Here is a 144,179-nt window from a genome sequence, read left to right on the forward strand (position 1 = left end):
ATGAGGGGAAGCAAGAAAATGAGGAGGAGAAGGAAAAGGAGGAGGAGGAAGAGGGGGGAGGAGGAGGAAGAGGGGGGAGGTGGAGGAGCAGCAGCAGGAGGCAAATCTCCATCCCCACAGCAAAAGCAAGTGCTGGAGCCAGAGCCCAGAGTGTGGGAGCTAATGGGAATCAGCTTGCTGGAGGGAAGGGGACCAAATTAAGGAATGGCTGGGGCTGGGCTGCTGAGAGGGGGCTGGGAAAAGCAGGCTGATTGAGACCAGCTGTTGTGCCTCTGTCTCTCGAGATCTTTGGACTCTGCCCAGGATAGCCTCACACCCTATCCTAGACAACTAGGAACTTGCACAGTCCGCCTCAGGCAGCCCAAAGCTCCTCTGCCCACCCTGGCTCCCAGAGCCCTCCAAAACAAAAGACCAGAGAGGCACTCTCCATCCAGCAGCCAGACGCCTCCTTCTTGACGCCAGCCCCCACCCACTGTCTGCTCGCGCCCAGGAAAGGCCTGAAGGAAGAGGCCCGGGAAAGAGCCCTCCCTCTCTCCCTTGTCCCTCCATCCACCCAGCGCCTGCATCTGGAGACCCTATGGCCCAGGCTCACTGGGGCTGCTGCCCCTGGCTGGTCCTCCTCTGTGGTATGTGCATCCTAGCTTCCACTGGAAGGCAGCTCTGACCTCTCCCCTCTGAGCTCAGAAAGGGTTGGAGTGAGGGTTGGGGCACGAGTCTCTTTTTCTGTTGCTTCCTCTCTCTGACTTGAGGAAGAGCCACCTCAGGGCCAGTGTTGGGGGCCCTCGTGACTTGGATCGAGTCTGGTTTGGCACCTTTACATTCCCCCGTTAAAGAAAAAATATTATTCTGACACTCGTTAAAACGGTAAGGAAAACTTAATTTAAGACTACCGCATTGCAATAGAGGAGAGAGATGGGACTCAACTCTGATTACAGAAAAGACTTCCAGGGATCTGTAGCCAAGGAGCAGAGTGAGGGGGTCAGTGGATGGAAAAGTACTAAGAGGAGATAGCAAGGGTAGGGGGATTCTTGCTAAACCGACTGAACAGGATTCTTGCTGACGGCAGGCCAGAGTGATCAGGTATCAAGGGTGTCTAAACTGACTTAGCAAGATTCTTGCTAAGACTGGGTGATGCAGGCCTGGCAAGGGCAGGACAGACACAGAAGGCCAAGGTCAAGCCCAAGTGGAGAAGAGGCTTTGGGGGAGCCTAACTAAACTTTGATCAGGGAGAGAGTCTTCATCACTCCTGCGGCACCCTCTCTGTCCTCAACTAGGTGCCCAGCCCAGTGCTCCCACCTTAGCCTTCCTTTCTTTGTTATCTGTCGGCAGGGCCTGATCAGTCACTCAGTGTCCAGTTCCTGAGCACCTACCCAGAGCCAGGCCTTGTGCCAGGGACCACAGAGTCATTCAGCTGCAGAGCCTGCTCTTGGGAACCCCTGGCCTCAGAGAACAGCATATTCTGGTGTCCAGAGAGACATAAGTTGGCTGTGTCCCACTTCTTATGTTAGCATCTCAGTGCCAACATTTTGCCAGGGATCTGTTTCTACAGAAATGGGTGTTCATTTTCTTAAATGAACAGTATGGGTCACATCTGATCCTTGAGTTTATGAGACCAAGACAAAATCACGCAGAGCGTTCATGGTGATGAACCCCAGCCACCCTCCTTGCATCTGTAGCTCAACCCACTCAGAAGTGTGGCTGGGGGTGGTGGCTCATGCCTGTAATCCCAGCTCTTTGGGAGGCCATGGCAGGTGAATCACTTGAGGTCAGAAGTTCGAGACCAGCCTGGCCAACATGGTGAAACACCATCTCTACTAAAATTACAAAAATTAGCCAGGCATGGTGGCACACACTTGTAATCCCAGCTCCTCAGGGGGCGGAGGCATGAGAATTGCTTGAACCCAGTAGGCAGAGACTGCAGTGAGCCAAGATCATGCCACTGCACTCCAGCCTGGGCAAAAGAGGGAGACTCCATCTCAAAACAAAAAAGAAAAAAAAAAAAAACAGGTGCGGAGGGGTGTTGGGTGCAGTGACTCACGCCTGTAATCCCAACACTTTGGGAGGCCGAGGCAGGTGGATCACTTGAGGTCAGGAGTTCGAAACCAGCCTGGCCAATATAGTGAAACCCCATCTCTACTAAAAATACAAAAATTAGCTGGGTGTGGTGGGTGCATGCCTGTAGTCCTAGCTACTTGGGAGGCTGAGGCAGGAGAATCGCTTGAACCCGGGAGGCAGAGATTGCAGTGAGCTGAAATCGCCCCACTGCACTCCAGCCTGGGTGACAGAGAGAGACTCTGTCTCAAATAAAAAAGGGGTGAGGCCGAGGGGGTGTAACGTCTCCCCACACTCAGGGCCCCATTACCCTCTAGGGAAATCCCTCTCTAAAAGACAGAGGGGTTAGAGGCAAGGACTATCAGAGACCACTGGGCTTTCAGGGCAGTAAGGGACTTTGTCTAATTCAAGCCCCTCCTTTCCAGAGGTCCAGAGCCTGGAGAACTTAGTCCAGTGCCTGGCACACAGTAGGCACTTAGGAGATGTTTGCTCAATATTGGGGGGGGGTCACTCTTGAGTCACTCTAAATTTGGGGCAGAGCCCTAACTGGAAACTAGATCTCTATATACTCTGTCCCTTCTGTGGCATCACCCTTTCCAAGCCCACCTCTCATACTTGGCAGAGTGGGAGGACAGAAAGGACACTCATCTCTTTTGTATTAAGATGGCCTGGGTTCAAATCCCTGTTCTACCACTGACTGCTGGTGGCACAAGTTAGACAAGTTACCAGATCTATCTGGGCCTTGACTTGCTCCTCTGCAGAAAGTGAACAATAATTTCCACCTCATAGGGATGTCACAAATATCAAATGAGACACTGTAGGTGAATTGCTGCGTTCAGTATCTGGCACATAGTAGGGTGTCTTTAAATGCTAATTAATCCACCTTTCCTCACCATAGAAGACTGGGATTTCTGTCTAATATATTGAAAATGAACCTGGAACGATAGGCAAAGATTTGGACTGTAAGAAACAGTGCAAGCAGGCCTTGAATTGAAGTCAACCCAGTGTATTATACAATTAGATTTATAAAAGGCTAAAATGAAGGTGGGGTGATTATTTAGTGTGATCCTCTAGAGTATTTCAAAGAAAATTTGATAACAAAAATTTAATTTACACACAACTTTTCCACTTCACTAAACCCTGAAAAGACCCAATTAGATTAGAAGAAAAATTGATTTAATGAGCACTAAAACCCATCCAAAAGTGGCAATCACTTGTCTATGAAACAGATTTCTTTGATTGTGACCCAGGGTGCTATCCAATTCAGCCTGATTTCCTATGAAATGTGATTATTTTTATCCTCAAGTAGAGCTGGCCAGCTTCGTGCGTTTCAAAGGACGGAGGCCCTGCGGGGCGGGCTGAGGGAGGATACGCCTTCCCTCTCTAGTAATTAGCTGGTCCCCAAATGACCCTGGATTTCTCTCCGGGCTTCTAGCTTGTGCCTGGGGCCACCCAAAGCCAGCGGACCTTGGAGGGCAGGATGTGAGAAACTGTTCCACCAACCCTCCTGTGAGTGGCCCCCGCCCTCGCCCCGCGCACAGCCCCCCTCTCCCCCAGCGCACCTCCCTGCCACCCTGCCCCACGCACCCCTGCACCGAGGCACCCCCCGCTGTGCCCTATCGTCTTCTCCATCCCCCATTCGCTCAGTTGGTAGCCCCTCCCCTACCAGGCTTTCTCCTGATTTCCGGACTCTGGGGCCCCTCCCCCCTCCACTCCCTCCCCTCCACATCAGTGCCCTCCCCTCCCTCCCACTCATTCCCCGCAGCAGGTTATCTGCTTCCGTGCTGATCTGGGTCTGGGAAACCCCGCTAGGAGGAGGGAGGAGGGCAGGAGGGCCCTAGCTGGCCTTTGGCTGAGGCCAGGCAGAGGTGAGAAAGATGGGAGGGAAAAAAGACAAATTCTAGAGTGACAGCAAAAGGAGAAGCACAGAAGGGAAGAGGGAGGAAGACAGAGGTTAGAAGAGCCAACGGAGGCCGGGCACTGTGGCTGACGCCTGTAATCCCAGCACTTGGGAGACCAAGTCAGGTGGATCACCTGAGGTCAGGAGTTCGAGACCAGCCTGGGCAAAATGGTGAAACCCTGTCTCTACTAAAAATAAAAAAAAATGAACTAGGCATGGTGGCAGGTCCCTGTAATCCCCGCTACTTGGGAGGCTGAGGCAGAAGAATTGCTTGAACCCAGGAAGCAGAGGTTGCCGTGAGCCGAGATCGTGCCACTACACTCCAGTCTGGACAACAGAGCGAGACTCTGTCTCAAAAACAAAACAAAACAAAACCAAAACCAAAGAAGAGCCAACGGAAAGGCAAGAGGGGGAGGCCTGGGGTGTGAAGATGAGGAAGAGGTCCCGCAGAAGGGGCTTCAGTAGTCAGCTTCCTAGCTGGGGAGCAGAGTGATTCTTTCTACAGTCAGAGTAGGGCTAAGGGGTAGGCATGCCAGCAGCACTGTAAACCATGGGAAAAACGCAACACATCTGCTAGCAATATCAACTTTATGGGACCCCCTGGGGCAGGCAGGTGGGTGGGCGAACCACATTACTTTTATGTTAAAACAAACATGGATATATTGTGGAGTAGAAAGCAAAACAGCACAAACGAAAACATGCTTTTTGTTTTAAAGCTAAAACGACCTGTAAAGAAATAGAGAACTGGTCTGGAAAGGGTCTTTCTGGACAATATCTCAAACTGCTGGGGGCATTCATTCACTCTCCTCTGCCATTTGGGACCAGTGGGTGGCAACCTGAAAAAGCTCTCCCAAGGAAGGGAAGGTTGCCAGATAAAATACAGGACACCCAGTTACATTTGAATTTTAGATAACAAATAAGAATTTACTGCAAGTATGCCCCAAATTGTGCATGTTTTAATGTAAGTATTACATTAAAACATTATACATTGTTTATTTGAAATGCAAACATAACTAGGTGAGTGTCCTGTATTTTTATTTGCGAATCTGGCAACCCCACCCCCAGGTAGCCAAAGAAGGACCGTCTGCATGGCCTGGCCCAGTGCCAGAGCTCAGACCCCTGCAGTTCTCACCCACACCCGCATCCCAGACTCAGGTCCCGTTACTGTCACAAGGGGTCCCTTTCCAAACTCTTCAACACCTCCATCTCCACCCAACCCAGGCATCTTTATCCAGAGTAAGCGGTAATATCAGTTGCCGCCCCAACACTTCCCAAGCCAGGTCAGCCTAACTTTCCCCAACCCCTGCTTCAGGAGAGGCTGGGGGCTCTTCTGGAGGCCAGGGACCCATGTGTCATTTTCTCTAAGCAATGTATCTGTTTGTTTGTGTCTCGATATCTTCTTGTCATCTGTCAGTACCTTCCAGTTACTGTGGTCAACACCACAGTGTCACTCACAGCCCTCCGCCAGCAGATGCAGACCCAGAATCTCTCGGCCTACATCATCCCAGACACGGATGCTCACATGGTAAGAGACAGCTTCTCTCCCCCTTGCCCTCTCCAATACCCTGGGTCAGAGACCACAAACAGTAGCTGTTAAAACTCAGAAGATTAAGGCAGAGAAAGGATCTGACGGGCGAAGGGAGGGAAGTGGAGAGCATGGACACGGTAGTTTTAGGGCAACTGAAAGAATGTATCCTTCTACATAGGCGGGGAGACATTGCCAAACCTCCTTAACCTCAAGAAATTAAACTATAAACAACTTCAGAATCAATTTTCATCATTCCTAGAAGGCAGATCCAGAATGAATGTTTAGGGTATCCCTGCCCTAGGAGGTTAGAAGGTGGGCTAGAAATTGGACTGGAAGAACTCTAAGCTCCCTTCCGGCCCAGGGCTTCCCATACTCTGTGGAATGGAGTAGCAAAATGATCCAAAATCCTAGGTTATGGGAGTGCGGGGTTGATTGTGGAGGGGGGCACCCATCCCACCGTTTCCCATCACTAGCTCCACCCTCCATACCATTCACCTTTCCAACACCAGCCCATTTGGGAGAGAGGTCATTTTCAGTGTCAATTAGCTTGTTTGAATTAGTTTTCCTACATGCTGGGAAGGGCTAAGAATGTTGGGTAAGTGTCTGAACTTCCCTGAGCCTCAGTTTCCTCTTCTGCAAAGAGAAATGGGTCTGTAATGAGATCTATCTCCAAGGATTATGAGGATCAAAATATGATAATATGTAAAGCCTTTGCAGAAGTTATGATGTTCCCAGTCTACTGTGCTTGACTCAGGAGGGAGAAGGGTTAGCTGGAGGGGAAAACCCAAACGAACCAAAAGACAGGACCCTGGACTGCATAGAATTTGCAGGGCAGGGCAACAAGGCTCCTTTGCAGAACAGTCCAGTGTTGCACTGAGTCCAGTGTGGATGGGGCGGGGCGGGGGTGTTGAATTGCAAAAGTTACAGTTGCTCAAAGGAAGGGAAGATATTGAAGGCTGGGAGAGTTACAGAGGGCTTCCTGGAAGAGGCACTTGGTGTGCTTGGGCTTGTAGCTGACAAGGGATTGGAGCCGACAGACAGAAATAACTGGGATGTGGTTGGGGGCCTTTCATGTGGGATCTGACACCACGAAAAAGGCTAATGATGGTGTTGTTGATTTCCTAGAACGAGTACATCGGCCAACATGACGAGAGGCGTGCGTGGATTACAGGCTTTACAGGGTCTGCAGGTGACAATCATTACCCAGCCCCATTGCTTTTGTTGGTAGATCCAGAGGTGGTCACAGAGGACCTAATGTGGCTAGTGTCTCAGCATCTGGGACCCCAGAACCTGCTGTAGAGAAAATCTTTCTACTCTCTCTGTCTCCCTCTACTACCCCAAAGCCATCATATTCCCCAGGGCACATATCTCATAGCCCACCAGCCACTTTCTGTGTAGAAATGAGGCAGATGTGTAGAAATGAGGCAGAGGCTGCCTTCCCATGCTCATTACCTCTGCTGCAGCTAGGCCCAGTCTGGCACTCCTGGGCTCCGTTTCTGCATAGTCGCTACTTCTACCTCTAACCACTTAGAATCTGCCGATTCCCTTCACATGAGGCTCATTTGGGGACAAAGCTTTCCTTTGCCAGTTGCTTTACGGACAACATCACTTCACATGGCCAAATGAGACACAAACAGAAGCCCCTGATGAGATGACAGTGTCTGAAGGGGCCTCGCACCGTGATCCTGGCCCATTGAATGAAATCCAAGTTTCCTTTTCTGATCCTCAAACATTCCTCCTTGGGCTTCAAACTACCCTGCCTCGTGCATCATAGGCTCTTTTTCCCTTTGCCAAAATCTCTGGATTATTCTTCCCCACCAGTCCTCAGCTGAGCCTCTGCCTTAGCGTCCTGATCAGCCACCGAGTCTTTACGCTGAGCCCCATCTTTCCTGAGAGCGCCTACTTGCAGCCAAAAGTTGACTCACTTCTGCTGAAAGTCCACAAGCAGCCGTCGACACAAAGCAGAGGTGCCTGATTCAGGACACCTTTCTGCCAGCTCCCCCCATAGCTCTTTTTAACATCTCCTTCCTCACTTCCTTCCAATGGAGGAGAGAATCTCTTTCCAGAGGCCCCTCGTGGCATTCTCAGAGCCAGCACTGCATTGCACATCCATCAGCTAATGCCACGTTCCTCCCCTTCACCCTCACCTACAAGTTTCTCTGTTCTGCCCCAGGAACTGCAGTGGTGACCATGAAGAAAGCAGCTGTCTGGACCGACAGTCGCTACTGGACTCAGGCTGAGCGGCAGATGGACTGCAACTGGGAGCTCCATAAGGAAGGTAGAAGGGCCACATGGATTTGTGCCCCAAGTCTTGGGACCTGGACTAGGTTCAGGAAGATATAGGTGAGAGCATGCATGTAAGACCATGCTGGGTCCCTATGGGGAGCTTAGGAAATTTGAGGCCATCACTGACCTTCAAGGCTGATCTCAAGGAAGACACACGTGGTAGGACCGTCAGACAGAACCCCTGGCTGCAGGGCCTTGGGCTAGCCCTGGGGGTAACCTCTGCATTCCTTCCTATCTTTCTTTCAGTTGGCACCACTCCTATTGTCACCTGGCTCCTCACCGAGATTCCCGCTGGAGGGTGTGTGGGCTTTGATCCCTTCCTCTTGTCCATTGGTATGGTCTTCCCTCAGTCCCTGAATTTGTCCATGCCAACAAGGGTAACTTAGCTTTCCTGGGATATAAAGAAATGGACCTTGGTAGAAGGAGGGGCGGTGGGACTATAAAGATAGAGCATTTGAAATTGTAGTTGCAGAATGTTTTGCAATGAGGATGTATTCATGGAATTGTGTAATTAAAATACATTTAAAAGAATCAGTACAAATATTTTAAAATCCATGAGTGCAGAGACCCAACCTAGAAGACTCAGTGAATCATTAAAGATCCAGTGGATGAATAGGCAGAATGTGCTTGAACTCAGAACCATCCTCTGTGCCCTGGAACCCTGCCAATGATGGTGCTGGAATCACATGGTAACCCTCTCTGGAAGGTAGCTTAGAAGGGTCAAAAGAGTTGGGAGGGCTCTGAGTTTTTTTTTTTTTTTTTTTTTTTTAAAGGCCCCTGAGAATACAACTCTCTGAGTTCTGGGGCCCCAGACAGCTGGCCAGCCCGTTCCCCCAAAGAGGAGTCCTTATGAATATGTACTGAAAGGCTTGTGCTTTATAACTGGCTTGTCAGCCTGTCCAATGGCCGGAACATCACCATTCCTTTGGACTGTGACATTGAAGCCCTGATAAAATAATTAGTGCCCAAAAGAGGACCACCCACAGCCACTGGCAATGTAAAGACAAGCTTAGCCAATTTGTGGCAGTCAGTGTTCGAGTAGGCTCAGGGCATTAGGCTTGGAAAGCAGAAAGAGGATGAGAAACATACCCCAGCATGGGCACACATGTCGGGGGAAGGGGGGCAGGCTGCTGGGGCAGGCTCAGGGCAGCTGGGCTGCAAATGGAGGCAAAGGGAACCAGGACTAACTTTGCTTGAATCCAATTTTTTCCTGAGGTGTAAATGGGCAAGGGACAAGTGACTCCTTCCTGTCTCTGCAGACACCTGGGAGAGTTATAATCTGGCCCTCCAAGGCTCTAACAGACAGCTGGTGTCCATCACAACCAACCTTGTGGACCTGGTGTGGGATCAGAGAGGCCACCGGTTCCAAATCAACCCATTTATGCCCTGCAGGAGGCATTCACAGGTGATTCAGTAAGCCCAGTTTCCTTCCCAACTTGTAGCAACGCAAGTCCCGGCTGCTATTCCATAGGTGGCGAACTTCATCATCAGAGGTACCAAAGCAGTGGTTTGCAAACCTTAGCATGCACATGAGTCACCTGGGATGCTTGTTTAAAATGCAGATTTCAGGGCCCCCTCCCCTTGAGGAGTCTGAATCAAAATGTCCTCCGACCATACTTAGAAAATGTTGGATTAAAGAATGTTAAGATTTGAAGCAAGATGAAGTAGGAAGGGAGGAAAGAAGGAAAACAGAGAAAGATGAGAGGAAATATCCAACCCCCTTCAAGAGAGATAAAAAAGCATGATATGATTTGCTTGTCTGGTGGCGGAGACTGATCCATAATGAATCATTCAGACCTTTACTTCTGACCCTCTTGTGATGGAGAATTTAGATTTGTGAGATGGCTGGGGTCAGGTGGGCCAGGAGTGGACAGAATAAGTAAATAACTAAGTTCAGAGTCATTCTGTAGCACAGATTACAGTTCAGGTTTTGCTGGACCAATCAAGAAAGTTAGAAAAATATAACATCAATAACCTTGACCCTGTTGACACTATCTAAATACATCACAAAAGAACAGTATGTTGTAAGATTCCTGTAAGTCGTAACTAAAGTCCTGACCAGGACCAGGCTACTGATTATGAATCAGTATCTTGGCCACCAACCACTCCTATCTCCCTGGAATTCTGAATGAGCCAATGAACTTGGATTCCTAGTAACAGTGATCAAGCCAAGAGATCCCTTTCCACATGCAAGTCCACACAATTTCTCATTTAGAAAGGAGCCAATAAAGCAGAAGGGAGATTTCAAAATAGCAGCCATGATGAAACAAGTGAAAATTGTGTCCATTTTTCTTTATCTGTTCTGATATAAATTGTAGAATCATTCTTTCTGCATCTTGACACCATTTTAAAAGAAACTTACTATCCAAGACTGTTAAATCATAAATAAAACTCATCTTATTCAGATAAAGAAAGTCAAAGTTATGTCGGGAAGGGGAGGAGAAAAAAAGGAAAATCCTTTCTGGGGCTGGAAGGGTTTTGTCACTTCCCAAAAGTGAGGGGATGCCGAGTCATCGCACGCTGCCAGTCTGCAAGAAAAAGGCACCTGGAGCTTGAGTTTGGAAGCCGAAGAACAGAGTTCAGCTTCTATAAGCTTATAGAGATGAGAGAGACTTTCCAGCCGCTTGCAGGTTTTAAAGGAGAAAGGAGAGTGTAAAGGGCAGAACATGAAAATTTCGCTACTCAAAGATACCTGTACGCACCAGACCGTTGAAATTTGGGTTCATTTGGTTTCTCAGAAAGGTATCATATTCCTGAACCTTGAAAACATAACTGCAAGTGAAAGAAGCCAGTCAGAGAAGGCCTGGCCTTCTCAATGGAATTATACAATTCCATTTGTATGAAATATCCAGCATTGGCAAATCCATAGAGACAGAAAATAAATTAGTGGTTTCCTGGGGCTTAGGGGAGGGGGGATAGGGAGTGACTCCTTAGTGAGCACAGGGTTTCCTTTGGGGATGATGAAAATCTTCTAGAATTAGATCGTGGTGATGGTTGCACAACATTGTGAGTGTGCTGAAAGCCACTGAATTGTGCACTTTCAAAACGTTAAAATGATACGTTTTATGCTATGTGTATTTTATACATAACACAAATTATGTGTTAAATATGTAGTAAAATAAACCTGCAAAATGTATTGTACCCAAAGCTTTGGTCATTGTTGAATAGTTTTACCAGTTTACACGAAATATTTTTCACGACATTAAGTTATTTACGCTCATATCTGAACCCAACTAGGACTCTTTATGGCCTTCGGCCAGCAAACTCCTAGTCCTGCCTGGCGTAGATTCTTTGAATACCTTACAGGGGGCAGGGACAGAAGATGAAAACTAAAGTCCTAGAACCTGGATATAAGCATCTGAGAAAGGACGGTGCTGTGACACAGAGTTTAAGGACAGATTTGGAGACTGACGATGTTATCAAGACAGTAGTGTCTGTACAGATTAAGAGCGTGGACCATGCAGTCAGACAGACCAGAGTTCAAATCCCAGCTCCGCGTCTTGCATCCATGAAACCCTAGACAAGTCACTTTACCTCTCTGAAGCCTCAGTTTCCTTATCTGTAAAATGGGACGGGTAAGAATTAGAGCAATGCACATGGAGTACTTAGACCAGTACCCATGGCTTAGTAAATACTACAGTTACCGCAGAGGAGAAGGTTGAACATGGCCCCAGCCCTACCCCTTTGTCCTTCAACTAGAACTGCTCTCCTGATCTCAGTCTGCATGCTTATTTATTAATCAGAAAGATACAAGAGTTACTACATCTCAAGATACCATTGAGTGTCCTTTACAAATATTAATTCATTCCATCCTCATAGCAACCCTATTGAGGCAGATACTTATTATACTTCATCCCCATTTTACAGATGTGCAAAATGAGACACAGAGGGGTTAAGTAATTTGCCCAAGGTCACCCATCCAGTAATGGCAAAGCCAGGATTTGAGCCCCATCTTGGTGCAGGGCCCATGTCATTAATGAGTACACAAGTAAGAGTTTGTCTGAGGAAAGGGTTCTGCTGCTTTTTAAGAGGATGCAAAACTGTTACTCTAAGCCTGACCTTCCAGAAACCAAGTGCCAAAGGCAAGGTCTGTCACTTACACTTTCTTTGGGCTCCTTTGCTTCTAGGGAGCACTTGGCAGGAGAAAGTATCTGGCATCCGAAGTCAGATGCAGAAGCATCAGAAGGCCCCAACTGCCGTCCTTCTGTCGGCGCTTGAGGAGACGGCCTGTGAGTGTGGATTTGCAGACATGGGTAGCCGCCTGGGTCTCCCCAATGCCCTAAGCCTCCCAGGCCCTGTAGCACAGAGCTAGCTCCTCCCCAAATAACCACGTGCCCACCAGTTCTTCAGAACTCCATGGCCACAGCCTGTGAGAACCAAGAAGGGTAAGGGGGCAGGAGCTCACGGCTGCAGAAAAAGGACACAAGGTAGCCCTGAGTAAGCCGGTACCAGCCCACAGGCCACCAGAGGAATGAACTGACCATGGCAGCAAAGTGCTTCCATCCCATTAAGGGGAGGAGGACCAGCAAATGCCTCCCAACAACTTAGCCACTACCCCAGGGCACTCACACTCCCAGCTTTAGCACCCAGTGGGACCCTACTCTTTCTGGCATGGCTCAGGGCTTCTTGTCTGATCCCTATGGCTGGGCTTCAGATATTCCAGGGGCCCACTGGAACTGTGTGCTGACTGCTAAGTATCTGCATTTTTCTGGGGGGAAAGAGCCATAACTCTCAACAGCATTTCAAAGACCGCCCCCCTCCCAAAAAAAAAAAAAAAAAAGATTGAGTAACATGCAGAGGTAGATGATGCAAGCATGTTGCTGTTAATCTTTGGGGGCCAAAAGAAACCGTAGGGCAAAAGTGTCAGAAATGCTTGCCTCAGGCCAGGCACGGTGACTCACACCTGTAATCCCAGCACTTTGGGAGGCCAAGGCGGGCGGATCATCTGAAGTCAGGAGTTCAAGACCAGTCTGACCAACATGTTGAAACCCCGCCTCTATTAAAAATACAAAAATTAGTTGGGCGTGGTGGCGGGCACCTGTAATCCCAGCTACTTGGGTGGGTAAGGCAGGAGACTTGCTTGAACCTGGGAGGTGGAGGTTGCAGTGAGATCTTGCCACTGCACTCCAGCCTGGGCGACAGAGCAAGATACTGTCAAAAGAAAGAAAGAAAGAAAGAAAGAAGGAAGGAGGGAAGGAAGGAAGAAGGAAGGAGGAAGGAAGGAAGGAAGGAAAGAAGGAAAGAAGGAAAGAAAAAAAGAAAAGCTTGCCTCAGGCAGATCAGCATTAAATAGTCCTTGTCAATTCTCTTCTCAGGGCTCTTCAACCTTCGAGCCAGTGACATCCCCTATAACCCCTTCTTCTATTCCTACACACTGCTCACAGACTCTTCTATCAGTATGGCTTTTCCTTAGTTTGCTGTCGTGGACTTCCTCCAACTTCCACCCTCTCGATGCCCCACCACTGATCCTGCCTTAATGTACAGCCCTCTGGTTGCCCATCAGCTTGGTGCCTGCCCCAGCACGACCCTTTAGAAAACCCCCTGTTGGCTTTTCCTGACTCTTTAAACCTCTGTCCCTGTTGAATCCCAAATCTGGCTTGCTTGGCTCCCTGGGGCTGGCTTCCTTTGACCTCCAGGAACAAAGGGACTGTGACTGCCTCTGGTCCTTTGCATCTTAACAGATGCTCAGGGCCCTCCTTGCCTTCCCGCCCCACCCAGGTTGTTTGCAAACAAGAGTCGCTTTAGCTCTGAAACCTTGAGCTATCTGAACTCCAGTTGCACAGGCCCCATGTGTGTGCAAATTGAGGATTACAGTCAAGTTCGTGACAGCATCCAGGCCTACGCATTGGGAGATGTGAGGATCTGGATCGGGACCAGCTATACCATGTATGGGATCTATGAAGTGATACCCAAGGTGGGTTTACCAGGCCCCAGCCCAAGCCAGGCACCAATCTCCGCTCCAGGCCTGAGAAGTCTTAATCTAAAGTGAGATGAAACCCCTCAGCCATTCAGTCACCTGGTCAGCCAACAACTGTGCAGTGAGTTCCCTTCTTGGCCTAACTGGGAAGAGACAGAATAGGAAACAGGGATGTTCGTCCAGAGAGCTCATAAAATTGTCAGGAGGCTGGAGAGTATATGACCTGATCTAGCAGAGACTTTGGAGTCAGCCAAACTTGAAAATGAATTCCAGCTCCACCCCTAACTAGCTGTGCAGTGACTTTGGACAAGCAACTTAGCCAATCTGGGTCTTTTTCTTCACCTATAAAATGGCAATAAGAGTCCTGACCTCGCAGGAGTCGTTCAGTGGAGATTTAAAGGAGATAGTGTATATGGCTGACACATGGTAGGCGTTTAATAAATGGTAGCTGTCATGATATGTACAGGAAACTTACACTGTCAGAACAGCCTGTCGATTGACTCAGGCCAGACTCTGATCCATCCCAGAGTGCTAGTGGGATCCAAAGACAGAGAGTTCACTGCTAAGCAAGGCAGTGTCAATCAAGGAAGCCTTCCTAGAAGGAGAGAAGGTTCAGCTGGATGTGGAAAACTAGGAAAGACAGAAAGCACACAGAGAGAGAGCATTGCCAAGAAACGGTGGCAAGTCTCACCTCTGCTGGGTCCTCCTGCCAGTCCTTTGAAAACACCCCTGTGCCATGGAGACCTCCTTTACTGTGCCCCCAGACCTCCTTTTCTCCTCCCTGCCCCCAACAGGAGAAACTCGTGACAGATACCTACTCCCCAGTGATGATGACCAAGGCAGTGAAGAACAGCAAGGAGCAGGCCCTCCTCAAGGCCAGCCACGTAAGTCCACGTCAGGCAGACATGGCCTTTTGGGAGTATCCAGCCTAATGAGTTAGAAAGGAAAGGCTTCCAGAAGAGCCTGAAGAAGACCCTCAATGAAACAAAGAAGCAAGCTGGGTGTGGTGGCTCACGCCTGTAATCCCAGCACTTTGGGAGGCCAAGGTGAGAGGATCGCTTGAGCTCAGGAGTCCAAGACCAGCCTGGCCAATATGGTGAAGCCCCGTCTCTACTAAAAACACAAAAATTAGCCGGGCATGGTGGCAGTCACCTGTAGTCCCAGCTACTCAGGAGGCTGAGGCATGAGAATCGCTTGAACCTGGGAAGCAGAGGTTGCAATGAGCTGAGATCATGCCACTGCACTCCAACCTGGGCGAGACTACGTCAAAAAAAAAAAAAGAGAGAAAGAAGGAAGGAAGGAAGGAAGGAGAAAGAAAAGAAAGAAAGAGAGAGAGAGAGAGAGAAAGAAAGAGGAGGGGAGGGGAGTGAAGGGGAGGGGAGGGAATAAAGAAGCAGACACCAAATTATTCCTGGACACCCACATGCACCACATATCCTTGCCCCCAATATGTACAGTGGTTTAGAGCACAGGCCCTGGAGCTAGGGTGCCTTGAGTTCAAACCCCAGTTCCACCCAGTTCCTAGCTGGGTGACCTTGGCCAAGTCATTTTACCTCTCTGGGCCTCAGTTACCCCATCTGTAAAATGAGGATCATAATAGTAATCTTACAGCATATGGTGGTTGTGAAAATTCAATGAATATGTATATTGCTCTGAGCACCATCTAGCACATTCTAAGTGTTAAATGTTAGCTGTAATGATTTCCTCACACTGGCAAGAGGATGGCTCAATTTTTAAAAAAGAATTCTTGTTAAAATTAAGATAAACCACCTCATTAAAAAAAAAAAAACTTTATCTTATAGGAAATTTTAAACACACACAAAGGTAGAGAAAATAGCATCATAATCTCCAGTGTCCCTTCACCCAGCTTCAACAATCCTTGACTCATGGCCATTCTTGTTTTGTCTATAACCCCATGTTCATTACCACCACCACCACCCCCTCTGCTGCTGGATTCTTTTAAAAGTAAATCCTAGATAGCGTGTCATTTCTGCTGTCAACACAGAACTCTTTCAAAAACAGGAACACACTGTGATCACATATAAACACTAACAAGAATTCTTTGACATCAAATAGCCAGTGTTTTTAAAGCTCCACATCCTGGAGCAGCTATCTGATCTCCATCATCTTGGAGCCTGTGGCTGTAATCAGACCTCAGCCAGCTCCTCTGTTTCACTGCTTCCCCAACTCCAGGTGCGGGACGCTGTGGCTGTGATCCGGTACTTGGTCTGGCTGGAGAGAACGTGCCCAAAGGCACAGTGGACGAGTTCTCGGGGGCAGAGCTCGTGGACAAGTTCCGAGGGTGAAGAGCCACGGCCATCCTTTTTAGTGTTGCAGTGGGGGCAGGGAGGCGGAATTTGTCCCCTTAATTAACGGGAAGGAAGATCCTCCTCATATGTGGGCTGGGTGGGGGAGGGCTCTGTAGAACAAGGAGAGACAGGTTCTTGGTTGGTCGGGGAGTTGAGCAGGGGGCGTTGGATTACACTTCCCGCCCCGCTGAAAGCAGGACAACTCGAAGGGCCACAACCCAATAGCGTCCCCTAGTGTCTGCTTCAGGCACGATCTGGCTCTCCCTGGGGGAGGCTGTGGCTCAGACCAGGTCAGCCCCTGTACCACTTGAGAATACCAGGTAGAGAGGAGGATTCCCGAAGGCATGCTTGGCCCAAGTCAGGGCTGGATTGTAGGTTTGAGGTATAGGATGCTCTTTCAGGACTGGGGGAGTTTTCAGATACAAAGAGCTGGGTTTCTTCACTACTATCAGTAAAATGGAGGTGGAGAGGGAATAATTGGTGTCTACATTGTGTCCTCTGATCTTCCTCTATAAATGACAGGTCAAGGCTTGGGGAGATGGAACCAGGAGGTGAGGGCTGGGAGAGCCAAATGGTGTCTGGTAGAGGCAGCCGTGATCTTCATTGGATTTTATTAGATATTCTGGGCCCAGCCCAGTCCAGGGGCTGATTCATTGACCATGCCTTGCCTTGTACTTTCCAGAGAAGAACAGTTCTCCTCTGGACCCAGTTTCGAAACCATCTCTGCTAGTGGTCTGAATGCTGCCCTGGCCCACTACAGGTACTTGAGGAAAATTAATTTTCTAGGGCCCTGTTGGGGGATCCCGTTGTGTGTATAGAGGAACAGGGTGAGGGGAGGGGGATGTTCTGGGACCTGAGTCCACATTGAAGGTCTGAGTCCCTTAGCCCTGTGGGGGCTGGGAGAGGAGCTCAGTGTGGAGTAGGGAGTTGCCGTGTAATGAAAAGGCCTGAGCACTGGAGGCTAGGGGACCTGGAAGGGAGACACCATTGGATGCTTTTCCCTGGCTTCCCGTGTGTTGCTTATGTTAGCTAATGCTTAAAGCTCACAAGGTCACATGAAGAGAGGCCTGTTCACTCAGCCTGAACCAACCAAGGTGGGCCCAAGATGCAGGCTAGCCAGGTGTTTGGCCCTATAGAAAACAAACCCCTGCAGGCCTGCCTGATGAAATGTGGGGGCCAAGCTGACCAGCTGCCTCCGCCTGGCATGGACACAGCAGGGAGAGGTCAATGCCCTCCAAGGGAGTGCCTGATATGTCCCAGAGTTCCCTCCCCTGGTGTCCCCTGGTGTCTCCCACACTTTTGGCTGCCTTGCCCCAGCCCCTCCTACCCACTCGGGCTAGAGTGTCGGTGTGGGTGCTCCTCCGCTTTACCACCTCTTGCTCTGCAGCCCCACCCTGGAGGAACCCTCCCTTCCTGTGCTCTGCTTTTTCTCGGGGCCCCCTGCTCTTGGAGGCAGCAGGAAGTTAGAGACAAAGGGCCGAAGGGAGCATCCAGGTAGAGGCCCAACTCTTCGCCGCTGTACCACGCATCCTCGTGCAAGCCCCTTGGCCTCCATGGGCCTGCTTCTCCTTATGGAAAAGGAGACGGCTGGGCTGGGGGGTCTCTAGGGCTCTCCCAGCTCTCACATTCTGGACTTCACCCTCTCTCTCCTCCCGGGGTCCAGGGCCTGGCTCAGCCGGGTGCAAGATTAGCAGACCTGTGCTGAAGACAGCAGCAACGGAAACTGAGTTCTCTTCCAGGGCCCTTTGGGATAGAATGACTTCCCCCAGAGGGACTGGCCTGGAAGCCCAAACCCCAGAGGTCCTCACACCAAGGGCTCCCATGTGATCCAGTGCAGGGTTAGGCTGCCCCTCTCAGCATTCTCTTCCCCTTCTCAGCCCGACCAAGGAGCTGAACCGCAAGCTGTCCTCAGATGAGATGTACCTGCTGGACTCTGGGGGGCAGTACTGGTATGTACCCCTCACCTCACCCTGGCCTAGATGTCTCTGCTCAGACCTCCTGAGCCTGCCAAGAGTCAGCCAAAGCTTTCCCTTCCTGAGCCATGGATTCTTCGTCTGAGAAAGGAGAGACCTGGAATGAGCCCCAAACATCCTTCCCATTTTCACACACAGGAGTCCCTGTACAGTGGGAAATACACAGAGGCTGAAATAGTGGCAGGACCCAGGCAGCACCTCTGTGGGAATTAGGAAAAGACTTCCTTTGCTCAAGTAAAATGTTTACTGTTTTTGTGGGTTGGTTGTTTGCTTGTTTGTTTGTTTTTTGACAGAGTCTCACTCTGTTGCCCAGGTTTGGAGTGCAGTGGCGCGATCTTGGCTCACTGCAACGTCTGCATCCTGGGTTCAAGCGATTCTCCTGCCTCAGCCTCCCAGTAGCTGGGACTACAGGTGTTCGCCACCATATGCCTGGAGATATATATATATACACACACATACATACAGAGAGAGAGAGAGAGAGAGAGAGATGTAAGTTTCACCATGTTGGCCAGGCTGGTCTCAAACTCCTGACCCCAGGTGATCCACTTGCCCTGCCCTCCCAAAGTGCTGGGATTACAGACGTTAGCCACCATGCCAAGCTCAAGTAAAATGTTTTCTAGGTCCGCGTATTATTACACAGTCTGAGCAACTATACTCAATGTCCCTGCCTGGCTACACAAACACATACACCCTACTCTCACCCACTCGTGCACACCCTGGACAACCCTGCACCACCAACATCATGCAGACTCCTCAGCCCCCTCTTCCCCATGGCACTGTTCAGGGTGGAGGTGGGGGCAGATGAGAGAAGCAACCCTTTCAATGGGCTACCCTTGTACAGTGTACAACCTGAATGCTCAGACATGACAGTCATGCAGAATAGGCTAACCTGGCCAGGCATGGTGGCTCACACCTGTAATCCCAGCACTTTGGGAGGCTGAGGCGGGCAGATCACCTGAGGTCAGGAGCTTGAGACCAGCCTGGGCAGCATGGTGAGACCCCATCTCTACTAAAAATACAAAAATTAGCCGGGTGTGGTGGAGCATGCTTTCCAAGGGAAGCTGAGGCAGGAGAATCGCTTGAACCCGGGAGGCAGAGGTTGCACTGAGCCGTGATCATGACACTGCACTCCAGTCTGAGCAACAGAGCAAGACTCCGTTAAAAAAAAAAAAAAAAAAGGCTAACCCTATTCCTTCCAAACGTGTAACCAATCATTCACACCAGAGTTGAGCTGAGCCCAGCTGACCTGAAAGATTTCCCTTCTCATTAAGGAAGGAAGTAGACTGTGGGAAGCATGGGGTTGGGCAAAAGAAGGGCCGCGCTGAACTGATGGAGGAGCGAGGAGTAGTTTCAAATGGTTTCCCAGTCTCTATCCTGTGGAAATGGCGAATGTGCTAACAACAGAGGCTCTTTGCTTGTTCTTAGCACAGCTCTCGGGGATCTAGAGTAGCAGGCGCTCAGCTTAGCAGCCTTTGCTGGTCAGGAGTTTGATGCTGTGTGTACTTGAGATGGCCAGTGAGCAAAGGGGAAGTGAATTTGTGGGGGCGTTGCTGGAATGGAGTGTGTTCAGAGTAGGTGAGGCCAGGGAATAGTCACCTCACTTCCTCTTCTTTCCTTCTGAAGAGAAGGCCACCACACCCTATGACCCAAGGAGGAGCCCCAGGGCCCTGGGACCATTTCGCCCCTCTCCCTCACCAAGGCGTGATCACAGGGACCATCCTGTGGCAATTGCTGCAGCTGAGGGTTGAGAGTCAGACCTTGGGGCTGAGGCTTTACCTCAATGGAACTCAGCAAATCACTGGGTCAGATCTGTGTTTGCCATGGAGAGGACTGCGTGGAGAGGCAGTGCTTCCTCTAGGCCTGGCTTCACTGAGGTTCAGAGAGGGAAACAGCTGCATGGCCTCAATGGCCTCATCTGTGAAATGGGGATAATGAGGCCTCCTCTGCCATTCTTCCCGGGGAGCAGCAAAAGTGTCCTATAAATGGTCAATAACTATCTGAATATGAGAGTGTTATGATAACATAATCTCTCTGGACTTCAGTTTCCCCAGCTGTAAAAAGGGGACAATCCCCTTTCTGCCTCCCAGGAACCTGGAGGAAGCCTTGCTTTCAGAACCAGCCAGACCCAAGGAAACCCAGATCTACAAAAGAGCCAAAATGAGTGGGATGGGGGAGGAGTGTGTAGGGCAGGGAGTCACACTTGTCAGACAACTTAGTGGCTTTTAACTTGATAGCTTTGCAGAGGCCTTTCACACATAGGTGCTGAAGAGGTGATTTTGATTATGGTAGCTGTCTTCTTCCTTTTGCCGTCCACGCATCCCATCTCAGCCCTGCCACTTATGGAAAGCACACAGAAAGCACATGGCCCCAGTCACTAGCCCCAGGCATTTAGCAGAGCAGTACGTGTTGGTTTTCCTTCTCCACAGGGACGGGACCACAGACATCACCAGAACAGTCCACTGGGGCACCCCCTCTGCCTTCCAGAAGGTAAGCATGGGCCCAGATTTCCCCTCTCCACCCTCCCTCAAGAGGACACCCAAGCAATCAAGATCCCTTCCATTTCAGAGGCTAAAACTGAGGCACAGAGAGGTTATGTAGTTTGCCCAAGGTCATACATGGTGCCAGAAAACCCAGTGCTCCCTGCTGCTTCCCTGGGGATATTTCAGACAACTGACAAGGCCTCAGCCCAAGCTGAGCCTCATCCTATTCTGGTAAATCAGTACACAAATATTTTTTTGTTGCTGCCTGTGTGCCTGGCCCTATACTCAGCAGAAGAAGAAAGAAAGGCATCCCAAGTGGAGGAAAACAGCACAAGTGAAGCCTCCGCAGTGGAAAGGAGCCAGAGGTGTTCAGGCTGGCCAGCTGGGGCAGAGGCGAAGGCATTGTCTCTGTACACCAGAGGGCCCTGGGGGTGGAGCAACGAGCTGCCGTCATGCTGCACACAGCAGGCCAACTATGGGGCAGACATTGTGCTGGAAACACAGAGAGAGGAACAAAATGCTGTGCAGGCCTCCAGGAGCTCACAGTTTAGTGGCAGAGTCTGCTGCCTCTGGCTGTCCTGCACAAAGTGACAAGCCTATGCACGTGTGTGGTGGTGGAGATTGACCACATCGCCTCTGGAAGTGACCAGAAGAGGCCACTGTCAGCCCACCTCCCTCCCCTGACAGAGGAAGGCTAAGCTGCCAAGTCAGCAAACCTCAACCCTCATGAAAGGCCTTAAGAAAACTCAGCAGCCGTCACAACCACAGGAATGAGAGCGCTAACCTTCCATGAAGCATGCGCACTGTTGGCAGCACCTTCCGTACATTAGTCTGCCCGCCTCTCCCAACAACCTTAGGAGCTAGGTCCTGTTATCTTCCCATCGCAGATAAGGAAACTGAGGCACATAGCAGTTAAAGTCACCTGCCCAAGGTCTCAGAGTGAGTGACTGAGTCAGGATTCAGCCCAGGGAGTCACAGCCTCGGCTCACTGTCACCAAGTGTCTCCTGTAGATATTGTAATGACCCTCATAAACCAGCCATAGAGAAGCACGTGATGGAGCCCCAGCTTTGGGAAGGCCCTCTTCAGTCTCTGCTGGCCACCTTCCAGAACCCGGGCAGCCACAGATGACGATGCAACTCCCCCCACCCTGCCCACACACACCCAGGCCTGGGCCCTGCACCATGTATCCATAGGCCAAGCAACTGGAAACTCCCCTGGCTCCTCCTCCCATCCTCCACATCACCTCTTCCTCTCCCCATCAGGAGGCGTACACCCGTGTGCTGATAGGAAATATTGACTTGTCCAGGCTCATCTTTCCTGCTGCTACATCAGGTGGGTTTCAGAAACCAGGATGGACACAGCCTCAAGCCCTGATTTCACAGGACCAGGACTCAGACCATCACCCTGGAAGGCTGGTGGGGCAAGGATTTTGTCATCATCCCATCCCTTATGTAGACGAGAAAATCCAGCCTAGAGAGAGAAAGTGACTTGCCCAACGTCACACAGAAGGTTAGCGGGAGACCCAAGCCTTGAACTCAAGTTTCTTAATCTAACACTGTTGCTCAGAGGTGGGAGACATCATTGGGCCACAGCAGTTATAGGAGGATTCTTAGAGGAATTAGGTGTCAAAGTGCAAAGCCCTGACAGATGGGGAGAAATTATAGTAGAGGCATCAATCCAGGTAATGGATACAATGTACAGTAAGCTGGAGATAGTGATGGGCTGGTCTGGCGAGGGAACCACTAACTCCATCCATCAGCCCTTCTCCATCCCAACCCAACATCATTGCATCAGTGCATGCTTAGTGGCCTCTCAGGGCCTCTTCTTGGGCATCACTCTGATAGTGGAGCAGGAAGGAGCAAGGTGGACAGTCTTTGGTAAAGCCATCTGACTGGGGTCAATCTCTCTTCCCTTCCAGGGCGAATGGTGGAGGCCTTTGCCCGCAGAGCCTTATGGGATGCTGGGCTCAATTATGGTCACGGGACAGGCCACGGCATTGGCAACTTCCTGTGTGTGCATGAGTGTAGGTGTCTCCTCAGCACTCCCCAGCCCCCCACCCTCCCACTTTTTTAATACTCTCTATGAAGGTAGAGCATTTCACAGGTATGGAAATGACAAAGACCCACAAAGATGCCATGATCTAACCAAGATTACCCAGCTCCACAGGGTAAGTGAGGAATGCCAGCAGCAGACCAGTCCTGCTGGCTGCTTGGCATTCAAGAGGGCACCAGAAAGAGAGTCAAAGTCTAGTGGCTAACTTGTATAGACCCCAGAGAAATAAAGGCCAGAGCCAGCTGCATGTGGTGACTCACACCCGTAGTCCCACTGCTTTGGGAGGCCAAGGTGGGAGGATCACTTGAGGCCAGGAGTTTGAGATCAGCCTGGGAAACACAGCAAGACCCTGTCTCTACAAAAGAAATGTTTTAAGTATCCAGGTGTGGTGACATGTACCTGTAGTCCCGGCTACTCGGGAGGCTGAGGTGGGAGGATCCCAGAGGTCAAGGCTGCAGTGAGCCATGATGGCACCACTGCACTCCAGCCTGGGCAACACAGCAAGACCCCCTCAATACCTAAATAGATAATAAAAGCCAGAGCCAATCTGGTGTGTGCCAGGCCCAGGCAGACAATGATGTAATGGACCTGTGCTCATAGAGATGCTCCGGGATCCTCACTTACCTGCTCTTCCTTGGAAGCTGCTCACTTCCAAGCTGGTGAGTATAGGATAACTGATACCATCTTTATGTCTTCCTTTCTAGGGCCAGTGGGATTCCAGTCCAACAACATCGCCATGGCCAAGGGCATGTTCACTTCCATTGGTATGGCCCTCAGGCCCCTCTACCTCACCACCCCATCCCAGAGCAGGGCTAGCCCAGAACTGCAGTCTAGGGTGTACCAGCCTTCAGAGGAGACTCACCTCCCCATTCCCACCCCTACACCCAGCCCCAAATGGCTTCTCCCACCCTAACCCCAGCTCCCCTCAGCCCAGACCCTCTTTTTGCCCTTGGGAGTTGGTTCCCAGCTGTATATTCAGACGAGATCAGGCGCGTTCAGGGTGGTATGGCCATAGACCCAGCGGTATACCCAGACTCTGGAGTTGCCAAATGCTGGAGTAACAGGACAGTGGCATCCAGAGAGATGGGAGTACCTTCAGGACCCAAGTGGGTTTTTAGGTCTTCCCTGCTGGGCTACAGGGAAGAGAGGATGAGTCACAGATGCCCCTGTGGGGGATCTGAGGCCTGACAGGGATGAGTTGCCTCCGCTTAGCCAAGCATCTAACCAGTTGTGGGGCTGCCAGAATCAACAGCCAGGGAACAGCCAGGGGACAGCCAGGCAGCCAGTCCCTCCAGCCACTCATCAGTAGGTACAGGAAGCCTGGGCTTGGACCCTCTCCCGGCTTAATGCCACCAGCATCTCTGTGTCTCCCAGAACCTGGTTACTATAAGGATGGAGAATTTGGGATCCGTCTCGAAGACGTGGCTCTCGTGGTAGAAGCAAAGACCAAGGTAAACTGCCACCAGGATGGGCTGGAGGTGTGGGCAGCATGTCAGTGACTTGAGCTGCATGGGAGGAAAGGGGGAAGGAAGATCAAAGGAGAAGGACATTTAGTGTGCAGGCATGAATCTATTTGGAGTCTTCCTTAGGAATTCCATAAGTCAGACTTTTCAAACTCGCTTGCACATTTGAATCATCCAGAGAGCGTTCTCGTGTTTTAAATGCCCATGCCCAGGCCCCACTCCAGACCAAGTGAATCATTATTCCTGCCCTATATCATTGGTTCTCAATGCACATAATAATCGCCAGGGGAACTTGTTAGAAATAAAGATTCTGTCTAATAGCAGCCAACAAGATAAAATACCTAGATGTAAACTTTAAAACGCTTACATGGAGAAACTCTCTATTAGGGGACATAAAAAAGATTTAAGTAAATGGTGCTCTCTGGAGAAAAGCCTCAATATTATGAAGATATCATTTATCTCTAAATTAATCTATAAATTCAACACAACCTCAATTCCAATGCTAACTGGATACTTTTGTAACTTCACAAAATGATAGTGAAGTTTATTTGTAAAAATAAACATGCGAAGATAGCTAGGAAAATTCTGAAAAAGAAGAGCAGGCCAGGTGCAGTGTCTCATGCCTATAATCCCAGCACTCTGGGAGCCAAGGCAGGAGGATCGCTTGAGCTCAGGAGTTTGAGACCAGCCTGGGCAACATGGCAAGACCCCATCTCTACAAAAAATACAAAAAAAAGAAAAAATTAGCTGGGTGTGGTGTCATGTACCCGTAGACCCAGCTACTCAGGAGGCTGAGGTGGGAGGATCATCTGAGCCTAGGGAGGTTGAAGCTGCAGTGAGCCATGATTACGCCACTGCACTCTAGCCTCGGTGACAGAGCAAAACCCCATCTAAAAAAAAGCAATAAGAAAAGCCAGCCCTCTCAAATTTGAACACAAACTACCATAACTAAAATAGTATGACGCTGGAGATGAAATAGACAGCTGTAACAATGAAACAGAACAATTAGTCCAGAAATAAACCCTCTTATTCCCATAAACAACATGGGAATTTAGTTTACAAGAAAGCTGATTTTGCAAAACAGTAAGAAAAAAATGATTAGTCAGCAAATGGACAGGGGGAACAAATGGCTAATCATTTGGGGGGATTAAACTGAATAACCTCCAAAATAAAATTCCAGATGGACCAAAGTTTTAAGGTGAGCAATGAGACCACAAAAGATGTAGAAGAAAACCTATATCAATTAATTTATAATCTCAGGGTGGAAGAGTCTTTCTGTGCAAGACCAGAAACCATGAAGGAAAAGATTAATAACTCTGACTAAATAGAAAATGGAAACAATGTTTATAGAAACAATGCCATAAACAAAGCCAAGAGATGTGTGACAAATATCTCTTGGCTTTGTTTATGGCATTGTGAGAGGGTGAATTTTCTTATTTTACCATGAGCTCTTACAAATCCATAAGACAAAAATAGGCAAAACAGGAAAAAATAGGGCAAAGGATATGAAAAGGCAATTCACTCAAATTACACCAAATGGTCCACATACATGTGGAAAGATGCTCAAGTTCATTCTTAAAGAAATACAAGCCTGGGCGCAGTGGCTCACACCTGTAATCCCAACACTTTGGAAGGCCGAGGCAGGTGGATCACCTGAGGTCAGGAGTTCCAGACCAGCCTGACCAACATGGAGAAACCCCATCTCTACTAAAAATACAAAATGAGCTGGGTGTGGTGGTGCATGCCTGTAGTCCCAGCTACTCGGGGGGCTGAAGCAGGAGAATCACTTGAACCCAGGAGGTGGAGGTTGTGGTGAGCCAAGATCATGCCATTGTACTCCAGCCTGGGCAACAAGAGCAAAACTCTGTCTCAAAACAAACAAACAAAAAAATACAAATCAGGGCCAGGCACCTGCAATCCCAACACTTTGGGAGGCAGAAGTGAGTAGACTACTTGAGGTCAGGAGTTTCAGACCAGCCTGGCCAACATGGTAAAACCCCATTTCTACTAAAAAATACAAAAATTAGCCAGGCATGGTAGTGCGTGCCTGTAATCTCAGCTACTCGGGAGGCTGAGACAAGAGAATCACTTGAACCCGGGAGGTGGAGGTTGCAGTGAGCCGAGATCGCACCACTGCCCTCCAGCCTGGGTGGCAGAGCGAGACTCTGTCTCTAAAAAAAGAAAAAGAAAAAGAAAAAAAGAAAGAAAGAAAAGAGAAGGGGAAAAAAGTATCTTTCTTGCTCAGTTTCCTTCCTGAGAACATCTCAGGCACACACAGCGTATGTATCTATCTATGTATATATTTTCTGCATCTTCCTTTCCTGCCTGGCTGCCCCTTACTTAATAGTAAACCTAGAAGAGTGCTCTACAATAGCGCAGGGAGACCTACCTCATTCTTTTTAAGGGTTGTGGAAGAGCCTATAGTATGTGGCTGTCCCATGGTTTATTTAACCAGCTGTGGATATTGAGGCTGTTTCCAAATTTTTACTATATTTACCATCAATGCTACAAATCAACATCACTGTATAAACTTCTTGGTGAGCTTTTGGGACTATATCCAGAAGGTACATATCTGGCATCGGGATTTCAGAGACAAAAAGTACAAGCATTTTTAACAGGTAATTTGACAGATATTGTCAAACTGCCCTCCAGAAAGGTTGCACCGATTGTACTTTCTCCAACAGTGTGTGAGAGTGCCCATTTCCTCACATACTCACTAGCACTGAGAATCACCAAAGTCACTAATTTTTGCCAATCTGATAGGTGAAACATGGTATGCTATTGTTGTTTTGATTTGTATTTCTTTTTCTTTTTTCTTTTTTTTTTTATGGAGTCTCCCTCTCCCAGGCTGGAGTGCAGTGGCGAGATCTTGGCTCACCGCAACCTCCGCCTCCCGGGTTCAAGTGATTCTCTTGCCTCAGCCTCTCGAGTAGCTGGGATTACAGGCGTGCACCACCACGACCGGCTAAATTTTGTATTTTTATTAGAAATGGGGTTTCACCATGTTGGCCAGGCTGGTCTTAAACTCCCGACCTCAGATCGAGACCATCCTGGCTAACACGGTGAAACCCCGTCTCTACTAAAAAATACAAAAAAAAAACTAGCCGAGCGAGGTAGCGGGCGCCTGTAGTCCCAGCTATTCGGGAGGCTGAGGCAGGAGAATGGCGTAAACCCCGGAGGCGGAGTTTGCAGTGAGCTGAGATCCGGCCACTGCACTCCAGCCCGGGTGACAGAGCGAGACTCCGTCTCAAAAAAAAAAAAAAACTCCCGACCTCAGGTGATCCACCAGCCTCGCCTCCCAAAGTATTGGGATTACAGGCGTGAGCCACCACGCCCGGCCTTATATTTCTTTAAGGATGGACTTGAGCATCTTTCCACATGTATGTGGACCATTTGGTGTTAATTTGAGTGAATTGCCTTTTCATGTCCTTTGCCCTATTTTTTCCTGTTTTGCCTGTTTTTGTCTTATGGATTTGTAAAAGCTCATGGTAAATAAGAAAATTCACCCTGTCTCTGTGATATGTGCTATATTTGTCACACATCTCTTGGCTTTGTTTATGGCATTGTTTCCATAAACATTGTTTCCAGTTTATATTTAGTTTAGTCAGAGTTATTAATCTTTTCCTTCATAGCTTCTGGTCTTGCACAGAAAGACTCTTTTCCACCCTGAGTTTATAAATGAATTGATACAGGTTCTCCTCTACATCTTTTGTGGTCTCAGCCTCCCAAATAGGTGGGACTACAGGCACCCACCACCATGCCCTACTAATTTTTGTATTTTTAGTAGAGACAGGGTTTCACCATGTTGGTCATGCTGATCTTGAACTCCTGACCTCAAATGATCCACCCACCTCGGCCTCCCAAAGTGCTGGGATTACAGGTGTGAGCCATCCATCGCACCCGATCTCTTTTATTTTTAGAGACAGGGTCTCACTCTGGTGCCCAGGCTGGAGTGCAGTGGCACGATCACAGCTCACTGCAGCCTTGACCTCCTGGGCTCAGGTGATCCTCCCACCCTTCCACCTCAGCCTCCAAATAAGTAGGACTATAGATGGACACCACCATGCTCAGCAAATTTTTGTATTTTTTTGTAGAAACTGGTGTATTAGTCTGTTCTCACACTGCTATAAAGATACTACCCAAGACTGGGTAATTTTTAAAGGAAAGAGGTTTAATTGACTCACAGTTCCACATGGCTGGGGAAGCCTCAAGAAACTTACAATCATGGCAAAAGGCGAAAGGGAAGCAAGGATCTTGACATGGTGGCAGGAAAGAGAGAACTAGCAAGAGCAGGGAAAACTGTCTTATAAAACCATCAGATCAGCCGGGCATGGTGGGTCATGCCTGTAATCCCAGCACTTTGGGAAGCTGAGGTGAGTGGTTCACTTAAGCTTAGGAGTTCAAGACCAGTCTGGCCAACATGGTGAAACTGCATCTCTACAAAAAATACAAAAATTATCTGGGTGTGGTGGTGCCCATCAATAATCCCAGCTACTTGGGAGGCTGAGGTAGAAGGATCACCTGAGCCCAGGAAGTAGAGGCTGCAGGGGGCTGTGATCACGTCACTGCACTGCAGCCTGGGTAACAGAGGGAGATCCTATCTCAAAAAAATAAAATAAAATAATTGAAATTTAGATTTCTGGGCCCTGCCCTAAGGATTCTGCCTCCAGTAGGTTTGGGAGGTGGGCCCTGAAATCTGCATATTTATCATGCTCCCTAAGTGCTGTTGATGTACATACTTTGAAAAACACAAACCTAAGTCTAAATTTCCAGAATCAGGAGGGAAGCACCAAAGGTGGAGCACTAAGTGGCAGACAAGGGGGCTGGTGAAGAGAAGGGACTCTAGAAGGCTCAGATCTACCCAGAGTGTCCAGGGTTGATGAAGCCCAGCTCCCTGTGTCCTCTGGGTGGAGTGCTCCCTCCTTCCCTTCATCCCAGCTCCTCTTCTTCCCTCACTGTCCTGCTTACTTGCCTTCTCTCGTGGGCTCTCAGTACCCAGGGAGCTACCTGACCTTTGAAGTGGTATCATTTGTGCCCTATGACCGGAACCTCATTGATGTCAGCCTGCTGTCTCCCGAGCACGTGAGTGCCCCTCAGCATTGCCTTCTCCCTGACCCTGGGCCTTTCCTGCCTCTGCTACCTGCCACCACATCCTCTGTCCCTTCACCTCCCCCAGGAGGGTCCACACTGGTGGCACCTGCAGACACACACTAGGGCATTCCTCCCCAGCTCATCAGAGACCCCAGAGCTTCTAGAACTTTCCAGTCAGACCAGCCTGCCCAACCCCAGGTAGTGAATAACTGGAGGGGTCTGAGATTGGGCCTCTGAGCTCAGCCACTACAAGGCCTGGAACTATAAGTGATCCCTTCCATTCTTTCGCCTCAGTCTCCTATTTTGTAAGCTGAGGATAAGAATGCCTGCCCAGCTTACTCCCATTACCGGGCCTGAAATCTACCCACCCCACCGCCCATGAACATCACCATGACATGAAACAGCCACCGAGGGGAACAGCCTCTGGAAAGCCCCAGAGAATTCCTGAGTCCTGATGATGGTGGGGGACCTGTGGCAATCTGGACCATGGTGACAGCTGGAGTACCACAGCAGGGGATTGGGTGTCACCAAGACTTCACCTCTTGGCAGCTTGGCTGGGAGAGGCTCTCACCCCTTCTATCTTTCGCAGCTCCAGTACCTGAATCGCTACTACCAGACCATCCGGGAGAAGGTGGGTCCAGAGCTGCAGAGGCGCCAGCTGCTGGAGGAGTTCAAGTGGCTTCAAGAGCACACAGAGCCCCTGGCCGCCAGGGCCCCGGACACTGCCTCCTGGGCCTCTGTGTTAGTGGTCTCCACTCTTGCCATCCTCATCTGGAGTGTCTAGAGGCTCCAGACTACCCTGGTAACCCTCCATCTAGATGGGGGGGCTCCCTTGCTTAGATCCCCTCACCCTGCACCGAATATACCCCAAGGGTCCGTGCTGGCCCATCACCTGGAAACCTTTGCATTTATCCTCCCTCTCCAAGACCAGGCCCCAGGAACACAAGGCTTCTTGGCCCCAGACGACACCTCCCTGCACCCCGGGGTTGTATACTGCACCCTGGGCTCCTAACCCCAGGCCCCGAGATAGGAGAGCCAGCTAGTCTCTTCTCTCCTGTGATCTCAGTAGGCCTAACCTATAACCTAGCACAGATTGCTACAGCTGCTCCTCTCCCGCCAAACAAAACCCCAAGAGAGCAATGCCCCTACCACCCCAGGGTGCCATGGTCCCAGGAGAGTCCAAACCTATCACCACCTGTTGGGTATAGCCAGCGCTTTTCCCACCCAGTCAGGGCATGAAACAGCAACCCCCCACATGTGAACCCATCATTCCTAAACCCTGGGTGGGCTCTATGCCAAGTAACGGCAGAGGGAGTTAAGCCACAGGAATTTGGCTGTGGAGTAGGAGGGTATGTGGCGAGGCACTCTGAAATATGACCCTACCAGAGATTGGAAAACAAACTCGGGCAGCCAGAACGCGTCACTATTCTAGACTTCCCTGGCATTCAAGGAGCCCTTTGAACTTTCCAAAGTGTAGCCACAGCTACAATGCTGTTAAATCCTCCCACATTCTTGGATGCCCCTTCACCTTGTGTGGACAGTATCTGGATTCTCCATTTTACAGACAGGAAAACTGAGCTTCAGACAGGGGATGGGCTTTGCCCAAGGACACATGAATTTGGTTGAGAGCTGATGGGGCCAGATGAACCGGCACTCCAGCTCTTTCACCCTTCAGCGCCATGCAGAGTCCCTGAGCCCACCTCCCAGCCCTCTACTCATTCTCTGAACCCACTGTGGTGAGAAGAATTTGCTCCGGCCAAATTGGCCGTTAGCCACCTGGGTCCACATCCTGCTAAGACGTTTAAAACAGTCTAACAAAGACACTTGCCTCTGGGTTTTGCATTGTGTCTGCTATGTTGCCAGAGACTGCTGTCACCTGTGGCTTTTGTGGTGGGGGAGGAAGAAGAGAGGGTGCGGTGGGGGTGGGGACATGAGGCTTCTAGAAGCTCAGCGGGGGAGCACATGGGCTCGAGAGTGTGTGGGGGGGGCATGCATGTGAGTATGTGTGCGCATGTGCACAGATGCACGTGCACACCACGCCCAATTAGCCAACCTCCAGCCTGTGCTAAAAAGGTATTGTAACCTTGTGGAGGGGACAGAAAGGAGCCCTACACTGGTGAACTTGTCAAATGTAGTCCAGAAAAGTTGGGGCTAGCACCTTTGCCAAGCAGCGCACAGTTGGTGGAAGGAAAGAACCAAGGTTCTGGGTGCAGGGTGCCAGGCAAAGGCACCAGGCAGAAAAGTCTCCTGGCCTGGAACCATCAGGCCTAGTCTGCTGAGTGTGAGGGTGACCTGTGATGGTTACCATCACCAATGCTTGCATCCAGAGGCCCCAGCCCTGACCAAGCCTTACTGAGTACCCAAAGATGGGCCTTTGTTTGCTAAGTCATTTGCTCCCTCACCTGCTAACCCCACACAGACAAGTACTACTAATAGAATGAAAGTTATCATCACCCTCATCATCATCACCATCATCATCATCATGGCTACCATTTACTGAGTGTTTATGTGCCACCATGCAAGAAGCTTTACATGCATCTTCTCATTTAATCCTCACAACCTCTGAGAAGGCCCTTTACTTATTCCCATTTTACAAGTGAGGGAACTCAGTGAGGCCCATAGAGAGTGGCTCAAAGTCACTTTTTTCATTAGGTAATGAAAAAAGCCAGATTTAAACCAGTCAGAGGACTCTAGAATCCACTCTCAAGAAAGGGCGAGTCCTGGCCAGGTGTGGTGGCTCACTCCTGTAATCACAGCACTTTGGGAGGCTGAGATGGGAGGATCACATGAGGCCAGGATTTTGAGAGCAGCCTGGGCAACGTGGTGAAACCCCGTCTCTACTAAAAATACAAAAATTAGCTGGGCATGGTGGCACACACCTATAGTCCGAGGTGCTTGGGAGGCTGATGCAGGAGAATCATTTGAACCCAGGTGGTGGAGGTTGCAGTGAACTGAGATTGTGCCTCTGCACTCCAGCCTGCGCAACAGAGCAAGACTCCGTCTCAAAATAATAATAATAATAATAATAATAATAATAATAAAATAAAGGGCGAGTGGTATGGCTTTCATCATTTTACTGATGAGAGAACTGAGGCTCAAGCAGGATCACACCGCTGGTGAGAAGCAGATCCACACCATAATGCCTCCCCAGACCCTGCCCCAGACCTTTCCCTTTGTACACTGACACTTGCTCCTGGGGTTCTGGCAGGTCATGGGTGGCAAGACCAGGCACCTGACCAACACCCTCACACAGGTCTTTTGGCCCGAGGCAGCTCATGTGCTTTTTTCCTCAGTGCGAGACCCAGGACTCCACCTCATCTCTGATTCCCCTTAACTGCCCCTTCCAGCTTACCATTCTGGGAGGAAGAACCAAGCCCTGGAACGTGGCTGGAACGAGGGCTCACAGTCACCCCAGCTCCTCCCTCCCCTGGGACCCAGATGGCCAGGCTTGACCATTCCTGCTTTAAGGGGTTAACTCTAGGTCAGGCAGGAAAACATTTAGGGCACATACACCAGGGCTGATACACAGGGACTCTTGTGACATCGTTAGGAATGAAAGATCATTAGGAACTGTCCCCTTGGGCTCTAGTACTTTGTTTTAATGTTGGAGGATGGGGCTTAGCAAACCTCTCCTCGCCTGCTGATTGCCTGGGGAGTGGGCCATGTGGAAAAGCCCCTTTTCCTAGGAGTTAAGATTCTGGAGTTCTAGTCCCACTTGTGCCAGCTGTGTGGCGTTGGGCAAGTCACTTCTCTCTGGTCTTCAGTTATCCCTTCTGGAATCTCCCATACTGCCTTCTTGGTGAAGTTACAGTGAGAGACTCATGAGACCCGGATGTGGCAGCATTCTAAACCAGGAAGCCACACAGACAAGAAATGATATTGCTGTTATTTGCCTAGCACGAGTTCAACTCAGCTTCAACTTTGCAGGTAGGTAAGAAAAAGGTCTGGGATCCAAGTTTTATATATAATAGTTGAAACTAGAAAGGCTCTGGAGCAAACATCTAGTTTATGTCTCTCCAACTATGCTCCCAGGAGCCTGAGATGCCTCAGAAACACCACAGGGGCTGTCGAGGAAAACAGAGCTGCTGCATGAAGTAGCACTGATGGGCTTCCCATAAAATTGTACTTGAAGTAGTTGCAGGGCCAGCTTCATGGGCGTAGGACCTGTGCATTCCCTCAAGACTTTGTGCTTAGAAGGGCCCCATGCTTGGTTTAATGCTCGCCTGTCAGTGTCTCAAAATTCTCGATAATTTGAAGCAAGGGGCACCGGGCATTTTCATTTTGTACAAGGCCCCCAAAATTCCAGAGCCAATCCTGAATAGGAGCTCCATGACCAAACACACACACACACAACCCTGGTGCAGTCCTTTCAGTGTACAGATGGGGAAACTTCAACAGCAACCCAGGAAGAGGAAGGGACTTGCCCAAGGTCACACAGTCCGTTGGGGCCAGAGCAAGGACTAAATCGCAGCATACTGACTCAGCTCGTCAATGGCTCCACTCTTGCTTTCAGTGTGTGCTTCTGTCACTCCCTTACTGCCTCTAATGACCCACTGAGACCCAAGGAGACCTGTTTGGAGGTCACACAGCTGTGACAACAATAGTGATGGCAGTGTTGAGCTACGTTCCTTCAAGCTTCAAATCCGAATAGAAAAGTGCATAGGTAAGATGATAGGTAGATACGTACATACACAAATCGTCCTTTTTTTTTTTTTTTTTTTTAGAGAGAGGGTCTTGCTCTGTCACCCAGGCTGGAGTGCAATGGTGCCATCATAGCTCACTGTAACCTTGAACTCCTGGGCTCAAGCGCTCCTCCCACCTCAGTCTCCTGAGTAGCTAAGACTACAGGCATGCACCACCATGCCCGATTAATTTTTTTTTAATTTTTATTTTGTAGAGATGGTGTCTCTCTATGTTGCCTAGGCTGGTCTCAAATTTCTGGCCTCAAGCGATCCTCCCACCTTGGCCTCCCAAAGTGCTGGGATTACAGGTGTGAATCACTTAACAGTTCATTTTTTAAAATAACTAAGTCAACCTTTGCTCGTTTGCCAGTCAGCTGGTTCCAGCTGTGTGTGAGTTGGGACCTCAGAAGGGGCCGGGCTGGCTACTCTTCAGCCAGCTAAACCACGTCAGCAGTGAATTTTACCAACTCACTGGGTGCTTCCTCAAATCAGTGGTTGGGCACTCTTGGCACCAAAAAAAAAAAAAAAAAGAAATGTGAAAGATTCAGTAGCAACCGTTTCCTCCTTGTCCGTTTCTGCCCCTCATGGCTCGTCACAGCCAGGACGGGGAGGTGCTCCCCAAACCCCTACCCAGCTAGCCTTTGCCCAGAGGCCAGCCCATCTCTTCACTTCCTTGTTTCTTTGTGAAACAGGAACTGAGCAAGCAGCTTAAGTCGGGTAGGATAGGTGGTTGAGAAAGCCCCAGTGGTCCGTGGCAAGGCCACGAAGCTGAAAAGCTGGTTTCTCTCCCAGCAGGTTCCAGGCAGCTTCAGGCCCTCTTGTTTGTCATACCTCTTTTGTTCTAGAACAACTTGGGCTGAGGGATGTGCCCTTGACAAGGTGGAGACATAGGATATGGGCCACAGGGTCATTTGGCAGAGATTCGGATGCGGACCACAAGAGACATAGAAGCAGGTGCCAGGCCAGGCGCAGTGGCTCACGCCTATAAGCCCAGCTCTTTAGGAGGCCGAGGAGGGTGGATCACCTGAGGTCAGGGGTTCAAGACCAGCCTGGTCTGGCAACATGGTCAGCAACATGGTGAAACCCTGTCTCTACTAAAAATACAAAACTTAGCTGGGCGTGGTGGCAGGCGCCTGTAACCCCAGCTACTTGGGAGGCTGAGACAGGAGAATTGCTTGAATCTGGGAGGTGGAGGTTGCAGTGAGCCGAGATCTTGCCACTACACTCCAGCCTGGGGCCACAGAGTGAGACTCTGTCTCAAAAAAAAGAAGAAGAAGAAGAAGAAGAAGATTCCAAGGGGACACTAAGGGAGAAGGCAGCAGCTCCAAACGGTCACCAAGGTCTTCCTGTATTTAGCGAAGGGAGAAACTCCAGGTAGAACCTGAAGTGACCTGATGTGGAGTCACTTACCAGGTACCCAGCACTTTCTACTAGCTGGGCACTGGGCTAAGAGCACTCCCTCCATGCATGTCACCTGAGTAGTAACCCTAGTCACAGCCACAGGAAAGGCCCACATTATACATTATCACTGTTACCGTCTTCACTAAGGCTCATTGCAGGTGACATCACTTGCCCAAGGTTATGCAGCCAGTAGGTGACCATACAACAATCTGAATCCAGTCAGGACAACCTGACTCCATTTCTGAGAGGTGTTCTGCTCCTCTTCTTCCCTGGAGCCCTGGACAATTGTCCCCATGGGGCAGGGGCCCACTGATCAGAGACATTTGTCCCTGTAACCTTGGGACAGAGATTTATGCAGAGTAGCCCAGCACCTACTTGTCCCCCATAGAAAGTGCCCCCCACACCAGTGAGTCATGAGTGTGTTGTAATCTGAGCACCAAAGTCCAGCCTCCTCTTCTAATGGTAATTGACAGAGCTACCAGCAGGTGTTTTTGGTTTTGTTTTAAAACCAAGACATCACGAGTTCAGAGTTCCAAAGATCACTGTCTTTCCCTCCCCTCCTATCAGCCCCTGCCATCAGCTGCCCACTCTGTGTGTGTTGTATGTGGGCATGAGGAATGGGTGGAAGAGTCTCCTGCCCTTGTCTCCTTGCTTTCCTCTGCCCGCCTTCTCCCTCCTGCAATTTTGCTCTTTCTGCCCTCCCTGCCTAAAATGACCACCATTAAATTTGCTAATGGGCCGGGCTACTAAAATGGGCTTCACTTTGGAAATGTCCAGGTATTTTCAAGAAACTATGTGGCCTCTGGTTTGATATTTCTTTTTCTTTTCTTTTTCTTTTCTTTTCTTTCTTTCTTTCTTTCTTTTTTCTTTTTCTTTTCCTTTCTTTCTTTTTTCTTTTTCTTTTCCTTTCTTTCTTTCTTTCTTTTTTTTTTGTTTGTTTGAGATGGAGTTTCACTCTTGTTGCCTAGGCTGGAGTGCACTGGTGTGATCTGGGTTCACAGCAACCTCCATCTCTCAGATTCAAGCGATTCTCTTGCCTCAGCCTCCCAAGTAGCTGGGATTACAGGCATGTGCCACCATGCCGGCTAATTTTTGTATTTTTAGTAGAGACGGGTTTCACCATGTTAGTCAGGTGGGTCTCAAACTCCTGACCTCAGGTTATCCACTCACCTGGGCTTCCCAAAGTGCTGAGATTACAGGCATGAACCACTGTGCCCGGCCTGCTTGAATATTTCAAGAGATGGGGAGATCATTACTTACTAGAGCTGAACTAGTGCCATCTGAATAGTCAAAATTCCTCCCTTGGAATAAACTAAAACCTTCCATTTATCTGTTCCCCATCATTCATACCACTTGCTTCCCCACCCCAATCACCTAGGCTAAATGTGACAGGAGTTTAGTACTTCACACGTTGACAACGACTTCCCTATACTTTACCCCACTTAATCGACCCTAGCTACTGCAGCTTTGCACACGTGATGCGACTTCCAGATGTCCTCCCCTTCCTGTTCACTCCCCTCTGGGCCCTGCTTCAAGGTGGCTCTGTGGCACCTAGTGTGGTACCCAAACCAGCATCAGGTGCCAAGAGAAGGATGCAAGCAAGGGGCTTCCATAATTATCTCACCTCCCGGTTCAGGAACTCTGCATCAGAGGCACTTCAGCTGAGTGGTTAGTAGTGTGGGCCCTGGCCAAGACCAGACCTGCATTTAACACTGGGATCCACTGCTTACTAACTGTGTGGGCAATTCACTTAACTCCTGTGGGCCTTGGCTTCCTCCCTGGAAAATGGGGATAACAATAGTGCCTGACTTACCAGGTTGTTGTAAAGCTCACTGCCCGCCATGAAGTATGATAATTTTCAGCTAGATGTGGGGATGGTGGGGGAGTGGAATTAAGAATCTTTGGGGGCCAGGTGCAGTGGTTCACACCTGTAATTGCAGCACTTTGGGAGGTAGAGGCAGGAGGATCACTTGAGGCCAGGAGTTCCAGATCAGCCTGGGCAACACAGGCAAAAAAAAAAAAAAAAAAAAAAAAAAACAACTCAGGAATGGTGGCATGTGGCTGTAGTCCCAACTACCCAGAAGGCTGAGGTGGAAGGATCATGAGCCCCAGGAGTTTGAGGCTGCAGCGAGTTGTGACCACACCACTGCATTCCAGCCTGGGCAACAAAGGGAGACCCTGTCTCAAATTAATTAATTACAACTTAAAGAATCTTTGTGGAGTTTTTTCCAGATATAGGTATCTCTCACTATCCAAACTCTTACTATCTCAAATCAGAAATATATCCATTCAGAGAGTGAGAGACACCTTTGTGCATGGTCTGGATCCCACCTGCCTCAAATATCCCACTCATGATCATCTACTAAATAAGAATTTCTTGGCCGAGTGCAGTGGCTCACACCTGTAATCCCAGAACTTTGGGAGGCCAAGGTAGGCAGATCACGAGGTCAGGAGATCAAGCCCATCCTGGCTAACATGGTGAAACCCCGTCTCTACTAAAAATACAAAAAATTAGCCGGGCATGGTGGCATGCGCCTGTAGTCTCAGCTACCCGGGAGGCTGAGAGGAGAATGGCATGAACCTGGGAGGTGAAGGTTGCAGTAAGCCGAGATCATGTCACTGCACTCCAGCCTGGGTGACAGAGTGAGACTCTCAAAATAAAATAAAATTAAAATTAAAATAAAAATACTTGGAGTGTGCTGGTATGGGAGCTGCCTTATCTGAATGTGGCCTACGATGACCTTTGTGTCTTTGGTAGTGCTACATCCACCCTCTGAGGGTTCAGGTTGATTTCACTATCAGTGGAACCCCAAAACACACACACACACACACACACACACACACACACACACACACCCTGCAATCCTGCAGTATTGGCACTAAATCAAGGTTCTTCTGCCCCAAATCTATACTTCTGGGTGCATCTTCATACTAAACTACTTGCCTCCCGGGGTTGTGGTGGGATTAAACATCTGTCAAGTGCTTAATGTAGTACTTGGTAAAGAACAAGTACTGGACAAATGTAAGCTTGCCACACCACCTAGGATGGCAGCTCCCAGGTACAAGGGGCCCTGATGGCTATTTATTTTGTACCTCCTCCCGGGGTCTAGCACAAGGCTGTGCCCACAGCAAGTTCCTAGGTCCTGCCTGCCGGCCCATTATCAAGTTGAAGACGGCCTTGTTCCCTGAACTACTGACTCGTATCACTTCCTTAGCTGAGGGCTCTGTGTACCTCAAACAACATAACCTGTGAAATGCAAATATGTTCCCCAGAAGGGAAAATCTATTAAACACGTGTTTAAGGGTCATTAGCCAGTAAGAACCTGGCCTATTGGGATTCAGCCAAGGCAATCTGTTGGAAGAGAAAAGCTGGGGGAAGGCAAGTCCCAATGGGGGGGTCCTGGACACCCCACCTCCACTGGCTCCAGTCCCCAGGTGGCGGGGAAGAAGTGTTGCTGATCAGAGGAGACAGATCTGAAAAGGAGAAAGAAGGAAGCCGTTGAAAACGCTTGCTCCCTTCTGTCCTGGGAGCTGGTCACCTCTCTATATTTCTCTCCGAGGCACCCTCACCTCCCCCTCACTGACTTTTCCCAAGCCTCGCCAGCTCTGTGCCCTGGTTTGCTGGCCGCCTTTGAAGGTTCTGCGGTTAGTGTGTGATCTTCAGTCGCTGCTGGCGCTGAGCAAACAGGAAGCGGGCACATCCTGCGAGGCGGCCAGGGACGCAGCCGCTGCGCAGGCCCGGAAGATTCTGCGACCTGCTTCCTCCCTCACAGCTCTGACTCCAGGTGCCCCAGGCCACTACAGTGGTGTCCCCAATCCCAGAACCCTCTGGGGCTGCCCTGCTGCCCCTGGTCACGCAGAGCCCCAAAGGCCCGATGGGTTCCCTACACAGCTGCCAGGCTACTGCATATACCAAAAAGCGTTAACCACTTACCATGCTTGCTGGTGCCCCTGGGCCGCCTGGGAGGGACTTTCAGGGTGGAAAACACAGGCCAGTGGGAGGAGATCTGGGGTGTGGAATCTTTTCATGAGTCTGCCTGACAGGCTGAGTAGGCCAAAGAATGTATGGTTACAGCTTAGGGAAGAAAGATCTTATCTTCCGTGAGCTCACCCTGAAGGTTGGATGGTCAGAGGGCATAAAGCAGAATCGGGGAGGAAGTCACAAGAACATCTTGGGAGCAGGGGTGGACCAGCCCAGGATTTCACAAGTACCACAGACTCGAAAGCCTTAAAAATGTGCATACCTTTGACCCCAGCAATTTCTCTTCTGGGTATTTCCCCCAAAGAAAAAACTATGGATGTGAATATTTATCGTAAGTATGTTCAATGAATAATTTAAAAATCTAAGCCAACCCAAGTTCATCAGCAGGGGCTTGGTGAAATAAGCATGGCACATCCACACAATGGGATGTTCCACAGCCGTTATAAATCATGTCGTTGAAGAATATATCATAGCATGAGACAATCTTGATACTGTGTTCAGCTGGGCGCAGTGGCTCACGCCTGTAATCCCAGCACTTCGGGAGGATGAGGCAAAGAGGTCACTTGAGACCAGGAGTTTGAGGCCAGCCTGGGCAACATGGTGAAACCCCGTCTCTACAAAGAATACAAAAAGTAGCCAGGGTGGTGCGCACCTATAGTCCCAGATACTTGGGAGGCAGAGGCACGAGAATCGCTTGAACGCGGGAGGCAGAGGTTGCAGTGAGCCGAGATCACACCACTGCACTCCAGCCTGGGAGACAGAGTGAGAGACCCCATCTCGAAAAAAAAAAAAAGATACTGTGCTTAGTGTGAAAAGCAGACACCAATAGTGTGAATTATGACCCTTTTAATTAAAAAAAATTTAAGTAGCTTTATTGAGGTATAAATGGAGCTAAATAAACTGCACACATTTGAAGTATACAATTTGATATGTTTTGACATGTGTATCCCCCCATGAAATCATCACCACAATCAAGATAGTAAACATAGTCATCACTCCTAAAAGCTTCCTGTTACCCTGTGTGATCTCTCCCTTTCCTTCTCTCCCCTCTCCTTCTCCCCAAATCAATTATCTGTTTTCTGAGCAGTATGATTTTTGTAAAAAGAAAAAAAATGTGTATAGACAGAGTAGATAGATGCTTAAAACAGTACAGAGAACAATGATGGGAAATTCTGAAATTTTTTTGTTTATGTGTTTGTGAAATTGTATCACAAATACAAATTGCTTTTGTAATAGCAAAAAGTTATTGAAGTTATTAAAATCTGCCACAGATAGCCCACAACGTGAATATACTGCATAAGTGTTTGATAAATGCCTGTTGAATAGGATACTTGCTAGAGGCGTGGAGTTGGCTGCAAGTGCTTTTCAGCTGTGGCGGTGATAAATATACTCACGCTGGCTGAGGGTATTGACTGGAGGGGTGACTGCTCTAGTGATGATGGCTTTAGGTGTGCTGATGGCTGTAGGAGTGATGGCTGCAGGGCTGATGACTACACGGATGTGATGATTGTTGTAAGAGCAATGACTGTAGGGACGATGGTTATAGGGGTGAGAGGATCACGGGTGTGGTTGGTTATAATGTCCGGAAGGGTGACAGCTGTAAGGATGATGGCTGGAAGGGTGATAGCAGCAATGGTAATGACTGTAGAGGTGATGGCTGAGGGATGTCAACTGTAGAGGTGATTACCATAGTGACTATGGCTATAGGTATGCTGATGGCAGCAGGGATGACTGCAGGCCTGATGGCTGTACGGGTGATGGCTGTATGGTGATGGCTATTGATAGGAATGATGGTAGCAGTGGTGATGGTCACAGGGGTGATGGTAGTGGTAGTGATGGCAGTGACGACCTTGCAGATGCGAGTTGACCGGGAGCATTGATCCAACAGGCAGATGGTCCAACTTCTGGTTTCTGGATTCTGGTCAGTGAGATAAAGGGCTTGGGTACGCCATATAATGTCGAGTTGATTGTCCACCTCTGGGAAGATGGAGCAGAAGGACTGATGATGATTGACATGAGACAATAAGGTAGGGACTTTCTCTGACTGTTCAACCCAAGAGCCGTCTGCATCAGAATCTCTGGAGACTGAAGCTTGGACTTCCTTCCTCCCTAGGGGCCGGCAGGGGCTGCGATTGCTGTAAGAGTAGGTCACGTGTCAGGGCTTCCTGTATGCTGCTGCCGCCGGGTGTCCATGGCCCGCACCCCCAAGCTGCCACTGCAGCAGTCAGAGTGGCAGCTGAAGGCTCGGTTCATGCCGTGTCCCCAGGCAGTACTGGCAAGGCTGAGCAAGAGGCCTCTGCATCTTGACACCTAGGAGAGCAGGGACGGAGTCTCCCAGGGTGGAGGACCATGCTGCGCCGCAAGCCCTCCAATGCCAGTGAGAAGGAGCCCACTCAGAAGAAAAAGGTGAGGAGCATTTTGGGAACTCACATCTTCCTTTGCTCTGCTTTCTCGACCCATCCCCTACAAGACTCTTGGAAGTGGGAAGAGCCAAAGGCCATATGTTGAGTCTGTAGGTGAGGGCCACTCACCTAGAGGGCAACGGGACAGGGACCCAAAGGTTACAAGAGTAACAGAAGTACAGAAGAGATGTTTAATTCTGGAGCAAAAGAGTTACAGAATAGATCCTTAGAAGTCTAGAGTCATGCAATTCAACCCTAGAAGGATCGGAAAAAAGATCTAAAATTATGGGCCAGAATCTTAGACTAGAATTGGAGAATGACAAAATACAATGCTCAAGCTGAACCCTAAGCCTGTACTTAATTCTCTCCCTTCTACGCTGGTCCTGCTACCACTTCTGCCCCGGCCACGGCCTCTCAGGAGCCATCTCACTCAAAGGGCCCCGCTGGGCTGCCCAGCTTGGAGCCATGATGCTTACAGGACCGCTACCCCCTCCTCCACTTTGGCCATGGCCCAGACCCTGCCCACTTGGCTCAGCTCTGTGGTAGCTCCCAGGCCCCACCAGAGATGGAGCCAACCTGGAGATGGGGCCTGAGGCCATTCCGGTCTTGGGGGAAAAGGCGTCCGGAAGTGCAGTGGAATGCAGGGGGCATACAGGTTCTTCCTGGGTGGGGAATGAGAAATGAAGTTGAGGTGGTGAGTAGGAGTGAAGGCTGAGGAGGGGGGATTTTAAAGGCCAGGAGGAAAAACAGCTGTCATGGATGGCTGAGGTGTTCATCCTCCTGGGACAGAGACTGGACTGGAAGATTCCTTGAAGACTGCCAGATCTAGGATTTTGTGGCTGAATTTGAAGATTTCCAGATTTCTTTGTTTGGGTTTGAGGATTTCTAGACCTAATTCTTTAATTCGATTGAAGAATTCTCCCAGTCAGCAAGTATATCCTACACATCCAGTGGGATGCTAGGACAGTCCCAAAGCAGGCCTGAACTAGGTCCAAGAGGCCCAGGCTATCCCCCGCCAGTGTTCCCTGGAGCTCAGCCCAGGTGCTCTATGGTGGATCCCCTTGGTCAGGGGAGCAGCGCAGAGATGGAGGCCAAGGCAGCTGAAAGACTGAGACTCAGGGCACTGGGGTGTGCATCCTGCCCCAGCTCTCAGGTCCTGGGGTGGCTGCCACTTCCGGCTGTATTCTCCCCACCCCAGCTGCTTCTCTAAGGTTGCAGTGGTGGTGGGTGGGGGAGGGGGGAGGTTCATGAATCTTCACACGGGCTCTGTCATCCCTGTCCAAACCCTGCACAGCACTAGGCCCAGCAGGCCTGCCATTGGTTGCCACTCCTAAGCGAGCAGGGTCACTTCCCCTTGCTCTCTGACTGGTGGGGGTGGGAAACAGAGACTGCTCTATAGACACTGCTAGGCCTCAAACCACACCACAGGGGCGGTGAGCTGGAGGAAAGTGTGAGAAAGAGCTTACACTTTGACACTGGGACCCTGTGCCACATCAGGGGGACGTACCTAGGGGCACACAAAGCCAGAAGTCCCCTTTTTCTTTCCCAGCTTCAATTACCCAGATTCTGTGTTCAGCAGGCAGGTGGGTCCCTGGGATTTCCCCAGGTCTCTCCCAGGAGAAGCAAGGCCCATGGGGCTCTCTGAGGCCCATGTCCTTTAAGGTGTCCTTTTGAGGAGGGTAGTCCAGGCAAACCCCACCTCAAACTCTGCCAGAGCTGGTGCCAGCCTCCAGAGCTGGAATGAGCTTGCCTCCACACACTCTGCTAGCCCCAGACTGTGGAAATGCCCCCCAAAAACCCAAGCTTCCAGAAGGTACAGAGCATCTTCCCCAGGCCCAGAGGCAGTGGGCTGGCTCCATCACTGCTAGTCCCTTCCTCTCAGAGCCTGAGATGATGTGGTGGAGAGGAAAGCACAAAGGCAAGAGAGGCCTCTCTCTCCTGCCCCTGCTTCTCCTCTTGGGGCTGCCAATGGAGAACGTGCCAGACAGGGGCAAGAAAGCTGAGCTGGAATCCTACCAGGACCTTGGACAGCTCATTGACTTTCTTTGGGCCTCAGTTTCCTCGCCTCTGAAAAGGGGGATAACTCCTAATCTGCCCCCCTCAAGAGGCTGTACAGATCACCCAAAAGAATAGATGTGAGAGTACCCTGTCGCATGTGTGCACGTGCACACAAGGGGGTGCCTGCCGTAGGCATGGGTGGGGATAGGGAGACACTGCGAAGAAGAATGAGCCATGCCCCCAGTGCTGGCACAGATAACAGAAGACTTAATAGTACCAAGAGCCACCACAGAGTGAGGGCTCATCGGATGCCAGGTATGGTGCTGTGCATCTCTAAGTTTGTTCACTCCCCACGACAACCTGGTGAGGTAGGGGCAGATATTGTCATTATCCCTATTTGACACCTGAGGCTCACAGAGGTGAAGCAACTTGATGAAGGTCACATAGCTGGAAGCTGCCGAGCAGGGATCCAAGCCAAGATTTGTCTGACTCCAGAGTCTTGACCCCTTCTTTCTCCACTCTCTTGTCCCCCTGTTGATCTCAAAGGCGCTGGAAGAGTCTGATGAGCATAAAAGATTCAACCTATCAGCAGGAGAGCTCCGTGGGGCAGACCCAGATAGTTGTGGAATGAGTGACCTTCCAGCCAGCAGAGCAGAGGAGGGTGCGGGCCCTCTAGAAGGGTAGGGCTAGGACATGGCGCCTCCCATGGATCATGAAGGATTGGAGAGGCCCCAGGGTTGGGAGACAGACCTCTTAGCTGCCCTTTGGAGACTTTCACTTCCTTCAAGTTTTTGCTCTGCGAGCCCTTTGATCTGATTTCACCCAAAGGCCAATGTTGGGGTATAGGCAGTGGAGAGGGATTTTTCCTGGACTTGCTTCCCGTAAGGATGTTCCTACTCTATGACATCCCCACTTTCTCCCTTCCTACAGCACACCTCTAGTATAACCCCCCCCACCACCACCACCCCGCCAGCATGCACTTTGTATTTTCAGTGGCTCCTCACTGCCCACAGGATACATGCCCTTGGCCTGGCTGGCAAGAGCCTTCCACAGCCTTTTCTACTCCACCACCCACCATCCCATCACCATACTCTCAACGTCTCAAACTTTCATTCTTGTTCAAACCCTTCCGAGCTCCACCTGGAGAAATCCTGCCTCCCCTGCATGGCCCAGCTCAAATGCACCTCCTCTACGAAGCCCCACCTGAGCCCTTCCCCATCTGCACTCCCACCTGCTTTCCTTGGAGCTCTGTTCAAAAACCACCTGCATGCCATCACCACTATACTCAATCCACTGCTAACTTCTACACTGGTGGGGCGGAGCAACAGCATGACCTCTGAGGTAGCACGAGCATAGCAACATACTTGGGCTTCCAGAGTCACAGACTTGGGTTTGGATGCTTGCTCTTCCTGAGACCAGCTGCGCCACCCTGCCTAGGGCACTTCATTTCGCATCTTGGTCTCCTCTGCTTTGAGGTGTGAATATGATGCAGAGCTGCAATGAGGCTGGAGTGAGCTGGCACACATGAAGTGCTTGGCAGGATGCCGGGCATGCGGGAGCTGTTTAGCCCCTCATTGCTGGATTCTCACACACACAGAGGCGGGGCCTAGAGCTCACAGGGTGCTCAGTATATGCCTGGTACCCTGAAAGAGCAGAGGGAGTGGCTCAGAAGACCACTGGGGAAAGCCACGTTTGCTCAGGAAGTGAGGGAAGAGGATGCTGGCTGGGGCGGTGTGGATCTCTGAGAGATTGATCAGGGCATGGTTTCTGCATGGATGCTGCCTTTTAAGCTGGAAATGAAAAATCTTTCTATAGAACTATAATATCCATACAGAGAAGTGGATAAATCATAATTGCTCCACCGAATGAGTTTCTGTAATGTGAACATCCCCATGTAGACAGCAGTTAGATCAAGAAACAACACTTTCAGAAGTCTGGAAGCTTCCCTCATTCCCCTGCCAGTTACTACATGCCCCCTGTCCCCCAGGGCAACTGCTATCCTGACTTCCAACAGCACAGGTGAGCTCTGCCAGGCTTTGAACTTACGGGGGAACCATATCACGTATAAATACTCTTTGGTGGCCAGGCCCTTTACTCAACCATATGTTTGTGACACTCATCCATACTGTTGGGAACCTTTCTATCTCCGTCCTGGGTACTATTCTTTTGTGTGACTCTGCCACATTAATTTATCCATTCTACAGATGATGGGCATTTGCGGTTTTCCACTTACATTGGAATGGGGAGAAACTACAGCTGACAGAGAGAAGGGCAGAGTATTCCGGTGGGGAAATGCCCAGGGTAAGAGGCTGGAGGTAGGTTGTAGGAAAGAGTAAGCATAAACCGACATTCCACAAGGGACTGCTGTGTCAGACAATGTTCCAAGCACTGTATGCGTACTCGCTTATTTCATCCTCACAATGGTCAGATGAGGTCAGTGCTTTTGTCTTCATTCCACCAATGAGGAAACAGAAACCTAGAGAAGTTAAGAAACATACCCAGTTTACACAGTCAGTGGCAGAACCAAGATGGGAACACTTGCCCTGATGTGAAGTGGGCTTCAGAGAGGTTCGATAACTTGCTGGAGGTCACACATCCCAGAGTTGAACTTCTGAGAAAGCTTCCCTCATGCCCCTGCCAGTCACTACATGCCCCCTTTCTCCCACAGTAATCACTATCCTGACTTACAACAGCATAGGTGAGTTCTGCCAGGCTTTGAACTATAATTATACAGGGGGAATCGTATGGTGTATATATACTCTTTGGTGGCCCTACATTTCAAATGTGTTGTATATTACATTTGAAATATACTAAATAGATATTGTTGAGTATACTCAACAGTATATATTTCAATATATATTTGAAACATACTAATATATATTTCAAATGTAATATGCAATACAATACATATATACTCAACAATATATATTTCAAATGTAATATATAATACAACACATATATATACACAATATATATTTCAAATGTAATATATAATACAACACATATATAGACTCAACAATATATATTAAATATATATTTCAAATGTAATATACAATACAATACATATATACTCAATAATACATATTTCAAATGTAATATACAATACAACACATATATACTCAACAATATATTTAGTATATTTCAAATGTAATATGCATTTGAAATGCAGCTCTTTCCAAGAGGCCCACACCTTCCCCTGAGCCATGAAGTGAAAGGGGGCCAACAGTATATGGTACCACCTCCTCCGTCAGGCATGACTCCCAGGAAGTCCTCACTCCAAGGGAAGCCAGCAGAAAAGCCAGCCAGGCTCAAGAATTTCAACTCAACCCTGAGTGGGGGTCACCTCTCCCTGAAAGGCGGTCAAGATATTTGGGGCTGTCCCTGAGGTTGGAGGTAGGCTTGGCAAAATGCCACCCTGGCGGGCCCTGAAACTCTATCACCCAAAGACATGTGTTCGTCCTTTCCATCTCCCTGGGCTGAGAGTGTTCAACTGGGCCCAAGACCCAGCACCATCTCTATAGTCCTTTGTGATTATCTCCTCCCACTTTGGACTAAAACTGAGACAGAGGGACCCTCGCACTAGGGCCTGGGAGCCAAAGGCTTCTCCTCCCAGCCCCCAGACTGCAGATTAATGACAGGAAAAGGCCTTGGGAAAGAGCAGCAATTAGAGGGCAGGCAGGCGGTGAGTTTACTCTTCCCCAACAAAGCCAACTTCCGGCCCCATGCCTGCCCTCCTACTTGCTTTCCAGCCTCACCAGTCCCTAGGGTTTTGGGGCGACTCTTAGCCTCCTGGTCTGCAGATCAGGCTGAGGGTTGGTGGAGAGAAGGCCACAATAGGCTCCATCGGCCTATAAATAGCAGCCTAGCCTGCCCTCCTTGGGCCCAGGCCAGCCCGATGCCCACCCTCTCTCCGTTCCCTCTTTTCCATACTAAGGGAGAGGAGTTATCCTGGCAGCTGCATCCTAGCCATACAAGAGGAGGAAATAAATGGAAGGTGGAGGAGAGAAGGGAAAGAAAGAGAGAAAAAGAGGAAAGAATAGTGGGAGGGGACAACCAAGAAAGGAAGATGGAGGAGATGCAGGTGAACCAGAGTGGTCACCCTGTGGTCATGCTTCCCCCCCACACCCACCTATGGCCCCCTTTTCAGCTCCCCAGGGCAACACAGAAGAGGCTTTCTGACTGAGGCTGCAGGCACCCCACCCATCAGGCCCCAGTCGTGCTAGCGTCTGCTTGGCCTGACCACTGACCTAGTTTCTCATCAACTACCTCGCTGTGACTTTTAGGAATGTGTGACCCCTGACCCCCATTGCTGACTTGGCTTTGGTCAAGACCCATCAAGAGTGCTAAGCTGCCACACTGCAGTCCCCAGGAGTTGGGGCCAATTATTTGTGCGTGTGTTGGTGGGGGCAGGTGATATTGCCCCTGCCCTGGGAGTTTGTCACTGGACACACACAACCCCTTTAGTAGGAAAGAGGATGTGAAACCTTCAACATTGTGTGGGTTTGGGGCTTCAGTTCCTCAAGCCCTTATCTCGGGTGTCTGCAGTCTATCCCACTCTATCTGTCTGGCCATCTGTGAACCCTGGTTCCTGTATCTTCTGGGCTCGACTGTTTATCTTGATATAGGCTCAGCCTTAACTTCTTGTGTCGAGGGCCTGTCCCCCTTGCCTGCCTTGCCCTGGTTTCTGGCTGCTACCTTGCATGTGCTCGCATATATATTTAAAAAAGCTCAGCCGGGTGCAGTGGCTCACACCTGCAATCCCAGCACTTTGGAAGGCCGAGGCAGGCAGATCACCTGAGGTCAGGAGTTCAAGACCAGCCTGTGCAACATGGTGAAACCCCGTCTCTACTAAAAATAAAAATAAATAAAAATAAATTAGCTGGGCATGGTGGCTCATGCCTGTAATCCCAGCTACTTGGGAGGCTGAGGCAGGAGAATTGCTTGAATCCAGGAGGCAGAGGTTGCAGTGAGCCAAGATTGTACAACTGCATTCCAGCCTGGGCAACAGAGTGAGATTCTGTCAAAAAAAAAAAAACAAAAAAAAAAAAAACAAAAAAAAAAAACACCTCATATCCTGAAAACCATCTCATCAACACAAACCACAAACAATAATAGGTCATACCTAAAAGTCCAAACACTGGCAAACGTCACGGTTGCCAGCTCATCACATTAGTGGCTAAGATTAAAAGCTGAGAATAAGAGAAAATGGTGCCTTCTACCAAATTAGCCCCAATCACGTATGTCCTAAATCTGTGGGCCCCTTCTGTGAGTAAGCCTCTACTGTGGTTTTCCAGAAAGTGTCATGCCAGGTCTTGCTGGCTTCTAGTCGGATTGTCTTGCTCTTATTGGGACACAAATTCATCAGGCTAGAGATACCAGTGTGTTTGTTCCTATCACTGTGACTGGGGACCTGGTTCAGAACACACCCAGGACATGGAGGCCAGAGCCACGGGTTTTGGGAGGGATTTGCTCAGTTACACACCAGGCGATGTGCTTGTGGATGCTGAGGTATGTCTCTAGTAGTAGATACACGTTTACTCTGACTCATGTAGTCTTTAACTCCAGGATTCTGGGGACCAAACTTGAGGAATTGGTGGAATTTCAGGCTAAGTCTGAGGCCCGATTGAGGTGTGAAGCTCTTGAGGTCAGGAGCTTGGTCTGTGGCCAGGGCTGGAGTGAAGAATGGGATGAAACCAGGTAGCCCCAAGAACATCAAGGTGCTTCACCCATTAGCCTGGGGCTCTCGGGGCAATGTGGCTCTGCCAGCTCTGGGCTGTGGGTATTGCGTGATGGGGGGAGGCGAGTATGTGGGCCATCAGGCAGCCATTTAGTCCACTGATTGCAACACCCATGCTTTTTCCAGCTCTCCCTTCAGCGCTCCAGCAGCTTCAAGGATTTTGCCAAATCCAAACCCAGCTCCCCCGTGGTGAGCGAGAAGGAGTTTAATCTGGATGATAACGTGAGTTTCAGGCGTCCTTGGGGGACCTGTATGCAGGCCCTCGGTGGGGGAGTGGGGGTGGGAGGGAGGAGGGTGAAGAGGAGATAGAATTGTTGGGGCAAAGCCCCCTTTAACACAGAGGGTCCACCTCTCCCTACACCAAGCACTCCCCGGCATTCCTTTCAATTACAAATTAAATAGCAAACTATTTATAATTTATATGGCTAAGGACATGGCTGGGGCTAAGAGGGGAGGGGATGGAGGTCTCTCAGTTCCACCCCCTCCAGCTTCTGCTGTGACCCCAAGGCCTCTTGTGCCTCAAGTCCCGGACCCAGGCAGGCCACCAGGGTCCCTGGATCACCTCTTTTGTTGTCACAGATTCCAGAAGATGACTCAGGTGTCCCCATCCCAGAGGATGCTGGGAAGAGTGGCAAAAAGCTGGGAAAGAAGTGGAGGGCAGTGATTTCCCGAACCATGAACAGGAAGATGGGCAAGATGATGGTGAAGGCCCTGTCAGAAGAGATGGTGAGGCCTGGGGACGCAGGGGAGGGGGTGTCCAGGGGGTCTGGGGACCGCTCTGGCAGAATGTGAGCATGACCACCTCAATAGCCACTTACTCAGGCCCGAAGGCCCTATTTGATGCAAGAAGGAAGGTCACATGGGAGAGGAAACTCACTCGTAGCCACAGACAGGCAGCCAGGCACCGTCTTGAGGGTGCAGGAGGCTGGCGGGGGAAGGGGTGGAGTTTGAGAAGGATGAAAGTCTGGGCAACAGGGCTGGGCATGGTGGCTCATGCCTATAATCCCAGCACTTTGGGAGGCTGAGGCTGATCACTTGAGGACAGGAGTTCGAGACCAACCTGGCCAACATGGCAAAACCTCATCTCTACTAAAAATACAAAAATTAGACAGGCATGGTGGCACATGTCTGTAATTCCAGCTACTCGGAGACTGAGGCAGGAGAATCGCTTAAACCCAGGAGGCAGAGGTTACAGTAAGCCGAGATCAGGTCACTGCATTCCAGCCTGGGCAAAAAAGCAAGACTCTGTCTCAAAAGAAAAAAAAAAAAAAAGAAAGAAAGAGAAAGAGAAAAAAAGAAAAGTCTGGGCAAGGGATGTTTCTTGAGGAGGCGGGCCTGGGACAGCGGCAGCTTGACGAAAGATGAGATGGCCTGAGGCAATCCATCCACCTCAAAGCTTTGCTTTGGAACTAGCCCCTGGGGTTGGGAAGGCCTATTTTCTCTCATAGAATCCCTATAAGAGAAAACAGATTGGGCGCGGTGGCTCACACCTGTAATCTCAGCACTTGGGAGGCCAAGGCAGGTGGATCACCTAAGGTCAGGAGTTCGAGACCAGCCTGGCCAAAATGGCAAAACCCCGTCTCTACTAAAAATACCAAAAAAAAAAAAAAAAAAAAATTAGCCAGGTGTGGTGGTGGGTGCCTGCAATCCCAGATACTTGGGAGGCTAAGGCAGGAGAATTGCTTGAACCCGGGAGGCAGAGGTTTCAGTAAGCCAAGATCATGCCATTGCACTCCAGTCTGGGTGACAATAGCAAAACTCCATCTCAAAAAAAAGAGAGAAAAAGAGAAGGTTGGCTTCAGCCCAGGGAGGAAAGTTGGCACAGCTGTGGGGCAGGCATGACCCAAGTAGCTTAAATCACACAGTGGGTCTGGGGTGCCATGGCTCTAAAAGGAGCCACTGAGGCAGTAGTGTGCTGGAGTGGCTCATACTGGCTTATACCAGCTAACGAGAGCAGTTGGTGAAACTGTCAAAAATTTTGCAAGCCAGTAGTTAAACACAACCATTATTAAAAATCAAATTAAAGAAACTTACAATTCGGTAAATTATATTTTTTTAAAAGGTACACTGGGCGTTGTGGTGTACACCTATAATCCCAGCTACTCGGGAGGACGAGGCAAGATGATTGCTTGAGCCCAGTGAGAGTCCAGCCTGGGCAACATAGCGAGACTCTGTCTCTAAATAAATAAATAAATAAATAAACAAACAAATAAATAAATAGTGTTGTAAAAAAGAACAAAGGTAATACAGTAAGTCTTCAAAACTTATCACTTCCTAATTCTTGTACTACCTTTTACTCTTATCAGTGCTGCTGAGGTTACTTGCATCCATAGCATCTTCATGGTGGAAATAGCCTCGCCCTCATTTCAGACAACACATCCAGTGATGTCAAAATGGTAGCTTGACATTGGCCATGGCAGGGAGTGTTTACAAACAGGAATTGGAAACTCATCGGGGCCAGCTGTTAAACAGTTATCACCTCACTAAGGTGTGGTGAGGTGGGGGGAGCTCTGGAGTTTGGCCGACTTAGTTGTGGGTTCCCTTGGGACTTGAACCTGAATTCCCTTGGCCTGAGTTTACAAATGAGGAGTAAGTAACCCTTGGGCCTTACTCCTCATTTGCAAACTCAGACCAACAATACCACTTACCTTCAAGTGTCACTGTAAGGATTCAATGAAATGGCAAGCAGGCCTGGTACACAGAAGCACAGGCAAAAGTAGTTTCCTCTCCAGCGCCATTGTCTGCCCAGTTGTGTGGTAGCAATGGCTGAGTCCAGGTTGTGCTGCTGTGGTCTTTTCTGTACGTACATCGCCACTTGAGGCTGACAAAAGCACATCCACATGGTGCCCTGGTCGAACCTGTTTCTGCGAGGTAGCCAGGGTAAGGGCTGTCACTCTCATTTTTACAAAAGGGGAGACTAGGAGTCAGAGAGTGCCATTCAGTCTGTAAGTGGCAGAGCTGGGGTTTGAGCCAACCCCCAGCTCTTCACCAAGCCCAGCCCCATTTCCTCAGCTTCATGCGCACCCCAGCAAGGCTCCTTAAAGCTTCCCGCCTACCCTCCCTGCAGGGAGACACTCTGGAGGAGGGCTCTGCCTCCCCGACATCTCCAGACTACAGCCTGGACAGCCCAGGCCCTGAGAAGATGGCGCTGGCCTTTTCTGAGCAAGAGGAGCGTGAACTTCCGGTGCTCAGCCGCCAGGCATCAACAGGTGAGTAGGGGATGCGGGGGACACCTGCCGAATCTGGAGGAAAGGACTGGGTTACAGCCGTGCTGGTGGCACTCTGTCTGGGAAGGGGGTAAGAGAAATGAATGCTTACTCTTTGCCTGCTGGGAACATTCTCAGCCCTCTTCACATTAAATCTTCTCAACAACCTCATGGGGCCAGTACTGTTATCCTTGCTTTACTGATGTGGAAACGGAGTCTTAGGGAGGTTAAGTGACTTGCCCAAGGTGACCCAGTCTTGAACTCAGATGTACCGTAGAGGAACTTCCACTTGCTATCCCCAGGCCCTGAAGAGGCCCACGGGCAGAGGAAGACTCTCAGTCACCCTCTTGGACCAGCCTGTCCCCACCCTTCCAAGGGGAGCTAGAGGCTACAGCTCTCTGGGCCTCTGATGCCCCAGGCCGGGGTGGGCGTATGAGGTCTCCAGCTGTGAAGAGTCAGCCTCTTGACCCTAGACCATAGTTGCTGGGCTCAGGGCATCACTTGGCATCTTCTAGAAGTCCATAGGGCAGGACAAGAGGTGCCAGCAGGGAACTCCTCCAGGCAGGGGCTTTGGGTTCTGTAGCCCCATTCAGCACTGCCTTTCTTGCCCCTCAGGTCCACTCCAAGTTTCCTGCTTTTTCTGGCTCCACAGACACTTCCCTGTCCCCCACTGAAAATCATTCAAAATGCCCACTATTCTGTCCTTCCCAGGGAGAAGGAGCCCAACTGAGTTTCTATGTGACATTGTAACTAAACATTGAGTTATTAAGCAAAGAAAGTCAAATATGAATGCAGGGGGTAGCTTCCTAGGTGCAGGGAGCATTGGAGTGGGAGGCAGGAAACATGGAGTCTAATGGACTCAGTGCTGCCAATTATAAAATGAGAAGCCTTGAGCAGTTCACTTGGTCTGTGTGACCTCAGATTTCCTCGTCTGTTCATTGGGGTGTTGGCCCAGTTGGTCTCTAGAGGCTCTCCTAATTTGCCCATTCTGTGGTCAGTGAGCCATTTCTCCTCCTGTTGCCAATTCTTTTCATGTCCAAGGGCCCAGAGGTGAAGCCATGCTCCTGGTGGGTAGCCAAGGGGGTGGCTCAGAATCCCTTCTGCAGTATAAAGCTTGCCAGAGCCCAGCTGCCTTCCCAGTGTATACCTTTGGGATTTCTAGGCAGACCCCCTGGAAGGCACCTGCTAGGCACTGTCTCAGCTGTCCTAGGACAAAGGTGAGCCTCCTCCCTGCCCCATCTCCTGCAGGCAGTGAGCTCTGCAGCCCCAGCCCAGGTTCTGGCAGCTTCGGGGAGGAACCACCTGCCCCCCAGTACACAGGGCCCTTCTGTGGCCGAGCACGAGTCCACACCGACTTCACTCCCAGCCCCTATGACCACGACTCGCTGAAGCTGCAGGTAAGGTCAGCATCCGGGCTTCTCTGGAGCCTGGCAGGCTGCGCCCAAAAAGGAAGCTGGACTGAACCAGGCTATGAGAGTGTCAGTGGAGGCCAAGGCCCCCCATCTCCTCTCTCCCTTGCTCCCTTCTCCTCTCCTCTCCCCCAACAGAAAGGAGATGTGATCCAGATCATTGAAAAGCCACCTGTGGGCACGTGGCTGGGCCTACTCAATGGCAAGGTGGGCTCTTTCAAATTCATCTATGTGGATGTGCTGCCGAGGAGGCCGTGGGGCATGCCCGACCCAGCCGCCGACAGAGCAAGGGCAAGAGGCCCAAGCCTAAGACCCTGCATGAGCTGCTGGAGCGCATCGGCCTGGAGGTTTGAGCTTGGACCTCACTAGTATCTAGTATCAGGGAGACACAATTGGCCCAGGGATGGGGACCAGGAAATGACAGTTATGCGTAGTTGGGGAGGATCTAGGCAGGGGTGGCTGGTAAGCAGCTGTGCCGGTGGCCTGCCTCTGCCCACAGGAGCACACGTCCACCCTCCTGCTCAATGGCTACCAGACACTAGAGGACTTCAAAGAGCTGCGAGAAACACACCTCAATGAGCTGAACATCATGGACCCGCAGCACCGGGCCAAGCTGCTCACGGCCGCCGAGCTGCTGCTGGACTATGACAGTGAGTGGCTTTAGGAGCGGCCTGGCGAGGGTGTGTGCCCACCGGCATTCCAGGGAGGGGAGGCTTGCCCTGGCCCTGCCCTCTGTCCACGCTCTGCCCTCGGACCGCTCTGCAGTGGAAAGGTACTTTCCACTTGAATTAGGATTTCAGGGAAAGCGTACGGGACAAAGGAGTTGTAGGGATGATTGGGCCCAACCCACTTTGGATCAAAGGGGACCCTTAAGGCCAAAGAAGGCAAAGCCTTACTTGAGGCCTCAAAGCTGAGTAATAACAGAGCCAGGATTCAAGCCCACTGCCTGGCTCCAGCTTAGTGCTAAAGAAGTGTGAGCTCCTGGACTGCGAAGCTGGCCTGGAAACAACTCCTACCGGCTTCTAAGCTGGAAGCAGTGAGGAGATGGGCAGGGTGGTGGCAGATGCCCAGAGGGAGAGACCGCCTATGGTGCATTTCCCAAGGTCCCTCCCCCCACCCGCGTATTCTGTCTCCCTCTCTCGTCCCTGGCAGCTGGCAGCGAGGAGGCAGAAGAGGGCGCCGAGAGCAGCCAGGAGCCAGTGGCACACACAGTGTCGGAACCCAAGGTGGACATCCCGCGCGACTCAGGCTGCTTTGAGGGCTCGGAGAGCGGGCGCGATGAGGCAGAGCTGGCAGGCACTGAGGAGCAGCTGCAGGGCCTCTCCCTGGCCGGGGCACCTTGAGATGGTGGTGGCAATAGCCCAAGGCTGGGCCCCAGCTGCAAAGGCTGCAGGAGTGGGCTCAGCCTCCCGTGGTGGCCCAGGCCCTGAGGACTGGCACTGAGCCTGGCCCTGCTTCCCCAGGGACACTTAGACAGAGGCCAGGCCAGGGTCCTACAGGTTCCAGGCTCAGCTGGAGTGGTTGGGGAGTCGCCCAAGGGCACATCCCACCTGCCTGAGCCCCACCCTCCACCAGCGACTGACAGCGCAGTCCCTCTTGGCACCAACTGCTCCCCTGCCATAGCCATGGCCACAGCAAGCGGGGCACTGGGAGACCCTGCCCATGTCCCTCACCACCAAGGCCTCCAAATCCTCCTCACCCCCACACCACCTACCCCTGTCGCACTGCTCCTGAAAAGGGGACCAAGTCAATGTTTCAGGTCAGTCTAAAAACCCTAGGGAAGCTGGCCATTTAGAAGAACCCAAACTGACCATGGGTAAATCCAGTTCCCCTAAATAAGGCCTGAAGAAATCCACAAGTACCATTCCCACTTTCCTTCTCCTTAGCTTTCTTAAGCGTTTTGGCCACTAAATCCTATGAGACTTGAACCAAGTGGCTTCCTCCTTCTAGGCTTAGAACTGGTTGGGGTTAGAATGGATGATCACCGAAGGCCTTGTCTGCTCTGACATTCTGTGACATTAAATGTCTATTCTCCTGTTACCTGTGGCCTGGGACACCAGTGGGGTTTATCAAGGGGACCAGAGGGGCCTCAGGCTTTCAGATGAAATGGCTCCTCCTACCCACCCACTTTATTCCTCCCCATGTAACTCAGGACAAGCTGCAACTTCCCCCAGCTTAACACAATGCCCATACCTCATACGATATGCGCCCTCCCCTTCCATTCCTGGCCCCCTCAAACGAGACTTCTCACAGGGCTGATTGCAGATGGTCAAACCTGGCTTCCAAGGACAGAATTGCCTCTCAGAAGCCAGTTGCAAATCTGGGTCCAGAGTTGGCCACTTGTGTGGGTTCTCACAAGCAAAGAGAGCACTAAACTTGACACTGGGGGTCCACCACTCCAACTTTGCTTTCTGAAGGTTTTGGTGTACACTGAGGCCCAGAAGGAAAGGAGAGTATCTGTGAGTGGGGGCCTCCCTTGACCCTGGTACCAAGTCTGTGCCCTGAATCCCCAGAGTAGCCCTTCCCTGGTGCCCAACTGGCCTGGGGACAAACAGCGTCCACTACATCCAGGACTGCCGGCTAAGTGGACACACTTCTTGACCTCCTACCAGGAACTTTGGTAAAAGCTAGCTTTGGGGAAGGGGTTGGGTGTAAATATGAGAGGGTGGAGGGAGACCAGCTGTTAGCAATAAACATGGGTAGAACTAAATTACTGTCTCCAGTTATCTTTTCTATGGAGAGAGGGTTGTGGGGAGGGCCAGACCGTTCTCCTTCAAGGCTGGACTCAACAAAGTGTCCCTAACTGTCTCTTCAGGTCCATCTTTCTCTTCCCTTAAATGTTCAGTGTCCTTGACTCTGCTGACCTAAAGCTCCAGTCTGAAGCCCTAGCTGGCTCTGCCCTTCCCTCTAACCAGCTCTCCTCAGAACAAGGCTCAGGTTCCCATGGCCACAGGCTTTGCTGGGGTCCAAGAGGTGCAGGGGGAATAACTATTTCCCTCATCCAATAACTGTTCATTTTAACTGGACCCTTCAAGACCTTCACCCCTGTGAAGAAGGGCCTGCACTAAGGAGCTGTCCAGAGTCTAAGAGGGGGAGATTTGGGGTCAGCATAGCCTTTCCTCTGAAGCCACCTTTTCCTGGCCCCCACCCTGTTCCCACTAAAGCAGTACCATCTCCTGGGAGGTGGGATGGAGATGAAGACCCCTAGCTTCCTTTCTGTTTCTGCCAGAATTAACTGCCTTGAGCATTGGGAAGGGGGTACTGGAGGGAGAGCTGCCACCAGAGTGAGGACAAGGCCACTTGACTTCCAGGCCTTGTTCTCAGCTGCATTCATCCCACTGTCCTTAGTGACTCGGGGTGCCAGGAAACTGCAAGCATGATCCTCACCAAAGATACAAGAGCCCTAACAGCCTCAAAGCCCCAAGGGTACTGAATAATTGCAGTCATGTAGGGAGCACCTCCACTTGTGCCAGAGCACTTTACATATAGCATCTCATGTAATCCTCACAGTGTCCCCCTGAGGTGGGTGCCCTCATCAGCCCAGTTTACAGAGGAGGAAACTGAGGGTTGGAGAGGTTAAAGAAGTTGACTAGAAAGTAACAGAGCAGGAGTCTGCCTGCTGCAGAGCCCATGTTCTTAACTCCTATGCTACAATGCTTCTCCAAAGCCTCATCCAACAAGAATTCAAAAGTCCTGGGCACTTTGGAGGGCAAGCTGACCCTCTGACCCAGCCATTTCCCTTCTAGAATTTAAACAGCCACGTAAGTGCAGAAACAGCCACACAAGTGCTCAAATACCTATGGACAAAGATATTCACAACAGCTGTCGGTAATAGGAAAAAACTGAAAACAACGCAAATGGGAAATTGAATGCTTTATGTTTTGTTCATATACCACGCACCCATGACACATGATGTTGTAGAAAAATATTTAATAACATGAGGAAAATCTCTGTGCTTTTTTATTCTTTGATTCTATTTATTTATTTTTCTAGAGACAGGGTTTCGCTCTGTTGCCCAGGCTGGAGTGCTGTGGCATGATCATGGCTCACTGCAGCTTCGAACTCCCGGGTTCAAGTGATCCTCCCACCTCAGCTTCCTGAGTTAGCTGGGACTAGAGGCATGCGCCACCACACCCAGCTAATTTTTGTTCAGTTTTTGTAGAAAGTGTGGTTATGTTGCCCAGTTGCCCAGGCTGGTCTCAAACTCCTGGGCTCAAATGATCTTGCTACCTCAGCCTCCCAAAGTGCTGGGATTACAGGCATTGAGCCACCACACCCAGCCTTCTTTAATTTCAAATTTGAAAATTACACAAATAATGTATAAACATTTTAGTTGCAAAATAAATTTGTGTTATAGCAAGGGGGAAAGCAAATCCTAAAACATTATTAATAGGATGATTCCATTTTTATTTTAGAAAAGGAGAACATATACATAGAATAAAGACTATGAAGATCTACACTATGACTACTACTGGTGATCTTGTGAGGCGCATGGGGTGGGACTAGGGGAGTGAGGGAGAAAAATGCTCACTTTCTACATCCTTGTTTTATTTGCATTTCAAAAGTACTATTTTTATATTTATGAAAAAAAGGAAACTGCCTTTCAATTTTTGAAAAAATAAAATTAAATTAACAAACAAATAGGGCCCACACCTCTGGCCTCAATATGGGACAGAAGCAGCAAAACCATTATCCTGCTGCCTTTGGTACACGGTTCTGGAAAGATGAGAGGTGATAATGGCCAAGTGCTTTAAAATCCATGCATACCAGGGTGCACCTATCAGAGGAGATTCCTAAACCTTTTAAAACCCTGTGTAATAGCTGTTGCTTTAAGCTGGGGAAAGGAAAAGATCAGAAAGAGAGGAATGCCTGGGAACATGATGTTTGGAATCCTCTCCTACCTGGGGAGGCAGCTCAAGGGTGGGAGTGTGTCTCAGATATCAGGCCCAGTTTGGCGTATAGATGATTCCAGTCTGGAGGTAGGTAGCTGTGCAAGGACCCCAGGGATCACAGGAGTTTGGGAGGGGCAGGTGAGGTGGGGCATCAAGGGAATGTAGAACAGGCCAGGGCCCTAGGGGCAAGAAAGGCAGTGCTGAGCAGGGTCACAGGCCCAAAGCTCCTCCTCCAGACAGGGCTGCTGACACCTCTTGTCCTGCCCCATGCACTTCTAGAAGGTGCCAAGTGTGCCCTGAACCCAGCAACCAAGGTCTAGGGTGCAAAGAGCTGACTCTTCACAGCTGGAGACCTTACACACCCACCCCAGCCTGGGATGTCAGCGGCCCAGAGAGCTGTAGCCTCTAGCTCACTCCCCTTGGAAGGGTGGGGACAGGCTTGTCTAAGAGGTGATGAGGCAAGCTCTTCTTCTGCCTGTGGCCTCTTCAGGGCCTAAGGAGAGCAAGCAGAGCTTCTCTAGGGTAGTTGAGGCCTAGACTTAGGAGCTCAGGCCTACCTGAGTTCAAGTCTTGGCTGTGTCACTTCCTAGCTGGGTCACCTACACAAGCCACTTAACCTACTTGAGCCTCCGCTTCCACAACAATAATGTAGGAATACTAGCGCTAGCCCCATGGGGCTGTTATGAAGCTTTAATGTACCAGGATAAAGTCCTTTGCACACTGTCCAGCACAAAAAAATGCTCAAGAGTGATAGTATGTCTAGATGCCTCGATCTGCTCCATCTGTACCTCCATTTCACTCCTTTCAAGGCCCATCTGACCTTTGACCCCCAGTTAGTATAGTGAAGTGACCAAAAGCAAAAGTCCTTGGAGTTCAAATAAAGTGTTTTCAAACTCTGCTACACCACTTACTAGTTTATATGACATTGGGTAAAGTACATACATATACATTTCTTTCTGTGGAACAGGAATAATGATCTAATATACCTACCTCTTGGGGGACATGAGAGAAATCAATCAGATAAATCGTACAAAGTTCCTGGCACACCAGTGACATTAAATGGCGGCTATTTGACTTTTTTCATAACCTCCAGGGTACTGAGCTCAGACTGGGCACAAAGGCCGTGTCGGTACATGCTTGTCTGAGGACTGACTGATGTTCAGACCTGTCATATCCCAGAGACCACTGATGTCCAGGCCCCCAGGAGATGTTGGGTTTCAGGGGTAGAGGGTGCCAGCTCTGGTGCCCAGAGAGGCTGGTGATGAAAGAAAGACCACCTGAGGAGCCTGGGGCAGCCCTGGCTCTGCCCAGTCCACAGCAAGTTGATCAGCCCTGGGCATTAGACTTACTTTAGGCAACTCTCTTGGACTTCTAGGGGCTGCTAGAAAGAAGAGAATAAAGACCAGGATTGCAGAAGAAAGAGTTGAGTCTAGCCAGCTCCTCACCAGTTCAGAGTTAGAGCCACCTTCTGCGTCTCCTTCCTGTCAGGAGAAGCAGTTGGAGGCACCAGCACAGCCCAAATGAACCATGTCTTCTCTCACTTGCTTCCTCTGTATCTCACAACCTCACCTTAGACTACCCCAGCAGGTTCTGATCAGCCCCCCAAAGGCCTCCACAAATTCCCTCTCCTAAACCCCAAACCCTATGGCACTGTGATCTGATACATGGCACTGAGGCCCAGCCCCTATGAGTCAGTTTCTAATTTCCTACTCACAGAGCTCCCCGCCCACGGTTGGGCCATGAGAGAACTAGGGCATTAAAACAAAGGCTAAACGAGATTTTTTAACGGGAAAAATAGGTACATCGTCTCAACAAGGCCCAACAAGGCCCTTCCCCCTCCCAAGTCAGGAAATTCAGGATGAGGTATGAGGTTTCCCACTGGGGAAAGAAGGGCTCTCCACCTCTCCTTCACAATAGAGGCTACCATAGCTTCTCACACAACATTGCCATATACAGATATTCAGCCAACAATACAATCAAGGGAAGGAACTGCCTCCCCTCTAGACTCAGCCAAGATCCTCCTCCAGGAAGGACCTAATAAATGGAATTCTATAGCACTTGATATGTAGGCTTCACCTTTTCCTATAACTTCACAGTGACCAATATAGCATTTGTATACCATTGCCTCTGGGACCTGCCAGGGATAGCGTCAGAAAGAGCCCAGAGCAATGGTCCTCACAAAGGGACAGCCAACTTGACTGTGGGAACTTAGCAAGGCAATTTCCTGACTTTCTGTGCTAAAGAAACCACATCATCAGTTCAACCTAAATGCAGGGGTCTAGAGAGAGACTTAAGAGCATTAAGTTTAAAACAAAATTCCAACAACCAGCCTCATATCAGCCTGACTATATATAGTCAGTCCTCTGTATGCCTAAAATGGAGAGCTTACCAGTGAGATCCCAAATGGCAATAATCCTAAAACTCATTGCTGTTTCTCAACTTACGAGGGTTGGTACTACAATTTCTCCTAAAGTTAACCCTAGCATGCAGTCAATCTTCAACAAGTATTTATTGAATGTTAAATAAATGAAAGCTTCATTTCATTCAAGTGTCATATGCAGTTATTCCAACTCTCTTATCTGTCTACACCTGCTTGACAGAGGACCAATCAGTTATGCCAGAAAGCTCTCTAGGACTGGGAGCCAGTACATATGGGTTCTGGTCTTGGCCTAACAGTAACTCTCTATGTGACCCTGGGTAAGTTACAGTATTTAATTTGAGGGAGAAAGAGAGAGAGAGAGCAGCATAGACTACATGATCAATATGTTCCTTTAAGCTATGTTGTTCAACAGCATCAGTGTTTTATGACAAATAATCATCATGTCTCCTATTTGGGCAGAAAACCCCAATCCTTTTAACCGAGTTGGAACAGCTAAACAACTGAAGAAGGGCAGGGACTGGCAGAAAAGGCAGTGATAACGCAAACATGGGAGCGTGAAGAAAGTTAAGGACTTGGAATGTCAGGGAGGTAATTCTACTCTGGGTTCCAGAGTTGTAAAGCCACTTCTAAATCAAAGGCCCCTTCATTTCCTGGCCCATGGTGAAGTGTGAGCTCTAAGTTCTAATTTATTAATCAATCAATCAGAAAACCCCTTAACGCCTAAGGAAAAATAGACAAAAGATTAGGACAGACAATTTACAGAAGAAATACAAATGGTAATAAACATAAGGCAGAGGAGAGGTGCAGAAAGTGTTTAACTCCACTATTAATCAAGTAAATATAAACTAAATAACACTGAGATATAAGCTTACAACTATCAAATTACCATAGGTTCAGGCCGGGCACGGTGGCTCATGTCTGTAATCCCAGCACTTTGGGAGGCTGAGGTGGGCAGATCACTTGAGGTCCGGAATTGGAGACTAGCCTGGCTGACATGGCAAAACCCCATCTCCACTAAAAATATAAAAATTAGCCAGGTGTGGTGGTGCACACCTGTAGTCCCAGCTAATTAGGAGGCTGAGGCAGGAGAATCACTTGAACCCCGAAGGTAGAGAATGCAATGAGCCAAGATCATGCTGCTGCACTCCAGCCCGGGTGACAAAGAAAGACTCTGTCTCAAAAAAAGCTAAAATAAAACTTCGAAAGGTTTAAAGGTTGATTAGAGTCTTCTCTGATACACTGCTGGCAAAACAAACGGTGACAGTCTTTCAGTAAAGCACTTTGGCCGTATTTATCAAGAGCCTTTAAAAGAGCATTCCCTTTGACTCAATAATTCCACTTCTAGGAATCTGTCCTAAAGAAATAATCACAGACACCACCCTATTTAAGGAAGTTCATCACAGCATTATTTGTAATAATGAAAAATTAGAAACTCTTAAATGCCTGACATGTACGTGTTACAAAGTCATTAAGAAGTATTTTCAAAAAAAAAAAAAAAAAAGAAGTATTTTCAGCTGGGAGTAGTGGCTCACGCCTGTAATCCAACACTTTGGGATACCAAGGCAAGCGGATTGCTTGAAGTCAGGAGTTTGAAACCAGTCTGGCAAAATGGTGAAATCCCATCTCTACAAAAAAATTAGCCAGCTTTGGTGGCGCGTGCCTGTAGTCCCAGCTACTTGGGAGGCTGAGGCAGGAGGATTGTGTGAGCCTGGGAGGCAGATGTTGCAGTGAGCTGAAATTTGCACCACTGCACTTCAGCATGGATGACAGAGTGAAACCCTGTCTCAAAAAAAAAAAAAAGTATTTTCAATAATTTCTAATGATATGGAAAATACTAAGTAAAAAGCAGGTTTACAAAACTACATTTACAGTTGAATTCCAGTTATGTTAAAAAGCATGTGCACAGAAAAAAAAGACTACCAAGAAATCCACTAAAACATTACTGGTGATTATGACATCTTGGTGATTAGGTTATGGGTGATTTTTTCAAATCCTACTATTCTGTACTTCTCCAATTTTCAAAATGAGCTTTAAATTTTTAAAAAGCACATTAAGGGTGGTGAGGGAGGAGGATGTTATTTTCTCTCCAGCTTTCCAAATATTAAGGGTTAGAAAGGACCCTTGAGATAATGTAGTCCAGCGGTTCTCAAAACTAGCAGCCCTAGCACTCCCTTGGTATATGTCATATTTTGCATGCATCCTTTGCCACCCTGAAATGAACTTTATAGTTAATATGATCTGCTTATGCACATAATTTCAAGAATAGTAACATAATATACTAACTAGACTATAAAGAAGAAATAAAAAGTAATTTATAATAGGATATGTTATTTCAATATACAGATACTAAGGCAAGACTATACTAAAGCACATAATAGAGTATAAGGTGCTTCTACCTATATGTAATAGCAGTGTGAAAGCAATCTCTATAATGAAGACTCATACAGGTATGTTATATTGGCAACTTAAATACCCATGAATGGCACTGTCATCAGTGACATGATTTTCAAAAGTTGTGAGCAACTCTTAGTAAAGTTTTGAACAAAATAGAATATCCTCTCCCCCAATGTACACAGTTGTTGCATTCCTGGAATTCAGTGTATATATTAAAACTGTAAAAACATTTTATGTTCATTTGTAAACTAATTAGGTCTAGCTAATTACACCAGTTTTTTCCACCTACATTAACATATAGAAATTGAAAGTTTTACTGATGTAGACTTGCAGTTCCCATTGCCCGTTCATATTAATCTCAAACATAAAGTTTATAATGATTCTCTTTTTTTGTGAGCTGGGCTTGCATGCTTTAAAACAAATGATATTCAGAGTTGTAGCCTTTGACACTGTTTCTAAAGCCTACCACCAAGAACAGCAAGAGATTCCTAGAATGTATTCTCCAAACTGACACAAATGCTTTTTGAATTACTGGGAACATGACTCTTCTTTAGTAGCACCAAGGCACGAGAACAAATTATCATTTTTAAAAAACCATTTACTGTGCTCCCTTGGTGATTTTCCCTGGCCTGGCCCCAGCTCAGGAGTATAAAATGAACTGAGCTGGAAGAAAAGGACTAACAGGGCCAGGCCATGGGGAGAGGGGAGGGGGCTGGGTTGCTAGGTTACTACTAGAGCCAATCCAAGTGGTCCCAGAGGGGTACCAGACACAGGACAGTCCTTCTCTCTGCCCCACTAAGTTGGGGGCCCTCTCAGAGGAAGGGGGTCAAAAGGTGGGGGAGGGAGGCAATCACTCACACTAGGCACAAGTAAAGAAATGAGGCAGAAGCACAAAGAAACAGACAGCCCTGTATTTCTAAAACCATTCAAGGCTCCTTCATTAATTGGCTTCCCCCCAAAAGAAAGATTTCTTTATTAAGAAATACCAGAGAGTGAAAAACCCCCAACACATACACATTTGTAGGCTCACACAAAAGTGCAGAGATTTACATATTAATTGCATTTAAGTTAGAAAATAGATTTAAAACAAATACTTTTTTTCTCCAACAAGGTAAAGAGATTTGGTCAGTAGGAACGGGTGCTTTATGGGTAAAGGCAGGATGGTCAGGACAGGGAGAATGGAATTTAGCTGCTACGGAATCAGAATCCACCTCTAACCCAACCTCACTCCTAGGGAAAAAAGCAAAGGAGGAGATGATGATCTCAGCTAGGGCCAGGAAGGCCTCAGAGCTGAATGGACATGAAGAAATGGCTCAACACGGCCAATTTCCACCTGCCCCCAGAGGTTTGGGATCAGTGCCAACCATCCTGGCCTGGGAAAGTAGGGTGCATAGGAAGCTTGAGGAAGAAGGAGGAAGGGGAGAGTTGGAGACAGTGTCAGCCATTGAAAAGACCAAACAATTTAAGGCCCTTTTCCCCTGGGAAGATTGATTCTTTAATCTCCCCTCTGATCAGATAGGGACAGTCCCGGCTGGAGCATGGTATGAATGGGACAGATCTTCAGGCCAACATCTTAAACACAGAAGATTTTATTAAGAAAAGAAAGCAGGGAGTATGAAAAAGCAGAAACTTAAAAAAAAATCATTTCACACTAGAGATAAGAGATTTCCACTTTGACCCTCCCCATCAGAAAGAGAAAGCTTCTCTGTCTGACCTAAGGGTCCTCAGGAGAACACTTGAGGTAAGGTGAGGGAGGAGAGAGATCCATCTGAGCCCAGGAGAGAAGATGGGCTGAGTACTTATTAAAATGGAGTTCATATGAGTGCCAGGTTACCTGGGAAAACCTAACAACTTACAAACTCTCCAGGTTTGGCTTTATAACTTCAAGAAAAAAAAAAACAAAACAGAGAGAACCAGAAGAAGAAGAAGACAGGAGAGGGATCTGAGTCAGTCTCTCCCCATCTCTCTTCCAATCTCTCTCTCTGTCTCTCTCTCTCTCTCTTTCTCTCTCTCTCCCCGAATGCTCAACTTAAATCCTGCTACAAGGAAAACAGGAAGACATGGAAAAAAGTCTGGGAGCAGCCAAATTTCATTATTCCAATTAACTGGGAAGTATGAGATGGGAATTGATAAGGAGTCTTGATTATACACCACCTAGAAATAAATATATACCATCACTTGTAAAAGACCACTGATCAAATATTTCCAGGGGAGCCCTGATGAGCCTGCATTAATAACCAAGGCTCATTAGCAATTAACGGCATCCATCTGCTTCAAAACAATATCCAAATATAGAGCTTGTTCTCTTAAGTAAATATAATCCCTCTACCTTCCCGATCCTGTTCACACTATACTTCCTGAAAGTCCTTTCTTCATAGTCCAGAATAAGATAAACTTCAGCCCAGAATGTAGTATAGATCAATGAGAGTTTGGGAACTACCTCTCCAACCCAAGGGTGCCCTAGTTAATGGAAGTTTGGGGAGTAACAAGCAACCCCTTCCAACCCCCACCCCCCCACCCTACACACACATATTCTTGAAATGGAAGGGGGAAGGAGGAGGAAGAAGTTTGCATTAGACACAGTTTATTCGCCTTCGAATAGATGAAAAGTTTTGTTTACACTCCCCCCCGCGTAAGTCATCCAGACAGGACCCTGGCTTAGAAAGAGGAAAACACAGGTGCTCTAGGAAATATAGCCACATATAATACATAAATCTTCTTCCCTGAAATAGAGCAGGTCCTGAGCAGAGCTGACTGGGGGCCACAGCCCACCCCCAGGGTGAAGTGGCTCTGGAACTCTGCCGGTGGAAGTGCTGGAAGAGTGGGGCTTGGAGGAAGTCCCCAGTGTGGTTACCATAGCCAGAGGTGGGCCGAGGCCTTAGAGTGGGTTACCCAAGAGGGCAGCAGTGCTGGGCTTTCCCTCACTCAGCTGAGGCTCAATGGAAGAACTGGTTAGCATTTTTTTTTGAGGGTACATCAGGGGAGAGGAGAGGAGAGGAGAGCCTCTCTGTGCTTGGTTTCCCATTTGTGCATTCAGGGCCTCTGCAGGCCTCACACAGGGAGTGTGAGGGGGTAGTGTAAGTGAGCACTCGGGCTTCCTCTGAGGAAAACAAATGACCAAAGTGCAGACTTTTATTACTGCCATTCCTGCTCCTAATGGGAGCAAGAGTCAAAAGGAAAAACAAATTAAAAGGGGCTAATGAGAAAGGAGGAGAGATGAGACAGAGAGTGTGAAGGCTATGCCGTTGGCATCTCATAAATTCTTACTGAGAATGGCACAGGTATTAAAAAGTTTCTGGGTAGTCTACGAGAAATGTCAATTGCTATCTCTACTACAACTGCTTACATATATCTAATGGGAAAAGAGTGGGGCTTAGGTGTCAGAGTGGTTGGGAGACAAAGGAGAAGCTACACTAATAAATACAACAAGTGGAAGGTACCTGTCCCATTCCTAAAAGGATTCGTGGGCAATGCTGGCACTTGGTGGCCAGAAGAATCTCCCTCCTGACCCCACTCTCCCTCCTCTTCAATCCTGAAGACCCCAAGAACCCAGTTAGGATCCCCTGGCCAGAGGTCTCTGTGACTGCCTCTGGACTCGGGACATGCAGCAGCTTGGGAGGATTTGAGCCAGTCTCAAAAACTTTTAGCCCCAGAATGAGACCAGTGACCCCAAGCAGGAGGGCTGGGATCTGGAGGGAAGAGAAGGGTCCAAGGGGACCCTGCGGATGAGGCCATGGAGAACCAGTGCCAGGGCCCAAGAGACCCATTTGTCCAGTTATCAGAGGTGACTGACATCTTCTGCCACTGCCTTGAGTTCAGAAATTTTAAAAAGCTTGCAGCAATAAAATGCCAGTGTGCAACTGGGTGACTAAAGACCAAAGAAAAACAGTTAAAAGGGACAGCTTACTTGCTCTCTGTCTCAGGTTTATCTTCTCACCTGAAATCTCTCATAGCCCTAATTAAACACAAACAAAAGTCTCTTCCATAGATAGGCTACTTCTCAGCTTCAGCTGCTTCCTGTGGTGGCTCTGGGGGCTCTGGAGGTGGCATCTCTTCAGGAGTGCTGCTGTCCTCCGGCATCTCATTTGAGTTCAGGTGTTCTGTGGGGGCCTGAGAAGGAAAAGATATCAGATTCAACACAAAGCTGTCCCTCAAAATCCAAATGCAGATAAGCCTTAGACACTGAACTCTTCCTCTCAGCCCCCTGACCGTACTGATGCTACAGATATGCAGCCACCAACACCAAACTCAGAACCGACACCAGGCTATCATCTTCTCAGCACAACACAACTGAAGTTTATTTGAGTTCGATCCTTAACTGTCTGTTGGGGACAGATTTTTCTATTAGTATTAATAGTCATAATAATAGGGATCACAAATAATTACACAGGTCCTCCCCACTTCAGAATAAGTGTCATAACATACTTATCTTATCTAACAAGGCCTGACCCAATGGTCCTCAATCGTGTTTCTGCCCAAACACACAGGTCACTCGAATAGTGATTCTGAACCAAAGAAGGCCAAGTGTCCAAATTTTCAGCTGGTCATATGTGGTTTGAAAATGTCCCCAAGTGATTCTAAAATACCACATTTCCCCACTTTGAACAAAGAATAACTAACCTAGATTGTTACAATTTCAGTCCAGACTCATTTAAAAATAATATTAAAACTGACAACAATAATATATAAACATGGGTTGCTGTAGTTTAAAAGGAAATTCAAAATTTAGGAAAGGCACAGTAGAGAACAATTATGTACCTTATAAAAAGCATTCACTTAAAAGTATGATTCTATTTTAAAACAAAGTTCAAACTACTAAAAATCTATTAGAACTAAAGAACAAGGGCCTAGCATGGTGGCTCACGCCTGTAATCCCAGCACTTTGGGAGGACAAGGCGGGTAGATCACTTGAGGTCAGGAGTTCGAGACCAGCCTGGCCAACATGGTGAAACCTGGTCTCTACTAAAAATACAAAAATTAGCCAGCGTGGTGGTGGGCACCTGTAATCCCAGCTACTTGGGAGGCTGAGGCAGGAGAATCACTGGCACCGAGGAGGTGGAGGTTGCAGTGTGCCAAGATGGCGCTGCCACTCCAGCCTGGGCACAGAGTGAAACTCCATCTCATAAAATTAAAACAAAAACAAACAAACAAAAAATAACTAATGAACAAGTTTGGCAAGGTTTTAGGGTATAAGATCCATAGATAAAATCAATTGTATTTCTTTTTTTTTTTTTTTTTTTTTGAGGCGGAGTCTCGCTCTGTCGCCCGGACTGGAGTGCAGTGGCCGGATCTCAGCTCACTGCAAGCTCCGCCTCCCGGGTTTACGCCATTCTCCTGCCTCAGCCTCCCGAGTAGCTGGGACTACAGGCGCCCGCCACCTCGCCCGGCTAGTTTTTGTATTTTTAGTAGAGACGGGGTTTCACTGTGTTAGCCAGGATGGTCTCGATCTCCTGACCTCGTGATCCGCCCGTCTCGGCCTCCCAAAGTGCTGGGATTACAGGCTTGAGCCACCGCGCCCGGCCAATCAATTGTATTTCTATACACTCCAAGTGAAAAATCCAAAAATGAAATTGGTAAAACAATTTCACTTACAATAACATGAAAAATAATCAAATACTTATGAATAAATGTAACAAAAGTATAAAACTTACACTCTGAAAACTATAAAATGTTGTTGAAAGAAATCAAATCAAAACTAAATATATGAAAATACAGTCCATGCAAATGGCTCAGAATATTTAATCTTGTTAAGATGGCAATATTTCCCCAAATTGATCTATAGATTCAACGAAATCCCCATCAAAATTCCAGCTGGCTTCTTTTCATAAACAACAAGTTGATCCTAAGATTCATATGGAAATTTAAGGCACCCAGAAGAGCCAAAACAATCATGAAAAAGAAGTATAAAGTTGGAGGACTAACATTTCCTGATTTCAAAACTTACTACAATGCTAAAGTAATCAAGACAGCATGGTACTAGCATAAGAACAGACATATTGAGCAATACAATCGAACTGAAAGTCCAGAAACGAACTCTCACATTCTAGGTTTTCAACAAGGGTGCCAAGACAGGTCTATGGGAAAAGAACAGTCTTTTCAACAAATGGTGCAGAGACAACTGGATAGCTACAAGCAAAAGAAAGAATGTGGACCCTCTACCTCACACCATATGCAAAAATTAACTCAAAATGGATCAAAAACCTAAAAGTGAGAGCTAAAACTATACAACTCTAACAAGAAAACAGGGGCATAAATCTTCATGACTTTGGATTACACAACAGTTTCTTAGATATGACACCAAAGAGTACAAACAACAAAAGAAAAAAATAGACAAACTGGACTTCATCAAAATTTAAAAATTTTGTGCTCCAAAGGACACTATCAAGAAAATGAAAAGATAACCCACAGAATAGGAGAAAATATTTGCAAGTTATATATCTGGTAAGGGACTTGCACACAGATTACATAAAGAACTGTTACAACTCAACAAAAAGGACAAACAATCCAATTAAAAAATAGACAAAAGCTCTGAACAGCCACTTCTCCAACGAGCATATAAAAATGGCCATAAGCACATGAAAAGATATTCGACATCATTAGTCATCAGGGAATGCAAATCAAAACCACAATGAGATACTACTTCACACTCACTAAGATGGCTAGAAAAATGTCAGATAATAAGCATTGCCAAGGATGTAGAGAAACTGGAACCCTCAGACACTGCTAGTAGGGGTATAAAATGGTGCAGCCACTTTGGAAAACAGTTCAGCAGTACCTTAAAGGTTAAACATAGAGCTACCATATGACCTAGCTATTTTACTCCCAGGTGTATAGCCAAGAGAAATGAAAATATATTTCCATGCAAAAATTGGTAAACAAATGTTCATAGCAGCATCACTCATAATAATCGAAAGGTGGAAACAATCCAAATGTCCATCAACTGATGAATGGATAAATGAAATGTGGTATATCCATATAATGGAATATCATCTGGCCATACAAAAGAATGAAGTACTGCTACATAGTACAACATGGACAAACCTCAAAAACATGCTAAGTAAAAGAAGCCAATCACAAAAGACCACATACTGTATGATTTCATTTACATGAAATACCCAGAAGAGAGAAATCTATACTAAAAGGAAGCAGATTAGTGGTTGCCTAGAGGTGTGGCTGGGGAAGTTGAGGGGAAAGGGAGAGTAACTACCAATGGGTACAGGATTTCTTAGGGTGGAAGGGTAACGAAAATGCTCTAAAATTGATTGTTATAATGATTGTACAACTCTGTGAATATTCTAGATCAGCAAATCATACATTTTAAATAGGGATCAGCTGGGCACGGTGGCTCACGCCTGTAATCCCAGCACTTTGGGAGGCCGAGGTGGGAAGATCACCTGAGTCAGAAGTTCGAGACCAGCCTGACCAACATGGAGAAACCCTGTCTCTACTAAAAAATACAAAATTAGCTGGGTGTTGTGGCACATGCTTTAATCCCAACTACTCAGGAGGCTGAGGCAGAGAATTGCTTGAACCCGGGAGGCAGAGGTTGCAGTGAGCTGAAATCGCGCCACTGCACTCCAGCCTGGGCGACAGAGTGAGACTCCGTCTCAAAAAAAAAAAGGGGGGGATCTATGGTATGTGAATCATATCTCAATAAGCTCTTATTTAAAAAAGAAAGCTCAGCTGGGCATGGTGGCTCACGCCTGTAATCTCAATACTTTGGGAGGCTGAGGCGGGAGCATCACGAGGTCAAGAGATGGAGACCATCCTGGCCAGGATGGTGAAACCCTGTCTCTACTGAAAATACAAAAATTAGCCAGGCACGGTGGCGGGCACCTGTAATCCCAGCCACTCAGAGGCTGAGGCAGAGAACTGCTTGAACCTGGAGGCAGAGGTTGCAGTGAGCCGAGATCACACCACTGCACTCCAGCCTGGGCAACAGAGTGAAACTCCATCTCAAAAAAAAAAAAAAAAAAGCTCAAGTAATTTATTTTTGGAAAGTACTTTACATACTTTAAAGATACACTTATATATCTTAAATAGGACAGCTGGGAGAGTTTCCACAACATCTGCATATTCCAGTTAGGAAGCCCCCTTCTATGAAGGTAACCACATCACTAACTCTAATACAATCCCCTGACCTCTATCTTTGCCCCTATCGCATTTTATGCTTTCCTCATCAAGGCACTTTTCACAATGTTGAGCAATGGCCTGTTTACTTGTTTCTTGCCTCCACTAGACAATGAGCTCCTTGAGAGCAGAGACGTCGTTTGCCTCATTCATTGGTATATCCCTGGCAGCTAGTACAGTGGCTGGCACAGAGTCACTCAATATATACCAAAGAAATGACTAAATCTTAATCTACATCAAGGGCACAAAGATCTGAAGGCAATGTCAGGGCAGGTGTAGAGGCAGGAAAGCTGGAGTGATTAGAATACAATATTGCCTAATTATATTTCCAAGCTGTAAATTGGCCTCCGCCCTCTCTATCATCGACCCAACCTTAAGTCAGGAACACTTACTGGGTTTTGTGGCAACAGGCTACTAGTGGTCTCTTGAGTACTGGGGGGTCGACTTCCACTTTCCTCCAGTGGCAAAATACCCCTTCGATCCAGCACACTGAAGGAGATAAAAGAGTTAACAAAGAACTGGGCATTCACCCCTCCACCCACCCAGCCTACTGAATTTTCCTCCATAGACTGGAAAATATAAACCTGTCCTTTGGCGATCTAGCCTGAACACAGCACACGCCTCTTATCTCCCATTCACTTTTTCTTTCACAAACCAGGAAATGTCACATTAACCAGGGAACAAACAAATGAAATAAGAATGAAAGATCATCCCTCCAAAACAACCAGCCCATGGTCTGTGGTCCATATAGACATGGTACCAAGTGGCAAGCCCTGGGAAGACCTATTTGACACCAAGAGGCCACATTCAGAAAAACACATCAGACCAGGTAACAGGACCAGGTTGAGCTGCTCATCCCAAGAGTCCCAGGACTTTTGAGTGCCCTGAGTACCTGGGGGGCAAGGGGCCACACAGCACTTCACAGCAGTTCTTCACAATGTTGCCATGGCTGTAGGGATTCTGGATGCGATTCTTCCCTGTCCATGATCCTTTGATCTGCAAGATAAAAGCCAAGGCTGACATTAAAAATAATGTTAAAAAGAACAAATAATAATAATAAAATTTTTAAAAAACACAAAAAAGAAAAAAAAAATAATAATGTTGAAGAAACACATGCAGCATGGGATAATAAAAAAGTTCTGGAAATGGATGGTGGCAATGGTTACACAACAATGTGATGCCACTGAACTGTACATTTAGGATGTGAGGGCGATCTGGCTGCAACATCTGTCTCCCCATTGATCGCCAGGGTTGAAAGACATTTAATATAGCACACTTTATATTAGGTATATTTTATCACAATAAAAAAGAAATACATACACAGCCACGAAAAAAGCTCACAATAGAGTGAAAAAAGCAGATAACTGAATTATATATATTATTTTTATTTAAAAGTACATAATATAAACACAAATAAACATGGAAACAAGTCTAGACAAGTCTAGAATATATAAATCATACTACTAACAAAGGTGATGTCTAAGAAGTAAAGTAAGAGGAACTTACTTTTTCTTTTTTGCTCATCTGTATTTTCTGATTTTCTACAGTGAATGTAGATTAATTGGTACCTTTTTTTTTTTCTGAGACACAGTCTCATTCTGTCGTCCAGGTTGGAGTGCATTGGCAACCTCCACCTCCAGGGTTCAAGCGATTCTCCTGCCTCAGCCTCCCGAGTAGCTGGGACTATAGGTGAGCACTACCACACCCGGCTAATTTTTGTATTTTTAGTAGAGACAGGGTTTTACCATGTTGGCCAGGCTGGTCTTGAACTCCTGACCTCAGGTGATCTGCCCGCCTCAGCCTCCCAAAGTGCTTGGATTACAGGCATCAGCCACCACGTCCAGCCTAATTGGTAACTTTTATATAGCAAGGATTCATCCAGTGCAACTGTCCCTCTCCATGCCAAAGAGAGGCACCTGCTAGCCTTTAAGGACCTGTGAACAGTTAAAGGCTATATACCCACCCAACTTTTCAACCTCTTCTTCCTAATGCTCCACAAGCATTCAACTCCAAACAAAGCCCTCTGCTTTCTCTTCCACACATCTGACTTAACCATCTTGCACACCACGTTTCTGCCTGCCTCAACCTCCCAGGCCTGGAGACTCTAGCAAGTAGTTCTCTAGCAAGTAGCAAGAGGATAGGCTTTGGGAAGAAGAATATGTGGTGAGGAGAAGAGAAAGTTGACTCACGTCTTCATTGGTTGTCTGGTTGAGAGCCACGAGGAAAGTGTGAAATCCAGTCAGTCCCACGACGGACCAGAGTGTAAAGAAGCAAATGAGGACTTCTAGAACAGTGAGGTGTGGTTAAGGAATATTGAAGAACTCAACATCAGGAGACTTGATGCCTCCAACCATATTCAGGGCACCAGTCACACCATCTTTACCTCCTGGAACGTATATCACAAAGAGTCATGTTTCCATATATATAACAACAGATGAATTCTGAACTTACTGGATAGATCCCTTATGAAAGAATTTCTAGCATATCTAGGATATTTAAGGGTTTGCCTATTTATTCATCATTGACTCTTGGAAGGGGATGTGTGGAAGGGGCCAGAGCTAAACAATGTTGGCCATCACTGCCAATGGAAATTCTGTCAAAAAACAAAATTCATGCAATCCTGGCACTCTGGGAGGCCGAAGTGGGCGGATCACGAGGTCAGGAGTTCAAAACCAGCCTGGCCAACATGGTGAAACCCTGTCTCTACTAAAAATACAAAAAATTAGCCACGCGTGGTGGCAGGCACCTGTAGTCCCAGCTACTCGGGAGGCTGAGGCAGGAGAATTGCTTGAACCCAGGAGGCGAGCTGGGGCGACAGTGTGAGACTCTGTCTCAAAAAAAAAAAAAAAAAAAAAAGATTCATAAATGAAGAACTAGTGAGGGAAAAGAAAGAGGATGTGATTTATAGAAATCGCATCTGAACCCCCTTTGCAGAAATGCAGCCACCGTTCTGAGCAGGGGGTGAAGGAAAGAACTCCCTTTTAGTCCCGGTCATCTTCCATTCTGGTTGCTACCACTAAGACTATATATTTTTTTTAATTATTTTAGACCTTGGCACTCTCTGATGTCTGAAAAACTAGATAGTGGGAGAACTGTGGGGAGAAAGCATGCTGGAAAGTAGCTTAAGAAGGCTTTAGAGGGACATACTGCCAGGGGAGGATATGTTCCAGGAGTTTCTTTCAACGTCTCCAAGAAGCCAATTTTCAAAGATTCTGTGAAATTGGGAGGAGGAGAGAGAAAAATTAGTGACTTCAGTCAAAACTACACACTATCCTAGTGCCTACTCACTTCCTTCCCTCCCTTTCCCATGTTACACACTGGCAAGAGCTAAGCTCTCACTCGGGCAAGGGTGAAGAGCTTGATCTCCTAGCTGGTAGTCTCATGACTAAGAGTTCACATTTCCAGTGCAGGACAAGGCCCTGGACTAGAGAGGTGGGTAGAAACCAAGCAGCAGGATCCCTTCCCTTTTCCCTAGCCCCCAACTATGGACATGTTAGGGGGATATTAACAGATAAAAGAAATCAGAAATACCCAAGAAAAATCCTCTCTCCTTGCCAATACGTGTCCCTCCCTTGCTCAAAATCCAGCTCAGAACTCTTCTCTTTCCAGGAAGCTGTCTTAAGACCACTCCCTTAACTCCACATCACATCTGCCCTTAGACTGGGGTGTGTGTGTGTGGGTGGGTGGGTGGGTGTGTGTGTATGTTTGTGCACATGCACACATGTGGGTGTGCTTTCTATCTCCCAAAATAGACCGTGAGCTACCAAAAGACATTTCTCAGGCAAAACCCTTTTCTACCCCTTAGCACAAGGCAAGTTTTACAAGGCAGAAGAAGAGAGGATTTTCTGAGACAAAATACATCCCCAACCTTTGGGATTACCTCAGAAATGCCCCAGTACTCTGGATACAGACCAGTAATTATGGCCCCAGGCCCCAGCAGTGGTCAGAGAAAAGGCCAACACACTGAGTAATACTCATTGATGTGCACTGAGGTTTGCAACCCTGCTCAAGAGCAGATAACAGTGCTCATTTCTAACCTGTCCTAAGGTACTTTTCACAATGGTACCACCAGGAAACCCAACCACCCTCTAAGCAGCCCTTAACTCTTCCCTCACCCCGCCCCACTCCAACAACAGACACTGCCCTGCATACTCACTGAGGGCCACATAGACGATGTTGAAGGCGAAGACATAGATTGTGAGGAGGGAGAGAGAAAGGATGAAGAGGTAGAAGTAGCGGTAGTTCCTCTTTCCAACACAATTACCCACCCAGGGGCAGTGATGGTCGAAGCGCTCTGTGGGAGAAAGAGAGAGTCCAATGCCAAAAGACTCCAGAACAAAAATCAACCCTGCCATCCACATAATATCTAATTCAAAGACCCCCAGGATCATTGTCTATTTCAGTTGTAAAAAATACAGGGTTTTATTTGTTTACTTTTTCAAAATGTTTTCATAACCATCTCATTTGATCCTCACAATTACCCTGCAACTTGAGCAAAAGGAGATACTCTTTTCCCCACTTTACAGATGAAGAAACAAAGGCATGGAGAGGTTAAGTGATCTGCCTCACTTTGCTCATAAAAGCAGAGACACTGCTTGTCCAAATAAAATCTTAAACGGTGGGCCTGTTAAGTTCAAGAAGAATAAATAGGTGAAAATACCCAAGGAAAAATGTAAACTACAATATTTAAAACGGTATGGCATAGCTCCATGGAATGGAAAGAGCCCAGAAACAGATCTTAGAATAGATAACATTTTGTTGTCTAATAAACTCAGCATCACAAAATCAGGTGAAAGGAAGTATTACTCCATAAACAATTATGTGACAATTGGCTATTTGGTGCAAAATAAGGATCAATTTCTTTTTTTCTTCATACTACTTGTCATAGTAAATTCCAGATGAATTAAAGAGCTAAATGTAAAAACAAAGCAAATCCATAAAATAACTATAAGGAATAAATGTTTATTTGTCCGCTATATGCAGAAGGACTTTCTAAGCATAAAAATACTGGAAGAAAACAGATGACAAGGAAAAATAGATTTGACTCCATAAACTTTAAAAAAATATTTTGTGGTTTTGATTTGCATTTCCTTGGCAATCAATGATGTCATTATTACACATTGCATGCCTGTATCAAAACTTCTCATGTACACCATAAATATATATACCTACTAAATACCAACAAAAAATTAAAAATTTAAAAAATATTTTGTGTGTGTTAAAATTACCATAAAGAAAATTAAAGAGAAAAAAACCAATGGCAATCTACGTAAAGTTGTACCTGACTATATGAAAAGTTCTTAGAAATCAATAGGAAAATACAAATACTTCGTCAAGAAAATAATAGCCAAAAGTTACTTGAAATTTGCTAAGAGAGTAATCTTAAGTGTCCTCACCACACACGCACATACACACACAATGGCAACTGTGTGGTGATGAATATGTTCATTTGATTGTGGTAAGCATTACAGGCAGATACCAAAATCCACCCATACTCAAGTCACTCAGCTGCCCTGCAGAACCCACGATAAGAAAAGTTGCCCCTCGTGTACACAGGTTTTGCATCTGGTGAATACTGTACATTTGAACCTTGAACAACTCAGGTTTGAACTGCGTGCATCCACTTCTACGTGGATTTGTTTCAATAAATACAGTTGGTCCTCCATATCAACAGGTTCTGCATCCACAACTAAAACCAGATCAAAAATACAGTATTCACAAAATATGAAACCCCCGGATACGGATACAGAGGGCTGACTTTTCATATCCATGGGTTCCACAGGGCCACTGCAGTACTTGAGAATGCATGTGGTTTGGTATCCAAGGGCAATTCCTGAAACCAATACCCCAAGGATACTTAGGGACGACTGTATTTTGGATCCGTGTTTGGTTGCAGATGAGGAACCCACCGATACTGTATTTACTGAAAAAAAACTCCTCATTATTAAGTGGGCCCATGCAGTTCAAAACTGCATTGTTCAAGGGTCAACTGTACATAAAACAAAAACAAAAAACAAAAAGGAAATAGGGCAAAAACTAATAAATACCATAAAACCTATATTTAACATTTTTCCTATTCACCAATAATTCAGTGTAATACTAGTAAAACAGTAACATATTTTATGCCTATCAAAATAAGAACAAAAATAATAAAATTCCGTGCTAGTGAGAATAAGGTAAAATGGACACTCTAACATACTACTTGTGGGAGCATAAAACGAAAGAACCTTTCCAGAAAGTAATTTGGCAGTACGTATCAAGAGCCTTCATAAAGCTTGTACCCCTTTGGCAGAATAAATCCATTTTCAGTAATTTCTCTTAAGTAAATAGAAATGCACACAGAAATTTTAAGTTCAAATTTTTATTTTTATTTATTTATTTTTGAGACGGACTTTCACTCTTGTCATCCAGGCTGGAATGCAATGGTGTGATCTCGGCTCACTGCAACCTCCACCTCCCAGGTTCAAGCCTCATTAGCCTCCCAAGTAGCTGGGATTACAGGTGCCCGCCACCACACCCTGCTAATTTTTGTATTTTTAGTAGAGACGTGGTTTCGCCATGTTAGCCAGGCTGGTCTCAAACTCCTGACCTCAGGTAATCCGCCCGCTTCAGCCTCCCAAAGTGCTGGGATTACAGGCGTGAGCCACCGCACCCAGCTGAAGTTCAAAGTTTTAAATTAAATTTTGTATTGTTTGGGAGGCCCAGGCAGGGGAATCACAAGGTCAAGAGTTTGGAACCAGCCTGGCCAACATGGTGAAACCCCATCTCTACCAAAAAATGCAAAAATTCGTGGGTCGTGGTGGTGCACGCCTGTAATCCCAGCTAATCAGGAGGCTGAGGTGGGGGGATCACTTGAGCTCAGGAGGCAGAGGTTGCAGTGAGCTGAAATCACGCCACTGCACTCCAGCCTGGGTAACAGAGTGAGACCTTGTTTAAAAAAAAAAAATCTATTATGGTAAAATATACATAACATACAATTTGCCATTTTAACCATTTTAAGAGTAACAGTGGCATTAATTACATTCATAATGTTGTGGAACCATAACTATTATCTATTTCCAAAACCCTTTCATTACTCCAAACAGAAACTCTGCACCCATTAAGCAGTAACTCTCCATTTTCCCCTTCCCCTATCCCCTAGCAATCTCTAACATTCTGTCTCTATGAATTTGCCTATTCTAGATATCTCATATAAGCGGAACCATACAATATTTGTCCTTTTGTGTGTTTTTTTTTTCCACGTAGCATGTTTTCAAGGTTCATCCACATTGTATCAGTACTGTATTCCTTTTTATGACTGGATAATATTTCATTGTATGTATATACCACATTTTGTTTAGCCATTCATCTGTTGATAGACACTTGGGTGGTTCCACCTTTTGGCTACTGTGAATAATGATGCTATGAACACTGGCATACAAGTAGGTTTTGAGTCCTTGTTGTCAATTCTTTTGGCTATTGTTATGGAATGAACTGTTCCCCCACTCCCCAGTTCCATATGTTGAAGCCCTAACCCCCAATGTGGCTGCACTTGGAGGCAGAACCTTAAGGAGGTAACTAAAGTTAAATGCGGTCATCCAGGTGGGGCCCTAATCCAATGGGACTGGGGTCCTTGTAAGGAGAGAATGAGACACCAGTAGTGTGTGAGCACAGAGGAAAGGTCACATGAGGACACAGCAAGAAGGCAGCCATCTGCAAGTCAGGGGGAGAGGCCTCACCAGAAACCATCCCTTCTCGCACCTCTATCTTCGACTTCCAGCCTCCAGAATTGTGAGAGAATAATTCCCATTGTTTGAGCCAGCCAGTCTGACGTATTTTGTTATGGTAACCCAAGCAGACTAATATAGGTATACACCCAGGAGTGGAATTGCTGGGTCATGTGGTAATTCTGTGTTTAACTTTTTGAGGAACCACCAAACTTTTCCACAGCAGTTGCATGATTTTACATTCTCACCAGAAATGTATGAAGGTTCCAATTGTTCCATATCCTTATGTTTAATAATTACGATTGCAGTGTTATAACAATGAATAAAGTAGAAGAATGAATAATGTCTAATGACAGAAGACTGCCTAAATAACTTGAATAGAACCATATGATGGATTATGCAGTCATTAAAATAATATATTAAAGAAATATTTATTAAAGATGCAGAAAAATACTCAGGATAGAATGTTAAATGACAAAAGCAGGATTAAAAACTATCATGTTACAGTCCAATTTTGCAGAAACACTAGAAGGAAATAGAGCAAAATGGAGAGTGAATTTAGGATTAAGTTTTATTTATACTTTCTGTACTTCCCATATTTTCCACAATGAACATGTGTTATTTTGATGAACAAAAGGTTACAAAAGAATAAAATACATCAATTTGGGCCAGTGCGGTGGCTCACACCTGTAATCCCAGCACTTTGGGAGGCCGAGGAGGGTGGATCACGAGGTCAGGAGATCGAGACCACCCTGGCTAACACAGTGAAACTCCATCTCTACTAAAAATACAAAAAATTAGTCAGGCGTGGTGGCGGGCTCCTGTAGTCCCAGCTACTCGGGAAGCTGAGGCAGGAGAATGGCATGAACTCAGGAGGCAGAGCTTGCAGTGAGCCGAGATCGCGCCACTGCACTCCAGCCTGGGAGAGAGAGCGAGACTCCATCACACAAAAAAGAAAAGAAAAGAAAAAAAAAAAGAATAAAATACATCAATTTGAAAGAAAAGTGAGTGTGTACTGGTCAAAAAATAAGGCTGTAAAAATAGTCTATCTCCTGCTGAGGAGGCTACATCTTTTCAGGAAAGGGAAGAAAGGTATAGAGAAAAATGGTTATACAGATACATATTTTTTACAGTATTTTAAATCACATCTTTTCTGATAATACAAGTAATACATGCTCATTATAGAAAACTTGAAAAAAATAAAAGAAACATGAAGAAATCACAGTAGTGGAGGATAGCATATGAAAAAATGAAAGAAACAAAATCCCTCATAATCCCACAACCTATAGATAATAAATTATAAAAATTGTGGCATATTTCCTGTATTTCCTTGCATATTTCTTTATACCTCATTATATATTTTTTTAAATAGGTAACTGACTTCACACAGTAAATGTAGCCTATCTCCTGTTTTATGTCATTTAGCTTTCTGGTATGAACTCTTTCCATTAGTCTAATGTATGAATGTCCATTTATTTACTTATTTATTTATTTATTTGAGACAGAGTCTAGCTCTGTCACCCAGGCTGGAGTGCAGTGGCACGATCTCGGTTCACTGTAGCCTCCACCTCATGGGTTTTTTATTCTCGTGCCTCAGCCGGGATCTCAGCTGCGATTACAGGCATATGTCAACATGTCCAGCTAATTTTTGTATGTTTTAGTAGAGATGAGGTTTCACCATGTTGGTCAGGCTGGTCTCAAACTTCTGGCCTCAAGTGATCTGCCCACCTCGGCCTCCAAAAGTGCTGGGATTACAGGAGTGAGCCACCACGTCCAGCTCTATAATTTATTTGGCTACTCATCTGTTGGTACACAATTAGGTTCTTTTCAACTTTTAATTGTCATAATAATCCTGAGTTAAACATTTCTACCCCTAAATATCTTCCCACATCTCTGATTTCATGGGACAGACTCCCTAGAAAGGGAACCACTGGCATCAAAAAGTATAGATGTTTTTAAGGCTTCTGATTACTCTTATTAGGTTGCCTTCCAAAAAATTTGTTCCAATTTACACTTACTAGTGGAAGAATAAATATCAGGTTTTCCTTGCTAATTTTCTAGATTTAAAAAAAGCATATTGGGCTGGGAGTACTGGCTCACACCTGTAATAACACTTTGGGAGACTGCGGCAGGTGGACTGCTTGAGCCCAGGAGTTTGAGACCAGCCTGGGCAACACAGGGAAAACCCATCTCTACAAAAAATGCAAAAAAAAGAAAAAAAAATAGCCAGGCATGGTGGTGCATGCCTGTAGTCTCAGCAACTTGGGAGGCTGAGGTGGGAGGATCACCTGAGCCCAGGAAGTTGAATCTGCACTGAGGTGTGATTGTGCTACTGCCCTCCAGTCTGGAAAAAAGAGTGATATCCTATCTCAAAAAAAAAAGCATCCTGAAATCATTTCTTTGACTATTAGTCATGATAACTAGCCAATTATATTTTTATGAACTGTCTATATTTCTCCCGGAACATCAGTGCTTTTAAAAAAATTGATTTGTATGAGTTCCTCACAGTTAAGAATATTAATAAGGAAAGGAAATACTACCTCACATCAGACCTTCTTTTTTTTATTAATTTTAAGTTCTGGGGTACATGTGCAGGATGTGCAGGTTTGTTACATAGGTAAATGTGTGCCATGGTGGTTTGCTGCACCTATCAAGCCATCACCTAGGTACTAAGTCCAGCATGAATTAGCTATTTTTCCTAATGCTCTCCCTCCCGTCCCCACCCCCCAATAGCCCCCGGTGTTTGTTGTTCCCCTCCCTATGTCCACGTGTTCTCATTGTTCTCAAAAGAAGACATTCATGCAGCCAACAGATATATGAAAAAATGCTCAACATCACTGATCATTGGAGAAATGCAAATCAAAACCACACTGAGATACCATCTCATGCCAGTCAGAATGGCGATTATTAAAAAGTCAAAAAACAACAGATGCTGGCGAGTTTCGGAGAAATATTGTTGTTGGGAATGTAAATTAGTTCAACCATTGTGGAAGATGTGGCAATTCCTCAAAGATCTAGAACCAGAAATACCATTTGACCCAGCAATCTCATTACTGGGTATAGACCTTCCTTAAATATCAAGTTTCCTGCTTCATTTAAAATGGGTTTCGAGGGCCGGGCACGGTGGCTCATGCCTGTAATCTCAGCCCTTTGGGAGGCCTAGGTGGGTAGATCACAAGGTCAGGAGTTTGGGACCAGCCTGACCAACATGGTGAACTTCCGTCTCTACTAAAAATACAAAAATTAGCCAGGCATGGTGGTGCACGCTTGTAATACCAGCTACTTAGGAGGCTGAGGCAGGAGAATCACTTGAACCCGGGAGGTGGAGGTTGCAGTGAGTGGAGATCACACCACCGCACTCCAGCCTGGGCGAGAGAGTGAGACTCCATCTCAAAAATAAAATAAAATAAAATGGGCTTCAACAATAGGTGCCGACGAGGCTGTGGAGAAATAGGAACACTTTTACACTGTTGGTAGGAGTGTAAATTAGTTCAACCATTGTAGAAGACAGTGTGGCGATTCCTTGAGGATCTAATACCAGAAATACCATTTGACCAGCAATCCCATCACTGGGTATATACCCAAAACATTATAAATCATTCTACCATAAAGACACATGCACACATGTGTTTATTGCAGCACTATTTACAATAGCAAAGACTTTGAACCAACCTAAATGCCCATCAATGATAGACTAGATAAAGAAAATGGGGCACATATACACCATGGAATACTATGCAGCCATAAAAAAGGATGAGATCATGTCCTTTGCAGGGACATGGATGAAGCTGGAAGCCATCATTCTCAGCAAACTAACACAGGAACAGAAAACCAAACACTGCATGTTCTCACTCATAAGTGGGAACTGAACAATGATAACACATGGACATAGGGAGGGAAACAACACATACTGGGGCCTGTCAGGGGGTGGGGTGAGGAGGGAGGACATTAGGACAAATACCTAGTGCATTTGGGAATTAAAACCTAGATGACAGGTTGATAGGTGCAGCAAACCACCATGGCACATGTATACCTATGTAACAAACTGCACATTCTGCACATGTATCCCGGAACTTAAAGTAAAATTAAAAAAAAAAAAAATAAAGTGGGTTTTGATTTATAAAAATCTTATCTACATATAGCAGTTTTTTAGTATACATGCTGCCGAAGAGAGCACCATATAGCTTTTTACCACATAAAGCAAGATATATCTCCCAACCTTTGCCTAAAGAAATGACTAGTAAGAGGAAAGCAACGCCCTCAGAATGCCACATGGTATACGGAAAAAACATTATCCAATCATGAGAACTCAAGAAAAAGTAATTTTAAAAAGAACGTTAGAAGTATGCCTGGGTGATATAAGCAATTTCACATATAGGTCTATCAACAGGAATCTTTATGGCCCGTTTCTCATCTTGGCCAGGGTTTAGCACACAGTAGGCAGTGATTAGAATGAAGCCACATATATGTGGATGGAAGCACAGACCACTGTATTATGCACACTTATACCTGACCCTCTTGCAGCAGCAGCAGAGAGAAGAAATAAGCAGTCTGGAATCAGACCTGCTCTAGCTTCATCTTATGCTAATTATGTGAACTTACATACTGATGCTTCACCTATTTCCTCATCCGTAAAATGGGGATAATACCAATCTCATGGGGCTGTTACAAGTCTTAAATGAGAGAAAGGTAAATCACCTAGCACAGTGCCCAACATGTAGTAGAAACTCAATAAATGCTACTAGCAACTTTCGTCTTCTTGGGTTGTGTCTTAGGCCTTTCTTCCTCAATACTGCCCTCCAGTGGACTAGGAGTCTCCTCCCACTATGTAAGGTGGGTCCCACGTGAAAATCCAGTACAGGAAAATCTAAATTTCAAAAATAGGTAAAGTTTATTTTTCCCATTTACTAAAGAGGTTTTTGTAAAGTTTAGGTTAGAGGATATTTAAATTGTGATTCGATCTACATTAAGTACAGCTGATTTGCAGTTTTTCAGGAGCTTGTTGCCTATCTAAATTTCCTATCTAAATCTAGCTCATTTTCCATCTAAATCTATCTTCCCTCCCCCACTGATTTCTCCCAAGAATTGGTGACCGCCCTGACTTTCTTGTTCAACTCAGCCTTTTCCCTAGGCAATGTCCCCGTAGTTTTACTCACCCACACAGTTGTCACAGATGCTGCAATGGGAGGCCCGGGGAGGCCGGAAGATCTTGCATGTATAACAGTATTTCAGTTTCACAATCTGGTTGTTTATCTGGAAATTCTTGATACGAGGGGGTGGTCGCTGGCCCTGGGGCACCGCACCATTGGTAGCTTCTGTAAATCAATAAAGACAGCTAATATCACAGCTAGCCATTATTTCAGCCCAAAAGTCTCACCACCTCTCCAAACCCAATGGGGGCATTCAAAGGTTCCCTAAGCCCACTGTCTTCTCTAGGCAATCATTTACAGACTAGACACTCAACATCACAGAATATGCCCATAAAACTCCACTAAGTGCGGCCGGGCGCGGTGGCTCAAGCCTGTAATCCCAGCACTTTGGGAGGCCGAGGCGGGTGGATCACGAGGTCAGGAGATTAAGATCATCCTGGCTAACACGGTGAAACCCCGTTTCTACTAAGAAATACAAAAAACTAGCCAGGCGAGGTGGCGGGCGCCTGTAGTCCCAGCTACTCGGGAGGCTGAGGCAGGAGAATGGCGTGAACCGGGAGGCAGAGCTTGCAGTGAGCTGAGATCCAGCCACTGCACTCCAGCCTGGACGACAGAGCGAGACTCCGCCTCAAAAAAAAAAAAAAAAAAAAAAAAGTCCACTAAGTGCATGCAGTTCTGTGGTATACATATGAAAAAGTGTTTCTTCGAGACTTTTTTTTCTGATTACAAACAAAAACATTCATTAAAAAATAGCTAAAAATACATTAAATGAAAACATCCAATTTCACTAATAATCAGAGAAATAAAAATTAAAGCACAAAGATACCATTTCTACCTATCATATTAAAAAGCAATACAAAGAACAAAAATACCCCATGTTAACAAGGGTGGGGAAAGGTCATTCTTATATCTTATCAGTGAGCAATATGGCAGCTGCTACTAAACTTTTTTTTTCTTTGAAGATGGAGTCTCGCTCTGTCGCCCAGGCTAGAGTGCAGTGGCGTGGTCTCAGTCTTGGCTCACTGCAACCTCTGCCTCCTGGGTTCAAGTGATTCTCCTGCCTCAGCCTCCTGAGTAGCTGGGATTACAGGGGCCCACCACCATGCCTGGCTGATTTTTGTATTTTTAGTAGAGATGGGGTTTTATCATGTTGGTCAAGCTGGTCTCACACTCCAGACATCAAGTGATCCGCCTGCCTCAGCCTCCCAAAGTGCTGGGATCACAGGCGTGAGCCACCATGCCCAGCCAGCTACCAAAGTTTTAAACATGTGTATTCATTCACTGACCGAGTCTACTTCTAGAAACTTATCAAAATTATAATGAGATACACAAAAGATGTTTATATAAGGATATCTGTCACAGAGTTCCTTTTAATAGTGAAAAACTAAAAATAACTTCAATGTCACAATAGGAGGTTGGTTAAGTAAATTATGTTATGTGCATAGAATGGAATATTATGCAGCCATTAAAAATGATATAGATGAAAGAATGGTGAAAACAGGAAAATACAATATATGGCAAAATGAAAATAGATGTTAAAAGCAATATGCAGAAAACAATACTATCTTGCAAACATAAAATATATGCATGTGAAAAGAAATGACTGGTAATACAAAAACAGTTATTGAAATAAAAGTAACACTTGCTTATTGTAAAAATTTTAGAAAAAACAGAACAGGGCCAGGTGCGGTGGCTCACGCCTGTAATCCCAGCACTTTGGGAGGCTGAGGCAGGCGGATCACCTGAGATCAGGAGTTCGACACCAGCCTGGCCAACATGGCGAAACCCCGTGTCTACTAAAAATACAAAAATTAGCCAGGCATGGTGGCACGCGTCTGTAATCCCAGTTACTCTGGAGGCTGAGGCAGGAGAACTGCCTGAACCTGGGAGGCAGCCTGGGTGACACAGCAAGCGAGACTCCATCTCAAATTTTTTTTTTTTGGAAAAAACAGAAAGTATAAATAAGAAAACATAAACATCACTGACAGTCTCTCAGCTCAGAGATATTTATATTTTTTGGTGTATTTCCTTCTAATCTTCTATTAACAGTTAAACATTCATAATTTTTTTAAAAAATTGAGATCATATTATAAATGTAGTTTTGTACCGTGAAGTATTTACTTAATATTATATACTGTGAACATTTTCTCACTGTTAATTTTTTTCTAAAACATAACTACTGGTAATATTCCATCATATATGTGTCCTGTGATTTATTTAAATATTCCGTATTGTTGGGATTTTTACTATTTAGTTGACGTTACATGTAAAAATTTAAAATATTACAGATAAAAGCTTAAATCCCCTTCGATCATCACCTCAATCCTAGTCCCCTCCTCCCTTCCAAGAACATATTCATGTGTTAAAATTAATCTCTAAAACAGAAAGAATAAAAGAAAAGAATGTTGAAGTCTAAGCAGTAATACATGAAGTTGCCGGCATTAAAATAGCTACTCATATCTAAAAGAAAAGAAAAAACGATGCACTAAGAATCCTTCTACAGTAATTTGTAAAAATCTTTGTTCATCTCCTTTAGTTAAACCCTCAGAGAAGTAGAACTACTGGGTCAAAGGGTATGACCCTTTGAAGTACATATTACTTATTACCAAACTACTTCCCAGACAGACCGTATGAATTTGCATGCCTGCCCATCCACAGCATATGAGAGTGCCTGTCTCATTGCACCCTCGCCATGCAGTATAATTCTAAAAACAGAATATTTTTCAATTCACTTTGATTTTAAAAATATCTGCCATATGGAACATTTTTCCTTTTTTTGTGGAGTGGGGTAGATGCTGTGAAATCAAACAATAACAGTGTGTCACAAGTCTTAAAAGGATGAGGACAGCTATTCATTAGAGGATAAGTACCAGCATGCCACCTTAATATTCTATGCATATGCTTTCCATGAGGGCACCTGGGAGACAGGGTTCATGGTTCACCTTCCCTGGGAGGCCGTATCAGGCAAGGGCATCACATGACTTCCTCTCTCCCCATCCCCCACCCACAGCATACCCAGTACAGGACTAAATACAAGATGACAAAAACTTCCTAACATAAACACACATACGAACTGAAAAATGTACTCTTCTATTGCGAGAAACATTCTAAATGCAGAGGCTGCAATGTGACAGCTTGAGTCTGAGCCCCAGGCCCAGTGATCGGGCAGAAAAGAGATAACTTTGTTAACAACCTGCTGTGAGAGGCAAGAGACAAGTCAAGGTACTGCCTTGACCCTCAGTTTCTCCATATGTGAATGGGAAGGGAACTGGAAAAGAATAACCCAGATGGAGAAAAAACAGCACTCACAACTCTTCCTCACCATCTTGCTCCTAATTACTCCTAGTTCTATCGGGTCTCCCTAGAACTCCAGCTGTGCCAACACACGTCACCTCTGCTCTCTTCCCACTATCCCCACCCTCACCCCACCCCCAAATAGGTATAGCTCACATGTGCACAAACCCATTTCTCCTTAGCTCAACTAAAACAGGCTGGAATTTTTCAAAATGAAATCCATTAAGAAGCCTAACGGAAAACACAGCTAAAATAAACAAAAGAAATACATGGGCCGGGCGCGGTGGTTCACACCTGTAATCCCAGAACTTTGGGAGGCCAAGGCCAGAGGATAACTTGAGGTCGGGAGTTCAAGACTAGCTTGGCCAATATGGTGAAACACTGTCTCTACTAAAAATACAAAAATTAGCTGGGAGTGGTGGTGGGCGCCCGTAATCTCAGCTACTCTGGAGACTGAGACACGAGAATCACTTGAACCTGAGAGGTGGAGGTCGCAGTGAGCTGAGATCACACCACTGCACTCCAGCATGGGGGACAGAGTGAAACTGTGAAAAAAAAAACAGAAGGAAGGAAAAAAAGGAAGGAAGGAAGGAAGGAAGGAAGGGAGGGAGGGAGGGAGGGAGGAGAGAGAAAAAGAAAAAAGAAATACATGGAAGCCTTCAAAGCACCCTCAAAGAACTAAAGGCCAGCCACAGATTGGTGCTCTACTGGCACAGCTTCTTAGTCTTACAAGTCCTGGGTCCCTTTTTCTTACTCTGTCTAGCTTGGATGCCAACTCAAGCTACCTGGGTATCAAACCTGAGAACCATTTAGGTAGGCACTGGTGGGCTCCCACTCCCTCCTAGTACTTGCATCATAGTCTTCTTCTCACTGTGAGATCCCAGGATATCTCCTCCCCTGGCCCTGGGATAGTTCTGCTTCAATTCATGAAGCCACCCTGGCTCCTAGATAATGTAGCACTTCATCTCTGTACCAAAGATCCTTATCCTGAGCTGCGATCTGCACTCTATTGACCCTGCAATTGTTTCTTTTACCCCTCCTAGAATTCTCAGTGGTTCCTGGCACCACAGCTGCCCCCTTTCACATTGCATGTTCCCCTAAAGCAGGGTTTTCTGTTTGTTTGTTTGTTTGTTTGTTTTTTGAGACGGAGTCTCACTCTGTTGCCCAGGCTGGAGTGCAGTGGCACAATCTAAACTCACTGCAACCTCCGCCTCCCAGGTTCAAATGATTCTCATGCCTCAGCCTCCCGAGTAGCTGGGATTACAGGCACACACCACCATGCCCGGCTAATTTTTGTATTTTTAGTAGAGACAGGGTTTCACCATGTTGGCCAGGCTGGTCTGGAACTCCTGACCTCAAATGATCCACCCGCCTCAGCCTCCCTAAGTGCTGGGATTATAGGCGTGAGCCACAGCTCCCGGCCTAAAGCAGAAATTATTGGTTGGGGGGGGGGGGGACATGAATGCGCTTCAGAAGATCTATGAATCCCTGAAATTACATCCAAAACTATGTACATGTACATGCATATAAGAGCATTTTTATGGGGAGAAGGTTTACAGCTTTCATCAAAAAACCAAAAGTGCCTCTTGAGCCACTTGCTCAAGCCCCCTCTCACTCTGTGGAGTGTACTTTTGTTTCAATAAATTTGTGCTGACCGGGTGTGGTGGCTCACACCTGTAATCCCAGCACTTTGGGAGACCAAGGCGGGCAGATCACAAGGTCAGGAGATCGAGACCATCCTGGTCAATGTGGTGAAACCCCGTCTCTACTAAAAATACAAAACTTAACTGGGTGTGGTGGCACGTGCCTATAATCCCAGCTACTCGGGATGCTGAGGCAGGAGAATCACTTGAACCTTGGAGTCAGAGCTTGCAGTGAGCCAAGATCACGCCACTGCACTTCAGCCTGGTAACAAAGCCAGATTCTGTCTCTAAATAAATAAATAAATAAATAAATAAATTGATAATAAATCTGTGCTTTCATTGCTTCAGAAAAATGTATTGGTGACCACCTCCCCCAGAAAAGTAAAAAAACCATCCTCTTGGGAACAATACAGCAGGACCTTGGTAACAAATCCTTCTGCAAATGTGATCCAATGCAGTGAAGGACAAAGTTATTACTTTAGACTGCTGCTACACCTGTCTTACTAAATTCACAGAGTAGTCATGATCTCAGGTTCAGGATCTCAGAGAGAAAAGACTAGAAGTGATTATTATCTGCAACTACTATTATGATTCCATTCTTTTACTGATTGGGGCCACCCACTACACAGCAGCTTGCCAGCTGGTTGGGAGACTCACCTATCTCCATTTCTATGAAAGCTGCTTCATCTGGTAGCGCCCGAGGAATCACTCCAGGGTCACTGAAGCTGGTCCTCAACAGTGTAGCCATGGAGAAAAGGAAGAGCATGGCAGCAAACACAGGGATGGCAGGAGACAGCTGAACAGCCAGGTAGCGGCACCTGAAGAAAGCAGGCAATTCAACATTTAATGATACCTATCCTATATTGATCTCCAATTGTTACCAGTATGTCACTCTGGCCCCCACAACAGAATCAGCAGCACCTCAAGGACAGGGACCATGTTTCTTCTCTTGATTTACCCAAAACTCCTGACATATGGCTCTACCCATAGTAAGAGCTCAACAAATAATTGACTGCTGCCACCTACAACATACAGAAGACAGTCTTAAGGACACTCTCTTACCCCCAGTCCACTCTATCCTATCAGCCCACTGGGAGCTACATTTCCTCTACCTCAGGAAAGTTCACACCTGCTAAGAATAGGGAAGCAACTGAGCCTGGATTTCTAAGCAACACAGGTTGATCTCACCCTGGGAATGTCCAGGGCTTTTCATATCCACTGATCTGTCATTCAGACTGAGCTTGATGAGGAGGGAGAAAAGATGAGGATCAACCAGAAAGCAGGTTCACACTGTCAGAGAGTATCTCCGCATGCTTCAAGACTAATGAAAACCTTCAGGGCTGTTGACTGACTCTGCAACATCCATTCCTCTGGTCTCCTCAATTAGCTCAGCTAATAAGTGACTAACGACCGACAGCAAGAAAATAAGAAAATCGTTTCTCCTTAGTACCCCTCCCCAACATCACGTTCACTCCCCTCTTTCCTCATAATGCACCTGACAAGCTATTTCTCCTTCTCTCTGAATATCCCAACTCTACTCATCTTTCAGGTGCCAGAGACATCAATATCATCATTGTCATCATTGCAACTATAATTTATTGAGGGCTCTCCATAAGCCAGGCACTGTACTAAGCTTTTCATCTACATTATCCCATCCAGTTCTCACACTAAATCTATGAAATAGATTCTACTATACCCATCTGATACATGAAGAATCTGGGACTTAGAGAATTCTTACTTCTTCCAAAAGGCTTATGCTAAGCTGCAATAATCTCTCTCTTCTCTACTCCCTGTGGTCCTCACTTCCAGAGCCTTGCATTATTTCCTAGCTATTTCTCAGTATGTTGATGGCATCTCCCTCAACCGGACTTCCTAAGAGCAAGGACCTAGTTTTATTGGACTGGGAATGCTCGGGTTTGAATTATGGCTCTACCAGCTCCTAGCTGGGTGACTTAGTTAACTTCAGTATCCTTATCCATAAAATGAGGATAGTAACAGTGCTTGGTGAGGTCACTGTGTGGATCAAATGCACCTGTATAAAGTGCTTAGAATTGCACTTGACACACAGTAAATACTAAACACTAAGTAAAATGTTAGCTATTAACATTATCACCATGATCCGTATCTCCCAGAGCTCTAATACAAGTAAGGGAACAAAGAAGCTATCAATAAATACTTGTTGATCTGAACTGAATTTCAAACAAAATAAATAGGAATATGTGAGGAGAGTTATCACTGACCTATTTTTATCCTCCTCCTCCTGAGGCACATTTCTCCTTGAAAACAGAGTTTTCACTTGGAGGCAGACTATAAGTGGAGGAGCAAGGAGCAGAGGGAGAGCAGAGAAAGTAAGCTAAGAAAAACGCTTACCTCATCAGCATGAGAAGTAAGCAAGCTGCTGGCCATTCAAAGCAAACGTTTAACCCCAGTTATATATTCTCTGCAGTTTCGGAACAACCCCCATGAGGTCCTCCCCTAGCTCCCTGCCACACACACAACTGCATGTGGGGACACAAGCCAAGTTTTATATTAGGCTAAGCAGTTTTCAATAAAGGTGAACATATGTACTGAACCTGGAGGATGATTTTAGTGACTTTTTTGTTTGTTTGCTTGCTTATTTTTAACAAAATCCTTCATCTTAGGTTGCTCCTTAATGATTTACTTCCTTCTCCTAAAAGCCAAGGGTTGGGGGGAAAATTGGAGAACTGAAGGATCTGGCAGCTGAGTTCTGATATTTAAGGTTCTTACATATCACTAGCTTGTGGATTACCCTATTTTCCACTACTCCTTTTCACTGGTACAGATTAACCAAAAGGGAATTCAGAAGCGAAAATCACCTCCACTTATCAGGAACCCAAAGGATGCAGGAGAAGCATGAGGCTTCCTTTCATGAACAAGCAAAGTGAAATCACCACACTAACAGCAAATAGGAATCTTCCTGGCCACTGCCCATCACTAAGATCATTCTTGAAAACAAAGAAGTAATGTCTCCAGGACTCAAACTGCCCTGGATGTATAGTCTCCAATCAAAAGCCTTAAAAAATCAGATCTATCTGATTGGCCACCAAAGAGAGTTTAATTTTTTTATTAAAGGGAAAACATACAGAGTGAGTAGAACTGCAGCAAAAAATTCTAAATTAATGCTGCCCCACTGCACAGAAGGACCCAACCTTAACTAAGTCCAGTTCCAACACCTGCTTGTAGGCCAGACAAAGGACAACTTAGACTTGAACTACGCTACGCCATCAAGGATAAAGGTCTCTGTAATCTCCACACAGAGCATCTTCTGCACCTGCTAAAACAATCCACTCTGTATGTCAACAAGTACACAACAGGCCTATTGTATTGTTCTCCTCCAGAGATGAGGCTATTGGCAGCCAGTCATCTCTAGTGAGTGGGTGTGGCTGGGAAGCCAGATGTGGGACCAGCAGGCCTTTCTACTCTGAGTAAGGGGAAACTTTGAGCGTCAGCCGCTACGACTATTGTGAACTGCAACCCATAGTGTTTGTCCTCAAAAGTTATGATAAAAAACCCACCAATACCCCTGGTGGGGGTATTTGGGAAGGGAGGATTGGGAAGATGTTTGTCAAAGGACATAAAATTTCAGTAAGGAAGAATAAGTTGAGATCTATTGCCCAGCATGAGGACTATGGTTAATAACACTATATTGTATACCAGAAAATTGCTAGGAGAGTAGATTTTAAGCAATCCCAACATTAAAAAAATAAGTATGTAAGGTAATACATATGTTAATTAGCTTGAATTAACTATTCCAAATGTATATATGTATCGAAACATCATATTGTATACCAGATATATATATATCCTTGTGTGTATATATATATCTTTATATATGTATATTTGTGTGCGTGTATATATATATGTGTGTGTGTATATATATCTTTATATATATATATTCAACCTTTGTCAATTTAAAAATACTTCAAAAATATCACCCTAGGCTAATCCCATAACTGCTATAAGCTGGAAGTCTGTCTCCGACAAAAATAAGCTATGTGAAAGTTTGGTGGTAATTCCCAATACAGACCTCCAAAGTCAGGAGTATCCTCAAACATCACTAACTTGTCTTAGATAAAGACTAGATCAGTCAAGCATGGGGGCTCACACCTGTAATCCCAGCACTTTGGGAGGCCAAGATAGGTGGATCATCTGAGGTCAGGAGTTCAAGACCATTCTGGCCAACACGGCGAAACCCCATCACCACTAAAAACACAAAAATAAGGCCGGGCACGTTGGCTCACGCCTATAATCCCAGCACTTTGGGAGGCCGAGGTAGGCAGATCACAAGGTCAGGAGATCAAGACCATCCTGGCTAACACGGTGAAACTCCTTCTCTACTAAAAATACAAAAAATTAGCCAGGCATGGTGGCGGGCGCCTGTAGTCCCAGCTACTTGGGAGGCTGAGGCAGGAGAACAGCGTGAATCCAGGAGGTGGAGCTTGCAGTGAGCGGAGATTGTGCCACTGCACTCCAGCCTGGGTGACAGAGCAAGACTCCGTCTCAAAACTAACTAACTAAATAAATAAATAAATAAATAAGCCGGGCATGGTGGCATGTGCCTGTAATCCCAGCTTACTCGGGAAGCTGAGCCAGGAGAATCACTTGAACCCATGAGGCAGAGGTTGCAGTGAGCTGAGATTGCACCACTGCACTCCAGCCTGGTGACAGAACAAGACTCCATCTCAAAAAAAAAAAAAAACTAGATCAGATCTGTCATCCACAAATATAAGCTAAGTGTTTTTGAAACTCCCTATATCACTCCTTGGAATAATAATATCCATATACTTCTTAAAACAGAACTCTCCTGTATTCAAAGTACCAAGAGGCCTTTCTCCTTCCTGAGGATTAGAGTTCCTTTTGTCCCTTATGAATTTTATAAATGCAACCATGTCCCAACTAAGTCTTCATTTCTGCCACCTGAAGAGACATCATCATTTTAAGCCATCCTCTACTGACTTCTTGACTGTCCTCAGGCTACCATAGCTGGACTAGACAACTGGACTCCCACATGTCCCCTCAGGCGGCACAGTGGTACTGACCAGCAGTAACCATCAGTGCCAGGCTGGGCTCATGTGTCATGTCCCATCCCCCATCCCTAGCATGCTAGTTCACTGGAGGGATGATGGTAATGACACAGACTTCAATTCACATGAAAACACTCAGAAGAGATTCATGAGTAGAATGGGGAAGAATCTAGACAGAGAGCCATGCCTTACAGATTGGCAGCTTGGATTGGTGTTCTGTACAATACACTGCTTCTAAGTCTCCCTAATAGCTTTCTTGCTATGTTTTTTGGTTTGTTCTTTTATCAATGTACTCAGTCAGCCAACAAGTATTTGTTGGTCTAACAAATGAAGAACAAGGGAAATAGGAGTTAATTTTGTTGGGGAAAACATAACTGACATATGAAACAGCAAAAGAATAAGATGACTGATAATCAAGTGTTAGAACGGTGACTCAGCCTCTACAGGCTGTAAGTGGTCAGGGAAGAGCTCTGTGGGGGAGCTGCTGGCTGCTTGAAACTGCTCCAGTAGCAGCTGGTAAGTATGGCTTTAAGGAAGAAGGCCCAAGGATCAGAGCCCCACGATACTCTTTGGTCACACATGAGAGAAATAAGCCTTTGCTATAATACCTCCCTGATATAGATGGCCATCTGTCCTCTTACTACCTACCTGCTACTGACTGAATGTCTGTATCTCTGCAAAATTCATATGTTGAAATCTTAACATCCAATGTGACGGATTATGGAGGTGGGGCCTTTGGGGGGTGATTAGGTCACCTAAGGCTCCACCCTCATGAATGGGATTAGCATCCTTATAAAAGAAATCCTGGCAAGCTCCCTTGCCCCTTTGGCCATGTGAATACACAGAGAGAAGACAGCCATCTATGAACCAGAAAGCAGGCCTTCATCAGTCACCAAACCTGTAGGCATCTTGATCTTGTACTTGCCAGCCTCCAGAACTGTGAGACACAAATTTCTGTTGTTTATAAGCCACCCAGTCGATGGTAGTTTCTTACAGCAACCAGAACAAACTAAGACACTACCTCTAGAACACAATAAACATGTAGAACCACCCATAAGACTGTCCCAAGATTTTTCTGATGACCCTCAGAGTCTGCTGAGAGGGGAAATTTCCCTTAACACTAAAAACATAATTTACAATCAGCCTCCAGATTTACTTCTATGTGAAGGTCAGAGAAAAATGTACAACCCTCTTTTGCTCCAGTAGCAATAAAGAAAATTAAACAAACAGGGACATTTTCAATTCTGAAGTGAGAAGCCATCCTCTCATCAAAATCTCTATCCAGGCAAACCTGCTCAGTGGTTTCCAAATTTCAGTTACAATAACGAAGTTCAAGTTTCAATTACAATATACCCCTGCTCGAGAACTTAGAACCATTCATTGCTGCCTGTTACATTATGCCCCAAACTCCACAGGTCAGTATTCCAAGGCTCTCCATTAACTGGCCTTATCTAATCATCATCATAAGGCCCCTGTCTTCCCCACTCCATTCCAGAAACATCCCACTAATTAATTACCCTGAATTAGCTAGCTTCTTGCTACTGCAAATAGCCTAAGGTATGTCCTTTGTTCTTAGCACAATACCAGCTCCAGCATCTCTGAGGAGAAAGATTTAGGAGTCTCTTCTTTCCCTCAGTAACATCTCAACTGATGTCAACATGTTGGGAAACATCCCTGTTCTCTGGGCTTGCTTTTCCCAAAACAGAGGATCACTATATTTAATAAGACTCATCCTCAAAAGATGGGAGAGGCATTCAGTGGAGACTGACAGTGTGAAACTCATTACCACAAAAGGTAATAGAGGCTGAAAATGTAGAGAAATTCTGAATGACAGAACCATAAAGAATTACTAAAGGAGCCCGGCGTGGTGGCTCACATCTTTAATCTCAGCACTTTGGGAGGCCAAGGCTGTTGGAGCACTTGAGCTCAGGAGTTCAAGATCAGCCTGGGCAAGATGGCGAGATCCTGTCTCTACAAAATACACAAAAATTAGTCAGGTATAGTGGCTCATGCCTGTAGTCCCAGATATTCGGGAGGCTGAGGTGGGAGGACTGTTTGAGCCCAGGAGGCAGAGGATGCAGTGAGCCAAGATCAAACCACTGCACTCCAGCCTGGGCAAGAGAGGGAGACTCTATTTCAAAAAAAAAGAAAGAAAGAAAAAAATGAATTATTAAAAGAAAGCAAACTGCCACCAGGTGTGGTGGCTCATGCCTGTAATCCCAGCACTTTGGGAGGCCAAGGCAGGCGGATCACCTGAGGTCGGGAGTTCGAGACCAGCCTGGCCAATATGGAGAAACCCTGTCTCTACTAAAAAGTACAAAATTAGCAGGGCATGGTGGCGCATGCCTGTAATCCCAGCTACTTGAGAGGCTGAGGCAGAAGAATCCCTTGAACCCGGGAGGCGGAGGTTTCAATGAACTGAGATCGCGCCATTGCACTCCAGCGTGGGCAACAAGAGTGAAACTCCGTCTCAAAGGAAAAAGAAAAAAAGAAAAAAGAAAGCAAACTGTTCAGGAGACACAACCCAAGGAACTCTTGGGAAGAACTGTTTCTCAAGGAACATACTTTATCAGGAAGTTAAGTTTAGCTAAGTACTGTAACAGATTGATATCAAAGAGGCAACTATGCCTTTCTAAAACTCATTTGGTTAGCCAAGTCACAGACAGAATCCGAAGCTAGATAAAGTGAAGACTGACCTCCATAGAGTCATTCTCCAGAGAATGTACTCTTGGTTAGAGAGCACAATATAGTCACTTTTTCCTCTTCCCAATCTCACATAAGGATGCTCTTCAGAAACCTGGACCTTGTCACTGTGGGCACTAACATTCTGGCATGTCAAAGTTTGGCTTTGGTTTACATAGTCTTGTGTCTCCTCAAACCTAGTAAGCTCATATTATCAGGTCTGTTTTCCTATTTCACCTGTCTTCCAGACACGCCTCCCCTTTCTTTTTCTTTTTCTTTTTTTTCTTTTTTTTTAGATGGAGCTTTGCTCTTGTTTTGTTGCCCAGGCTGGAGTGCAATAGTGCAATCTCGGCTCACTGCAACCTCCACTTCCCAGGTTCAAGTGATTCTCCTGCTTCAGCCTCCCAAGCAGCTGGGAATACAGGTGTGCACCACCACGCCCAGCTGATTTTTTGTATTTTTAGTAGAGACAGGGTTTCACCATGTTGGCCCAGCTGGTCTGGAACTCCTGACCTCAAGTGATCCACCCACCTCAGCATCCCAAAGTGCTGGGATTACAGGCATGAGCCACTGCACCCGGCCCACGCTGCCCCTTTCATCAGGATAACTCACTAAGTAACAATGTATGGAGCACAAATTGCTCGATTTTTCTCCAAGTCATCCTCATCTTGGCAGCAGGGACCAGAAGTGGCCACAGCAGTGATGATCCCTCGTTAACTCACAAAGCTGATAGGCTTCCCTGTTCCTGCAAGGCTACCAGAAATGCCATGCTGCAACACCATCAGTTCTCTGCAAAGATGCCTTCACTTTCTAGGAGCATAAGCTTGGGAGACCCCAAGAGCCTAGATGCCACTGGGTAACACACACACTAGCTCGCAAGAATCCTGAATATACTGGTCTAGTATTTGGTACTATGTACACTTTACTAAAGCATGTGGGTTTGAATGTCTTCAGGATTCCATAGTCAAAGGATAACAATGAACAATGAGATGAAAGGTCGAAATTAGAAGAAAAAGCCCTGAGACAGTATAGAGACATTGGCTGGCCAACTCATTTTGATGAAGGAACCTCACTTCTGTGGGCCTGGTTTCTTCACCCACACAAGAACGGAGATAGTCTCAAAAGTCCTTTCCAGCTCTACCATCCTATGATTCTGTGGGTCAAGATTGTTAAATTTTAAGTACATCCAGAATGTTTTAATTCAGCAACACTTATTGGCCATCTACTCTATGTAAGGCATGGTAGAGAGCACTGTGGGGGCTACACAGCCATTGAACATAGTCTCTGTCCTTGAAAGAGACTAGCTGTAGGGGACAACAACAGTGAGAAGTGTAATCACCATAGAGCTCCAAACTATAAGAAATGTCATGTGATTATTTGTTGAATGAGTGGTGTGTACAACTAGCCCAGTGAATGCAGAAATTACTGGAAAGTTTTCATGAAGACTCAAGAAAGAATTTGAGGGAGGGGTAGAATTTGGATACGCTAGAAAAGTAATTTTTGTATTGATTAGTATTGATTACTAAGCAGTGTTACAAAGCTGTTTTCAGTTCATCCAACTCAATGACTCTTCTGCCAATATATACATCAAAAGCTCTAATGGGGACCAATCTGACAGAACCTGGTCTGACAGTGCCTTGATAAGATTTCCTTCATATACAGAGGATACAGTGAGACCATAAGCACTGATTATAGCAGTAAACTGCTTCTGCTTCAGGGGTCAAGAGTCACACAGTCATTCCTGCCACAAGGGAAGTCTGAGGACCTTGGCCCCACTAGTGGCCTGCTCAGAAAGCTAAAAGAGAAAGCTGGAAGCCAATTCCAGGAGACAGTGCACTTGTTGCTTTCTCCAGGATCACACTTTATCAGGAAGTTGAATTTGCCTGAATACCTCAATAGCCTTTCAGTAGCTGGATGGCTCCTAGGTTGTCAGTGTCATTCTGTTACAGTGTCCTGACACTTCAGGCCAAGCTGGTAGCTATGTGTTCATCGCACAAGCTGGATAGAGCTTGAGCAGAAAGAACTGAAAATTGTTCATATGCTCAAAGCTGAAATTGGCAATACACACTCACATTTCTTAAATACCTCACCCTAAGAATTAATTAGAAAATCCTTTTTCTTTAAGCATTATACCATTTTCACTCTGCTTTTAAGTTTAAATACGTTTACCATGAATACAATTATATTTAAATATAGCAACCTACTGGTAATCTATAATCTCCTTTCGTGTGTATTTGAGTCTTCCAGACAAACACAGAGTTATACAGAATTTCAGGTTCTTGGAGTTACAAGAGGTTTAGTGAATATTTGGCCAAATTTCTACTCTGTGACAGTGGCCCTGAGAAAGACTCCCCAGCTTCTTCAGAAACACTTCTAACAGGCCGGGCACAGTGGCTCATGCCTGTAATCCCAGCACTTGGGGAGGCTGAGGCAGGTGGATCACTTGAGATCAGGAGTTCGGGACAAGCCTGGCCAACATGGTGAAACCCTGTCTCTACTGAAAATACAAAAATTATTTGTATTTGGCAGGTGTCTGTAATCCCAGCTACCCAGGAAGCTGAGGCAGGAGAACTGCTTGAACCTGGGAGGCAGAGGTTGCAATGAGCTGAGATCATGCCACTGCACTCCAGCCTGGGTGATGGAGCGAGACTCTGTCTCAAAAAATAAGTAAAAAAAAAAAGAAAAAAGAAAAAAGAAACACTCTAACAATACAGAGCTAACTGGCCCCAGGGTGGAACAATCTTTTTTTGTTTTATGTATTCAATCTACTATCTGTCCACTGAAAATTACAGGTCACTCATTTGAAAAGTCTTCTAGAAGACATGTAAAGGCATAATCCAAAAATAAAAGGACATCTGCCAGCACTGCTAACACTGTGCGTTCTTCATTAAGGGGCACCCACATGCCTGACCAGACTCCTCAAGCCATCTGGCTGGCCCAGAGCTGTGCTGCAGGCAGCTATAAATCAACTCACACTTGTTCCTAAGCACCTGCTGCAAGCAGGACCCTGCTACTAAAATGCAGCTCCAGATGTGCCTCAAGAGTTGGACTATCTTCCCACAAGGCAAAAATGCAGCAGCCAGAGGATGTGGAATCTCTACTCCTAGACAATGTAAGGATGAAAATAGATTACCATTTGTCTATTCAGATACCCTCACCTGCCTGAAGGCAGGGGGCTAGATCAACTGATTTCCTGAGGTCTCACTAAGTTCTTTTTTCTTTTTTCTTTGAGACAGAGTCTCACTCTGTCACCCAGGCTAAGATCTCCGCTCACTGCAGCCTCCACCTCCCAGGTTCAAGGGATCCTCCTGCTTCAGCCTTCCGAGTAGCTGGGACTACAGGCGCACAACATCCACACGGGGCTAATTTTTGTATTTTTAGTAGAGATGGGGGTTTTACCATGTTGGCCAGGCTGGTCTCAAACTCCTGACCTCAAGTGATCTGCCTGCCTCAGCCTCCCCAAGTGCTGGGATTACAGGCATGAGCCACTGCGCTAAGTTCTAATACTAACAAAGCAGCCCACATTCTGCTCCCCAAACCGTGCCCCCACTATGTGGTGGACAGGAAATTATAGATGCCAAAGAAAAAGGCTGACCAGAAGGAGACTTCATTCCTCAGAGGCGTGCTGGTGTACCTTGTACAACCTGTCACTGGCTAGGCACAACGCAGCCACCACCTAAAGTGTCTATGTGTCTATATATGACACACACACACACACATACACAAGCACGCACATTCACAAACACAAATTCCACCATTCTCGGTACAAAGTATTCATCACCAGGGTCCTCTCCTCTTTGGTCACATTTCCACCTCCCCACTCCACTCCTCTGCTAACACATTTACTTCCTTCTCCCCTCTTCTTCCCACTACTCCCTCCTCCAGCCCTATCTTCAAAAATATTTAGTCTTTCACACACACAGCTGGTACTCAAGGAAGTTTTACAAATAACCTCACCCTTCAAAATGCAAGAAACAATCTGGGGGGCGGGGGAAGTCATCATGGTGGAAAACTCAACCTGCCTCTGTCAAACAGCAACTTGGCTAATTAGAAGCTTCATCCCACCAGCGGTTTTCTTCAGAGGCCTGCAGGGGCCTCAGTGGAACAGATTCCAATCAGATTCTTCTGCTGGCTCCCAGATACAAAAGGGGACAAATGGCAATAGCTCCAAATTTCAAGTACCCCTGGCCAGTCAAACCAGAGGTTTCCTGGGCCCAGAACTACCAACTAACTCAAAGCCTGAGAACAAGGCTTATCTCTGTTTGGAATGGTTGCAATAATTAAAATTTAACCATGGCGGTGGGGGTGGGGACAAAAAGAGAAAAAGGGAGGAAGAATGATAAAGAACAGAGGTCAGCTATTCACTTCCAAGAAGAAGCAGGGCAGGAATGAGGCAAGGAAAGCTTGGAGAGAAGGGTGAGGAGAAGGAAAAACGATTTTTAATGCTAGGGACTTATGCCTGCCTGACTACACATGCTCACTGGTACCGCACACAAGCACGTGCATGCACACATGCACGCACACACCCTCAGTCAGGAAACTCAAACTGGAAAGCAAGTAAGAAGCCTTCAGCAACCTGCCTGACTTCGTTAAACACTTCACAAAGTCAGCAGTAGCAGCAGCAGCAGCAAAAGGACCTTTAACAAAGAGTTCCTCTGACCTTACTTTCCCAGCCCCGTTATATACTGGGTCCCCCTCCTCCGCCTGCTGTTACTCAAGCCAGCTGCAACCATCCAAAAGTCTGGCAAAGCAGCCCGAAAATCACTCTGGGTGCACTGGGAAAGCCTGAAGCCCTCACAGAAGGACAAAAAATGAGCCCCAAGGGACCAGAGCTCACTTTACTTCCCCACTAGGCTCGCCAAGGTGCCCCCTCCTATCTCCCATGGCCACACCCCAGCATGAGGCCTCCACTTCCAGGTCACCCATGTACATACACCATAGCAGGCTCACGTCAGGTGTGGCTTACAGTCCACACACACCTCTTGGCTCTCAAAGGCCTCCTCACAGTAATCCCAAAACAATTAGCACTGCTCCCATCCCTAGAGTGTAGAGCATTCTCAGCACACCCAGGAGACACGCCACAGTGCCCTAGAATCCAACCGGCCACCTCCCCTAGAGACGAGACCTACACAGACTTCAAACAGTGGCTCGAGTACAAGGTATTACACCACAGAAAAAAATCACTCCAAGGCTGGTACCAGGCATACACAGAATATACAGTTGTTTACGTTCAGTGATTTTGAGGGAAAGAAAGAGCAACTCACTTCTAATAAGCATGTATGTGCCACGCATACAACTAGTATGTGGTCCAGCTGAGGCTGGAACTAATCCGTAGGTTCCCAATTCAGTTGGCTTTTCACCGTAACAGCTAGCTGAGAGCTGAGCCTTAAGGAAACAGGGCCCAGAATAACAAAATAGGTGAGGATTGCTGAGTGATGTAACAATGAGGGGTGCCCTTAGGTTTATGTGCAGGGGAGGCCATCTGTCATTCAGCTTCTAAGGAGACCACTAAAAGGGAGAGGTGAGTAATTAAGACAAACTTCCTTATTTCCCAAGTCTATCAAGGATAGCCCCAAACCAGTACTACAAAATTGGTATCAAAGGTATTGGTCTTTTGGGGAAGCACATACTCTGTGATGACCATGAAGCAATGAATTCAGCTGGCATCATCTACAGACATTGCTCAAGAGGACATTAAAGTCATCCAAGGACCAGCCCCAAACTCCCCAGAAAGCAGGTTCTTCCCCTAGACCCAAAGTAACCATAATCAGGCAACTCTACTCAACCAAAACTCACTCAAAGGCGAAGAAGAGCGTACATGTCCCCAGGATGAGGAAAAGGGTCAGGTAGAAAATGCCCTTTTGCCGGGCCATCATGACGCGGCCGTCACAGCAAAAGGTGTTCCTGCCTGGGAGTTTCTCCCATTTCCGTGTCACCTTCTTTCTCACCACCATCACAGACATGATTGGAATTCCTGCTCCAAAATGGGTTTTGCGATTACACAAGAGAAGACACAGAGGCTGAGCCCAGCTTTGAAATCACGTTGCCTGCTATTCCTGCCGCTGGGTCAAACATCATCAAAAGTCCAACTGCTAGTCCTAAGAAAAAGCAGAAAAAGAAAAAAAATGAGGCAAGAATAAGAAAATACAGTTCAACCCTCCTTTCCCAGAGACAGAAAGTTGAAAACTGACTGAAGGGGTGGGGACGGGGAAGTGGGGAAAAGTTTATTTCCAATTCGTGTTTGTTCTCTACAAGAAGATATGATTAAAGGTTCTCAAATAAAGGAAAGGGCTAGTATTTCCTCTTAAATAAGCCTCTATGCTTCCAATCTAATGCTGATGATCTGATCATCACAGAACCTTGGAACTAGAGAGGATTTTATAGGTGATCGTGCCAATTATTAATACTTTGTTTTGTAAATGAGTAAAATGAGGACCAGAGAGAGGAAATAACTTATCCAGGGCCACACAGCAGCAATGTTGATACTGCTAACTTCCAGTCAAGGGCATGTTCCACTATGCCACAATGTTCTTTCAACATCATTAAAAAGACTCTAAAAATAATAGTAGAGTTTCTGTCCTTATAAAGCCTCCCTCCCTTCCTCCACTTCACCTTCTTTCTTCAATTAGCCACTCGAATATGAATCACAGCAGGGAGCAGGGCCAGGAGGTTCTGGACGCTCTGTGCACATACGTGCATTGTATTTACACAAAACAGATTTCCCCTCATCAAACCCTCTGCAACTTCCTGAGTCCGGGAAATGAAACAATCTGGCTGGTCTAGCCTAACATTTGTGGGAATCATAATGAAACCACATCAGAGACCTGTAGGTGAAAGGCTGACTTAATCAGGAGAGATTCTGGAATGGTTGGTGACTGCTGATGGCTGGTTGGGGGGTGGGGAATGGCAGCAGCTAAGAAAAGTCACAAGGGCGCTTTCTGGGACATGTCCTAAGTACCATCTCTACTCAGCATCCTGAATTCCCAGGCCCAGCCTTTCTCAGCCTCTGCCACCCTTCTCCTCCGCTCAGGTGTGGTGCTGTGGCCTCTATTTACCGACACCACATGCCCCACGCTGGCAGGACTGAGGCGGAAGCCTGCAGCCCGACGGACAGAGGGAGAAACAGCCAACTCGAGATCATTCCCGGGCTGGAGAAGGCAAAGGTTCAAAAACAGCCTAGGAGCAGAGCAGGGAAAGGAGAAGGTAGAAGGCTGGGGGAAGGGGAGGAGGGGCCCAGAGGGGCAGAGAACCCGTCCTTTGTGTAAAACTAACCTGGAAGATAATCTCCTCCCGATAAACCGGCCCAGCGGGAGAAGGGAGACCACGAAGGGGGAGCCGGCCTGGAAGAACAAAGATCAAAATCCGTCGGGAAGCAGCGACCGGCTCCCCAGCGGGGGACCGGAGGCCAGAGGCCGGAGATCCGGGCCGGGCCGCGGGCGCGGCCTCGCAAGGCCCGCCCTGCCTCCGCCACGCCGCGGACCACCGCCCCAGGCAGGTTGGGACGCGCGCCACATCCACACGCACACGCAGCCACACGCTCGTACACACTCACACACGCCCCGCCACGTGTAGTCACCCCGGGCCAGGGGCTCGGCGGCTGCCGAGTTGAGAAGGGCGGTGCCGACGTCCCTGCGTCCCGGCTCAGCGGAAGGGGAGGCAGCCCACCCTGCAGACCAGCCCGGGAGACCCCCGCCCCCACCCCTCGTTACCTGAACCACGGAGACCCAACTCGGCCGGCAGCTGACGGCAGGAAGCGGACCGTCCCAGGGGATCGCGTCGGCTGCCAAAGGTGGCAGCGACTTCTCCTCCCCGGGCCGGGAGGCTGTCTCCTCCTGACAAGGGGCCCCAGTGGTCGGGGCCCTAAACCAGCTGTGGCAACCGCCCACCGCTGGCCAAATGGAACGCTCCTCACGTCACCAGGTCGCTCCAGTAGTTGCTCGCCCTCTATTGGCCGATCGGCCTCGGTGCCTCCGCCCCGGCCGCCCCTATCCCGAACTGCCATTGGATATGTCGAACGCCACTCGACGATGCCTCCGCCCACTCCTCCACCCATCTCCCTGCTGCATGCCCACCTGCCCAGCCACTGCCAACCTCTCTTTGGGGTCTGAGCGCCAGTATGTGAAGTGTTGCCTTCTATTAATATAGTTACGCAGAGACGGAGGTGAAGGGTAATGCCGATGGGAGAGCGAAGGGTGGAACCAGCCTGCACACACACACACACACACACACAGTGAGATGCTGAAGCAACGCTAGCTCACAGATCCGGGTGCTCACCCCAAACTAGGTCTGTCGTGGGCCTCTCCAGCCCTACTTGCATTAAAATCAACCACAACTTGAGATTTTACTCTTTATTGGCATAAAAACAAGTCCTCTGCCTCCCAAGTCTCATTCAGTAGCCAGGGACCCCATATCTGTCCCAGTCACCCTAGCCTGCATCTCTAAGGCTTTCAAATTAAAACACACAAACAAGCATAAAAAGCATGTTGTAAAGGATAAATGTCCCAAGAACATATTATCATTTTGCAGACCTAAAACAACTAATTGACATTATGGAGTTAAAGAAACTCCACTGAGAGGACATAAATTCTTCCAGGTAGGTAATGAAGTAAAGATTGCCAAAAAGGTTGTAAATTTTTATTCTGCTTAGAGAGTGTATGATAACTAAGGGGAGAATCCAATGCAGAATTCCCACCCACCAACCAGATTGATTCTTTCCTTCTGCCACCCAGCTCTGCATTACTGCCACCATGAGCCACTGCTACTGAGCTGAGTTGCGTGCATTAAAAGTTTGAGATTGGGCTGGGCGCGGTGGCTCACGCCTGTAATCCCAGCACTTTGGGAGGCCGAGGCCGGTGGATCACCTGAGGTCAGGAGTTCAAGACCAGCCTGGCCAACATGGCAAAACCCCGTCTCTACTAGAAATACAAAAGTTAGCCGGCAGCAGTGGGACTCGCCTGTAGTCCCAGCTACTAGGGAGGCTGAGGCAGAAGGATCGCTTGAACCCAGGAGGTGAAGGTTGCAGTGAGCCAAGATCATGCCACTGCACTCCAGCCTGGGCCACAGAGCGAGAGCCCTGTCTCAAAAAAAAAGAAAAAAAGTTTGAGATTGAGGTGGGGAAACAATTAAACAATTGAGAACCACAGTATTGTATTATAGGGTGACTTTAAAAGACACTAGGTCTGTTTTCATTAGTATGACTCTTGCCTTCCAAATATAAGAGAAAATATGAGAAAAGGTTGAAGGTGGCATCTCCTTTTCAAGTGTAAGAGGAAATAGGAGAAAAGGTTGAAGATTGGAGGAGAATGCCAACATTACCAGCCTAGGTTTTCCTAAGCATGAGAAAAATTTCAAAGTTTTAGAAATTTGGTATTTGGAATTAGTACAGAAGAGACCGTCAAAGCTCTTCTTAAGGCAGTTGTATGTTAGTTGAAGGACCACATACCTGGTCAAGAACTATTTTTCCTTTACAGTATTTGTGTCCCACACGATATGAAACAAAAAGCTACATAATAATTACATTTGACACTTTCATGGCACCCTTCAAAACTTTTAAAGGATTTTAAAAACACTAGGTAATTCTGAGATGTGTTGTAATTAATTTTCAAAGGAAAGTTGTCTTTATAAGCTTCCATTGTTCCTTAGCACTCATGCTGATTACAATCATCAGTTTATTCCTCATGAAGCGTACGATCAGTATCATTGCCTCCAATTCTCCTGCTTTGAATTCTGGAGGGTGCTGGTATTGCACACACTTGGTATGGGAGGGAGAAGAACTTCCCTAAACCTCATCAGCTCTCTGGATTTCCAAGCCTTTGTATATCAAATGCCCTTAGGAATAGTATGGTCACCCCAGCTGCCATCCTTCTGACTATGGAGCAGTGAAAAATAAGCCTCTGTAGCACTCAAACATATTTTGTCCATAGCTCAGGTGCAGGTGAAGCCTGAGGAGTCCTGGAATGGATGTGTCATGGCGACACATTCCTGAGCTCTGTCCCTCCCTGCTCTGGGTCACATTCTCTCTGAGATTAAGTGGCTACGTGAGTCAGGTTTGCTTTGTTACAATCTATTATTATTTATGCTCACCACTCAAAGAAAAATAAGGAAAATTTATGTGGACAAATATCCCATAGTACTTCCTTCTATGTAACTACATCATTTTATATAATCCTTAAAGTCTTAATACACATACACAACTAAATTATGACTATACAATGAGACTGTTTTTTCCTATTCTTTCCTCTTCTCTTTTCAACAGACTTCCCACTTTTTACATCCAAGTCAGTGTTGGCTCTTTTGAAAAGAGGTTATAGGCCGGGCGCAGTGGCTCACATCTGTAATCCCAGCACTATGGGAGGCCAAGGTGGGCAGATCACTTGAGGAGAGAGTTAGAGACCAGCCTGGCCAACATGGTGAAACCCCATCTCTAGCCGGGCATGGTGGCAGGCACTGATAATCCCAGCTACTCAGGAGGCTGAGGCATGAGAATCACTTGAACCTGGGAGGCAGAGGTTGCAATGAGCCTAGATCGCTCCACTGCACTCCAGCCTGGACGACAGAGCGAGATTCCGTCAAAGAGAGAAAGAGAGAGAGAGAAGAAGGAAGGAAGGAAGGAAGGAAGGAAGGAAGGAAGGAAGGAAGGAAGGAAGGAAGGAAAGGGGTTATAGTCATGTGATGAGCACTAGAAACACCATAAAAAATCAAGGTATAGCCTTCCAATTTATAAGACAGCTCCTTGTGTTATCATATATGTTCTGGAGTATTTGTTTAAAAATACCTGTCTCCATATTTATGCTTCGTGTGTGTGTGTGTGTGTGTGTGTGTGTGTGTAGGTGTGTGTAGGTGTAGATGTAATGTGCTGTTTGATCCTGAGTGCCACTACTGGGTTGAAGTTTTCCTGGTAGTGTTGCTTCAAAGACTCTCTTCTGTAACCATCCGGAGACCCATTCAGTACTACACCCAGGAGCAGACATAAAGTGTCAGCCCCCATCCTGCTTTTGAGCTCATGATAGCTCCTTTATTCTCTATTTTCTGTAGCCTCAAACTTGTCATGTCACCTTGCCCTCCTCCCCCCACACACGGCCCTTTCCACCCACCTCGCTGACTTGCACATCTCTTTCTGCTTTCTGGCTATAAATATATGTGTGTGTAGAATGAATTGATGAGCAAAAGAATGAACCACAGAATGCCCTACCCACGCATGATGAGCTAGTATTCTTAAGCAACATCTGTTTCTCTGAGGCCTGGGCTGCTATCACTGACATAGAAGAGCCAGGATGGTAGGCAGCTCAGAAAGCACATAAGCCTTATGGTCAGACAGAACTAGGTTCAAATCCTGGCTCTGCTACGTAATAGCTTGTATAATCTGTGGCAAGTAATTTATCCTTTCTAAGACTATTTCTTCATCTGTAAAATAAAGCTAATACCTATTTCATGGAGTTATAAAGGGAATTGTGTGCTAACTGTCTGGCATGGAAGAGAGACACAGTCAATGCTGTATGTTATAATGCCATCTCCATTACTGCCCCCTCCCGCCTCCCTCCCTTAGCCACCCTGCTGACTGGGGTAGAGAGGTAGAAAAAATGAGACCCATTCTTCACTGTATAGAGTCCTTGTCATCCATGTGCCACCACGTTTTCATAGCCTCTAAATTCATCACTGAATTGAATCCTTATCTGACTGGGTTTCCCAGTCCCCTACTCCACCCGGGACTGGGGAAAGCCTGGATAGTAATCTCGTTCCAGTAGAGTGGCTGATCCTTAGCCTCATCTTCTCAAGTAAATCATCGACATTCCTGCTACATTATCTGTTTCAACAGGCAAAAGGTAAATGGGATTGATTTCACTGAGCACCTCCTATGTTCACAGCCCTGTGCTGAGATTGTTGGCGTCTCTTGGGAACTGAGCAGCACCTTAAAGACGTCCTTGCATGGCCAGGCACAGTGGCTCATGCCCGTAATCCCAGAACTTTGGGAGGCTGAGGTGGGTGGATCACCTGAGGTCAGCAGTTCAAGACCAGCCTGACCAACATAGCGAGACCCTGGCTCTAATAAAAACACAAAAATTGGCTGGGCTTGGTGGCAGGTGCCTATAATCCCAGCTACTTGGGAGGCTGAGGCACAAGAATCGCTTCAACATGGGAGACAAAGGTTGTAGTGGGCTGAGATTGTGCCACTGCACTCCAGCCTGGGCGACAGAGCAAGACTCCATCTCAAAAACAAACAAACAAAAAAGATACTTTTGCATGAAAGCCAAATATGTAGAAGCCCCCCGACCCCACCCCGCCCCCCCCCCCCACACACACACAAACAGCCTGGGATGGCCAGGAAAGTGTTTATCACAATGCAACTGAACCGCCCAAACCCAGGTCTCTGTTTCTGCCTCAGATGCATGGCTGCTCCCACTGGTTCCCAATTTGACTTAATCTCTAGACTGTGGATTTCTGACTCTGCCTGGTTTGAACCCTCAACACTAGCCCTAAGACAATCCTCTCATTAAAAAAGAATCATAACAGCAATAGAAACCATTTATTGGGGACCTCATCTGAGCCAGAGATTGTAGTAGGTACTTTATACATTTAGATTCTCAGATTACGGTCTAAACTTGATGTGCAAGTGAGAGCATCTGATACTGACCTGGTACAACCCTAGTCTCTGACTCCACCCAGCTCTCTCATTCCAAGAGCTGACCTCAATCACTGTGCAGTCCAAAAATAGAACCAGTTTATCAGTCAATCATGAAGTATGTATTAAGCAGCCACAGTTTGCTCAGCCTGTACTAGGCAATATGGGAAATACCAAGGAAGTATATGACATGATCCCAGCCTCCAAGGAACTTAAAATATTGTAGGGGCAAAAAGACTTGTGCCTATGAAGTCATTAAAGGTAAATACAAAACAGTGCAGAGTCAAATTCTCAACTATGCATAGCACAGTCTCCAACCTCTTAAGGAGATCTTGCCTCAAAGGGTTGTAGCTTCTCAAATACTATTGGTACAGGAGTAAATTGGTAAAAATCTTTCAGCAGGGCTATTTGGCCTTATCTTTTAACATTTTTGCATTACACAACCACTGACCCAACAATCCTACTTCTATCTAGAAATACTTGCACAAATGTTCAAACATATATGTTCAAAGATGTTCACTACACACATTGCAATTGTTTGTGAATGTGCATAATTGTGTATGTGTAATTGCAAAAATTAGCAAACAAAAAAGGCTGTTAACAATTGGAAATCCACATAGAGCAGTACCATGCAACTCTTAAAAATAATGGTATATGACATTCATACAGAAAAGAGCAGACCACTGCCTTCCTATATGTGGGTATATTTCAATGGAAATTTTACATTAAAATATTTTCTTGACGCCGGGCACGGTGGCTCACGCCTGTAATCCCAGCACTTTGGGAGGCTGAGGCAGGTGGATTGCTTGGGGCCGGGAGTTTGAGACCAGCCTGGCCAACATGGCGAAACTCTGTCTCTACTAAAAATACAAAAATCAGCCGGGTGTGGTGGTGCGCACCTGTACTGCTAGCTACTCAGGAGACTGAGGCAGGGGAATCACTTGAACCCGGGAGGCAGAGGTTGCAGTGAGCTGAGATCGCACCACTGCACTCCAGCCTGGCGACAGAGTGAGACTCCGTCTAAAAAAAATAAATAATTTTTTTTTAAAAAAAAGAAGCTATGGAAGCATATAGGCAGGAGCAGAAAGGCAAGAAGGAGGCCTCAGAGCAAAAGAAGAAGGACAAAGACAAAAAAAAAAAAAAAAGACTCGGAAGAGCAAGACAAGAGCAGGGATGAGAACAATGATGAAGATGAAGAAAGGCTGGAAGAAGAACAGAATGAAGAGGAAGAAGTAGACAACTGAATAGGGTGGGAGACTGTGGCACCTTGGAAGGTACCACTTGGGATGAGATGTGCTACATGCTTCTGTGAAACTTTTTAATGCTGGGCAGAGTAGTCTCAGGCAGAAGTGCCTGAAAAGATCAGAATAAAAACTGACTAGAAATGCCATCAAAACCAGCACTTCCTAAACTCAAAGCACCTGAGTAGCAGAATCCTGTTTTGCTTCACCAATCTGAAGGTTATGACTTTTTGGCAAGAGGGATTCTGACTGGCTAAATTAGTCAGTTTGATCACTTTTGGTTACTTATATGTATGCTTAGGTGGGTTTTGATCCGTGGTCTTTCCTATTCCCCCAAATAAGTAATAATAACTTCCACGCTGCCTGCTGTGTTCCAGATCACAGAGGCAGCCAAGGCTCAGGAAAAATTGGGGCTTTGCTTATGGTCAGCCTATGTTTGATTGCACAGTCTTTGACAATAGTAGCTTACTAAGATTGGTCAGAATGAGTAAGCTTTAGGAAACTACTAAAATGCTGTGGGAGAATAACAAAATCTGTTCTGTCTCTTCACTTGACAGAAGCATTAACTGGGTTTTGTTTTCCATAGACCCACTGGGCTCAAAACCTTTCTATATTGCCTGTAGGTGTTCGACCTGCTGGCGTGGGGGTAATCTGGTCACAAATGTTCTTAAATCAGCAGTTTAGAATGGCATTCGTCAAGCAAGGGTGCCAGTGTCTTACTTTTACAAAAACAGATAGCATAATGTCACATGTACCTTACTCTCTGCTACTGTACAGCTTTAGCATTTGTCATCACCTCCTGGAAGGTGTAAAATCCCAGGCTTCCTCTTCTTGAAGTCCATCTCCCAGACTTGTGACTACGGCTTTTCATTCTTCAATTCATGGTGAGTTCCAAATTTTATTTCCTCTAGACACAGCTTCCTCCCTCTGCACCTCTTACTTCCTTTCTTTCTTCTGCCTCTCCTCTGCTCCCCATCCCACTTTCTCCTCTCCTTCCTTTTCTCACTTCTGTCAGTCTAGGAGCTTTGATTACCTTCTTAATACTCCAAAGTGTGAGTTCCTCTGATCTCTTGATTCCTTAGGTCTAATCTCATTGTTTGTTGTTGTTGTTGTTGTTGTTGTTGTTTGTTTGTTTTTGAGATGGAGTCTTGCTCTGTAGCCAGGCTGGAGTGCAGTGGCATGATCTTAGCTCACTGCAACCTCCACCTCCTCCTGGGTTCAAGTGATTCCCCTACCTCAGCCTCTCAAGTAGCTGGGACTACAGGTGCGCGCTACCACCTCTGGCTAATTTTTTGCATTTTAATAGAGACAGGGTTTCACCATGTTGGCCAGGATGGTCTCGATCTCTTGACCTCATGATCCGCCTGCCTCGGCCTCCCAAAGTGCTGGGATTACAGGCATGAGCCACCACGCCCAGCCTTGTTTGTTTATCTATATCTATACATATATATACACACACACACATATCTATACACACACACACACACACACATATATATATATATATATATATATATATTTTTTTTTTAAGAGATGGGGTCTCTGTCTCACTCTGGCCCAGGGTGGAGTGCAGTGGCATGATCATAGCTCACTGCATCCTTGAACTCCTGGGGTCCAGTGATCCTCCTACCTGAGCCTCCTGAGTATCTGGGACTACAGATGCGTGCCACCAAGCCCAGCTAATTTTGTCTCATGTCTTCTAAAAATTATTTTGTGAAGCTCCTCTGAACCTTAAGGGAAATCTGATGTTGCTCAGGAATCTAACTCTCCCCAAACCATCCTCTTTTTTTTTTTTTGAGACGGAGTCTCGCTCTGTCACCCAGGCTGGAGTGCAGTGGCGCGATCTCGGCTCACTGCAAGCTCCGCCTCCCGGGCCCACGCCATTCTCCTGCCTCAGCCTCCCGAGTAGCTGGGACCACAGGCGTCCGCCACCGCACCTAGCTAATTTTTTTTTTTTTTTTTTTTTTGTATTTTTAGTAGAGACAGGGTTTCACCGTGTTAGCCAGGATGGTCTCCATCTCCTGACCTTGTGATCCACCCGCCTCGGCCTCCCAAAGTGCTGGGATTACAGGCGTGAGCCACTGCACCCGGTCCCAAACCATCCTCTTTAACTGCTTCTAAAATATCTCTGTTGGCCTTTCTTAGCCTTTTTCTGTTTCCATTCAGTGCTCCAAGCACTTTCATTTGTCTCTAAGTTGAGCGCTTGGGGTTTGACAGGTAGTAACGTTGTAGTTTGACACTGTCAACTTGTTAAATAAATATAGTGAAAAGTTTGTGAGTGAAGAATGCTGAGAAGATTGTAATGCTTTGTACAAATAAACAACACTCTTGTTAAAAAAAATATATATATATATATTCTCAATAATTAACTATCTGTGTGCTGACAGGCAAATGTCCCCTATATATTAAGTCTAAACATTTACATTAATAAAATATAACTTTTAGGCCAGGTACAGTGGCTTGCACCTGTAATCCCAGTACTTTGGGAGGCTGAGGTGAGCAGATCAACTGGGGACAGGAGTTTGAGACCACCCTGGCCAACATGGTGAAACCCTGTCTCTACTAAAAACACAAAAATTAGCCAGGCGTGGTGGTGCATGCCTGTAATCCCAGCTACTCAGGAGGCTGAGGCAGGATAATCACTTGAACCCAGGAGGCGGAGGTTGCAATGGGCCCAGATCACACCACTGCACTCCAGCCTGGGCAACAGAGCAAGATTCCGTCTCCATAAAAAACAACAACAACAACAACAACAACAACAAAAGAATTAATACAGGAAGTGGGCTTTAAGAAGAATGGACTTTATTCTGAGTAATAGACAAAATAAGGAAGAAGCTGGAAGATAGCAGAGATATGGTAAAGAAGGCATATATCTAGCTTAACTACAAAAAAAGGCAAGCAAGAATGCCGTTTTCTAATAATAAAGGCAGCTAGAACATGGAATGATATAGAGTAATTGATGGAAATTGTGACATTGGAACTATAAAGAAGAAAATGCAATCAAGGCACATCCCTTGGCTTTACACTGAAAAATATATACTTATAATAATGTAAACACTATCTTTATTGGTTTTCAACTTTTGGAATCTAACCTAGAGACAAATCACAGGAAATTTAACTATGATTACAAAGTATAAAGGAAATGTTAACAAACTTAATGTAAAAGCAATAGCTTACAGAAGTTGGAAAGTAGACGGAATTAGGGGAGGTGGAAGGATGTGTAGTGGCATTAATACTCTAATTTTAAAAAGTGTACAATTAGAGATATTATCTATAGATGAACAAGAAATAGAGGTTTACATACCTTGTATAAAGGCACAAAGAGGCCAGGCACAGTGGTTCATGCCTGTAATCACAGGGCTTTGGGAGTCTGAGGTGGTGGATTGCTGGAGCCCAGGAGTTTAAGACTAACTTGGGCAACATGGCGACACTCGTCTCTACAAAAAATTTAAAAATTAGCTGGGCCTGGTGGTGCAAGTCTGTCATCCCAGCTACTCAGAAGGCTGAGGTGGGAGGATCACTTAAGCTCAGGAAGTCGAGGCTGCAGTGAGCTGTGATCACATCACTGCACTCCAGCCTGGGCAACAGAGTGAGACCTTGTCTCAAAAAAAAAAAAAAAAAAAAAAAAAATGGCACAAAGATAACCAAAAAGGCATACAAACAAAAAGATACCATTAGAATGATTGCCTCTGGGGAAGGAACCTAAACAGAGAAATTAAAACTAGTGATATATAGGAGGAAGAAAAAGGCAGCATTGCAGCAGAAGTGAGCTAAATCCCCACCTATCAGAGCAGGAGGTCAACAGAAGATGTCTAGAGCTGGTAAACCAAGGAAGGATTCAGAAAAAAATGGATTATTGCAACATTCCCCTTACTGGTCTCCCTGCTTCCCCCCAACCGCCTTTTAGTCTGTTATTCACAGAGCAGCTAGAGAGATTCTTTTGAAACCTACTTCCACCCATGACCTGTCCAATGGCTTGCTATCTCACTCAGAACAAAGGCCAAAGCCATGACAATGGTTTACTAGGCCTTATGCCATCATCTGCCTCACCATCCCCCAACCCCTGCAGCTCCTGCTACTCCCCTTTGCTCATTCCGCACCAGCCCCAGGAGCCTCCTTGCTGTTCCTTGAGCAAACTGGACATGTTCCCACCTCAGGACCTTGGCACCAGCAGTTCTTTCTGCCTAGAATTATCCTTCCCTAGACATTTGCATGGCTTTCTCTATCACCTTCTTCAGGTCCTTACTCAAATGTCCACTTCTCAGAGAGGTTTTCCCTGGCTACTCTATTTGTTTTTGTTTTTCAGACAAAGTCTCACTCTGTCACCCAGGCTGGAGTGCAGTGTTGCAATCTTGGCTCACTGCAACCTCCACCTCCCGGGTTCAAGCAATTCTCCTGCCTCAGCCTCCCAAGTAGCTGGGATTACAGGCACCCACCACAATGCCAGGCTATTTTTGTACTTTTAGTAGAGATGGGGTTTCACCATGTTGGCCAGGCTGGTCTCAAACTCCCGACCTCCGGTGATCCACCTGCCTCGGCCTCCTAAAGTGCTGGGATTACAGATGTGAGCCACCACGCCCGACCAAGAGCAGAGATTTTCATCAGTTTTGTTGGCTATTCCATGCCCAGTGTTTAGAACGGCGACTGGCACACAGTAGGTACTTGCTTTGGGTTGAATAGTGTCCCCCAAAATTCATATACTGAAATCCCAGTACCTCAGTATGAAACTATGTTTGGAGGTAAGGTCTTCACTAAAGTGATTAAATTAAACTGAGGCCATTGGGGTATGGCCCTGATCCAATATGACTAGTGTCCTTAGAAGAGGAAGAGACACCAGGGACACACATGTACAGAGGGACAACCAGGTTTGGAGGCAGCAAGGCAGCAACCATCTGCAAGCCAAGGAGAGAGGCCTGGAACAGATCCTTCCCTGATGGCCTTCACAGGAAACCAGCCCTGCCAGTACCTTGATCTTGAACCTGCAGCCTCCAGAACTGTGAGAAAATTAATTTCTGTTGTTTAAGTCACCTAGTGGTATTTTGTGACGGCAGCCCCTGCAAACAGGCACAGCGCTCAACTAATGTATTGTTTCAGTAAATGGATAAACAGGTGAATATATATGGCAGAAATCATTAGAAAAACCCAAACTAGACACAGTTAAGTGGCAGCTCTTAGGGAATGGGACTACAGGTAGGCAGGGGCAAGGCAGGAAATAGTTGCTTTCTATTATGAGTGATTTTTATTTACATAAATGCATTATTATTATTATTATTATTATTATTATTATTTTCAAGATGGGTCTTGCTGTGTCACCCAGGGTGGAGTGCAGTGGTGCAATCTTGGCTCACTGCAACCTCAACCTCCCAGGCTCAAGTCATTGTCCCACCTCAGCCTCCTGAGTAACTGGGACTATAGGTGCACGCCACCACGCCCAGCTAATTTTTGAAAATTTTTTTGTAGAGATGGGGGTCTTGCTATGTTGCCCAAGCTGGTCTTGAACTCCTGGGCTTAAGCAATCCACCCTTCTCAGCCTCCCAAAGTGCTGAGATTATAGGCGGGAACCACCTTACCCAGCCCAATGCATTACTTTGATAAAGATTTTTAAATGTTAATTTTTTGAGACAGGGTCTTACTGTGTTCCCCAGGCTGGAGTGCAGTGACTATTCACAGGCTCAATCATGGTGCACTATAGCCTTTAATTTCTGGGCTCAAGAGATCCTCCCACCTCAGCCTCTGGAGTACCTGGGACTACAGATGGGCACCACCACACCCAGCTTAGATGTTAATTTTTTAAAAGGGGTTTTTTGGGAGGCTGAGGCAGGCAGATCACCTGAGGTCGGGAGTTTGAGACCAGCCTGACCAACATGGAGAAACCCCATCTCTCCTAAAAATACAAAAATAGCTGGACATGGTGGTGCATGCCTGTAATCCCAGCTACTCGGGAGGCTGAGGCAGAAGAATCGCTTGAACCTAGGAGGCAGAGCTTACAACGAGCCGAGATCGTGCCATTGCACTCCAGCCTGGGCAACAGAGCAAAACTCCATCTCAAAAAAGAAAAAAAAAAAAAAAAAAAAAAAAGGTGGGGGGAATTTACAGAACAAAAAACATAAGTCTGTGGGACTTTATACTAGTGGTTCTCCATGAGGGTGATTTTGCTCCCTTCCCAAGGGATATTTGCCAATGTCTAGAGACATTTTTGGGAGAGTGTTACTGGCATCAAGGATGCTGCTAAGCATCTTACAATGCACAGGACAGCTTGCCGCAACAAAGAATTATTCAAACCAGAATGCCAATAGGGGCGAGGCTAAGGAACCCTGCTTTACATAAATGTGTGGATCATAGATGCAAAACAAGTTATTAGGGAGTGGTATGACTGTTTAGTAAACAGAGTCAACCTATGAGAAGAACATGATATAGGAAACCCACCATACTATCCCACAATCCATTCTTTTTTTTTTTTTTCTTTCTCTCTCTCTTTTTTTTTTTTGAGACAGAGTCTTACTCTGTCGCCCAGGCTGGAGTGCAATGGCGCGATCTCGGCTCACTGCAACCTTCGCCTCCTGTGTTCAAGCGATTCTCCTGCCTCAGCCTCCCAAGTAGCTGGAATTACAGGCATGCGCCACCATGCCTGGCTAATTTTTGTATTTTTAGTAGAGATGGGGTTTCACCATGTTGGCCAGGCTGGTCTCGAACTCCTGGCCTCAAGTGATCCACCCACCTCGACCTCCCAAAGTGCTGGGATTACAGGCGTGTGCCACAGCACCCAGACCCACAATCCATTCTTTAGCGCCTTGGTTAGAGAAAAATTCTAGACCAAGTGATAGTTCTGACTGCAGTGCTAGGAATACAGGAAGCATAGTAAATACAGAGTTCTTTACTGACTTCTGTCCACAGGTCCTGTACAAGCCTTCATTATCTACAAATGGAAATCCCATATTACCTCACTCTCCCTTCACTGCCTCTTCCTGCCAATCTAATGCCTCCCCGTGCTCTTCATGAGTCAACACTCAACACTACCGTCTTTCTTTTATCCCAAACCCCAATTCCAACATTTCTCCCAGACCACAACTCATGCTGTAATGCCTTCTCTGCATCTCCTTTCTGCCATTTACACAGCATCTCTTTGATGAAATTCTCTCTAACTTCTTAGAAAAGAGTCAACAATTTCTCCCTGATTCCGTCTTGCATAAAACCGCAACCCCCTCCTTGCTCAACAACCTACCAAAAGCACCTACTTTTTATACACATATGCACTAAATAAATATTAAACGTCTGGATGTGTTAGGTGTTTGGGTTCTTGTACACTCATGATAAGGTGTCTGTGTTCATCTTATGCCCAGCTAGAAGTGGTTTAGACAAATGTCTGCTGATCTGGTCTGGGAATATGATTTCTAAGGAGGAGTTTGAGAAGGAACAAGGGTGGTCACTGTTCCATGCTACTACTCGGAACATTAGTTTTTCACCTTGAAGAGCAACATTTTTTTGCTGCCAGGTACTGAGAGCTTGCTATGGAGGGGGAAATGTCCTGTTCCAGAATCAATGCACTGTGGAATATCTGTAAAAGGAAACATAAGAAACTTGTAATAGTGATTACCTTCAGGGAAAGGAACTGGAGAACTTGGAGATAAGGGAGAAAGAGAGACCTAATATTCAGTGTGTGCCCTTTGGTAACTTTGGAACTTTGCTCCATGTGCATATATTAGCTATATGAAAATATTAATTTTATATCAGTATATTGTACAAAGCTATACTTTTATTTTTTGAGACAGAGTCTTGCTCTTGTTGCCCAGGCTGGGGTGCAGCGGCACGATCTCAGCTCACTGCAACCTCCGCCTGCTGGATTCCAGCAATTCTCCTGCCTCAGCCTCCCAAGTAGCTGGGATTACAGGCATGTCCCAACACACCCGGCTCATTTTTGTATTTTTAATAGAGACAGAATTTCTCCATGTTGGCCAGACTGGTCTTGAACTCCTGACCCAGGTGATCCGTCCATCTCGGCCTCCCAAAGTGCTGGGATTACAGGCGTGAGCCACTGTGCCCAGCCAAGCTATACTATTTGGATCTTAAGTCAAACCTCTACACAGCTACAATTGGATGTAATATTATCATATTTCTTATATTTAAAACTGAGGTATTAAATATGTATTTCAGCAATCTATTAGACTCTGAATACCACACTGTGAAAAGATTAAAAAGAAATTAGGTCAGGTGTGGTGGTTCACACCTGTAATCCCAGCACTTTGGAAGGCCAAGGCAGGTGGATCACTTGAGCCAAGGAGTTCAATATCAGTCTGGGCAACATGGCAAGATCCCCATCTCTATAAAAAAGTCAAAAAATTAGCTGGCCAAGGTGATGCACACCTGTAGTCTCAGCTACTTGGGAGGCTGAACTGGGAGGAATGCTTGAGCCTGGGAGGATCGCTTGAGCCCAGGAGGTCAAGGCTGCTGTCAGCTATAATCACACCACTGTACTCCCACCCAGGAAACAGAGGGAGATTCTGTCTCAAAAAATAAATAAGGATAATTGGAGGTCTGAAAAAGTTGCAGTGACAAAATTTTAATTACATTTCAATGTACGATATATAATTGATTGATCAGGAGTTTTAAGTACTCTAATACAGATTACAAGTGAAGACCATTTTATCAAGGAATACATAGTTCCCTGTCTTGTTTTAATTTGGGTGTAATAAGGACAGAGACCAAATACCTTGGGGTAAAAGAATGCTTATTGAGCACTCCTTTTCCTCAAAATTTCTGCCTTTTCCCAGTGACTATAAGACCAAATGTCACAAATTTTAAACACACACACACACACACACACTGAAATTTCCCTTGTCCAAATTGAGCGTCTAACATGAAGATACACTCCTTTTTCATCTGACTTCTAAGGCCTGTCTCAACTTGAGGATGTCTACCAAACCTCTGGTCATCCAAGACAAATAGTCCCCATTCTTTTTTTTTTTTTTTTTTTTTGTCTTTTCTTTTTTCTTTATTTCTTCTGAAAAAAAAAGGGGACACATGTGCAGAACATGCAGGTTTGTGGAACCAACCCAATGCCCATCAATGAGAGACAGGATAAAGAAAATGTGGTACATATACACCATGGAATACTATGCAGCCATAAAAAGGAATGAGATCATGTTCTTGGCAGAGATATGGAGGAAGCTGGAAACCATCATCCTCAGCAAACTAACACAGGAACAGAAAACCAAACACCGCATGTTCTCACTGATAAGTGGGAGTTGAACATTGAGAACAAATGGCCCCCATTCTAATATACCTTCCCCAGGCAAGTCCAGGAAATTGGCTTTCATTCCCACTGATGAGCCTCACTCTACTGGCACCTCCCAACACATCTTGCTTCTAATCTCTGAATTCATTTACACAAAAGCTAAACTGAAGACTAATTTCAAAAGGTGATGTGAGTATGAAAAAAAAAAAAGAAGAAGAAGAAGAAGATGAAGAAGAAGAATGTGCTTTTTAACCTTTCTCTTCTAATGGGGAAGGTATCAGGCTAAGCAGAATCCCAGTCATGCTATCTACCTTACCTGGAGCTATTCAGTATACTTTCTGTCCCTCTACTCTCTGTGTTTCTGTTCTAGGTTAGATAGATATCCCACCAGTTATTACACTTATCTGTGGCAACTTAATCTCTCTATTTTTTTTTTTTTTTTTTTTTTTTTTTTTTAGACAGAGTCTTGCTCTGTCATCCAGGCTGGAATGCAATAGCGTGATCTCGGCTCACTGCAACCTCTACCTTCCAGGTTCAAGCGATTCTCCTGCCTCAGTCTCCTTAATAGCTGGGATTACAGGCACGCACCACCACACCCGGCTAATTTCTGTATTTTTAGTAGAGACAGGGTTTCATCATGTTGGTCAGGCTGGTCTCGAACTCCTGACCTCAAGTGATCCACCCATCTTGGCCTCCCAAAGGCATGAGACACCGTGCCTGGCCTAATCTCTCTAATTCTAAAATAAAAATATCAGGCTGGGCATGGTGGCTCACACCTATAATCTCAACACGTTAGGAGGTCGAGGCAAGAGGGAGTTCAAGACCAGCCTGGGCAACATGGTGAAACCCCATTTCCACAAAGAATACAAAAATTAGCCAGGCATGGTGGCACATGCCTGTGGTCCTAGTTACTTGGGAGACTGAGGTGGGAGGATCACTTGAGCTTGGAAGGTCAAGGCTGATGTGAGCCATGATCACACCACTGCACTCCATCCTAGATGACAGAGAGACTCTGTCTCAAATAAATACATAAAATAAAAAGTCATCTCTTCACCCTTACTAAATCTGTTCCTATCTAACAATAGCTTAATGGTTGTGCATGCACACTGACTGGTGTATAGGCTGCTCAGGCTGCCATAATCAAATACCACAGACTCACTGGCTTAAACAACGCAAATGTATTTTCTCAGAGTTTTGGAGACTGGAAGTTCCAGATCAAGGTGCCAACCAATTTGATTATTTGAGAGTGCCCTCTTCCTGGCCTACAGAAAGCCTCCTTCTTATGAAATAGGAAAGAAGAAACAGCAGCATCCTATTCTCACATCCTTTAACCAAGGAAGCGCTGAGATGCTAGTAAAGTCTTGTATCAAAGCAAACAAATGCCACAACATTGATTTGTCTTCTTTGAATCGCCATTCCTCCTAATATCCACTAGGTCAAAACTCTGCCTGGGAGACTAGAATACAGACACTGGCCTACCCTGTCCTATTCTGATTGCAGGTTCACAGGAAAATGGCAACTATGTCCATTTAACTCACTCTCTACAGTATTGTTGGGCAGAGAAGCATTTAACTTCTTTTGATGACGATGATTATAGAGAAAAATGAAATATAAATGGCTACTGACAAGTCTCATTGTAGCAACTTTTATAACCCCATTATTAAGGAGATGAATATTTTCATATTCCTGAACAAGAGGTAATAACATGTCTAAAGCCTCTTTGCCCCTCACTTATTTTGTTAAAATGCTATTCTCATTTATTCTCCATCTTTTCCCCCTTGGTGTGCATTAGTTACTATGGAAACATCAGGATACCATAGTTTGAGCTTATCAACATTCTCAAGTTCTATTAGAGTATGAAGGCAATTTACATCAAGGTGTTGGAGAAGGGGGTTGTTGCTGAGACTTACAAATGAATGAAAGAGAAAATAAAATGTATGGCACAGCCAGACAAACACAGGCCTTATTCAGACAGCACCAGAGAAGCGTTAGGAGTTCATCTCATCTGCCCAATTTATCTACCAGAATCCTGACTATAATCAATGAGGTCTATCAAGTAAAGATACTTACGTATAACAATACCACCATGGGTTCTTTCAACTCAGAGCTTTAGCAGAAGAGTTTTAAAAATTAGTTGAGTGACTGAACAACACACACTACGGAATTTATTACATGCACATTACTGAACAATTGACTTCATTATAAACAAATACACACACACACACACACACACATACACACACACACACCAAGTACCTCGAATATGAAGTCCACATTCCACCATCAGATTAACCAGCCTACATGTATCTGTATCTATTCTTTCCACCTTTGATCCTATTACAATATATGAGAGTCCCAGAAGAGTTCAATCACTTTTATGATTTCAACTACCACCCATATGCTGAAGATTCCCAAATAGATATTTTGATCCCAGACCTCTGCCCACTTGTGTGTGGATATCTAGTATGTATCTCCACTACAGTGCCTCACATACAATTAAAACTGAATTTATCTTGTGTATTAGTCAAGGTTATTGAGGGTTCTCCAAGATATATATATAATGAAAGAGACAGAGATTTATTATAAGGAATTGCTCATGCAGTGGTGGAGACTGAGAAGTCCCATGATGTGCCATCTGCAAGCCAGAGATCCAAGAGAGCTGGTGGTATAGTTCCAGTCCAAGTCTCCTGAGAACAAGGAGAAGCAAGGTGTAAATTCCAGTTCAGTTGCAAGAGAAGACCAGCGTCCCAGCTGAGAAACAATCAGGCAGAGAAAATGAATTCTCCCCTACCCTGTCTTTTGTTCCATAAAGGCCTCCAACAGATTGGAAGAGACTCACCCACACTGAGGAAAGCAATCAGTTTTACTCAGTCTACCAATGTAAGTGTTAATCTCATCTACAACCACCCTCACAGACACCCCCAGAATAATATTTAGCCAAATATCTGGACATCCTTTGTTCCACTCAAGTTGACACATAAAATTAACCACCACATCATCTCCCCTCTGGAACTAGGTAGTACCCCATATTCTTTACTCCAGTGGTGATATCACATCCGCCCAATCACTCAAGATAGAACTCTTCAAATCACCTTTGCCTCCTCCCTCTCCTTATTCACTGTATTAAGTTAATCACTAAGTCCTACAATTTTTTTTTTTTTGATACAGTCTCGCTCTGTAACCCAGGCTGGAGTGCAATGGGGCAATCTTGGCTCACTGCAACCTCCGTCTCCTGGGTTCAAGAGATTCTCCTGCCTCAGCCTCCCGAGTAGCTGGGATTTCAGGTGCATGCCGTCACACCCAGCTAATTTTTTTGTATTTTTAGTAGAGACGGGGTTTCACTATGTTGGCCGGGCTGGTCTCAAACTCCTGACCTTGTGATCCATTTGCCTTGGCCTCCCAAAGTTCTGGGATTACAGGCATGAGACACCACATCCAGCCAAGGCAGGGACAAATTTGAGGAATTTTTAAAAATATATATATATTTTGTCCCTGCCTGTATATTTCTGTCACCCATGCCGGTGATCACAGTTCACTGCAGCCTCAACCTCCTGGGCTCAAGCTATCCTCCCACCTCAGTTTCCCTAGTAGCTAGGACCACATGGGCACTCCACCACCACCATACCCGACTAATTTTTTTAATTTTCATAGAGACAGGATCTCACTATGTTGCCCAGGGTGGTCTCAAACTCCTGGGCTCAAGTGATCCTCCCACGTTGGCCCCCCAAAGTGCTAGAATTACAGACATAAGCCACTGCACCTGGCTTATATTCTTTTTTTGACATTATCTATTAATGCTATGAGAGACAAGTAATTGTTTTTGAAACAGTCTCACTCTGTCTCCCAGGCTGGAGTACAGTGGCACCAACATGGCTCACTGCCACCTTGACCTCCCCAGGCTCAGGTGATCTTCCTGCCTCAATCTCCTGAGTAGCTGGGACCACAGTTGTGCACCATCACATCTGACTGATTTTTGTATATATTTTGTTGTTGTTGTAGAGATGGGGTTTCATCAGTTGCCCAGACTGATCTCAAACTCCTGGGCTCGAGGGATCTGCCCACCTCAGCCTCCCAAAGTGCTGGCATTACAGGTGTGAGGCACCATGCCCAGCCAGAGATGAGGATTAAGCTCAATTCCACCATTCCTACCTTCCATCCACTCCTTCCAATAAAGTTGTAGCATTATTTTTATTTCCTCTAATAGGAATCTTTTTCACTTTAAATAACATATATCCACTTATATTTTCTGTTTAATCAACCATAGATAGTATCTCCTTAACAACTTACTTTGCAAGATGAAGATATATTAGTGTTCTATCTTTCTCTCTAACTCTCCTTACCCCTACCACCCAACCTGCATCCATTTCTCCACTTCTCTATTTTCACCCTTTTCCAAGCCATCATCTTAACAAGCCAGGTGCTCCAATGAACCACCCAGGGAATGGTGATGAAGTGAATGAGGACAAAGTGATGGTAAAGCAGCTTCATGGGTAGGAAACTCACATCTCTAAGAAATGCTGTGCAGAATTCGTTAGCATCTCTGAATTCTTGGAACATAAGAAAAATCGCACTAAAAATCCACCTGTCCTCCCCATGAATGACAGCGAAGAGCCAGTGCCTTCAGAGGACTTTTGTACAGCTGTACCAAGCCACCAGTCACCCAGTACAAGCAGCGACAGTCCCAAGGAAAATGGTGGCAGCTAAGGGGACATAAAGGAGAAGCTGGGTGCAGAGTCTGTCTTACACTTAAAGACAGAGACTGCCCTACCATCCACACCCCAGAACATAAGCTATTTACCCAAAGGCAAAGTGGTCAATATTAATGTGACTCTTCAGGCATCACAAGGAGACAAGGGAGTGGTAAATCAGTTGAGCTCATATGTGCTGCTGGCCCCTCTGCCCAGCGCCAACAGCATCTTTTCAACGACAGCAGATCCAGCTCACTGAGCAGATCTGCATTCTAGTGAACTCATGGGCCTCCCACATCCTCCACTCAGGCTAGTACCCTGAAGACCTTAGATAGCCACATGTCCAAGCAAGTTTCTGCAGCTGTGGCTTTGCTCAGCCAGAAAGCTGGAAGCCAAGATCTGTCTCTGGACACCTTAAACAAGCCAAGCTATCTCACCAATTTCCCTTCTGCTGCCAGCTCTGTGACCCCATGGCTGACACCCTTCACCCGGAAGCTGGATAGGACACATGTGATCCTGAACATTGTGTCTCAGCTCCCAAGTGCTTTGCTACCTCGGGCTTGGGTTCTGTGCTCTTCCAGAGTCCTTTCTCTACTGTGGCATTATACCCATCCAAGAAAGAGAAAGATAAGCCAACAAACATCTGAGATGTATGTCGAACCCAAAGACGAGGCCATCCTCTACAAGCACAACTGTAAGAACTGTAGCAAGGTTTGGGAGACTGGTACCTCCTTGCAGATCCATTCCCACATGCATACTGGAGAGAGACCCTTCATGTTCCCTGTGTGTGGTCATGGCTTCACCACCAAGGGTAACCTGAAGGTACACTTTCATCAATATCCCCAGGTGAAGGCAAATCCCCAGCTGTTTGCCAAGTTCCAGAACAAAATGGTGGTAGGCAATGGCACCCCATGCACTCTCTGTACCTGTCCCCATAGATGAATCCAGTCTCTCTTTAGACAGCAAACTTGTCCTTGTAACAAGGACCCCCTCCATAGAACTATCTCAAAATCTTTCTTCGGGCGCTAACCCCAATGACCACATGGGTAGCTCATTGCTGGGCCTTCTCCAGAAAGTGAGAGTGGACCCACACTCCCTGGGGTGGGGCCAAACCATAATTCCCCAAGGGTTGGTGGCTTTCAAGGGAGTGGGACCACCAAGCCCGGGTCAGAGACCATGAAATTGCAGCAGCTGGTAGAGAACAGCAACAAGACCATTTCTGACCCCAGTGAATGTCTCATTTGCCACCGAGTCTTAAGCTGCCAAAGTTCCTTCAAAATGCATTACCTCCCTTGGGAAAATTGGCCTCCATACCTTGTCTACACAGTCCCTATACAGGGCTCCTGATAGGTAAGTAAAGAATGTTGCTTTCTAATAGGCTCAGGAGCCCCAAATTATCTTGGGACCTCAAGAGAAGAGGAATTTACCCAACTCATAGGTATTTGATGGTACAAACCCATAGCTGGGTTTGGCTTTAAAAAAAAGTCTTACCTGGCCAAAACTGTGGTTCATGCCTGTAATCCCAGCACTTTGGGAGGCCAAGGCGGGCGGATCACGAGATCAGGAGATTGAGACCATCCTGGCTAACATGGTAAAACCCCGTCTCTACTAAAAAAAAACACAAAAATTAGCCGGGTGTGGTGGCACGTGCCAGTAGTCCCAGCTACTCGGGAGGCTGAGGCGGGAGAATCACTTGAACCCGGGGGCAGAGGTTGCAGTGAGCTGAGATTGCACCACTGCACTCCAGCCTGGGCAACAGAGCAAGACTCCATATATATATAAAAAAAGAGGCTTATCTAAGATTCCTTATGGAACAGAGTTCTGTCAAAGACAATTTTAAAAGCTTAGTTAAAAATAATTATTCTTGAAGCCAAGGCAGGTGGATCGCTTGAGGTCAGGAGTTCAAGACCAGCCAGGCCAATATGGTGAGACTCCGTCTCTACTAAAATATACAAAAATTAGCTGGGCGTGGCAGTGTGTGCCTGTAATCCCAGCTACTTGGAAGGCTGAGGCCCAAGAATCACTTGAACCCAGGAGGCGAAGGTTGCAGTGAGCCAAGATCATGCCACTGCACTCCAGCCTAGGTGACACAGTGAGACTCCATCTCGAAAAAAAAAAACCTAACAATTATTATTATTATTGCTGCACTTTATACAAATAATCAGACCAAGTATAATAAGCAAATCAGTCTTACCATGATTTGTCTTTAGTAAAAATGGGAGACTGGAGAGAGAAAAATTGTTTCAAGAACGATGATACACCTGTTATTAGATTATAGTCTCATTCGTTGTTTTTAAGTTTTTCCCACAATTTAGACTAACCGTACTTATTCCTGTGAACCAACCAGTGATCTCTGGCTGCTGCTCAGAAGAAACAAGAGGGATAGGTAATGTAAAAATCTGGGTCAGTATTCTAATTCTGGGCACATATTAGAATCAGCTAGCGACACCATATCCATACTGCTGTTGTACTCTTTGTGTAGGAATGCAGGATAAGCTTACTCAACATTTTCTTAAATTGAATACTTATTACAGATATCACCTTTTGTCAGAACTCAAGAGTTATGGATGGCCCTCACCATACTTACACTTTCTGACTGAGTTCCTCTCTACCCTGAATACAAGAGACCCTAATAGGTAGGCAAGAATATCATTGCCCAATACAGCCTGAAGAAGTTACAGAAGATGGATCTTCGTCTCTCTATAACCCTTAAGATTAAGGGTTCCCGACCAGGCACGGAGGCTCACGCCTGTAATCCCAGCACTTTAGGAGCCAAGGCTGGCGAATTACCTGAGGTCAGGAGTTCAAGACCAGCCTGGCCAACATGGCGAAACCCTGTCTCTACTAAAAATACAAAAATTAGCCAGGCATGGTGGCATGCACCTGTAGTCCCAGCTACTTGGGAGGCTAAGGCAGGAGAATCACTTGAACCCGGGAGGCAAAGGTTGCAGAGGGCCGAGATCGCGCCACTGCACTCCAGCCTGGGTAACAGAGCAAGACTCCATCTCAAATAATAATAATAATAATAATAGATTAAGGATTCCTTTGTAAAAGGCAGGGGAGAAATATGTCAGAGGTGTTCAAACCAGAGTGCCTCCATCTTGAATAGGGGCTGGGTAAAATGAGACTGAGACCTACTGGGCCGCATTCCCAGGAGGTTAAGCATTCTAAGTCACAGGATAAGATAGGAGATCAGCACAAGATACAGGTCACAAAGACCTTGCTGATAAAAACAACATGTGGTAAAGCAGCAGGCCAAATCCCACTCAAACCAAGATGGCGAGGAAAGTAACCTCTGGTCCTCCTCACTGCTCATTATATGCCAATTATAATACATTAGCATGCTAAAAGACACTCCCACCAGCACCATGACAGTTTACAAATGCCAAGGCAACGTCAGGAAGTTACCATGTATGGTCTAAAACGGGGAGGGACCCTCAGTTCTGGGAGTTGCCCAACCTTTTCCCGGAAAACTCATGAATCAACCGCCACTTGTTTAGCATGTAGTTAAGAAATAACCACAAAAATAGCCAACCTGCAGCCCTCAAGGCTGCTCTGCCTATGAAGTAGCCATTCTTTTATTCCTTTACTTTAATAAATTTGCTCTCACTTGGAAAAAAAATACATTACCACACCCACACTGGGGAGAGACCCATCCAATGTGAAATTTGTGGCCAACATTTTTCTACCAGAGGCAACATAAAGACACTTCTCAGGGTTCACTGAACCAACTTATCCATAAGTACATACCCCATTAGTCAAAAGAAATTTACCAACATGGTCATGTTGCAACAACATATTTGGATGAATGTGGGCACTCAGATTCCCAGCATGCCCCCGCCAGAGAATCCCAGTGATTTTAGGGGTCCTGAGCCAATGATGGTCAGTGAGAATGGTAATACAAGTGCCATCTGCCATGATGATGTTGAAAGAAGACACCACTGTGGACAAAGTCAGCATCCAGGATGCCCCCAGTAGCTACTCAAAGGTCCTCATACCTCTTCTTAGCATCCACTTAATATCACCCACCCTAGGGTTTGCCATGAAGGCTTCCCTAGCAGTCACCAGGAAAGTGGGTCCTGTTCCTTCTGGCCTGCAGTGGCAGAGGAGCTGAAAAAACGATTTAGTGGAGAACAACAGTTTAATGACTCATTCTCACTGATGGGACACCAGAACTATTAGCCAACTCCAGATGCTGTGGAAACCACATCCTTCCAAGCACGCTCCCTGGCCAGTAGCCAAGCAGAAAGCATTATGTCAAAGTCTCCAGATGCTGGGGGCAAAGCTGAGCACCCCAAGAACAGCCACACTGAGATGGGCCACCTCCCATCAACGTTTTTCTGAGCCCAGTCAACCTATGTCAAAGTTCAAGTTTTGACAGGCTTGGTGACCAGCGCTTGTAATCTCAGCTACTAATGAGACTGGGGCAGAAGGATCACTTGAGCCCAGGAGTTCAAGGTTATGGTAAGCTATGATTGTGCCACTGCACTCCAGTCTGTGCAAAAAGGAGAGACTCTGTCTCTAAAAAATAAAAATGAAAAGTTGACGTTCCTGGTGATACAGCTAGGAGACAGGGAAACACTGGGTAGAAGAGGGTAGTTCCCCAGCAAAGGTCCCACCCTCAAGCCTGGATACCCACAGCCCTAAGTGAGAACAGGCATTCCTGTTTTTGTGTCAAAAATGTTGCCTTTTGGCCCATCACACCCCCTATCCTGTACCCATATAAACCCCAAACCAGAGGCTCCAGAAGCAGGAGATGAGGAGATGAGCAGACAAATGGCAGAATGGCACGGCACAGGAGAGAAGAGAGGAAACATCAGGAGGAGTTTGGCTGGGGATGGTTGGAGAATCAGCCACTGGATGGCCAAACTCCAGGGGAAGATCATCTTCCCACTCCATCCCCTGTCCAGCTCCTCATCTATCCCACTGACAGCCACCACCACCACCCAATAAAACCCTGCATTCTCCATCCTTCAAGTCCATGTGTGACCTGATTCTTCCAGGATTCTGGACAACAACTCAGGACACAGAAAGCTGTCACACTGGCCCTCTGCCTTTGCAGAAAGGTAGAGGGTCCACTGAGCTGATTAACACTTAAGCCATCTGCAGATGGCAAGGCTAAAAGAGCGCACTGTAACACACGCCCGCTTGGGCTCCTGCACCTGTCTGTCTGTTTACTCCCTCTCCTGTAAGAGGTTTGAGCAGCAGTGGCGACCAAACAGACAAGCCACACCCCTGTCACACGTCCTGTGAGGGGGTTCAGGGAACTCTCCGCTTTCACTGGCACATTTGTTGGATCCTCAATCATGTCCCTGGTGTTAGTGGCCCAGCCACACTGACCAGGCCAAGCAACACAGCTGCACACAGTGTGAGAAGAACTTCTCGTCCACTAGTGCTCTTCAGATTCACAAGTGGACTCACACTAGAGAATAGCCTTTTGTGCGCAGCATACATGGGCAAGCTTTTACCGCCAAAGGCAACTTGAAGGTCCACTGTATGACTCATGGAGCAAACAATAACTCAGCACACCAGAGAAGGAAGCTAGCCATTGAGAACACTATGGCTCCATTAGGTAATGGAAAGAATCTCAGAAATGTTTCCAGGAAATCCTGGCCCCTTCAGTGAAGGTGGTGGAACCAATACACCAACATGCTCAACAGTGGTCTTGCCAGGAAGACTAGCAAGATCTCTATAACCCAGAGTGGTGGTGTTCCCACCCTCCCAGTTTCTGTGGGGGCCAACTCTGCTGTGAATAACACTACTGAGTCCAAGATGGATGGCTCCCAGTCAGGTATCAATGCCAATGTAGAAAAACCAGGTGCTACTGAGACTGTTCCCACACACTGGTTCCCTCACTTCCTGGAAGAAAACAAGATTGTGGTCAGCTAAGCTAAAGGGGAACTTGCCTGGAAGAAGAAACGTAGACAGAGTGAAATGTCTAGACCAAGCTTGTTCAACCCTCAGCCCGCAGGCCACACGCAGCCCAGGGCGGCTTTGAATGTGGCCCAACACAAATTACAAATTCGTGAAGTTTCTTAAAACATTCTGAGATCTTTTGTGATTTTTTTTTCAGCTTATCGGCTATTGTCAGTGTTCGTGTATTTTATGTGTGGCCCAAGACAATTCTTCTTCCAAGGTGGCCCAGGGAAGTCAAAAGTTTGGACACCCCTAGTCTAGACTGTGATTTTTATTCTTTTATTATTTTTTATTTGTATAAATTTATGGGGTACAAGTGTAATTTTGTTACTTGCATAGATTGTGTAGTGGTGAAGTCAGGGCTTTTAGGGTATTGATCACCCAAATAACCTACATTGTACTCCTTAAGCAATCACTCATTATCCACCCCTTGCCTTACCCTTCCAAGTCTCTGTTGTCTAACATTCCACACACTGCCTCCATGTGTACACTTTATAAACACTGGCTTGTTTCACCAAAGTCAATGGCCTCCAGTTCCATCCATGTTGCTGCAAAATACATCATTGTATTCTTTTTATGGCTGTGTAGTATTCCATTATGTAGACATACCACAGTTTCTTTATCTAATCTTCCGTTGATGGACACTTAGGTTGATTCCTTATCTTTGCTATTGTGAATAGTGCTGTGATAAACCTACTATTGCAGGTGTCTTTTTGATACAATGATTTATTTTTCTTTGGGTAGATACCCAGTAGTGGGATTGCTGGATAGAAAAGTAGTTGAATTTTTAGTTATTTGAGAAATATCCATAGTTTTCCATAGAGGTTGCACTAATTTACATTCCCACCAACAGTGTATAAGAGTTCATTCCCTTTTCTCCCCATCCTCACTAACATCAATTAGTTTTTCTCTTTTTAATAGTAGCCATCCTGACTAGTGTAAGATGGTTTCTCATTGTGGTTTTAATTTGCACATCTCTGATGATTAGCAATGTTGAGCATTTTTTCATATTTCGGTTGGCCATTTGTCTTCTTTTGAGAAATGCCTATTCATGTCCTTTGCCCACTTTTTAATGGGATTATTTGTTTTTTTTGTTTTTTTGTTTTTTTTAAATCCCATCTCCTCCTCCTGTTTTCCTTATTCTTACTGATATGCACATGATGTTTACAGATGGCAACCTCAGGCAGTTCTACAATCACAATTGTTATGCTGCTTTGCAAAACATAAAAACAAAAAATTAAAAATCAAAAAAAGAAAATATCTATACCAAAGCAAATACAGACTGTAATTATTTTTTAATTTTGGAAAGAAGCAAGTCTTGAAAGTAACTTTGTACCTTCCAACAAACTATATACAAAGAAATTCTGTACAACCTATAGTAACTATTTCCCAAGACTGTCGCCTATTTCAGGGTGGAAAAGTTTGAACTTATTGAACCACAATGGGAAAGACAACTACTTAGCTTAATGGGGTGGGGAGGAGTACTGTATGCTTCCATGGTAACTGTCTGCAAGTAAATGGACAAGGTCATAATCTATTTAGGGACCTGTTTTGTATGTCTCCCAACCCTGTACCCATCTTTTGTTTTGTTTTGTTTTTTTTAAAGTACTTTCAAAAATAAAGCAAAAAAAAAAAAAAGATTGTAGAATTACAAATTTCTCCAACTTTTTTTGTTTTCTAGATGGAGCCTCGCTGTCACCCAGGAGGCTGGAGTGCAATGGTGCAATCTCGGCTTGCTGCGACCTCCACCTCTGGGGTTCAAGGGATTCTCCTGCCTCAGCCTCCCAAGTAGTTGAGATTACAGGTACCCGCCACCACACCCAACTAATTTTTGTATTTTTAGTAGAGACGGGTTTTCAGTTTCGCCGTGTTGGCCAGGCTGGTCTCAAACTCCTGGGCTCAAGTGATCTGCCCACCTCGGCCTCCCAAAGTGCTGGATTACAGGCGTGAGCCACTGTGTCTGGCCTCCTTTAACTCTAGAACTTTAAATAGGATGTCCTCAAATGGACTTATTTTAGTTGTTAGGGAGTCAATGTTTGATATTTAAATACAGTTCAGTGGCAGCCACAAGAGTTTGAATGTATTCCACACACTTCCCTTTGCCTTCCTGAACACCAGAAGAGGTGGGCCACAGAGCAAGGAATCTCAGTTGACTTAATTTAGTTCACCAGTGCCTACTCTGTTGAAGAACTGGATTTTCATTCCAGAGGAGAATCTCATGGGAAGAGTGTTTCCTTTCAGAGGGTCACATACTAATTTTTAAAAAATATAGTGGAGGCCGGGCGCGGTGGCTCACGCCTGTAATCCCAGCACTTTGGGAGGCCGAGGCGGGCGGATCACAAGGTCAGGAGATCGAGACCACGGTGAAACCCCGTCTCTACTAAAAATACAAAAAATTAGCCGGGTGCGGTGGCGGGCGCCTGTAGTCCCAGCTACTCAGGAGGCTGAGGCAGGAGAATGGCCTGAACCCGGGAGGCGGAGCTTGCAGTGAGCCGAGATCGCGCCACTGCACTCCAGCCTGGGCGACAGAGCGAGACTCCATCTCAAAAAAAAAAAAAATATATATATATATAGTGGGTGCAACTTATGCCAAGTAATTATGCAGATTTTTTGCCCTGAGTATTGCATGAAGGCTACAAAGTTGGAACAGGCAAATCCTGGGTATGAAAGCTTTCATTTAAATACTTCACTTTTTTTGTAGCCATAGTCTCTCTTTTCCTATTTTATGACCACTGAAGTATTCCCAGGCCCTGTTTGTTTGTTTGTTTTTGAGACAGAGTCTCACTCTGTCACCCAGGCTGGAGTATAGTGGCGCGATCTCAGCTCACTGCAACCTCCGCCTCCCAGGTTCAAGGGATTCTCCTGCCTCAGCCTCCCAAGTAGCTGGGACTACAGGCATGTGCCACCAAGCCTGGCTAATTTTTTGTATTTTTGGTAGAGATGGGGTTTCACTATGTTGGCCAGGCTGGTTTCGAACTCCTGACCTCAGGTGATCCACTGGCCTTGTCCTCCCAAAATGCTGGGTTTGCAGGTGTAAGCCACCATGCCTGGCCTCTGCCTTAAACCTAAGTGTTATTGGTGGAGGGTGTCCAGGTTCTTGTTGTATTGGACAAAACAGAAAAAGCAAGGAAAGAATGAAGCAACAAAAGCAGATTTATTAAAAATGAAAGTATACTCCACAGTGTGGGAGCGGGCATGAGCAGCGGCTCAAGGGCCCAGATACAGAATCTTCTTGGGTCCAAATACCCCCTAGAGGTTTCCCATTGGCCACTTGGTGTTCACCTCATGTAAATGAAGTGGTAGCCCGCAATCACTCTGATTTGTTGCTGCCCGCAACCAATTTTGAAGTTACAAAATTACACTCTTATGTAAACCTGTGATGGTTTTTGCAACCAATCAGAGGTACTTTCAAATTCCCATCTGCCAGGCAGAAAAGATGGAGGTTTGCAAAGGGAATAGTCTCCGGTCCTTTTATTATTTAGGTGTGGAAAGTTGGGGTTTCCCTTTCAATTTAGTTCCAGGAAGTCAGCATGAACCGGCCTTGGGTTCCCTGCCTCTAGACCCTATTCTCCTGCTTCATAAGAGTTGATGTTGAAACCCCGTCTCTACTAAAAAATACAAAAAAAAAAAAAAAAAAACTAGCCGGGCGAAGTGCCAGGCGCCTGTAGTCCCAGCTACTCGGGAGGCTGAGGCAGGAGAATGGGGTAAACCCCGGAGGCGGAGCTTGCAGTGAGCTGAGATCCGGCCACTGCACTCCAAGCCTGGACTACAAGCCAGACTCCGTTTCAAAAAAAAAAAAAAAGAGTTGATGTATTGGTGGGAACAGCTGGACATGTAAGATGTTTTCGTGATTCCTTTTTTTAAATCACCTTTTGTATATGTAATAATACTGAGCAAACAATGAAGTTTTTAAACCTAACTTGTGAGTGTAGAAATCATTCCCCTCTAAGTAGAAAGCCCTTATTGAAATGAACATCAAAACTGTTACCCAAAGTTTTGTCTCTTAGTTACTGCATCTGACTTGAGGATACAAAATGTTTTTTGTCCAGTTGTGCCTTTCCTTCTGGAATTGTAAGTGAACACAATAATAATACCTCTTTATGCTGTTAAGTGGATATGTTACAGAGAACACAGTAGTGTTTTTCCACTGTTGAACTAATGATGCTTTGTGAATGTACGATCTATGGAGAATCCCCTGTAGTTGTACCTGCTGATGCTGTCTTGTCTGTTGGGAAGACAATTTTGCATATTTTTCTCTCCAAAATAATAATTATACCATATATTTACAATCAGTATTATAGTAAATGTAAATGAAATAAGTACTGCACTCAAACGTAAGGGATAGACTGGGCGTGGTGGCATGGTGACTTATGCCTGTAATCCCAGCATTTTGGGAAACTGAGGTAGATCGCTTGAGCTCAGGAGTTCGAGACCAGGCTGGGCAACATAGCAAAACCCTGCCTCTACAAAAAAAAAATACAAAAAAAATACAAAAAAAATTAACCATGCTTGGTGGCACATGCTTTTAGTTCCAGCTACTTGTATGGCTGAGGCAGGAGGATTGCTTGAGCTTGGGAGGTCGAGGCTGCAGTGAGCCATGTTCACACCACTGTACTCCAGCCTGTCTCAAAAAAAAAGTAAGGGATTATCAGGCTGGATTTAAAAACAGGATCTAACTATATGCTGTCTAGAGCAGAAACTTTAGATTCAATATATATACTATAAATAGGTCGAAAGGATGGAAAATAATATACCATGCAATAACCATGAGTGACCCAGCTATACCAATGTATTAGTTTTCTATTGTTGTGTAACAAATTATCACAAATTTAGTAGCTTAAAACAATACCCATTTATTATCTCACAGTTCTCTAGGTCATAAGACCAGGCAGGTTCTCTACTTAAGATTTCAAAAAGCCAAAATCAAGATGTTGGCCATGCTGGGCTCTTATCTGGAAGTTGTAGGGAAGAATCTACCTGCAAACATAAAACAGAATCTGCTTCCAAGTTCATTCAAGTTATTGACAGAAATGCAGTTCCATGAAGCTGTAAAACGGAACTCGCCATTTCCTTGATTCAGTGGTCCCCACTACCATCAGCTAAACAATAGAGCATCAAATCCTTTTTGTGCTTTGAATCTCTGATGACCTCTTCTGGTATTAGCCAGAGAAAATTCTCTGCATTTAAAGGGTTCACCTGACTAGGTCAGTCCTATAATCTCCATATACTAAGGTTAACTGACTCATGACTTAAATTATATCTGGAAAATTAATTCCTTCAGAGCAGCACTCAGATTAACATTTTAATTAATTTAAAATTGATTATAATATATTATAATTGACAAATAAAATGGTACATATTCATGGTATACAACATGATGCTTTGATAGATGTATACATTGTGAAATGATTAAATCAAGGTAACTAACATATCTGTCACCTTACATACTTATCACTTACTTATCACTGGTGGGAACAGTTATCCTAGCACCATTTGTTGAAAAGACTGTCATTTGCACATTGAATTATCTTGGCACCTTCATCAGCCATCAGCTGACCATAATATAAGGATTAATTTATGGACTGTCCATTATATTTCTATCCTCATGTCAGTATCTCACTGTCTTGATTACTGTGACTTATATATATCTAGTAAGTTTGAAAGATGGAAATGAGGCCGGGCGCGGTGGCTCAAGCCTGTAATCCCAGCACTTTGGGAGGCCGAGACGGGCGGATCACGAGGTCAGGAGATCGAGACCATCCTGGCTAACACGGTGAAACCCCATCTCTACTAAAAAATCCAAAAAACTAGCCGGGCGAGGCGGCGGGCGCCTGTAGTCCCAGCTACTCGGGAGGCTGAGGCAGGAGAATAGCGTGAACCCGGAGGCGGAGCTTGCAGTGAGCTGAGATCTGGCCACTGCACTCCAGCCTGGGCGACAGAGCAAGACTCCGTCTCAAAAAAAAAAAAAAGATGGAAATGAAAATTCTCCCATTGGCTCCTTTTCAAAATTGGTTATTCTGGGTCCTTTGTATGTCCATATCCTGTACATATTTTAGGAGCATTTTGCCAATTTCTACAAAAAAAAAAAAAAAAGAATGCTTGCTAGAATCTTTATAGGGATTTTGCTTAATTTTTATTTTTTTTATTTTCAGTTTTAGAGATGGGAGTCTCACTCTGTCACCTAGGCTGGAGTGCAGTGGCATTATCATGGCTCACTGCAGCCTCAAACTCCTGGGTTCAAGCGATCCTCCCACCTCAGCCTCTGGAGTAGTTGAGACTACAGGCATGCACCATCATGCCCGGCTGGGATGTCGTTTAACTTATAGATCAATTTGGTGAAAACTGTCATCTTGGCAATATTGGGTCTTACAATTCATGAAGATGGAATTTCTCTCCATTTACATAGATCTCTTATTTCCCTGAGCAATGTTTTATAGTTTTTGTGTATGTCTACATTTTTTGCTAAATTTATTTCTAAGTATTTTATTCCTTCTGATGTTGCTGTAAATAGAACTGTTTCCCTAATTTCATTTTCACATTTTCACTGCTAGTATATACATGATTTATTATATTTAACTTTCATCTCATATGCTTGATAAATTCACTTATTAGCCTAGATGCCTTTTTGTAGATTCCATCTGACTTTTTACATTAAAGATCGTCATCTGAAAAGAATGCTGGTTTTACTTCTTTCTTTCCAACTTGAACGGCTTTTACTTCTTTCTTTTCTGATTGCACTGGCTTCGAATTTCCAGGACAGTGTTTAACACAAGTGGCAAGAGTAGACATCCTTGACTTGTTTCCAATCTTAGGAAGAAAGTGTTCACTTTCACCAGCGATGTTATGATGATGTTATGATGTGAGCTGTAGACTTTTCTTGTGACCTTTATCAGTTTGAGAAATTTACCTTCTATTCTGATTTTGTTGAGGATTTTAAAAAATTGTGGTGAAATATATGTAACATAAAACCTACCACTTTAACTATTTATAAGTGTATAGTTCAGGGACATTAAGAACATTCACATTGTTGTGCAAGCATCACCACCATCCATCTCCAGAGTTTTTCATCTTTCCAAACTGAAACTCTGTACCCATCAAACAGTAACTCTCCATTCCCTCTGCTCCCAGCTCCTGGCAACCCCCAATCTACTTTCTGTCTCTATAAATTAGGCTACTCTAATTATTGCATGTAAGTGGAATCCTTTTGTATTTTTCTGATTCTATTTTATCTCCACTAAAAAATAAAAACAATTTTTTTAGAGACAGGGTCTCACTATGTTGCCCAGGCTGGAGTACAGTTCACAGGCAGAATCACAGTGTATTATAGCCTCAAACTCCTGGGGTCAAGCTATCCTCCTGCCTCAGCCTCATAGGCATGCATCACTGCACCAGGCAAAATCTATTTTATCTCCATCAAAAATGGAGATAGGCCAGGCACGGTGGCTCATGCCTGTAATCCCAGCACTTTCCAAGGCCCAGGTGGGCGGATCATTTGAGGTCAGGAGTTTGAGACCAGCCTGGCCAACATGTCGAAACCCCATGTCTACTAAAAATACAAAATTACCCCGGCATGGTAGTGCACACCTGTAGTCCCAGCTACTTAGGAGGCTGAGGCACAAGAATCACTTGAACCCAGAGGGGAATAGGTTGCAGTGAGCCGAGATAGTGCCACTGCACTCCACCTGGGTAACAGAGGAAGACTCTGTCTCAAAAAAAAAAAAAAAAAAAAAGGAGATAAAATAGAGTAATAAAAATACACAAATACGCAATCCAAAAAAAAAAAAAAGCAGGAAAAGAGAAAATAAAAGGCATAAGTGGGGAAAATATAAAACAATTGCAAAAATAATAGATTTAAACTTAATCATAGGCTGGGCAAGGTGGCTCACACTTATAATCCCAGCACTTTGGCAGGCCGAGGCAGAGGATTGCTTGAGCCCAGGAGTTCAAGACCAGCCTAGGCAACATAGCCAGACTCCATCCCTACAAAAAAATTTAAAAATTAGCTGGGCATGGTGGCACTCACCTGTAGTCCAAGCTACTTGGGAAGCTGAGGCGAGGCTCGCTGGGACCCAGGAGTTTGAGGCTGCAGTGAGCTATGATTGCAACACTGCACTCCAGCCTGAGCAATAGAGCAAGACCCTGCCTCAAAATAAATAAATAAACAAATAAACTTAATCATATAAATAATCACATTAAATTAAAATGGCCCAAATACTCCAATCAAAAGCAAAGATTATCAGATTGGATAAAAAAGTAAAAACCAACTATATGCTATCTATAAGAAACACACAGTCAGGTGCAATGATTCACACCTGTAATCCCAGCAATTTGGGAAGCCAAGGTGGGCAGATCACTTGAGCTCAGGAGTTCAAGACCAGCCTGGCCAACATGGCGAAACCCTGTACCTACAAAAAAAAGAAAAAAGAAAATTAGCTGGGCATGGTGGGGTGCGCCTATAGTCCCAGCTACTTGGAGGGGGCAGAGGCAGGAGGATGGCTTGATCCCTGAAGTTCAAGGTGACAGTGAGCTATGATCATGCCACTGCACTTATCCTTGGTGACAAAGTGAAACCCCCTGTCAAAAAAAAAAAGAAAAAAAAAAAAAAGAAACACATTTTAACATGAAGCCACAATAGGGTGAAAAGTAAAAAGGATGAAAAAAAGACATGTCACGTTACTGCCAATCAAAAGAAAGTTCTAGGAGCTATATAATATCAAAGTGGACTTCAGAGGAAATAATTACTAGAAATAAAAATGGTTATTGTATAATGATAACATGATCGATTCATCAAGAGGACTTAACAATCTTAAATGTTTCTGCATCTGTATCAGTTTTCTATTGCTGCATAACAAATTGTCACAAGCTTAGCAACTTAAAACAACATATATTTATTATCTCTCAGTTTACATGGATCAGAAGTCTGGGAACAGTTTAGTTAAGTCCTCTGCTCGAATCTAAAGAGGCTGTAATCAAGGTATTAACTGATAGCTTTGTTCTCCTGGGGAAACTCAACTAGGAAAGAATAATTTCCAGGCTCATTTCAGGCTTATGGTTGGCAGATTTTACTTTCTTGTGACTATATGACTGAGGGTCATACCAACTCGACATATTGACCATCTTCACCTAATTGACATTTATAGAACACTCCAACCAACCACAGCAGAATATACATATTTTTCAAAAGCACATAGACCATTTACCAATATATACCATACTTTGAGCCATAAAACAAGTCTCAATAGATTGTAAAGGATTCCAGTCATAAAAAGCATTTTCTCTAACCACAACTGAATTAAATTAAAAGTCAATAACAGAAAGACTTGTGGTAAATCTTAAAATATTTGTAAATTAAATAACACATGCTAAACAACCCTTGGGTCAAGGAAGATATCAAATGGAAAATGAAAAAGAATTTTGAGGCTAGGCACAGTGGCTCACACCTGTAATCCTAGCACTTTGAGAGGCCTAGGCAGGTGGATCACTTGAGGCCAGAAGTTCAAGACCAGCCTGGTCAACATGGTGAAAACCCATCTCTACTAAAAATACAAAAATTAGCTGGGCACAGTGGCATGCACCTGTAATCCCAGGTACTCGGAGACTGAGGGAGGCAAATTCCTTGAGCCTGGGAGGCAGAGGTTTCAGTGAGCCGAGATCATGCCACTGCACTACAGCCTGGGTAACAGAGCGAGACTCCATCTCAAAAGAAAAGAAAAGAAAAAAGAAAAAAGAAATATACCACTTACTATGATTCCATTCATATGAAATATCTATAATAACAGGCAAATCTATAAAGAGGAAAAATAGGCCGGGTGCGGTGGCTCAAGCCTGTAATCCCAGCACTTTGGGAGGCCGAGACGGGCGGATCACAAGGTCAGGAGATTGAGACCATCCTGGCGAACACAGTGAAACCCCGTCTCTACTAAAAATACAAAAAAAAAAAACTAGCCGGGCGAGGTGGCGGGCACCTGTAGTCCCAGCTACTTGGGAGGCTGAGGCAGGAGAATGGCGGGAACCCAGGAGGCGGAGCTTGCAATGCGCTGAGATCCGGCCACTGCACTCCAGCCTGGGCGACAGAGCAAGACTCCGCCTCAAAAAAAAAAAAAAAAGAGGAAAAATAATTAGTGGTTGTTTATGGCTGGAGGTGTGGAGATGGGAAAAGACAGCTAATTGGTACAAAGCTGCTTTTAGTGGGGACAAAATGTTCTAAAATTGATTTTGGTGATGGTTGCACAACCACGTGACTATATTTAAAATCATTGTACACCTTAATGAATGAAGTGTATCATATGAATTATATTTCAACAAAACTGTTAAAAAATTCCAAACAAAAACAAATTCTAAACAAAAGTTAAGCAAATCAAATTCAACAATATATAAAAAGGATGATATATCATGACCAAGTGGGGTTTATCCCAGGAATGGAAACTTGGTTCAACATTAGAAACCCAATCAATGCAATTCTCATATTAACAAACTAAAGAAGAAAAACCATGTGATCTCTCCATAGATACAAAAAGAGCATTTGACAATCCAAATATATTCCTAATAACTCTCAGCAAACTAGGAATAGAAAGAAAATTTCCTCAACCTGATACAGGACATTTACCAAAATAAAAAATCTAAGGCTAAATCATACTTAATAGTGAAAGACTGAATGCTTCTCCTAAGATGGGGAGCAAGACAGGGATGTCCACTCCAACCTCTCTATTTAAAACATTGTATGGTAGGTCCTAGTCAATGCAATCAGATAAAGGGGAAAAAATGAATGCCATGAAGATTGGAAAGGAAAAAGTAAAACTTTTTTTTTTTTTTTTTTGCGGATGACATGATGTTTATGTAGAAAATTAGACAGAAACTACAAAAAGCTACTAGAATAAGTGACCTCAGAAACATGACAGGATAAGAGATCAATATACAAACATTAATTTCATTTCTATATAATAACAGTGAACTGGAAATTGAAACATAAAAGCAATGCGGTTTTTTGTGTGGTTTTTGTTTTGTTTTGTTTTGTTTTTCGAGACACGGTCTCACTCTGTCCCACAGGCTAAAACAAAATAAAACAAAACCACATTGATGAGGGTCTTCCAAAGAGACACAGGATTCTGAATGGCATTTCTGTCAGGCAAAAAAAAAGAGGGAGAGAGAGAGACAAGAACCAACAGAAAGAGCGCTCAATGGTCAAAGCTGTTATAATTTCAGCAATGAAATTAAGTACTGTTGGATTACAGCAAAAATTATAAAATAAATGCCCATGAGTGCATATTGGTATAAATAAATTACTAAATAAATTAATAGATATGGAAGAATAAACAAATTTCACATGCAGAAAGATTCCAAATAATTTACGTAGGCATTCAGCCCTAGAGGAGGGAGTCCATAACTCTCCACTCCTTGACTGTAGGCTGTACATACTCGAAGTGTACATTAAGGAAAACAAGGGGGAAAGGAGTAACTTTACAAGGAAAAACCTAACGAACGCTGCCTCAGCCAGGTGATCAAGGACTCTGATATGGTTTGGCTCTGTGTCCCCACCCAAATCTCATCTCAAATTGTAATCCCCACATGTCAAGGAGAGACCTGTAACCCCTACATGTTGAGGGAGGGAGGTGATCGGATCATGGGGACGGTTTCCCTCATGCTGTTCTCTTGATAGTAGGTGGGTTTTCACAAGATCTGATGGTTTAAGTGTCTGACAGTTCCTCATTCACATGCACTTCTCTCTCCTGCTGCCTTGTGAAGAAGGTTCTTGCTTCACCTTCACCTTCCACTGGGATTCTAAGTTCCTGAGGCCTCCCCAGTCATGCAGAACTGTGAGTCAATTAAACCTCTTTCCTTTATAAATTACCCAGTCACAGGGAAATTCTTTATAGCAGTGTGAAAACAGACTAATACAGACCCCATCGACAGTGAGATGTCATGTCGACAATATGAGCCTTTTTTTTTTTTTTTTTTTACAGTATGTGCTTTTGATATGATGCGATGCAATGGCACTTCCTCCCATAACCCACAACCAAGTCTACGCATGAGAAAACAGGCAAATCCCAATGAAGGGCATCCTACAAAATACCTGACCAGCACTCTTCAAAACTGTCAATGTTATTGAAAACAAGCAAAGTCTGAGAAAATATCACAACCAAAAGGAGCCTAAGGAGACTAAATGTAACGTGATATTCTGGATATAATTCTGGAATAGAAAAAAAGGAGATTAGGTAAAAACTAGAAAAATCTGACTGACTTTGGTTAATAATAATGTGTCAATATATTATTATAATATTAGGAAATTAGATCCAGAAATATATAAAAACGATATCATGACCAAGTAAAGTTTATCCCAGGAATGCAAAGTTAGTTTAACATTTAAAGAAATCAATCAATGTAATTGACCACTTTAACAGAATAAAGTTTTAAAAAGTATATATTTGTTTTAATAAATGCAGAAAAAGCATTTGAAAAAATTCACACCAGTTTATGATATTTTTAAACTTTTTAACAAACTAGAATTTAAAAAGAATTTCCTCAATCTGATAAAAAGAATATATGAAAATCTTATAGCTAACATGATATTCGTGGTAAACGATTGAGGCTGCCCCCCAAAGAATGGGAACAAGGAAAGGATGTCTGCTTTTACCATTTCAATTCAACATTGTCTTGGACATCCTAACCAGTGCAATAAGGCAATAAAAAGAAATGAAAGCCATCCAGATCGGAAAGGAAGAAATAAAACTGTCTTTATTCATAGATTATATCGATTTCCATACATGGAAAATCCTCAGGATCCTACAAAAACCAAATGCCAGAACTAACTAGTGAATATAGCAATATCACAGGATACAAAGTCAATATACAAAAACTAATTGTATTTCTATATACTAGCAAAAAAAAAAAAAAATTTGGAAATGAAATTTTACAAAATACCATTTATAATAGCATCAAAAATATGAAATGCTTAGGGACAAATTAAAGAAAGATGTGCATAATTTCTACATTGCAATATACAAAACATATAGAGAGAAATTAAAGAAGATTTAAGTAAGTAGAGAACTATACCATGTTCATAGATCAGAAGACTCATATTAAGATGTCAATTAAGGCTGGGTGCAGTGGCTCATGCCTATAATCCCAGCACTTTGGGAGGCCGAGGCGGGCAGATCACTTGAGGCCAGGAGTACAAGACTAGCCTGGCCAATATGGTGAAACTCCATCTCTATTGAAAATACAAAAATTAGCCAGGTGCAGTGGTGCCCGCCTGTAATCCCAGCTACTTAGGAGGCTGAAGCACAAGAATTACTTCAACC

General features: G+C 45.9%; 3 protein-coding genes and 1 pseudogene across 3 annotated transcripts; 3 read left to right on the plus strand and 1 right to left on the minus strand.

Moving 5' to 3' along the window:
* The first annotated feature begins 222 nt into the window (after positions 1–222).
* Positions 223–30,886, plus strand: XPNPEP2 (X-prolyl aminopeptidase 2). The gene is given in 23 exon segments (XM_033201505.1): positions 223–626; positions 3,488–3,561; positions 5,367–5,477; positions 6,606–6,669; positions 7,654–7,758; positions 8,013–8,099; positions 9,026–9,109; positions 9,112–9,171; positions 11,894–11,995; positions 13,082–13,160; positions 13,482–13,680; positions 14,478–14,567; positions 15,877–15,919; positions 15,922–15,985; positions 16,675–16,752; positions 17,870–17,941; positions 20,392–20,452; positions 21,709–21,778; positions 22,365–22,469; positions 23,203–23,262; positions 23,873–23,949; positions 28,954–29,043; positions 29,642–30,886. Coding segments are annotated over 23 exon segments (2,019 nt in total). The 5' UTR covers positions 223–577; the 3' UTR covers positions 29,837–30,886.
* A 10,381-nt stretch (positions 30,887–41,267) lies between these two features.
* Positions 41,268–56,579, plus strand: SASH3 (SAM and SH3 domain containing 3). The gene is given in 9 exon segments (XM_033201719.1): positions 41,268–41,523; positions 49,381–49,476; positions 49,834–49,980; positions 52,322–52,463; positions 53,709–53,857; positions 54,008–54,113; positions 54,116–54,216; positions 54,369–54,519; positions 55,022–56,579. Coding segments are annotated over 9 exon segments (1,140 nt in total). The 5' UTR covers positions 41,268–41,466; the 3' UTR covers positions 55,213–56,579.
* A 7,851-nt stretch (positions 56,580–64,430) lies between these two features.
* On the minus strand, positions 64,431–105,105 carry ZDHHC9 (zinc finger DHHC-type palmitoyltransferase 9). Its single transcript, XM_033201720.1, has 11 exons — positions 104,895–105,105; positions 104,458–104,525; positions 102,982–103,283; positions 90,116–90,276; positions 84,528–84,686; positions 75,822–75,959; positions 74,829–74,877; positions 73,855–73,957; positions 72,558–72,661; positions 72,058–72,154; positions 64,431–67,645 (listed from the first exon to the last, which is right to left on the minus strand). The coding sequence occupies exons 3-11, from the start codon at positions 103,146–103,148 to the stop codon at positions 67,529–67,531; spliced, it is 1,095 nt and encodes a 364-aa protein (XP_033057611.1). The 5' UTR covers positions 103,149–103,283; positions 104,458–104,525; positions 104,895–105,105; the 3' UTR covers positions 64,431–67,528.
* Positions 105,106–121,891: 16,786 nt separating this feature from the next.
* On the plus strand, positions 121,892–130,854 carry LOC117078445 (annotated as a pseudogene).
* Positions 130,855–144,179: the final 13,325 nt, after the last annotated feature.

The sequence above is a fragment of the Trachypithecus francoisi genome, unplaced genomic scaffold, assembly GCF_009764315.1.
Source record: "Trachypithecus francoisi isolate TF-2019V2 unplaced genomic scaffold, Tfra_2.0 Lachesis_group6, whole genome shotgun sequence".
Lineage (NCBI taxonomy): Eukaryota > Metazoa > Chordata > Mammalia > Primates > Cercopithecidae > Trachypithecus > Trachypithecus francoisi.

What these genes read in the sequence shown, in the direction of transcription:
- ZDHHC9 (XM_033201720.1), bottom strand. Translation starts at nt 103,148, where the DNA reads ATGTCTGTGATGGTGGTGAGAAAGAAGGTGACACGGAAATGGGAGAAA. An exon ending in ACGCTCTTCTTCGCCTTTGA is followed by an intron (nt 90,277 to 102,981) that starts GTGAGTTTTGGT and finishes TGCTTTCTTCAG; the next exon opens with GTGCCGCTACCTGGCTGTTC. An exon ending in TGTGGCCCCTTGCCCCCCAG is followed by an intron (nt 72,155 to 72,557) that starts GTACTCAGGGCA and finishes TATCTCCTTCAG; the next exon opens with TGTGCTGGATCGAAGGGGTA.